General features: G+C 40.3%; 1 protein-coding gene across 1 annotated transcript; it reads left to right on the forward strand.

Annotated features, from left to right (window-relative positions):
• Positions 1 to 23,755: 23,755 nt before the first annotated feature.
• BTC (betacellulin) lies at positions 23,756 to 67,160 on the forward strand. Its single transcript, XM_058666723.1, has 6 exons — positions 23,756 to 24,175; positions 48,446 to 48,544; positions 56,132 to 56,249; positions 62,128 to 62,274; positions 64,785 to 64,895; positions 66,646 to 67,160. Exons 1-5 carry the CDS (start codon positions 24,112 to 24,114, stop codon positions 64,891 to 64,893), a joined length of 537 nt encoding a protein of 178 aa, XP_058522706.1. The 5' UTR covers positions 23,756 to 24,111; the 3' UTR covers positions 64,894 to 64,895; positions 66,646 to 67,160.
• The last annotated feature ends 77,019 nt before the right edge of the window (positions 67,161 to 144,179 follow it).

Genomic DNA, 144,179 nt, shown 5'->3' on the forward strand with positions numbered 1-144,179 from the left:
AAAACTTAAGGCTATTGTTGATTTAATAGTAGGTTAAGGCTTCTTAAATAAGACTTCAGAAATTAAAATAAGGAAGCAAAAAGTAAGGAATAGAAAATATCAATGGGCTTAAATAGTTATCAAATTTTTCTAAAAAATAATATTTCATAGACAGCACTTTAAAGGGTATTTTTAGTACTGAAAAGAGATTAATCTTTAGTATCCATAAACACTTAATGCAAATCAACAAAGAGAGGAACATTTGAGAGAAGATTATAAGATTATAGTCAATTCATGATGGAGAAACTGAATGGCTAAAAGATAAAGGAAAGATTTAAGAAAAGGAAAAAGATCCATTTTAGAATAATTCGGATTGGGTTATAGAGATGTCACTTTCTATTAATCATTTTGTCAAGAATTTTAAAGTGAGATAATATTGAATTTTGTTAAAACAAGGAAAGCATGCAACCCTTGTACATACATGGTGGTGGCAGTGATAGCTGGCATAGCCACTTTGAAGGGTAACATATAACAGTACAATATAGTGAAGCTAACTGCATAAATACAGATCCACCCAGCAACCTCACATATGGGTATAAAGGCCAAAGACATTTAAACGCTACATAGATCTACAATTCTATTTGTAGTATGCACATTGAAAAATGTATACGTATATTCTCTTTTATAGACATAACTATAGACTATACATAACAAAACAATATGTATTTCCGATAAACAGACTGATTACATCCATGTCATAGAAGATGGTGTAGTAGTAAGAACAAATAAACTGAAAATACAGACAACCTAAAGGATGAATCTCACAAACATCATCTTGAAGGAAAGGACCAGTCTTAATAGAGAATATAATATAATATAATATAATATAATATAATATAATATAATATAATAGAAAAAGTTCCCAAAACAGGCAAAATTAACATAAAGTGTTGGAAGTCAAGATGGCAACTATGCTTGCTTGGGGAGAGGAGTGTTTGAAAGGAAACTCCAGGAAGCCTTCCAGGAGATGCTGGTTGTGCTTCTTTCCATGGCTGTTGCACTTGAGGGTACTCCTACTGGAAAGCTCATTGAGTTGTACATCTCCCAGTTGTACACATTTCAGTATGTATGCTGCACCTGCATAAAACGAATCTTAACAATAATCACAGACATAAAACAATATCACATAATTTTGAAGTATCAATTGAATACCACTGATTTCCCAAGGACATCAAGGGGCTGATCACATACGAAGAAGTATAGTCAAATCATGTCTTATGGGTAATAAGATAATTGAAGAAAAGAGTAGGAAACTGCATGGGATATCTGAGTGGGATAAACCACAGACCATATTGCACATGGACCATAGGTGAGGGGAAAGATTGTGCTAAATGTAAGTCTGGAGAAGAAATCTCTATTTATCAAAATGCCATAAAAAATAAGCCCTGAGATATAGCAGAATACTAGGGAAACAATTTGTGCTCTGAAGGATTGAATGATCTTGGAATGAGACACACACTTCACAAATAAGAGCCCAAATAATAATGCATGAACGTTGTGATTCATGCTTTAGCCAAAAGATAATTTTGGGTAACAGAATAACAGGGCAGGAGGGAAACTCTAAATTATACCCTCTTCAAATGCACATTTAGAATATAAAGGATAAATAATGCAAGAGAAAGTGGGTGCTCTAGAAATGCTCTTAGGAGCGAGAATGAGCCTGGTAGTGTTGTAAGCACAGCAAGGGAATCCACATGGCTCTGACCATGAGCTTTTAAAGTTTGAGATGTCCTTGGCCAAGTAGACCTCAAATACGCAGTATGCCATATGATAATGGGGTATCTGTTTGTAAATTTTATCATTTTGACAAAATGCTTGATTTTCACTTGAAATTGGGAGACATGAGGAAAAGGGAAGATAAATACCAACTCATTTAAATGGAAACTGACTTTCCAGTCTGACTACAGAGTTTAACACAGCACAGTTTAAAACTCATCAAGGTGATAATAATTGGAAATTAGTAGTACTTATTATCATGCCGTAGTGTATGATAAATACATACAGATTACAGATCTAAAAACAGCCACAGGTCAGAGGTTTCTAGCAAATTGTACATACTAGAACTGATTTAAAAGCAAAACACTATCTGGTCTCCTCTGTGAATGACTCACGGATTTTTGCTCCATGATATATGTGGTTCTAAAGTAGAATGAATGATTGAGACAATGCAACACACCACTCTTCCACTTAGGAGCAACAGAAGTTCCTACTAAGTTTGAAAAAGCATGAAACCTGGGAAAGCTAGGAAACCAGCCACAGCGGATCCTCTGAAGAATTTCATTCTGGCATTTAAGACTGCTTCAGTAGCAGCAAGATTAATGAACCAGCAATCCAAAGCTATTAAAAATGTCTTGTACAATGCAAGGTGTGATATGTATGAGCCTTACTCAACAAGCTGTTTCTGAAGAAAGCTCGTGGATTGTTAAGCTCGGATATGATTAACAGCTTCCAGACAGACACTTAACTTTACATGTTCACAGAGATTCCTGCCAGGTTGTCGGGTCTATCATGGGATGATGTTTCTTAAAGAGATGAGCAGAGTGATTGTGGATAAGTGACTTCACTCTGCTGTGGGATGGTCTCCTCAGGAGCCATACTGCTGTCATGGTCTATGTATTTGCTTTGAAGGTAAGTTTCTCCCCATACCTGTTTTCCTGTATTGGGGGCCTCTTCTAAACAAAATGAACCAGCTAAATAGTGCTCGATAGGAGTGAAGCCAGCACTAAAGTAGGGAATGTGCTTGGAGACATGTCACTTTGGCTACAGTGCACCTTGAGGAAGAACCTCACTCCTTCTACAATACACTCAAGGCAAACCTTGAAGGAACCAATTGGATTGGCTCTTATGGAGAAAAAAAAGTTGCTTTCCAACTGTGGGGTGGCTGGTTAAGTGACAACCTCTAGAGGCAATGCCTTTAGGAGTCAACAAGTTTTGCAAGCAGAGGCCAAGCTGCTTCTGGACAGCCCCCAGAGAAGGTGGGTGGGGGTTGCAAGGCCTTCTCAAAGGTTCTCGATGTCACATTAGGTTGGCCAGGACCTGGTGACCTTCAAAACAGCCTGGAGCTCTCCGGGTCCAATGCAGTTCCCTTTTCTATTTATTTTTGCAAGTGACAGGTCAGAGTCAAAGTTTAAATGTGTTTTAATCTCATTTCTGCTCCTTTTCTTTTGGTCTTCAAGGTCATCCTCCCCTTCCCTCAGCTCTCCAAAGAGCCTCTTGTATTTCTAAATCGATTGTACAGTCTGTTAACTGGAAAATCTAAACTGACATTCCTTTCTAGTGATTGACTACACAGAATTTCTGCCACACACCATGTCTCCTGGCTGCCATTGCTTTACCAGTTGCAGTGTTCATCTGAGTCTCATCTTTCCTCTCTCCAGATGAGATTTATTTACATTCTCCTTCAGAGGTTTCTACTTGGTTCTGATAGTACCTAACCTAGATCAAAGCCCTGCTTTCTTAAACCACCCTCCAAGGTGTAAAGAACTTGCTGACACAAAATAGCAATGTAAGAATTAATCCTTCCTCACACTCTCACTGAGATTTTCCAAGGGTCCCCGTTTTACACTCTTCCTGGTTGCAGAGATAATAAATCCAACCCATTCAGCTGCATATGTGTACTTTGGCTGGCAGGGGTTAATAGCACTGTGGAATATAACTCCTCAAAGGGATTACTGCCTTCCCTGTATCCATTCATTTTTTTTCTCATTCCACAAGCATTTTTGAACATCTGTTTTGTGATTAGGACTGCTGGACCCTGGAGAGCTTGAGGTAGACTTCACTGTTGGCTATCCAATCCTTGCAGCACAGTGAGGAATTGTATGTGTTCCATGTGGCTGTAGGTCAGGTACAGTGTCTTGTGCTTTATCAAGATGATTTTTGGTGCTTTCAGAGAGAAGTGATTATTTTAGTTCTGCAGATGCGAAAACTCCTGAGAAGAGATTAAGTAAACACTGCTGGCGAGTGGAGGGAGAGGATTTGCATATTTCCAATGCCCTTGCACTCTTTCAGGAAGGTTCAAGTTCTTGAAATCAACCTGTACACAAAGCTGCCTCGTTTCACTGTGAATAAGGTTGATCATGCAAGAATATAACGAAATGGTATCTGTAAGCTGTAACTTGCAACCTAGGTTCTTTTTTTTTTTTATTTGACTGAGGGAAGATACACATGTATTCAGGACTATAAAATCTTTGCCATGGCTTACTATGGTCACACATCATTTCTATTTAGTTGATGATAAAGATTTCATTATCATTAGTCATTGGGCTAGTATAGAATCAGACATTCCATTAATATAATTAGTGTATCACTGCATAATTAGTTACTGTATTAGTCATCTGAAGATGTACAATAACAAAATGCTGGATAGCCATAACAACAGAAAATTGTTTTCCTCTAATTCAGGAGACTGGGAAAATCCAAATTCAATGTTTGTTTATGTTCAGTTTCTTGGGAGGGTCCTCTTCATGGATTATCGATGATCTTCTCATTGGTGTCTATACACATGGTCTTTTCTAAGTTCAGGTGAAGAAAGAGAGAGAGAGAGAGAGAGAGAGAGAGAGAGAGAGAGAGAGAGAGAGATCAAGTTGCTCAGTGTCTTTTTAAATGAGGTGTCTGCTTGATCTAGAGAGTACTACCTTTATGTCATCATCTGAATCTGTCGTCCAAGTCCCTGTCTCCAAGTATCACCTGTTGGGTCTGCAGCATCTGGCCTCTGGGGACACAAACATGCAGTGCACAACACAATAGGCTCATCTGTGCTGAGGCACCTAAGACTTTGGCCCATGTTACTCATGGCACAGGAGCGCTGGGGAAAAGCCTACACAAGACAAGGTATTATGAATATTTTCATTTCTCCATCCTCAGCCCCAAACAATTGCATTCCTCCACAGACTGGAGTGGTGCCTGGTTCGGTGTACATCTTTCATAAAGATTTAGTGAGCTCTTTTTCTGACATAGGCGGTGATCAGACTGCTGGCGGGAGGAGGTGACATTGCTGCCACTCAATTCCAGCTTGACTAATGGAATTGCATCAGGTTCTAGCAGCCAATAGAAGCAAACAATGACTAAAAGGCAGAGATCCCTGGGCCTCTGGAATACCTCCTCCAATAATAAAACATTCTAGCCAAGCTGCATTCCTTTTCCACTGTGTAACTCCTGTGACAAAGCCATCAAATTAAACCTAACGTTAGACCTTATTTTTCCTTAATTCTGCAAATCAAATATTAAAAATATACAAATGAATATTTCAACATACATAAAATAATGAGTATTAATAATATGAGCACCTGTGTCAGGCCTGAGAAAAGCACTATTCACAGCTGTTTTGATGTTTCCTATATGTCCATTCTAAGCCAAGCCTTCCTCCGTTCCCCAGTCTCTGACTAGAATTTGTGAGTTCTGTCCTTTCATTTTCCTTTATAAATTTCACCCCATATGTAAGTACACTTCATGTGTTTGTGGTTCTTTGCATTTTTGAAGTATATACAGTAGTCTGCCACCAATATAGTTCATTAAAACTGCAAACACATTTTATTTCAAAAACGAAATCCTTTCTCCCTGCTCCCACTAAGTATAAATTGTAGAAAATAAAAATGCAATGCTGCATGGCTTCATTTGTAACCACTGCTCTCTGCATCCCTGTGTTATGGACGAAGGGGATGAGAAGTAAGACCAAGTTCAGCTCTGTGATGGTGAGCTGACACAGGCTATAGTTCTGGGTTCATGGTAAACGTGTGACCTAAGTTAAGGATATAAGAGTAAATCCTTGCCTATTCAGGAGACAACCATTGTTGCCCCTGAGAACAATTTTTTTTTTCAATCTTTAGATAACAACTGTCAATAGGACTCAAATTATGTGGACAATGTTGATGATATAAACATAACGAGAGTCAAAATAAAGGGAAATGTGGAAAAATAAGCTAGAAAGACTGACATTAATAATTTATAAATTACATATATCTTCATTTTCCTACTCAATCATGTATCACTGAGACAGCAACACAAGCCCCAAAGTTGTTCAGCAACACATTCAGGCATCCTAAATCAGGGATACTGCAATGTTTCAAACATACTTTAATTTTGTTGTTGAATGTGTGCAAGCTGAAAGGATAAAGCACATTTTATTTGGTAGCTTTAAGTTAATGTTCTGTTTTTCTTGCATTTTGGCACACATTGATGGATCTATATTTTTACCCTTGCCTTGGCTCTAGCGATTATTTCACTGTGGTTGCAATCTGTCCCCATTTTCATAGAAGCACTGACCCCAATACTTCAGTTTTCTACAAAGGCCCATCAAATCTTCCCTCTCAATTCTCCCTCCAGTTGTTACCACTTTCTAGTTTCCCTCCAGCAAAAAAGCCATTCTTCTTACAGGTCTGCTTCTGCCAAGTGTGGGCGCTTCCCTACGGGGAGGTGGAAACAGATTTTATTGTGTGTGTAAGGAGGTGTGTGGGGGTAGGTATGCGTGCATTCAGGATGGGGGTGGACATGAGGCAAAGGCAGGAATAACAATGAAAGAAGAGGAGTCACTTTGAAAGAATAAGTGGCACTAAGATGAACATCATATACAAAGTTATGCTAGATGAAACGCAGGTGAGCCTTGGGTTCTGAGGTTGACAACTAAGGAGGCAGTGAACGCCACCTCCACATCATATGGGCATGGGAAGTTCACCTGAGCACTGAAAATATTCAAGGTCAAAATTTTTTTTCTTAACTTAAAGAGCAATTGTGAGCTAGTTTACTTTTACGGATGATAAAAACACTAGATTTGAACGTCTTCTTTTTTTAAACTAAAGTGTGGCCACATTCAGTTAGGGGTTGAAATGCTGCCTTATGAAAATAAGACCCCTTCTATGGGTCTAATGTGTTTCCCCAAAGTTAATGTGCTTGAACCTTAATTCTCCACTGCAATCTTGTAGGTGGGTGGGGCCTACTGGGAGGTGTTTGGGTCATGGGGTGGAGCCTCATTGATGCCTTTGACTGATGTTTACAGGAATCCTCTCCCTTGCCAGACAGGATTGGTTGCTGAGAGAGCAGGTTGCTTCAAGGCAAGTGCTGCCTTGTGTTCTGGCCTTTCTCAGCATGCCCACTTACCTTTCTATTTTCTACTTACCTTTCTATTTTTTGCCATGAATTTAAAGATCCAAAGCAGATGCTGGTGAACAATCTTGGATTTTCCTGTATTCAGAGCCTTGGGCTTAAATGACCTTCTTTCCTTTATAAACAACTCAGACTCAGGTCATCTGTGATAACAACAAGAAATAAACTAAGACAATGCCACTAGGAACTCTACTTTACCTTGGGCTCAGTTTTTCAATGAGGTGAATTACTCTGAATCAATTGGCCAGGCTGACTAGAGTATCACAAGTTGCCCTGCCCTTTTTAAAGACATTTGATGATGCAAAGTGACTTGGAAATCTGAGCGATGGTTCAGTCAAAGTGACACACAAAAAGAACTGACCATCACACACACAAAGGAGTAGGCTTCCTTAAGCAGATTCTGATGATGGTTTTGAAAGAGAGTTGTGGAGAGTGGCAAGGAATTCCTCTGTCCTGAATGTCATTCCAGAAGTCTTTCCCATTTGTTTTCAGCCAAACCATTTCTGTGTAATGCCTTCTATAATCTTCATAATGGATCACTTAACTACCCTCTTCTTCATGACTTTTCTGTGTCTTATTTAAGTCCATATAGAAGGCCACATGTTCCTTTGGAGGAAGCAGCAGGATAAAAGTTAATTTTTCTTTCTTTTTGTCTTGTATTTATCTTCCTGGCTTCTCAACCTCTTCCAGTTTCAGCATTTGATGTGTCACTTTCCTGGAAGTTCACTGGAGTCATTCTCTCACATGTGGCCAGGGTTCTCCTGCTCCACTTTCCAGGCTCTCTGTTCCTCTGCCACTGTGAGTCTGGGGAATGGGCTTTTTGAGAGATACATCAGAACTACTCAGTGTATGCCACAGAGGTGATGAGCAGAGATTTCCAGCTGGATATACAAATGTAGGCACAAGTTGAAGAATGGGGATCCAGGATCTGTTGGCAACGCCCTCGTCGCCACGTACCCCGAGCCGAGCGGAGGGACTAGGGTTACACAAAAGACAATACGCAGAGAGCCAACACAAGGCAACACACAGTACACCGAATGCCGATCGATGATAGATTGGCTTTATTGCAACTCCAGGCTTTCTTTTATACTCTCCCTAGCTCCTCCCAGTGTTTATCCAGTCCTCAAGTGGCCACCTTAAATCCTTCGAGTTCCTCCCAGTAGTGGCAACCCTAAATCCCTTCAGTTCCTCCTAGTGTTTATCCAATCCTCTAGTGGCCACCCTAAATCCCTTGAGTTTTATCCAATCCCCTGGCAGATAACTTGACAAATAGGAAGCAGGAACTTGCGGTTAAGCCAGTGGCTAGATGTATCAGGCCAAAATTGCCAATCCTGTTATGCTCTGAGAAACAAGCTAAGCTGTGGAGTTAATCCTTGGGAGACCGGGGCCTGCAGGATCACTAGGCTCATGTGGATTTAAATGTCCAATGGGTGTCTATGAGATTGTCTGAGTTTAAAATAGGGCTTGAGCAAATACACTGAAAAACAGTGCATGGCTGCCACACAGAATTCAACCAACTTCAATCACTTTTATTGTTCTGATTCTTACCAGCATATAATTTACCACACTTTCCAAAAACCTTGGATATATTTTTCTATTTTCCTGGGACATTGTACATTCTGAGAGCAGAGCCAAGTGTTCTTTAATATGATGTGATGGAAGCCTAGCAATGTCCCTGGCAAACAGTGGGTCATTCCTCCCTTTGCCTGAGAGAGTATGAACTATTGTCTCTGATTGTGATGAAGAAACCCAGGGAGAAGTGGGAGGAGGGATCTCTGTCTCTGTGTGCTGAAGATGGCTCATGTGCACAAAGAATCAGATGGGGAAACTGGGCTGTGCTAAGAGTGTGATGATGTGGACACTGGAGTAAACCGAGGGTAAGAAGGAATCAAATTTGTGGGAAATCACTCAGCAATAATGCTATGGGTTTTTCTTATCCCTGTGTTTTGGCATACAAGTTGAAGTTTAATTGACCTTCAAACGCAGAATCCCAGTAATGAATTTGACTCATCTTTGAAGTCATAAAAGTAATACTGCCTGTCAAGATGGGGGGCAGAATTAATGAGGTAATTAACCTTAGTCAGCATGCTATGTGACCCTGGCCTGAGAAACAGATAACAAAACAAGGAAAATGCCTGAATGAGAAGAGGGTTTAGGAGCAGTGGCAAAAGTAGAGGCTGCTAGAAAGGCACGCTTAAAGGGCAGCACTGAAGCACAGATGCTTGCTGAACAAGCCACCAGAATTCGGCCTCTGGAAGAGAAGCAGGTTTGAGGTTTGGGGTCATGGCAGTCAGGCATCACGACAGTAGTTCTAGTGGAGGAAACAGCGGGATAAAAGTTAAGTTTTCTTTTTTTCTTGTGTTTCTCTTCCTGGCTTCTCAACCTCTTCCAGTTTCAGTATTTGACTTGCCACCCTCCTGGAAGTTCACTGGAGTCATTCTCTCCCATGTGGCCGGTGTTCTCCAGCTCCATCAGCAGGTGTCATGAGGGACTTCCTGAAGTTACACAGAGTCTCAGGATACAGAGATCTAAGCGGTCCAGGTATGAGCCTGCCTTGACATCTGTGTCTCTATTAACAAGTAGGAGTGAATATCCCTGGCCTCCGTCCGCTTATGGCCGCAGCACTGACTTCTCCACATTCAATACTTTCTGTATTCTTCTTTGGAAGAACCAATATTAATTTTTAAAAATTGCTTATTTTTATTTGATTACAATTTATTTTTATTTGGGAGGAGAGAGACAGAGAGAGAGAGAGAGAGAGCAAGAGAGAGAGAAAAAGAGAAAACCAGTTTTATCAGTTGATTCACTCAAATAATTGAAATGGCTGGATTGGGCCAAAGGTGGGAGTTAGGAACTAAACCCAGGGCTCCCACATGGTTTGCAGGAATACAATTATTTGAACCATCACTGACGTTTCCCAAGATCTGCTTTGTCAGGAAGCTAGAGTGAGGAGGCAGAACCAGGAATTCATCACAAAAATTAATGTGGGAGGCTAGATTAAAACTCACTCTCATCATTGGCCTTCAGTTTATTTGAGCCATATAGGTAGAATCTGGGCTTGGGGGAACTTTAATTTTGTAGCCACTGATCTTAGGCAATATTAGAGGCCATAAAATCCAGTGGAAAGCTTTCTGTACAACCCTGTGACTATTCAAAAACAGATTGAGTTTCATTGATTCAGGTGGAGTGTTTTGCATTGTGCACGATGTTGGAAATATGAATGTGTTCTCTGCTCTTGTGTTGCCTACAATGTGGTCAAGGAATTCATGTAGTAGTGACTACTGCTGACCTACACCCTTCTTTATGACATGCCAAGGACATAGAAGAGATAGAGATATCTTGCACTGTATATTGCAAAGTCAAGAAAAAATTCACAGTTCAGGTCACATTCTGGAAGACAGAAAGTATTTGCCATACACAGTCGCTGGGATCAGCAGAAGCTGCTACTGGCATGTTTAGAAAACTGCAAACCATTTACATAGTTTAGTGTGCTGGAGGGCAGGGTGTGTGAGAATACACTTCAGAGATCAGGACTAAAGATCTGGCCAGGGACTGGATCTTTACAGCTGTTTGTATAAGTGTTAAAAGATGAATACTCATCTCTGACAGTGGGAAAACAGAGGATGACATTCAACAGTCTGGCAATTAATTTATTATTTTTATTATACAAGATTCTCATGTATGAATCCATTACATGCCATGCGTCCTTCTACGCAAACAGGGGAGATGATACATGTTGTCAGTAAGTAATTTTGTGTGAGAAATTTGTGTGAGAAGGGTACACATACAATGAAAAGTGTGGAGCAGGTGGATCAATAGTGTCAGGTGCAGGAAGGGTTGTGTTTACAAATATGGCAGCCAAAGATGTTGACAGAAACAAAGAAAAAATTGTGCAGATCGTGGGGGAGAGGGGAGGAGATGGTACGGGAAGCAAGGATGGTCGGAAGATCCTAACTAGAGAGTCTGCCAAGCAAATGTGGAAGATCCTGCAGAGGTCACCAGGGTTGGAATTCCGTAAGTGTGGAGGACAGTGGCTAAGGCCATGTCAGGGAAGTCAGTAAGTGAAAGGATGTCATGTATCGCGCAGGGCTTTGGAGTTTGTTACAAGGACTTGTGTGTGTACCAGGCACATGAACGAAGGGTGATGGGGAGAACATGCAAGTGGAAGAGTGACATGACCCAACTTAAATCTCAAATGAATCACTTTGTCACTGAGTTAAAATCAGAATAGAAGAAGGGAAACCAATCAGGATTCTGATGATGAAGTTGGTAGATAAGGGCATCTTGGACCAAAAGGTAGCAGCAGAAAAGATGGTGAAGGGTAGAATCCGGATGTATTTAGATTTTCATCTTTGAACAGTCAGCCTTGGGGCAGTGAGAGAATAACATTCTATATGGGGCTAGCATTTTTTTGATTATTTACTGTGGCCAGACACTAATAGGAACAATTTGCATGTGTTCATCCACCGATTTCTCCAAATAACTCAGCAAGGGAGAGGCCTTTGTTATTTTCCACTATGTACCTGAAGAGCGGAAGCAGAGAAATTACACTGGAGTTAGGAATATCAGCTCAAATATTCTCCAAGGTCTGATATGATGAAGATCCACATTAAGGCAATAGAATTGAAAATGGAGTCAGAAGTCAGGCTTTGACGGTAGGGGGAGAAACAGGGGAGGGGACAATGCCTTTTATTGTTAGGTATTTAATTTCCTTCTTTCTGAGCAGGTCATTTCAAAGGTGCCTATTAAGATGATACAGACAGCTTGAGTCTCTTCCTTGGACAATAGTGCTTTGGGGAACATTTTCTCTATCAGATTGTGAGAAAGTTATGGGCAAACTGATCATTTTTATTCATGGGCAGAAGTATTTTAGATGTTAATAAGAAGGCAGTTGAGAATACCTGCATGTAACTATACCCTTCAACTGGGAGAAATAATGGAAACGTTAAAATTGAGAGGGTTGAGGAGAGGATTTTGTAATAAACATTCGAATTCTTTATCCTAGTCTCTTGTTTCTGAGTGAGAACATAACTTCTTTCTTGAGTCGATAGACAATGACAATTTGCAAGGCCTGAAGGGCTTTACTAATGAAGGCGGCAGCAGTAAGGTGGCAGAGGAATTCAGTGTGCCGGATTATGCATTGGATTCAGTCCCAATAGGCCTTGATTTTAGTTCTGAAACTGAGGCTCAGGCAATAAAACTCATTTGTGTTTATTTATAAAACAAAGACAATGGCTAGAAAGAGGAATGGATGCCTCCAAGACATTTTAAGGATGGAAAACATGTAAAATAAATTAAAGGTGCATAATGAAAACCTAGACTCTCCAATTGTGAGTATTTGAATATTTGAAGATACTTTACTCACTATAGGGGATCTTGTGTTGATTTTGCCATTTTGACAATTTGCCCAAAGAAACAGATAAAACAGTTAGAAGTTACTATGATTTACAAATGTTATTTGTCATCACAGCTGGACATCTCTCTCTGTGACAGCTTTTCAGACAAGACAATCTTTCCTATCTCATCCTTCATCTTCTTAGGGTATTGACTGTAGTTAATTCGTTTTTCCTTTGGATTTCTTTGTTGGTGGGGATATTTGACTCTGCTAAAAGCCATCTTGTATTCATAATGCAGTGTCAAATTTCTACTCTGTATCCTCAAGCATACGTTTAAAACATGTTCTAGGTCCTGGCAAGGTAGCCTAGTGGCTAAAGTCCTTACCTTGAACATGCTGGGTTCCCATATGGGTGCTGGTTCTAATTTCGGCTGCTCCACTTCCCATCCAGCTCCCTGCCTGGGACCTGGGAAAGCAGGTGAAAATGGCCCAAAGCTTTCGGACCCTGCACCTACATGGGAGACCCAGAAGAGGCTCCTGGCTTTGGATTGGTTCAGCTCTGGCCATTGTGGCAGCTTGGGGAGTGAGCCAGTAGACGGAATATCTTCCTCTTTCTGTCTCTCCTTCTCTCTGTATATCGGACTTTACTATAAAATTAAAATAGCTCTTTAAAAACATTCTAGATAGCTCCAAGGTGTTGATTTGGACTAAGTCAAATATAATTCAGATTTAAAGGATTTTACAGTTGATACTAACCTGCACTTTTACTGATGGACTGCAGAGTGCAGAGTTGTTAAATTGTGCTGTGAGACCAATAGACTGTAATTTGGAGTCCAACACTTTAGCATTTATTTTTCATTTTTATGGGAGCAGGTGTGTGGATATTATGGCTTATAAACCAAAATGATCAGTTTTAAGTTAAGTTGCAATTTACGAATGAGTTAGACTATGTGAATTTATTAGCTGCTTATATATTTTTTAAAGATTACTGTATAAAATGTGTATGTTCAGGATAGATTTTAGTAGAACTAGTTTCTGTGTGTCCACCTGGTCACTTTAAAGCTACATTGAAGGGAGAGATCACACATCTTGTCAGAATTTCATAGCTGGAAAAGGTAATTTGAGGCCATGGAATCTTGGGAATTTCAACTGTCCAAGACAGAAGGGAAATGACATTATTTTAGTTTCCTTTACAGTATACACCTCTCCAGTGGGGATATCATTCTTTCCCATGGGAAAAAATATATATACACACACCAGGCTCAATCAGTACAGATACAATTCATCTATGGGACAGTTTTGCAAATATTTGAAGACGTCGATTGTGCTCACTTTTTCCTTCCTTCCTCTCCCCGACCTGGAAAGAGCCAAGGCCTGTGAAATAGAGGCAGACCTTTTCCCTAGTCTGGTTGAGTTTAGCTACCTGTCATTTATGATCCATTTTTGGATCACTAAAAATATATTTAATAGACTTCCTTATTTTCAGTCTTTTGTTTTGGGTATTTTATATTTTATGATACAATTCCTTAGGGTCAGGGAGTTCCCCTTACACCCTCTTCCTCCCCCGTCTCTGCATTCTCCCCTTTCCCCCTATGTGATAATCATAATAAAGTCCTTTAACAACAGTCACAAGGCCATCATTCTGCTGTTTCAGTGTATCATGACATTGTAGGTATAGACAATGGTGTATTTACAGTCTTTTGAGACCGATCACATAGACTACAAGAGCTTTCCTCTTCCTCCCTTTCACTCTTGTGTCTTGGAATATAATTGAAATAGAATCAAAACACTTGAGCTCATCAAAGAGATTTAGAGCTCTTTTCATCATCTCTGCACTCACTTTGGGTTTTCATATCTTTACAGGTACTATTTTTTCTAATGGTTTTGTCGTCCTTGGAAGAAAAAAACGAAATCACAATATAACTAAAAGTATTAAAAAATGTTGCTGTGTATGTGTGTTGATGTGCATGTGTGATTTGGTCATGTAGCAGAGCTCTTCAAAAAGCTTGTGGCAATACTGAGCTTAAAGTTCATTTATGACAAATGGCTTAGAAATTCTTGTTTAGTTTTTCTTCATAGTATGCCTGTATCACATGAACTTTTTGAAGGCACCTTGCATGGCATACCAATGGCAGAGTAATGGGCTAGATCCCTTTTGCAAAGTCCCATCATGGACATGCGCTGGGCAACTTTTCTGAAGTCCCAAGTCATTTTCACACAGCTTAGCCCTTCCATGTGATTTTCACAGGTTTGTGGCAATCATGCTTCTTGGCATTTGAATGTGTGACTACTCTCCATCTTTTACATATTTCTTAGCTCAAACAATGATTATGTAATTGAAATCATGTTTTGAGTGCTTTTGGTTCTTTAGAAGCAGCTCTTTTGAGTTACTACATGTGTCTTCCTCTCTCAGGCTTTTCAAAGTTGGCATTCCTACAGAAGCTGGCATTATGGTGGCATTCTGGCATTACTGGCAAAGTTGCTGCTTCCACCACCACATCCCATACAGGAGCATCAGAAGTTCTGGCTGCTCCCAGCAGTATTACCTAGCTCTCTGGTAATAGACCAACAAATAGATCTTTCTCTTTGCCTCTCATTCCCTGTAAATCTATCTTTCCAATAAAAAAAATTAAAGAAAAATTCATCCTTATTTAAACAGCAGGCGTGTGTAATGAAGACAGTGTGTCTGACAGTCCAGGCAGGCATCTTGGTCCATATTCAGACTGGAGGCTTTATGAATGAAAGCATGGGCCTTCCATTTCTCCTTCCCTTTTCCTCTCAGGCATTTTTCTCAGTGGAGAGCAGTTTATTTATTTTGAACTGCATGTCTCTGAAATCTTTTTAGATTTAAGTGCTTAATATGTGAAAAAAATGTTGCACAAATGCAGTTGGTAAGTTACTATAAAACTAACCAGACATTACTTTTTATTGCCACAAAAAGCAGAGAAAATGTTAAGAGTGCTGCAAGCTTCATTTCCTACACTGTGGATAGTTCTGTTTTTATAGATAATGCTTTTTTGAACATCATCACGTTGTAATAGTGTAGACAAAATTATTAGAGTCCTTTCCTAGTCATTAGTACGGACAACTGTAATAATTTTTATTATACCTGAAACATAGAAAATAAAAAATATTATGCAGGCATAATATATTTTCTGCTAAGTCATTTCTAAACATTTTAAATTCATCTTAGCATTTTAAAAATACTGTATCTACAGACAAATGACAGATAATTTTTGCAAGGTTAAAGAAATGATTTATGCAGGATAACACTGAGCAATTTGAAAGCAATTTAAAGGTTCCATTAAAGAAACACACATTATCTCCAGCAAAAGCTTAAATTCCAAAGACTGTTATACTGAAGACATAACTGAATTGCTTGAAGAATCTTAAAGGTCACCAAATCATATCGATGGTAATAACAAGTATGTTGATGCTTTCACCTTAAAATGAGGTGTGTAAGCCAGGGTTCTCTAGAGACACACACATATAAATGTAGACTGGAAACCCTGGGCACCTGTAGTGTGACTCAGGATAATGGAAGTCAAAGGTGTAACTCTACTCAAGACTGAGTACCAGAAAAGGCCACTGGTGTAAGTCTTAGAGTAAAATAATCAGAAAGTGATGTCTAAGGTAAGAATTGAGTATGTCCCAACTCCTACAGCCAGAACCAACTGTCACTATATATTCATTTTCTCAATACCCCCAGACGATTTATGATGCCTACTGCTTTGAGGTAGCTTTTCCCCTCTAATCTAATCAGATTCGCATGTTGATCTTGCTTGCAAAACATACTCGCCTAAAATAATTCTTTTCTTGCTTGGTTTGTAGTTAACCATCAATCTAGGAAAGTTGACACCTAGAACTATCATAAAAGAGTGAGAAAACAGATTAGTCCCAAGGTAGATATCCCCTTCCCATCACTCCTTTTAACCAAAAGAAGCTATGAAAGATACTTTTTAAAGAATCATTTTGAGCTCAATCTTTTCCTTGCTGCTTCATGGCTCATGGCTTCTTTCTCCTTGCTGCCCCTCTCGCCATTTCTAAGAAGTTAGGAACAGAATATGAAAGATCCATGGAAAGTTCTGGGCATTCATAATCTGCTTAGTTGGATCATTAGTTGTTTAACTTAAAAGACAGACTTTTCTGCAAACTTTAGAAATCTGATAATGTGGAAGGAATTTTGGAACTAGGAAATGATAGGGGATGGGATAATTCAGCAGTGAATGCTAGAAAAAGCTTGTATTTTTTATGAACAGAGCATTTAGGGTGAGAACAGATCGCACCTAAAAACCTTGCAGATAACTCTAAAGAGCAACACTTACTGTAACCTAGCTGAGGAATGCCCAGAGTGAATTATTACTTTTATCTACCAGGTGAATTTGACTTGGGTGATGTGCACAAGGGATCTACCTTGTCTTAGCCATCTGGAGTGACTTTGAATAGTCATTTATTTTGTTATCTATATATTCTTTACCCATTCTCAGAAATGCCTTGAGTTAATCAATAACCTTCATTTGAGTATCTTATTTTCAGAGGAAATGCCCTTTCTGCCTCTGACAATGCTCGCAGTCAATTATAGCCTAAAGAAGTAATCTCACGGTGAAAATTCTGCCTCTTAGGTAAAGTCTGCCTTTTCAGACCAAGCCAAGGCAAGTTCACTGAAAACCATACATTCTATATGTGTATAATGTATGTAAGTCATATATTAGCCACTTTGGAACACTTCTCAGACTTACTGAAAGTCGTGGGCTTTCAGGCCTGAGTCACTCATACTGCTCCCTGAATAATGGTGTATTCATCTTTTCATAAATCCTGTTTAACTGACAGAAGTGATTCTGATGAGAATTCAGAAGAAAAGGTTAGAGAAAGTCTAGAACTTCTTAGAGATTAAGAGCTCATGATCAGAATGCTGGTAGAATGCAGACTGTAAGGACCGTTCTGACAAGGACTAATAAGGAATGGAGCAAAAAGGTATTGAAAACTGATGCGAAGAGCATTCTGATCACATTTGCGACTAACTCAACCTCATCGTGTCCATGCCCAAGGATTTCAAAGAATGCAGAATTTGAGAGCCGTAAAATATCTGGTGGATGAAATCTAAGCACCAAGATATTCAGGCTGTTTCAGGCTGTTGTATGACATCTCTTATTTTACAGTAAAATGAGAGGTCAGACTGTCCCAGTGTTGCGATGCTACATGCTGGCTCACAAACTGTATCAAGTCCAGTTTGAGTCCCTACTACTCCATTTTCCACCTGGATCTCTAGGAAAGCAGAAGAAGATGACCCAAGTACTTGGGTTCCTGCCATCCAAGTAGAAGACTGGCAGAATTCTGGGCTCTTAGTTTCAGGCTGGCCTAGATTGGGCAACTGGGACCATTTGGAAAGTGAACTAGAAGATAGAAGATGAAAGATTCTCCCTCTCTCTTTCTGTAACTCAAATAAATAAAATATGCTTTCTTGTAATGAAAAAGCAGAATCTAAAGACAAAATTTAACCTTAGAAGGTAAACGAAATGTAAAGGTTTGGAAAATTATTAGCTATATGTTAGAGAAGAAGAAAAATATTTTCAGAGAGGAAACCAATGCCTGACCATCTCTTTCCTACTATTAGTATGGGGGAAAGGATCATCAAAAGGGTGGGAAGGAGACCCCAAATTTCATTTTAGATGTTTTGGTGGCTATCCCTTCCATCCCAGGCCTAGAGCATAAGGAGGAGTATGAGTGAATGGCATGGGCCTGGGGAATCCTCTGTGAACTCATTACCGGGGCCCCTAGAGATTCTCTGCTCCTAGAATTACAGCACTAGGTTTCTTGACTGTGGCTTAGCTGAGGTTCTATGCACTGATCCGGAAGGCATAAGGTGTAAACATTGGTGACTCTCATACAAAGTGAATGCTGCAGGCCCGGGGTGAGGGGAAACCATGTGGGCATGGACACTTCTACTGAGATTACAGGGGATTCCCCACAGAGCGTTTGGGACCAGATAGAGCTGTTGTAGGGGGTGGAGTTGCCACAGATAGATCCCAAGGCAATGCTGCGTGAAAATGTGGGTCAGAGCTAGAGTCGCCGCATAGTTCCCATCATTCCAGCATCTAGTGGAGCCACTGCCAATATCAGAGAACTGTGGAGCTACCAATGTCCACTGGAGAATGGAAAATTTCAGACATGGGACTCCAACCTGACAGAGTAGAAATGGGACCTCATCCCAAGAAACCATAGCCACAGGATTTCCTGAGGGTTTGAGCATCCAAATCCTGCATCAATGTGCACAGGATGTGGGATACAGACTCACTGCAAATGATGCTCCATCTTGAAGACCGTCTGCTATTTTTCATGCTGTGTTTGGACTTGGCTTACAACCCCTTTTTCTTTCCTGTTTCTCCATTTCAGAGTGGAAATGTTTGCCCTGTGTCTGTCACACTGTCCCATTTTGGAAGTAGAAGGCTCGCTCTTGGTATGAATCTGCCCCAGAGTTCCACCCATGCTTGATTCAATGGAAATTCTTTACTGTAGGCTTTTTAAAAAAGACTTTTGAGTTGGTGCTGGAATGAGTTAAGATTTTGGGACTACTGGGATAGAAAGAGTGCATTGTGCATGTGATAGCATGTGAATTTGGAGGACTAGAGACAGAATATATGTCTCAAACGTTCATGTATTGAAACACCCAAATTAATATGTTAATGATATTTGCAGGTAAGACCTTAGGTAATTAGGGTTACCTGAGGTCATGAGGGTGGGCTGCATGATGTTATTGGTGACTTTCTGAGAAGGGAGACCGCAGATAATTAGCTTGCCCTATCTCACTGTAGGACACTCTTTGTCATGTCATAATGTAACAAGAAGTGTCACTGTGTATGTTGGATGACATCATTTTATTGGATGTTCAGCCTCTAGAACCATGAGCTAAATGAAATTCTAGTCTTTGTACAGTTTTTACTCTGTGGTACTGAGTTGTGGCAACAGAAAGTGGACCAAGACACTGCCCAATAAGCCATCGTACTCTTTATAACATGCCTTCTTGGTTTCTAACCAAAGTTGGAGACAGACAGAAGGAATGGAAAGGACAGAGAGGTCAGGTGGGCCTAAAATGATGCGAATGGGTACACAGCATGATGAATGCCATAGAACCTGCAATTGCATTATTTCCTGACAAAGTTTAGCTCTGTGATGTTTCTTTCCTCTCTTCTAAGTTAACTCTTAGTCAAAGAGTTGGTGAGTGCGAAGGGCCTCCCCCAGCTCCACCCAGAAATGCAAATCATCTGTTTTGGAAGACCTGCTGATATTATTACACAATACCCAGATTATAGTTACTATTACAGTAAAGGCCAGCTTCTAGCTACCTTGCCTGCTTGTTGCCCCCTTGCAACATATTGAAAAAAAAATCTAACTCCACCTTCTCTGACATTTCTGGTTAATGTTTTCACCACCTGTGATGTTGGCCTCAATTTGTGGCTTCCTGCAACAGTGAGGAAATCATCCTGTTGCTTCTCTCTATTACTCTGAACTATAATATAATGGCAACTTTCATTCATTGAATAACTCCGGAATGCCAGATTTTTGCCTCAGAACCGTATGAGTATATCACGATGAAGCTTTAAAGACTATGACCGTTACTACCTTCACATTTTACATTTGAGGAAACTGAAGCTTCAAGAATTAAGTTTTTTTGTGATTCACCCATTTGGTGAGATAGCATTTGAACTGACTAAACAGACTCCAGAGCCAATTGAACACAATAGTTCACCTCTGGTGTCCCACCCAGAAGAGCGTCTACACTGCAGGGAATGTGGGACCAAAGAGGAGGAGCTGCAGCCACTGAAGCAGGCATGTTAGGGAGGGATGTTAAAGCCTCGTCATTTTATAGCATGAAAAATATGCCACTTACATGCTTTCCTAATTAGCCTACTACAGTGTCCACACAAACACCCAGACTTTTTTTTTTATAGTCAAAAGCTTCTTTTTGAGAATATGAACATGTTCAAAGAAAAAGGTCAAAATGGTGACTTGTTTGTCAGACATTACTATATCACAAAGACAATGATGTTTGAGATTTATTAAAATGCTATTAAGCTGTCATTTTAAAACAGACACAAGTCAGATAGACTGATGCACACATGGGAAAAAGAGACTCCACTGAAGATTGAAGAAAAAAGTCAGATAAGGAAACAACAATAATCCTATCTTCTGGAAAAATCAGACCCATAAATCAAGATCAGCTTCTTATTCTTTAAGATTTATTTATTTTTATTGGAAAGTCATATTTACAGAAAAAGAGTGACAGAAAGAAAGCTCTTTCATCCTCTGATTCACTCCCCAAGTGACTTCAACAACCGGAGCTAAGCTGTCCAAAGCCAGGAGCTAGGAGCCTCTTCCGTGTCTCTCATGTGGGTGCATTGTCCCAAGGCTTTTGATTGTCCTTGTCTGCTTTCCCAGGCCACAAGCAGGGAGCTAGATGGGAAGTGGAGCAGCCAGGACATGAACTGGCACCCATATGGGATCCCGGCTTGTGCAAGGTAAGGACTTTAGCCACTAAGCTATAGTCCTGGGCCCAAAACCACAGCTTTTGAGTGGTGATTTTCATTGTTCTTTCCTTGAAGACTAGTTTAATAATCTCAATCACATTATTTGAAATTTCTTTGCATGAACAGTACTACTGACTTTTTATAATTCATAAGATGTAAGATAATTACCAAGAAAGCTTTACATATTTTTAAAAAGCTCTTCACTCATTGAATGAAATAATGTTAATATTCACTTGGCAATTTTCCTATACTACTAAAATCATGCTTTGAAGAACATATGTTGGCCTAGAAAGAATGCATTCTGAAATTTTCCTTTTCATCACCACCTATGTGTCTGTTTATGTGCTGTGACCCACGGGTAGCTTCAGGCTTATTTTTTCTTGTCCAAAAGGAGGGAAGGAATGTTCGTGTCGGAGTATGCTCTATGTGGGAAGAGCAAAAGCTTGACGCTTAAAAGGCCTTTCAAGGGCATCCATTTAACCCCATTCCAGATTTGGGAGGGCTGGTTACACCTGACTACATCTGCACAGGGACGACAGCACTAGTTTGGGGTTACTAGGGATGCAAGTTTTACCTTGTGACTCTAGTGTAATTTTGATCTCATCTTTTAGCAACAACCCAGCTTACAATGTAAAGTATTGAGACACACCTGAGTTACATGAAATCCCAAGTAGATCAATTGTTACATTCTACTCATCCCAATGCAATGATTGGATTTCAGATTTCCTAAACAAATAAGAGAGAGAGAGAAGAGGAAGAATAGGAAGAAGAAGATGAAGAAGAAGAAGAAGAGGAGGAGGAGAGGAAAAATGAGGAAGCGGAGAAAGAGGAGTGAGGTAGGCAGGAAGAAGAAAGAAAAAAGTGAAAAAGTGAAGAAATGAAAATTTTCTTGACCTTTAAGAGTTTGGCTCTCTGGTACCAGGAGATTTGGAAAGCATAGTCTCTGGAATTATTTTATTTCTGGTAGTAAATAAGACCCTCAGGGAAGGTTATTAATCTACCTGGCTAATTTGCTATATTAAATTACACAATTTCATAGTCTGGCAGCCTGAAAAAGTTAATTTCCTATTTGAATGGCATGAATGATAAATACTTACGTTAAGTCTGGTGCTTTAGAATACTCAACAAATATTTAGTAGTTTCTGCTTAGGTGTGCTTTTTTTTTTTTTTACTAGAAAAGAAAAATGAAATTGTAATGCTATCTTGGGGATGACAGGTGTTGGCCAGGTACCTCTGAAGTGTGTGTGTGTGTGTGTGTGTGTGTGTGTGTGTGTGTGAGCGAGAGAGAGAGAGAGAGAGAGAGAGAGAGAGACAGAGAGAGAGAGAGAGAGAGAACAGAGGGTGGAGGGGAGGCAAATCAAGGAGGAATGAAGCCTGGAGTGTTGCCAGGGAGGGAGAAGCCGCCAGCATCCCTCGGCTTCCTGCATGTCTATTTGGATCTGGGGTGCAGTCACTTTCTGTCCCACACCCTGGGGTTTTATTTTTTCTTTTGAGTCCCATGTCTACTAATGCTTTATGAGCAATCTAGCAGGACTAGAACAATATTTGAAAGAATTAAGCACTGATTTTTTATTTCTCTGAATAGATTGGTTGCCTGCGGCACTGAAATAATTTTAATTGGTTTTGAAATGAATGCCACTAGTGGAAGAAAAGTACCTAATAACGTACTTTAATTTAAACAATGATATGGAGAGGAAGAGCAGACACCAGAGGTGCCCTTGAGATGTGGAGGAATGCTTGCGGGTCCTTCCCATCCTCTCAGACAGGCAGCTTCGGGGCTCAGGGGGCTCCATGCCAAGCTCTGCTCTCCCAGGAGCGGAGCTGTGCACTCAGCTGTACCTGTTAGTTATTTGGGAGGGACGGATATGAACCACACATGCAAATCTGTCTTTGAGAACTACGAAAATGTCTGTGTCTTCCAGAAATGGCTTGGGGAAGCCCTGGGTCCGTCTTTCCACGAAGAAACTGAAAGACCAAGTGGAAGCAGGGGCTTGGCTAGCCACAAGCAAAAATCATTCTCCCTGTTTTTTGTAGATACAAGCACAATTAACAGAACACGGGAGGGATCTCATGCAAGGAGCAAATGGATGAAACTGACTCCCACCATCTGTACCTGCAGGTGGTGTGTCTACGGATTCCCTAAGAGATGACAGGAAATACAGGGGGCCACAGACAGGGGCTGAACAGGGAATGCACCTGTATTGAACAAATGCAAGTATTTTTCTCCTGGTGGTTTATTTCTAAACAATACAATAGGACAACTAGGTATCCAGTAGAGGGTCTGGGGACCCATGAATGTCTGGAACATAGTTGTGTAGTGAGTCAGCAGATAAATAAGACCAAAATGGAATGTGTAAAACAGGTCTCAGAAGACAGAGCCCACTGAAAGCCAAGAGACTAGCCATAAGACTTTAAAGATCGTTCTTCAAATTGCCTGCATATGTAATAGAAAGACCTGTCAAGGATCAGATACATGCCCGTGGCTACCCACAAGGAATTTCGGCTGTGGTCTCTCCATGACAGCTGCAATCCAGGGAAACTAGAGGAGTTAGAACACGTTTGCACCAGTGCAAGGCTGGGTCTTAGTGGGTTGCAAGAGCTCAGAGCTGCGGGCAGGCCAACCAGGCTGCTGTGCCAGCTTTGCGCGTGGCCTCCCTGGCATGCTCTCCCTGACAGGCCTCTCCTCCCTACCTTGTTTACTCCCGCGGGGGGGAGGGACACGAACAGTCAGGTATGACCCAGCAGGGGGAGTGGGTGAGTCGACATGAGGGCCGCCGGGTATGTCCACCCGGGTGTGGATATGGGCGTGGGGCACTTTGGGTGGGAGCGGAGCGGAGGCTAAGGCCACCAAGCCCCGCGCCTCTGGCCGGGTGTGTGTAGAAGGAGCGGGTTAAAAAGGAGGCTCCCTCCGCCCCGCGACACTCAGAGTTGCCCGCACGCCCTGGGTGTTTCCCTGCCCTGTAGCCAGGGTGCCAGCCAGGGAGTAGTTTCGTTTCCTTCTGGCTCTGACACTAGTTTTCAGGCACCCTCTCGGACACCGGGGGCCCGGGAAAGGGGCGAAGAAGGACGAGGGAGGCTCCTCTAGGGGCTGTCTGGCCCCGCAGAGAGGGGTTGATGGACCTGGCCACCCCGGCCAGCGGCGCACGCTCCCTACCACTTCTCCTGGCCCTTGCCCTGGGTAAGTGGCCGCGCCGGACACTGAAAACCAGTGGACAGTCGGGCTGGAATGCGGGCAGGGCGAACCCTGAACGGCGGGCTGTGTGGACACGAGGGCGCTCGCGGGCTGCGCTCGCGGGCTGCATGCACAAGTGGAGAACTTTGAGGACTAGGACAGCACAAGGTGAAGGATCTGGCGATCAGGCACCTGGAGCTGCACCTGCCAGAGGAAGGCTAACCCAGAGTGCCTGTGGAAGAGGCCAGAGAGCGGAAGGGAGTCAGCCACCCTGCAGTGGGCGCTGCAAGCAGGTCGCCAGCTGTTGCTTTGGGCACAGCGCCTGGCCCCGCGGGTTGGGGTTGGGGTTTACAGGGACCTTTAAGGGTCGCCCTGCCCGCTAGGCAGGAGCGGTGGGAGGGAAACCCACGAAGAAGCAGCAAGCGAGTCTTGGAGGAGAATTCTCCCTGGATGTCAAGGGAAGGGAACGCCTTGATTTAAGAATCTGGCCCAGAGTGTGGAGAAACTGGAACAAGGTGCCTGGAGGTGCAAGAGGAGGGGGAGGGTGCCACGCTGCGGATGGCCGTGACCTGGGAATGACATTTTCCTTCTCATTTTGGCTGAGCTCATTGGAAAGGGACTGGGAAGAAATAACTCCACTTCTGACAGCTGAATATCCAGTTGCTTATGATAGGGAAGCGGGGAATGGAAAATAGCATATTTTATCGGGGGAACAGTCAGTAAAAGTACATGATTACTTCACTTGGAGCCTGTTTCCTATTTTAAGAAATTGCGGGAGGGAAAGCTCTTTGTTGGAAGATGGTGCCTTGCTTCTAGGTTTGCGAACAGCTGGAGGCCTAGAACCCACAGTGCCCAGGGATCCTCCTGACTGTCTCCTTGCTGAGAATTCACATGCAGCTGAAAGCCAGGGTCTGGTGCATGGGGAAGGGCTTAGAAGGCGTTTAGGTGAGGAAACCATAGCACTTTAAGGCTCACTCTACACAGTGGTGTTCTACGGTGTGGGAAGGGAGATCACTGGCTGAGCTGTAGGGACACCAGGGATTGGGCCATTACTGGGGGAGGAGGTCTCCCCAGCTGGCCTTGATGTCTCTCCTATCTTCAAACCAGGAAAGCAGAGAACACAGGTGATAAAGGATAGGGAGTTCCTTTAGGAAGACAACAGGGAGAATCTGAAAGTTTTCATCTGGCTCTGTGCATGGAGTCAATGAAGTGACGAAAATTGTGTTGTGAACTTGGTTCAAGGTGTATCTGATTCAGGATCACAGTTAGAGGAAAGGAGTGGATGTAACAAATCCCAAAGAGGACAAAGTCATTTTCAGTTTAGTGCAGAGTGCTGGAGTATGAAAGAGGAGCCATGGCGTGGGATTTGGGTCTAGATAGAGCGGAGTTGTTTTCACAGGTCTTTCCTTCCTCCACCTTCTCTGGGTGGCACAGTGGCAACACTCGCCAGGAATCTGCTGTAGTCAGTGGAATGCTGGAGAATGTAGGGATGGAAATGATGAGGACTTGAGAGAAACCCACCATGAAAGAATTCAGGCTGAATGTGCGAGGATGCTCATCCCGGAGACCCATGAGATTCCTGGAGGGAGAGCACAGTGGTGAGGGACCCACAGGTACAGGGGTTCTGCATGGAGGACAGTATGGGTAGCAGAAAAGAAAGAGGGAAGATTGACAGGGGAAGACGCGATTTTAAATGAAGCACTGGTGAATCAATATTAAGGTTTTACTGGAAAGAGGCAATCCGACTGCCAGAAAGTAGAGTTTACAAGAAGCAGACAAATGATGAAGAATTGAAAAGGCTATGTCAGCATTTAAATACAAATCAGAAAACAAATCCATGCTATCATTGTGTTTGAATAAGGGAATATGATGCAAGCAATGCCTTAAAGTAGCTAAAACTGTCAGTGGAGTACACTGTGGGCAGCAGGAAGGGCTGTGGTCCAGGACACCTGATCGTCTCACACATGTAATCCAGGTACCCAGTAATTAGGACCTAGTGCAGGCTCTGGCCACAAGACATATATAAGCAAAAATGATTATTCAAGGACATTTCTCCTGTTTGCTGTCACACAGTACTTTGTTTTTTCCCCTCAAAACATGGCAAAAGGTAGAAATTATATTTTGCATTCGAGGTAACCTAATGTATAACCACCCTATTGAATGGCCAGCCTAGGAAGTTGCATTCAGTCCCCAGTTTTGCTAAAAGCTCTACTTCTTGCAAAATGCCATAGGATATAATTTGGTGGCATTAGTGCTTCCATTAAGTGATCCTATTTCTATCATGGGCACTTAATTTTGAAGTCTTGTTCCTAATTTAAGCCACATGTTATTTCATTTACTCTGTAAAAAGAGGAGTGATTTGATAAATGATGCACCATCGTGATGAGTGCATGTGCGTGCATGCGTGTGTGCTCACGGTGTGCCTGTGTGGATGTGCATAGGTGTGTGCGTAGGTGAGCATACGTGTGCGAGTGCTCCACGCGTGTGAGTGCTCCACGTGTGTGAATGCTCCACGCGTGTGTGAGTGCTCCACGTGTGTGAGTGCTCCACGTGTGTGAGTGCTCCACGTGTGTGAGTGCTCCACGCGTGTGTGAGTGCTCCACGCGTGTGTATTTGCGGCGCTGAAAGAGGATGACGAGGCCCGGCATTAAGCTGGGAGCATGGACCTGATTCCAGTTCTGCCACTCTGTGACTGACATGTTTGCAAGTTACAACTTTCTGGGACTTGTTTTTCTTATTTGTAAAGGGTTTTAATAGTTGACGATGCACGTTCAACTGCCACCTTATTTCAAAAAAGTGAGTAAAAGAACGTATGCATAAGGAGTCCCTTATTGTATCAGAAATCTAGATGTTCTTAAATACATTTGGCATTTAGTAGTTAGATCTATACACAGTGATTTTCATTCTATCATATGCGAACTATGTACTATTACCTTGGGAAGTTTTATGAAGAGAGAAGTGAGGTTGGAGATGTTAAAAGGATGCATACTGTACAGTTGTTAAATTTATAATATGAAATATAAAACAAATATAAATTATGTTATTAATTTTGTTATCAATATCCTTTATGCAGTTTATTTGGCTTTGTTTTACTGAAATTAAGTAAGTTGTCATGGAATCATGAGAAATTTGTGACATTTAATCCAATTTATCCATAAATGGGCTTTTGCAAAATGGGTCACATTTCTTGCTTACATCCTCTTATTCACATCGCTAGTTGTTAGCAATGACAGTGAACCACCTTTTCAAAGAAATATACCTGGGCATGATCCTTTCAGCTTTGCTCTTGTAATTATTCTACCACTGATTGCACTGGGTGGTGGGACAAGGTCTTAAATTGTATCGTGTTACAAATCTCTAGATGACGAAGAAGCCGCCGATCCAAAAGAAGGGAACACCCTTTAGTGACCTCATTTTCAGCCACATTTGCATTTGCTTGCTTGCAATGTGCATGTAATGAAACCAAAGCCTGGTTCCAGGCTTACATCTCACATCTTGTTAATTTCAGTGACAGCTGTTTCTGCTTTTCCAGTGGCTTGTGTTCTAGAAGTTAGTGCTTATGTTGATTAATTTGAACTTACACCACAAATCATCCTGTTTAAACAATGATGAGTGATTACTTTCTCAAGTCATTTTGCAAAGAGTGCGGAGTACATCGTATTTGTATAGAAATAGGTAACAATCATATTAAGAGTGTTTGGTAATTATCAGCAGAAAATGTGTTTGGTTCTATTATTATGTCTTCACAGCAGTGGCTGTCTTCATCTGGAAGGGTTTTGTGAAGTAGGAGTGAGGCAATGTCCCCAGCGTATCCTTCACCCTTCATTCAGACAAAAGATATGAGTATTTATCATGAGCAAAGGCATTATGTAGTTGATGTTCCATTCCTGGATATTATTTACCTGATAGAAAGGAACCTTCCAACTTAGGCTATGCATCCCTTAGATACAGATCAAAAGGCAAAGATCTTTATGGGCATCACACATTTTGCCTCATACCTTAGTGCTTTGCATGTCAGAGACTGATCAAGCCAATATTGAATACAATCTTTCATTTTCACAAATTGGAAGTATCCTCAGGTCAGCTGCCCTGTAACAAGTGCAAAAAGCTACAAATAAAGTGGATTTCAGCTTCCTCTGGAGATGATAAAGTTCGCTTATTTATGTAAAGAACTGAGCACAAAGCCAAGCTATGGAATCGCTGACATTAAATGGTGATTTAATCACGTGGTGACTTGGCTTTCTAGTTCTCTTATGGTGTTCACACAGCAAACCTGACCCTATTACAGTAGTAATGATCATTTATGTAATGTAGATCCTGTACATGGTGCCGATTCTCACAGGTTTTCTCAGGCTTGTCTATCAGCAATCATAAACCTTAGACCTATTTTTTTTTATGAATCGTTCCACAATTTTCTCAGGGAGAAAACATAGCTAGTACTATTCCTGACTCATAGGAAAGAATTTAAATGATTAGATGTAGTGAATACTTTAGAACATTAGGAATTCATTCTGTCTCAAGGAACTGGGTAGAGGAAAATTGAACATTCCTTAACCCTTACTACATCTCCAGGATGAAAATGCTATCATTAATAACCCTAATTTGAATGGTGGAAACTAACACTGTGAAAGATTCAGCATCCTGAAACTTACCGTGTTGCTGGGCTTCACTCTGTCCATCCAAACCTACCTTGTGCTACTTCATTTGACCTTTTAGACATTTTTATTCATTTATTTGAAAGGTAAAATTGCAAAGAGAGATAGAGAGAGGAGAGATCTGCCCATTTACCATCCAATGAGCACAATGACACGGGCTAGGCCAGACTGAAGCCAGGAATCAGGGGCTTCTTCTGGGTCTCTCACACGGGAGAAAAGGGACCAAGCACTTGCGCTGTATTTCCTGGAGTTAGCAGGAAGCTAGAAATGCAGAATAGCTGTGACTTGAATTGGTGCCCATGTGTGACGCTACACTGCAGGGGTGGTCTAATCTTCTCTGCTACAGTGTACTCCTATCCATCAGACTTAAGCTATAACTGATCTTGACCGACACTAAATACACAAATAAATTGTAGATCAGCTAATTAGCAATGATTTCATGCCAAACCTAAGAAAAAGTCGTCTGATAAAAATAGGTGGCTTTACATCGTCTATGAGTAGATTATTTGCCTAACCTGAGGACTGCAGGCATTAATTACCAAACAGGGATGCAAAGAACGCCAGGGCTCTGACTCAGCCTTCTTGGTTCAGAGTGTGGAGTTAGTTGTATGACATGATTTGTTACGAATATAAAATTTCCCTCTTGGCAAAGTCATGTTTCATTAATTCATATAGCCTTATTGACTCTGAAGGAGTTGCTTAAAGAGCACCTGGAATATGTCAGGAGATCAGTGTGTTAGTTGAATGAGTGAACCAATGATTGGAGGCGCTGATGGTGATCATGTCCAGCCATTAAAGGGATGGTGGATTCAGGATAGGGAGCCTTCTAATTCCTCTTGGCCAAACTCTCATGTATAATTCAGAAATGCAGATGGACACGTTTTCTCATCATTTGTGGCATGGATCATGCTTTAGCACTGCTAGAGTATCTCTCACAAAGATTTCTTTTGCAAAGTAAGATTGTTGCTTATATTTTTATGTTGTGAGTTGAACATTCAGAGTGCTACTCTGGTCTCCTAGAGAAGCAGTGCTGGGCAAGCAGTGCCAGGTATGGCTCAATGGAAAATTTCATTGATCAATACATTTATGGCTAAAATTAGTGCTTAAAAATCACAGGAATGGGCTGTGGAATTAGGGTATTCTTCAATGATTTATTAAAACATGATTGGGGGCCTGGTGCAGTAGCCTAGTGGCTAAGTATTTGCCTTTTTTTTTTTTTAAGATTTTTATTATTATTGGAAAGCCGGATATACAGAGAGGAGGAGAGACAGAGAGGAAGATCTTCCGTCCGATGATTCTCTCCCCAAGTGAGCCGCAATGGGCCGGTGCGCGCCGATCCGAAGCCGGGAACCTGGAACCTCCTCCGGGTCTCTCACGCGGGTGCAGGGTCCCAAAGCTTTGGGCCGTCCTCGACTGCTTTCCCAGACCACAAGCAGGGAGCTGGATGGGAAGTGGAGCTGCCGGGATTAGAACCGGCGCCCATATGGGATCCCAGGGCATTCAAGGCGAGGACTTAAGCCGCTAGGCCACGCCGCCGGGCCCTAAGTATTTGCCTTAAATGTGCTGGGATCCCATGTGGACTCTGGTTCTAATCCCAGCGGCTCTGCTTCCCATTCAGTTCCCTGCTTGTGACCTGGGAAAGCATTTGAGAACGGCCCAAAGCCATGGAACCCTGCACCTGTGTGGGAGACCCGGAAGAGGCTCCTGGCTCCTGGTTTCGGATCAGTGCAGCTCCAGCTGTTGCAGCTGCTTGGGGAGTGAATAGATGTATGGAAGGTCTTCCTCTCTGTCTCTCCTCTCTGTATATGTGACTTTCTAATAAAAATAAATAAATCTTAAAAAAGTTTTAATTCTGTCACCTTAGATGCCTGATGATTTTCTCTGTGGTTTGATTTTTTTTTTACTTGCATGTTTTCTTTAGTATGAGTAATTAAGGAGCCATCGTGCTGCCATTTTCAGGGGGATTTTATACTAAAAAAAGCTTTGATCCTGTTATTCTCCTTTGATCTTCATAGCAAAAAATAATAATATTTGATTGACAGGAAAGGTAAAATTATAAACAGTGTATCAGGCACTGTTCTAAAAAACATAATAAATGTATTTTATCAGTGTAGCCTGGATATTATTGTCAGTCCATTTTTAAAGGAGGATATGAAGCACAGTAGGGTCTGTCATTTGTCCAAGGCTCTGGAGTTCAGGTGCTCACTGGCTGCTTCCTTTGCTTTCGCTGCTGTACTTTTATGCATCTATGGCATCTCTGGCTCTGGCTGCACCTCATGTTTTTGACTCTTGGATTTCCAAGAAAATCCTACCTATTCACAGCTCCAAACTGGCCATCATGGCTGATAGTGCTCATTTGGTATTAGCCAGACAAGGGATTTTGCTTCAGTCTGCCCTGCATCACCCTGAGCATCCTTGTCTGGTCCTATCCTTCATTACTCTGAACCCAAGAGATGACTTGTGCACCTCCTTTGTCTGCCTGCAGCACGCTGCCACCTAGGACATGCTGCATTACACAGATGGAGAGGAGAAAGAATCGCACTGTGTTGACTTTATGGGGACCCACATCACTGTTACTGAGGAAGGGCAATAACATGTCTTGAGGTAAGGTATGTGAGGGTCTAGACCATTAAGGCATTACATCCCTACCCCAAATCCTTGGCGAATCTCTTAAACCACCTCAGCCTTGGTCCCTTCATTGATAAAGGCTGATATAATAGAACCAGTGCTATTATTTGATTAAATGTCCTACTGTATAAAGCACCTAATACGTGCCTGGAATGTAATAAGGTTTGCAAGGCATGAGACTACTGCAGTAGACAAAAGGAAATACAATAAAAAAAACATGACCTGTGATCAATACCTTCCTTTTACGTATGTATACACACAGACACACACACATATAATTGTTCATGATATAGTTCCATGAGCACAGGGATTGATCAATGCCTTCTTACATGATTCTAGGAAACCCCTGGAAGTAATCAGCATCTAGTCATTTTAAGGGGAAAACTCTCTCCTGCTTTTACTTCTTGTATTCCTGCTCCCACCAGTTGTAAAATAGGGAATAGATAAAATTTTTGCGCAAAACCTTTAATTTGACTGGCTTAACTAGAAAGGAACAATTGTGAAATCCAAATCTGCAGAGGTAAGATGCATGTACACTTTCTAATGTCCCTGTAGATGGTTTTCACCTGCCAGCTTTGAGTCTAGTTTTATGCAGTGAAGTGCTTTACAGCATTTTCCTGGTATTGGTATAAAATTGAAACTTGGCATGCAGTAGCAGAATAAAATGAAATATTTAGAAGGTGATTTTAATATTTTAGGTAATCTCATTAAGTTGGGGTTGTCTCATTTATTTGAAGTATATGAATAATTGCCTTTATTGAAAAGAAATGAAACCCTTTTAGAAGAATGGATGATGTTGAAATGTCAAATTGGTTTCTAAACATCAGAAAAATGGAAAGGATTATTTTAGAAGTTTTTTGAGGACTCAGATTTTTAACAGTGAATGGCCATGCATAAATATTTTGCTCCATAATAATAACTCTGTAGTGCTGAAAATTCGCCTTATTTATCTTAATATGTGCTATTCTTTAACCTTAATAATAATAATAACAATAACAACAGCTCTCATGTAGGGCCATAGTGTTGTTTTGAGGACAAAATGAGATAATGAAGGAAAGGATTTGAAGAGAACAATTGTCAAATAAATGTTCAGTGTCATATTACCATCCACAACTTTGTGAATGTGTGAAAAATTTCTAAATTATTTCATAGGCTTTGTCTAAAATGGAGACATAAAACTTCCGTGTTTATGAAATCAGTTCAAGTGTTAGATTTGTATGTGGGTCAGCAGAAGTTGCCAAAATATTCATCTTTGAAGGTGAGTAAAGAAAAAAAGTCATGGATAGTCTCCACCCTAGGTGCTACGTTAGTGCAGTAGGAAGCACATCTGTCTCGTGATATTCTCCATCCTACCTACCATGCTTTTAAATGCACATCGAATGTTTCCACTAGGAGAAACATTTCCTGAGGGATGGGAATTCTGTGTTTTGCTCATAACAGTCTGCCATTAGCTAAAATCGTTACTCTGTACAGTAGGTGACCCACAAAAGTGTTGAATGAATGAATCTGAAATAGAGTATTGCATGAAGTCCTCCAAAACCATCAGCTCTATGGGCTTGTCACTAAGACACAAACCTTGCTGTTTTCTCATACATATTCTCAGAAACACACACTCTCACATAACAAACATACAACATACATGCAACATACATCCATAATTCACTGGCTTTGATGATCGAAAACCAAGCCATTTATCTTTTCCTAAAACTTTTGTATCTGTTTTTAATGTTTTTTGCTTTTGCTCTCACTGACTTATTTTCATTAGATAGTTCTGGTTTTGTTGAGTAGGCTGATCTGATAGAATATGATATGTTCATGAAGTTAGGTATTGACTAACACTATTTACAAAACCTTAACGTGTCCAACAGCAGGACTGTCTTATCCATGACACACTATCAGATATATTAAATATAAATACTGGCTTGATTGTTAAAATATGCGATAATGAAAAAAACATATGTAAGTCACTAGTTCGTTTCACTATTTTTTCAAGATTTACTTTCTCTGAAAGACTGAGCTATAAAGAGAAGGAAAAGGGTTGGAGGGAGATACACACACACACACATAGAGAGAGAGAGAAAAAATTTTCCATCTGCTGGTTTATTCCAAAGCTAGAACCCAGGAGGTTCTTGGTTCTCCCACATGAATGCAGGGGCCCAAGGATTTAAGCCATCCTCTGCTGCTTTACAGGCTACTAACAGGAAGCTGGATCAAAAGCAGAGCAGTTGGAACTTGAATTGGCACCCATGTGGGTTTCTGGCACTGTAGGCGGGAGCTTATCCTACTGTCCCATAGCACTGGCACCTATTTAATTATTTTAAGGCGTATTTACTATGGGTTGCTTGGGGTTTGTCTCTCAACAGTGTTTGTGTCTGAGAGTTGCTTGTATTGATCCTCAGTGTGGTGAAGTGAGAGTTGATGGGATCTTTAAGAGGTGGAACCTACTAAGAGGCCCTTAGGTTACTAGGCACTTGAACTTGGAGGGCATTGTAGAGCCTAGATTATTTCTGCTTTCTGTCTGGTGGTGTGATGACCATTTTCCACTTGTATTTCTGCCAATGTAGTCCCATCCATCTTGAGGTCTTCACTGGAGAATGGTGGCTACTGTCACCATGACTGTGAACCTACAGAAATGAGCTACGTATACCTCTTTTCAACATAGTCTGCCCCAGATATTTCATTATAGCAACATAAAATGGACAGAACTGATACATACCTGACACTGAATGTGACTGGATCTCTGCAAAGTGTGGATCAGACCAGTCTAAATACAAATGTTGTCTGTCTTTTTTAAAGAGTTTATTGTGTATTGGATAGCACCAGCCTCTCATGGACTCTTCTCCCAGAACCCTGATGGTGCAGTGGTTCATCGTTAAGAGGTATAGTTGCAAATCCACCATAGATTAACAAAACCTAGAAAACTGGAATCATATTTTAATAACAAAAATTTAAATTATTGAAAACTGCAATGATTAAAATTAAGGAAAAAGTCAAGAACATTGACTCTGAGTAATGACAACACACCACTCAGAGAGACAGAGAGAAAAATAAGGTCATTCTTGATCGTACTACTCCCACTAACTTTACCTTGCCCTATGAATTCTCCATACTCTTGTAATTTTGTGAGTGACTTCTATTCGAGAGCCTCCTTGGGAGTGAAATAGTAATGGAAAATGAGTAGCCAAGTGATAATTTTTACTACATGTATGATACAGTGGTAGCAGTTGCTTATGAATGAGGAGAGATCAGTTAGAGACAAGTAAAAAGGAATCTGCTATTCTGATCCTAGCAATTGAATGATGTTTAAATATATGTTTAAAAGTTTTCTAAGAATAAAAGTTTTGCATTTTATGCTGTAATACACACCTATATAATAAATCATGAATAAAAATTACCTTGTCGTGGAGAAATCTAGAAAACATTACCTTAATAAAATATCAAGTCTAATATTGCAATGATATTATGTAGCCCCTCAATTGATAAAAGGAGAATCCTTTTCTCTATAATATTTTTTCAAAAATGCCTGTAACCACAATCACGTCATACTAAAACACCAAGGAAACCCAAAGGTAGATGTAGTTTATGAAACACCATGCCAGTAGTTCTCAAAACTATCAATTAAAAGTAACGAATTACTATAGACTGCAGGATACTGAAGATCTTGACACAGAAAGAAGGCAATAGAGGAAAAACTGATTGAATCAGAATGAAGTTTTAAATTCAGTAACTTAACAATATTGTATTCTTAGTTTTGATAAATACAGCATAGTATTGTAAAGTAATGACATTAGGGAAAGCTGGGAATGCTTATGGAATACACAGAAATGTTGACTATTGCACAATTTTTCTATAGATATGAAATTATTTTAAAATAAAAGGTTTTGAGGCAAAATAATTCCATGGGCTGTACTATTAACTAGCAATCTTAAACAATTACCTAGTTAGAAAATAGGATAGGCAGTATAAATGAACCATTTAGCTGACTATGATTTTACAATCTAGCACAGTGCCTGGCATGCAATACATCCTCAATAAATGTATATTTGAATATTGAGTCCACAAATATTTTATAAGAATGAATGGAACTGTAAAACAGCAAACTGAGGAAAAATCTTGAAGATTGAAATTGGAATGGGAATTTCCGTGGGGCTGAGTTTAGGGCAAAATAAGTTATTACTTTACATATAATTTAGTGTAAAATTTCAATTTTGCAGGTTGAAAAGTTTCCCAGATATCATTGATGACAATGCTTGCATAACAATGTGACTGTACTTAATGCCATCAAACTGTATACTTAACCATGACTAAGATATTAAATTTCATATATGTTTTTATGCAATTTTAAAAGATTGAGGGAACAAAGTCCTCAAATGGAGCGCTGGTGGCATGTGTACTTACAGTTTTGGAGTCAGAAAAAGAGTTGACAGAGTTGAAAGGAAAAGAAGAAATGCATAGAGAAGCCAAAGCTGGAATGGATTTTGAATGGAGGACTTGGGTAGGTCAACCCTATCAAAGAGTGTGGGTGTGGAGGTGGATGGGGCTCAAAGAGAGGACACTGTGAAATGAGCCAGGAGCAAGCCATCTGTGCTCTTGGAAGATCAGAGACAAGAGACTAATGATAATCAAAGAAGCTTAACCCAAACTCACATGTGTGCACACACACACATAAGTGAATGTGAGGCTAAAAATTGGGGTCATGGGTGGAAAAGAAAGTTTCAGTTTATAAGAGCTATTTTCAGTGTTTGAAATGCTGTTTCAACACATGTTTTCTTTGGTTCAGAAAGCTCAACTTGGATTATTGAATTAAACTTCCTTGAAGACAGCTCTCACCCCAATTTGGAGGGAGGGGTTCCAAATGAGATTTTGAAGATAAGGGGACAAACTGCCTTGAGATGTGCTGCGCTTCCCATGGGTGGCATGCCCATAGATTGGATCCTATTTCCAGGAAGTTATATGCAGCAGATTCCAGGTGAGGTAGGATGCAGACCAGATGTCTGCCAAGGTTTCCTGTGTCTTAGGAATATAAAGCGAAGTTGTTAGACTTTGGCAATGACTTGGAAGTTGGAAGATAGAATTTCAAACTAAGGAACTAGTTGCAGATTTCTCTGGGATGAAGAAAAGTGGTAGTGCAATTCTGAATTTTCAGTTCTTAGGTGCACTACCCTCCACCTCCCCGGCTCCTTATCATCACCCCCCAAAAAAAGTGACTTTGTCTTGTCATGGTCCTCATCTCAGAGCATAGAAGCAATGTCTTGTCTCAGCCCTCGGTTTTGTGTGAAGATTGCATGGTTTGCATTTTGCCATGTATCAGGGTGATAGTTTGCAGTGGCGATCTTCTTGTGAAGAATGCAACACAAGGCATAATGAACAGTGATAAATTATTTTGATAACAATTTTTAACATTGTGTGAGGAGACCCTGTTAACGTGGTCATCCCATGATAGAAGACCTTTGTGAGAAAAATCCTTATTCTATTTTGGACAAATGATCATCATCTTGCAGGGGAGAAATGTCAGAAAAGGGGTTGTTAGCCTGGTTTCCATATAGCATTAGATGGCACCCAGAACATCAGTCTCCGCCCCATCTGCCAGGTTGTCTTCATCACCACAAGGAGATGCTCTTCATGCTCTTTTACCAATTTCCACCCAACAACAGACACTGCCATTAAATCCCTATTGAGTGGGTTTTCTAAAGCAGTCAGATTTTAACTGGGAAATTGTTTTTCAGGATGTGGTGAGAAAATATTACCATACTTCAACTGGAAATATGTGGTGTGATTGCTTCTTTGTGAGTCTGATTTTTATAAGTCACAGTGGAAAATCAATTGAATTAGTTCAAGTGATACATCAAGAAGAGCCTCATTTCCTAACACTTTTGTATAATTCTTCCCTCCAGATGGACAGCTTTACTCATTGTCTCCCAGATATGTGCAGCTCATTTCTGTGTCACTGCCTTGGGTCTGGTTCAGTTCTCCCCTCATTTTGTAAAACTTTTTGATTTTTCCAGATGAATATATTGCCTCTTTTTCAAATCCAATAGAATTTATTGTGTGTGTAAATAGAAATTATTTTAAAATTCTTTTAAAGTTTTGTTTTAAAAATTTTAAGCTTATTTTAAATTTATATTTAAAAGTTATTTATTTATTTATTAATCTAAATATTAAAAACAGCTAGTACCCCCTACTATTTTCTTATATTTCTGGTCTCTAAAAATGGTTTAGTGCATAAGCATAATAATAGATTAAGGCAAAGTTGTGTTATCTTAGTCTAATTCATCTAAAGGGCTTAAATTCTGGGGTTCTTTCAGGTTCAGTAAGTACCTACTCTGAAATTCTATGTTCCTTTTTTTAAACCATTATTAAAGTTTGATGACTGCTTCCTCATGGGTCAGAGAATGTGTTATCGCTATGTCCAGATGCCAGTCCTACAATTCCTCCTCACCTGGCACTTGGATAATCCTCCTTGAAAACAAATTGTCTGCTTTCTTTGGCTCCTTTGCCTTCTTTCTTTGACCTACTATGGAATTCATAAGCCCACAGCTTGTTATTTGAATTGTTACAGGGTCTGACTGTCTGGTCTGGTCTTATTCAGGAATGAGCATCAAAAACTCAAGTTTTGATGACTGCTGATTTCTAAGAAATGAATTCTAGGTTATTCTTGTCACAGATTCAATAACTGTAATGGTAAAAAAATGTGGTCATAAAACCGTGTCACATAATGCAATGTAACTAATATAATAATAATAATAATAATAGTAATAATAATAATAATAAAATGTGATCAGTTTACTGGCAAAAGTATTATTGTGGTGCTCACAGTTTTTAGCTCTGTGAGTTAGCTAATGTATGACAGGTTGTTGAATTACTTATCTGTATGGATTTTAAAAATATAAGATTGTGAAGTAATTTTATAATTTTAAAATAGTGTTGTCTATGATCGTTAACCTTTCTTTAACACCAAGATATTGCTTCTATCATTTGGAATTGAGTTTCACATTGGCGGAAACATCACTTTGTATTTGACTTTCCTAAGTTTGAATGAACAGTTACAATTTGTGAAGAACCTGTTATTTTTCTCTGCTTCCCCTGTTGGCCCTGAAAACCTAAAAGACAGTCTTAGTTTTATAGGGTGGGAGGACCTCTAGGTGATGTGATTTGAGAGAACAAGCAAAATTCCTCTTTGAAACATTGGTCCTTGTGAGATGACAAGTATTTAAGACAAGCTACCGACAGTATCTAAGACAAGGAATAAAAGGGGTTTATTTTGGCTCATGTTTTCAAGCTCTAAAGATGGAGTGGCCCCACTGATTCCATACATAGTGATGCTGTTCTTATGGATCTCCTTGAGGCAGCACAGAGTGTCACGTGGAGTACAGGTGGGCAAAGGACCTCATAGTGATCCAGAATGGAGGGAAAGAGGGAGACAGTAAGTGACTGGCTAGGCCTAACTTTTATTGAAAACTGCAAGAGCTGCCTTCTAAGGATTTGCTCTCAGAGGTTCCTCTAGGCTCACTTTATAAGCATCATCTTTGATTTGGTATCCAGTAATACCTAATACCAAATCAAATGGCACTCTTAGTGCCATCAGCTTAGGACCTAGGGACTTAATCATTTGTATGTGTTTGGAAACATATCCTATTAAAAGCCATAGCATTTCCTGGTGCCCACATTACTTAATATATTGGAATAGAAAAGGTATACATCTCTTGAGATTTCTTCAACTGTCTGCTTTGCGTTTTAGTCTTCTCATCTTCATACCAGATGTCCACTCAGGCACTTGGGTAAAACCCCATGTCCTGGGGACAGATTTCTGATTTTTAATGATGAAGGAGCCAGAAATTAGTTCCCATCGGGATGGTTTTCCCAGTGGTAAATTGGCAATGGAAATGGTTGGTTCAGATATATTTCTCTTTCTTTTTTCCTATAGACTACTTTAATTCTCCCCACCTTTTTAAAAGAGTTATGTGTTTTTAATTTGAAATTCAGATTTACAGAGGCAATATAGAAATAAACCTGCCATTTGCTTGTTCACTCCCCAAATGGTCATCTTCTACTGCCTTCCCATGCACATCAGCAGGGAACTGGATAGAAAGTGGAGCAGCTGGGACTTGTACTGGTACCCATATGGGATGCCAGCACCACAGGAAGAGACTAGCCTGCTGTGCCATGGCACTGGCCCTGATGCAATTCCCTTTTGAACCACTTTCATGGCTTGTATATGAGTGAACATGCCCTCTGTGTAGATTTTTATTTGGGAGTCATTAGGAATGAATCCATTCATTTTGTACTTTGCTGTGTATATTCCGAATAAAGTGATAACCCCTTCATCTCTAATTCAGACTTGACATTCAAGAAGTCCCAGCTTGGGATGCTAGGATTTAGAGTATAGACAGCCAAGGACTTGCGATGGATGTGACTTATGATGGATTTGACTTAATGATTTTTCAACTTTACTCTAGTGTAATAGTAATAAATATTAGGTGGAAACCATGCTTCAGATTTTGAGTTTTGGTATTATCCCAGGATGGTGCTGTGAAGTTTGCAAATCTTTGACTTTTATTTCTAGTGTTGATTTAAACTTTAGAAACTCTATTAACTATAGTTTTCAGAAATTGGAGATAAGATTTATAACCCACTTGACTTTTATTTATTACTGTCTATGATGTGACAGTACCAATTATGTTCATATCTTTGAGTAACTTAACCAACCAACTGAATTAGTGGCTGGCTGACATAAATGGCATGCTGAATCACTGGCAGAATTATTCTCAGAGTGTAGAGAACCACACATGTAGAAAGCTCTGAATCACTGAGAAAGCTTAACTTCAAAGCTCTTTTTAAAAGCATTAAAAATGGCTTCCAAAGGGATTATATACAATTTTGCATCACTACATTTAAAATATAAACACAATATAGAAATGTAGTTGGAATGTATATACATTTCTATCTTTTATAGCTTATATCACAAATATAGTTTGTGCACAAGTTATGCCACAATGTGTAAACTTGGCAATCTCTATTTTTAACCATTAGAATTGTGTTACTGTTTTCACCAGAGTTAGTGTCATTCCTCTTTTATGTATTATCTCTTAGGGCTACTATTTTTAAGTGCCTAGCCTATGCAAGGCATCACCAAGTTTAAAAAAGTATTTCCTTTTATGCCTTCACTTAATAACATAGCTAAATGTTTATCAGAATCATGTAGTTTTGGTATTATGATTAATTAACTTCATCATAATCCTAAATCTGATGGTTAAAATTTAGATTCTAGATGCAAATATAGCTCCACTTGAGTGCAAAGCTGTCCTTTTCTCACTAGTCTATACCTCTTTTCCTTTTAACAGATTCCTAGGGATGTGACTCACTGGATGTAGTCTATTTTCTGTTTGTGTTCATAGGTTGATAAATTCTTCTTTGGTTTACAGCTGGGTTTTTGAATGAGACAAGGTATGTGGTTCAAATTTTAAAATGAAATGGGTATAGGATATCCAAAGTATTCAACTGATTAGTATACACAAGTAGAAGCTGTGCAATCTATCTAAGATGTCCTAAATCATTAAAATGAAGATGAATGGACATTTCAGAATAATGTTATATCTAATTTGAAAATACAAAATGTACTTGGCTCTAAAACTGGGAAATTCAACTCATGGATGAGGCAAATACAACGTCCAGGACTGGTGAAGTCAGTCACATATGATCTTTTTAAATAGTTGATCCAGCTGGTGTCCTACTTACCTCAGCATGAGTTGGGACGGAGACAGCTTGTCACACTCCTTGACAGCCTGCTGCAGTTTGAATGCTGGTATTGTTCCCACTGACTTCATCCCCATGCTGAGTGACAGGGATAATACTTTTGATACATTCTGTAATTTTTAACTTTAGAATCTCAACATGTGTACAAGTAAATGGAACTTTGACTCACTGAAGTGTAATTGGATTTCTTTGCCTTGTTCATTTAAATCTAGCAATGGAGTTTACATGTACAAACTGGTCCCAGAAGCAGGGACTCAACTTCCAGTCACCTACACATGTGTTTAGAAATATTATTTTGGTTTTATGGCTCTTACACATCACAGAAACTCTACAGGTAATACAAAACAGGGAGGGTAGAATGACATAATCAGAAAAAAGAATAAACCTAATAATTTTAGCTTCCTAGAACTACAGGAAAAGTGGTGGCTGTATCTGATAATAAACAGAATAGGAACCTAGGATTTAATGCGATAGCCAACAAGGACTCCTAGGTTGTGGCAGTGCATTAACATAAGTGTGGGGTCTGGGAGTCCCACTAAATTCTGTCTTTTTGTATTAACTTGTTTGTTATTGAAAAGGCAGATTTTACAGAGAAAGAAGGAAAGATGTAGAGAGGAGGTCTTCCATTTGCTGGTTTATTCCCCAAATGGCCACAATGGCTGGAACTGGGTTGGTTCAAAGCCAGTATCCAGGAGCCTCTTCTGGGTCTTCCATGTAGGTGCAGGGGACCAAGGACTTGGGCCATCCTATACTGTTGTCCCTGGTCATGAATAGGGAACTGGATTAGAAGTCTAGCAGCCAGGACTTGAACCAGTACCTATTGCAATGCTGGCATTGCAGGTGGTGGATTAACCTGACGTGCAGCCATGCTGGCTGATTCTGTCTTTACCACCTTATATGTCATGGCATTTTATTTTAAGCTTGCTCTTAAAGGAGAATGATGGGCCTTCTGGGGGATAGCTTTCGCTGATACGATGAAGGAACCAACTGCCTAGTCCAAAGATGAGAAATGTTCTCACAGAGAGCTGGTAACTGACTCAAGTCTATGAGACACTACTATGGGCCAGAGAGATTAGGTTTACTGTAGGTAATTCAAAGATTAGAGTGAAATAACAGGAATGTAAGAACAAGCAATATTTACAGAGCTTTGGAAAAAGTACCTACTTTTTGAACAAATGAATGAATGATTGTAACAGAAAGAAAGGATAAATGATCTCCTTGAAATCACAAGTGTTGGAAGAAACTAAAATGTCTTCACTAATATTTTAAGTATGAGTTTTATAACTGTCCCAGACCATGATTTCTATAGAGCTAAGAATTTCTTAGTAGGAGATTTTAATGTTTTTGTTTATTTACTAGTTCTGAAAACCTAATATAGCATCTAGTTCTTTTGAAAAGAAGTGTTATTCTGTCTTTCATGGTTAAGTACTGTATTTCCCTTCATTTTCTCTAAAATGCAATTTGTGCTTCCACTGACAGTTTTAGTAATGTATGTTCCTTTAAAAATTTGTATTTCATTTTTCTTGGTATCATAAGCTAGATTAGGGAATGGGCAAGGAAGCCATGATCCCAGAGTTTCTTGAAGAAAAAAAGGGCAAATGGGTTGTTAATGAGTTGAAGGTCACACAGTGTATTACTTACTGAGTCTGGTGATCTTTGTATAGGATAATAATACTTTCTCTAGATATTATTTAAGAGGCCAAAAGTTGAGCCATTGAGGATGAACAATTTCTTTAGTTAAGAGCTTTTTTATTTTATTTTTTTACAAAATTATACTTTGTATGTAAATTATTTTTATACTTTGGATAAAAATTATGTAAAATAATTTGGAGTAAATTGCATTGCTCCTCAATTGGAGAATCTTGCCTACTAGGAGACATTTGGCTTTGACTGGAAACTCAGAAGTAGGAATTGGAAAGGAGGGCGATGTTAGTGGCATCTGCCAGGTAAAGGCCAAGGGATGCAACAAATCCCGTGTTGAAGAACTATCTAGCCCCAAATGTCAATAGGGTGAAGTTCAGGAACCCATCAGATCTTTCACCTTCATTTAAAACTAGAGTTGGATTTTCTTGAATAATGAAAAGGATGCATAGACTGTTAAATACTGAACTTCTTATTTTCCAAAAACATTTTCAAGCAGAATGAAGTGCCTTCCCAAGGTGTAACAAACTTTGTCAGCAAAGGACCGTGCATTGCAGAAGAAGCCCTTGCACTCAAGGGACACTCTGCTACCTCTTCTGGCTTTTGTTGTGAATCCGTGATTGATCTTGCTCCTGTACTTTTTGTTTTCTTCCTGTCAATCATCTATTGCATTGATAAAAGTAATGAAACAAGAAATTATTTTTCTGTACATATTGACTAACCTTCTGTCCTTCTAAATCCAACTTGCTTGAGGAGTAATGCAGAATTATTCATACTTTCTTCATGTCATTAAGATTTCTCTAGCAACGTGCTATTAGTGTCTACTATGCACCTATTTCTGTTTGTATCTTTAATTCTCTTTCGGTTTTTCACATGGTTGATCAACTTCTCACAAAGCTTTCTCTCTTTAGTTCTCTGGCTGCTGTCAGTGTCTTGAAGGACCTTCTCTTTCGACTCTGCTATCTTGCATGAATTCCTCAGGAGTTTGCCCTTAATTAGCTTTCTGTTTTCGTACTGCTCTTTCTGAGAGATCTATTCCCATGGAAGTAAATGCTACATGATTTGTTTATCATGACTCAATATAGATCCTGCAGCTTTAGCCTTGCTCCAGAATTCAAGAGTTATATGTCCATCTTTCTCCTAGGTGAATCAGTTGTCTAAATTTGGAGCATCCAAAATTGGATTTCTGTCTCCAAGCCCATAATGCTTGTCTTCCCAAATACTTTGTATCTTTGTGATTAGAGTCACCATCCAACTAGTTACTCAAGCCCCAAGCTCCAGGCTCATCTCAGAACCCTTTATCTTCATTTCCAGCCTTACCCTACCAAGTCTGTCGTATTTTACCTTGTGACTATCAGTCATATTATCTTCTGTTCCATAACCAGTACTGTCATGTTGATTTATTTGTGTCTGAATCATCCATGCTTACATTAATCTTTTCAAGATGGAAAAACCAATGTTGTTGCTTTTCTCTTAACACTTGTCTGTAACCTCATTTTAGCTGCCTAGTGGAATCCAAATTCATCATCATGGGCCCAGCGGCATGGCCTAGCGGCTAAAGTCCTCGCCTTGAAAGCCCCGAGATCCCATATGGGCGCCGGTTCTAATCCTGGCAGCTCCACTTCCCATCCAGCTCCCTGCTTGTGGCCTGGGAAAACAGTTGAGGACGGCCCAATGCATTGGGACACTGCACCCATGTGGGAGACCCGGAAGAGGTTCCAGGTTCCCGGCTTTGGATCGGCGCGCACCGGCCCGTTGCGGCTCACTTGGGGAGTGAATCATCGGACGGAAGATCTTCCTCTCTGTCTCTCCTCCTCTGTGTATATCTGGCTGTAATAAAATGAAAAAAAAAATAAAAAAAACGAATTCATCATCATGACCCACAGGCGTTTTATGATTTGCTTGCGCTCTTCACTCATCTGCCACCACAGTCCCCACCCACAGCCTCCAAGCAAGATGGGCAAGTTATTTCTTACCATATATCCCCCCAAATTAGTTATTTTGCTTGCAAGCTGTGTAATTTCCTTGTTAATAGCATCTACGTCTTCTTAAAAAATCAGTTACATTTTTATGAATGTAATAAAAACACATAGATTTCAAAGATCAAATGGTACTATAAGGTGTTTAACAAAAAAGCAGATTTTTTGCATCATACCTTCTTGCCTCTTCACCTCCCAGAGGCAATCACTTCTGACTTTTTAGATGTTTCTCCTGATATCCATTTCTGTATTACTACTTTGCTTTGATGCAACTCTTCAAAATGTTAAGTTCAGATCTTACCTTTTGAGTACCTCTTCTCTCACCACTCCTACATAATAATATAGGAGCTGGTGCAGTGTAGACACACTTATCCCTACCAGTTATGCTACCTAGTAGCTGTGGGTTAATCATTATTGGCCTTGATTTTATGACAATGCTTGTCAAATAACAAATATTAACATTGTCATAACCACACACACACTAGCCACTACTGAAACAAATAATACAGTGTTATTATTGCTTTGCTTAAATAATTTTGTTTCCTGGGATAATGAATGCTTAAAAACATCATTTATTTTACATTAAAACTGATCATAAATCTAAGTTTCTCTATTTTTGCTATTTGGTAGAGTTGTGCTTGTCACACTAAACTGGAAAGTCTTGTGTGTCTGTCTGACCAGAATGTGGAATCCTTGAGGTCTCTGATAACTACTGTAATCTTTGAATTTGCTTTGTTTTGCAACAGTGCCAAACATGTAATGCTTAATAAATACCTGTTGAATTCTGGATAAGATAGGAATGCCCTTTCTCTTTATAGCAGCCTTTAGTATTTGGTAAATTGTTTGCAAGCATTGATGATTTCTGAATCCTTACAAACTCAGTGCCTTTTAGGGTTCAGGCAATTAAAACGAATGAGCACAGGAAACCACATGGGGATTATGGTGCTTGAGGGAACCCCTGCTTCCTTCTTCCAGCCAATTGTTTGGAGGAAAACCTCTCAAACCCTATGTTCTCAGAACATAATCTGTTTTAATTTGATTTGAAAAAAAAAATAACTTTGGAGATCAAGGAAATGGTTCTTCAGGGCAGATTTGGTTTACAGCCACTAGCTTATAACATGAAATCCACTTGTTTGTTGATGGAATCCTTTATTCCTTCTCTGTTGGGTCCTGTGGTAGGTTGCACAGATGGGTGATACACCGCTTCATAAGCCGTACGTGTGTTATGTATTTGTTTGGGAGGAGAGGTACAGGTAATCTAAAAATTTGGTGATCTAAAGACCAAAGTGTGATTAACAAAATAAACATGTAGTTACTCCTTTTTTCCTCTTGTTGCAGTAAAACACACTTGGGAAAAAGTTAGGAGGTACAAATAAACAAAATCAAGGGGAAAGTCCCATTTTATCCAGCTTGGGCAACTGCCTGTTTACTGACCCTGTGTTGGAAGTGTTGATAGGGAAGATGTTTGTACTTATTATAGCCACATCAGGCACAAACCCATTCACATAATGTATTTCTATTTCACAGACTGCTTTCTTGTCTAGGAGTTTACTGAGATATTCTATTAATGGTTTAACGTAATTTGATGGCAGAATAACAACTTATTGCCTACATAGTTCAATATTTGGGGTATTGCTAAATGTCTAAGTAAATTTTTTTTTTTGGTAACTCTTATTGGATAAAGTATTTCTGTAGCCAAATCTATTTATCCTGAATCAACTGCTCAGGACAAGTAACTAACAATGTAATTACTGGATTCAAGGATTTTTACATATTCTGTGTGTTGTTTATTTTTTCTTTAATGCTCTATACTGTGTTAAATTATCTTCCACCAAAGCAGAATTGATTTATAGTTTTCATTTCTCTTTACTGTTCCAACATTGGCTACCATCACTGTCTTTAACATATATAATATGAATACATTCATATATTCAAAATATAATATATTCACAGCATTCAAATATATTCATATTATGTTTATGGATGAAAAATAATCTTTTTGAAGACTTCTCCTTTTTTAACACTCTTATGACCTGAGAAGTCACTAGCTGCTGTTTGGAGCACACTTGACAAACATATTCTGTTCACTTGTATGTTCCTGGATGCCATGAAGAGATGCATAATTTAGAAACTATTGGCCTGATTTTCAAATTCCAGTACCACCAGTGGGCAGGCTATTTTATTGTTGCAGTTGTATTATGACTACTTTTTATTGAGCATTGATTGTATGCCAGCATTATTCTGAATACCCTGCATATGTAACATATGTAACACTGGCAAAAGCAGGTCTTGAAGTCAGGCCCAAGTAGTACCCAAGCTATCTTTCTTTCTTCCCCTCTTTTCTGCTGTCTTACATTTTTACTCTTAAAAAAGTTATTGTTCATTTTTATTTGAAAGGCGGACTTTTACAGAAAGAGAAGGAGAGACGGAGATAAAAGGTGTTCCATCTGCTGGTTCACTACTCAAATGATGAGAATGGCAAGAAAGAGTTGATCTGAAGCCAGCAACCAAGAATTAGGACCCTCCTCTGTGACTCCATTTGGGTGTGGGAGCCCAAAACCTCTCATCATCCTGTACCACTTTTCTAGATCATAATCAAAGAGTTGGATTAGAAGTGAATAGAAATGGAACAGCTGGGACACAAAGCAGCACCTAGATGGATGTCAGTGTCACAGGTGGAGGATTAACTTGCTGTGTCACTGCATCAGCCCCACATCTTTCAAGTCTAGAAATAAAATACATGCCATCTGTAGATGACAGCATCACGAACATGAGGTTGCCTATGACTCGGCTTCATGGCTAGAAACAGGTGGTCCATCTTGTTCCTCTATGCTTTTGCCTCACCACCTTGTATCCCATTTCTGCTTTGGGCAATTTTAATTCAAACCTCAGATATATTATTTCATTAGTAGATATTTCAACATCTATCTTTAAAAGCTATGGATTCTCATTTTTAACCTAACTCACAATATACTTATTGTTCATTAAAATATCTTTGGCAATCTAATGTCCAGTCAGGATCAAATTTTGATTTTTCGTAAGTGAGCTCTTTGTTCTTGATTTGCTTGACTCAGGAGTCCCAGAAAACTACCGTCCAGAACCATCCTAACCATACGTTGAATTTACCTCTCTGTGTAAGGCATGAGAACTGTCTCAGATACAGAGACAGAGGTACTGACCCAGAAGAACCAAAGTTTTGGAAGAAGCCCAGGGGTCAGACATCTAGTTCCCATTTCCTAAGAATATGCCCTCACTAGTTAATGTCAGTGGAACACAGGTGTTGTGGAACAATCCATTCTCTCTGGAAATCCATCAAGGCACTCATTCCATGTCTGGACACTCAGCTTCTCTGTTTCCATGATATAGTTCCATTCAATGGTACAGTCAAGTCTCCTCTCTTGAGATATGTAAATGGTGCTGGTGTGAGTATTCTGTCTTTAAGAGTGAGCTCCAAACACTAATGAGACCTGCTAGCCTCAGGCTGGGAGAGAAGGGCTTGAAAAGAGAAGCTGTGGGCTTAATCATGACTTTGACAATAATCATGACTCTGAAAGCAGATTTCACAGTGAGAAATTGTGCAAGTTTTCATGTTGGTTTTGTCTTCTGTTTTGAACCTGAAGGGCTAGTGATCTTCCACTGTGTTGTGGCTAATGGGAATTCAACAAGGAGTCCAGAAACAAATGGCCTTCCCTGCGGATATGCTGGAGAAAATTGCACAGGTAATGTTTAAGCTTCATATTCAGTCTTGGAAAAGTGATCTTCCTCAGTGTTCATATTCTGATACAGTTGGAATCATATGGTGAAAGCTAGAAAGGTTTTGAGCACATGGTAATGAAGCAAGCACTGTGAGAAGGAAAAGAGTACAAAGGTTAAAATAATCTGTCAACGGTCAGACCAGCTGGTAAATACCAAATCTGGGAATCAAACCCAGATCTGCCTGAATCTACTTCTAACTTCTGCATTCTTGAATGGTGTCACACTCTTATGCTCTCAACTGTAGTAAGTGTAATTACGGACTGCATTGTAGAAAGTCATTGCATTCTATCAACTTTAAATCATATTACTCCTTCTTATTCCATACCCTAAAGAAGGAAGGAATGCATGGATCTTTTGAAAATGCAATTTACGTGGGTTATTCTTAAATTAGTGCTCCTAGAGTTATTGGCCTAAGGCTGTATTTGTCCTTAACCAAGGGATGTATAATATGAATTTTAGGCTTTGCGAGACACACAGTCACACATATTGTGAAAATTAATAGGCTTGGCTGTGTTCCAACAAAACTTTATTCAAAGACAGAGTCCGTGGACTAGATTTGGCCCTTGGTCATGATTTGCTGACCTCTGGTCTAAGGATCTGCTTGTTTGTGAAGATGTGTTATGACCCTGCACAGGAGAGGATTCTGATTTGAAACAAAAAGGAAGCTAAAACACAAGCAAATTTTAAAAAGTAGATGGGGTGAGGCAGAGCCTCCTGTAGTCCCTGGAAACTTTTCTGAGCTGGTGACATGGTGTGAAGGGCCTCTTTCCTAGTGTGCTGGGGAAATTGTAGTTGAGCCAGGACCATGCTGAGCCACTTTTCCTGATGTGAGTCATCCTCCTGCAGCGGTGGGTGGGCGAAAGGGTGCACTTGGGTGGCATGGTCCCATGATGCCTTAGGCCATGCTTGTGTGGGCCTGGTCATCATGAAGGGAGAACAGGGCCAACTGTACATGTGTACCCTTTTTTTCAGTCTGGTTTCAAAGGTATTAACGGATGACCAGCTCATATTTCCCTTGGGAACTTGTTCTACACTGTGATGATTAATAGTACTCAGAATTTTAACTTTAACATGTTATGCAATTTTATTTTTGTTGCATCAAGAGTGCTTAGCACAATGATATCCCTATATCTACAAAATTGTTTCATGGGAAATAATAATAAAAATAATCATAAATATTAAAAAGACAAAAAAAATGCTTCTTCTCCCAGTGGAATACACGTTGCCCATGGAACATGGTTAGATACCTTATTACGATTTTGGAAGCAGGAGTAAGGAGACTTTCACAAATAAAGATTTTTTTCACTATGTCATATATTCAGTTACTGGCACCAATCCATCCCTAGTTGTGGGCATTTGGGAATGAACTGGAGAATGGCAGATTTCTCTCAGTCGCTGTTTCACTGCTTTTAAAAGAAAATAAATACACAGAACAAACCTTCAAAAAGAAAAAAGAGAAGATTTTAAAGTGGATAGTATTTTTATAATTGTTAACTGCAGGTATAAGGTGCAGAAGACCTCTTTGTATTCTTTGTGTTTGACTAAAACTTTGCATCCTTTGGGCAGCAACATGCCGTTTCCCCTTTTACCAAGACCTGCAAGTCGTTTAATTTTTGTTTTTATTTTTATTTTGTTCTTGGGTCAAATTTGCTAAATAGTCTGCTGATGGTTTTTGCATCTTTTTTGTTAGTAATATTGGTATTTATTTCTTTATCAGTTTTCATGTCCCATATTTTATGTTTAATTTGAGTTTTTCCTTTTTTCCTAGTAAGTCTAGCTAATGGTTTGTAATTTTGTTTGCCTTTTCCAAAACTCAGCTTACTAATTCGATTGATGCTTTCAGTTAATTTTCTAGTATCTCATTTAGTTTTACTGAATTCTCTATAATTTGATTTCTTCTTTGAATTTTTTAAAACATGTGTTTATTTAACTTAAAAGTCAGAGTCACTGAGAAAGAAAGAGAGAGAGAGAGAGAGAGTGCTCTGTCCTCTGGTTCACTCCCCAGATGGCTGCAACAACCATAGTCGAAGTGATTAGAAGACAGAAGCTCCTCCTGGATCTCCCATGTAGTACAGGGCCCAAGGACTTGGCCCATCCTTCTGGGTCTCCATGTGGTACAGGGCCCAAGGACTTGGCCCATCCTCCTGGGTCTCCCATGTGGTACAGGGTCCAAGGACTTGATTCATCCTCCTCTGCTCTCCCAAGTCATAAACAAGGTGGATTGACATTTTTATGGCCATCATTTCTTTGAATGATCTGCCTACCCCGTTATGTTACTGTTTCCCCTCTTGGACTTCTATGAAATGTGCATTGGTGTCCTTAATGGTGTACCCTAAGTCTTTTGAGTTTCTTGATTCCCTTTTATTCTTTTTTCTTTTGTTTTCTGATTGTATAATTTTAATTTCATGTCTTCATTACCCTTATTTTTTCACTGGTAACCCCAGTAGTAATTTTTTCGATTTGGTTATTGCATTATTCAGCTTCAATATGTATGTTTTCTTAAAAAATGCTTTCTATCTTGTTGCTGAAGTTCTTAAATTGTTCATGCATCCTTGTTGAGCATATTTATGATCAGTTAGTTTTGATTCTCTCCAAACATCTGTTCTCAGACATGATCTGCAGATAATGATCAGATAATTCTTTTTTTGCTGTGTTTTTGGCCTTGGATTGTAGTTTCTGTAAAAAGCCTAATTTATTAATTCTTGCTGCTTTTCCCCACTATCATTTTGGTTTCTGTTCCTTTTAGCTCTCACTTAAAAGGCTAGGTAGGTATTTCTAGGTATTGTGGATATTTTAATGAAAGTACTTGCACAGCTTGACCACCTATTTCTCTCTCTCTCTCTCTCTCTCTCTCTCTCTCTTTCAAATAAAAAAATAGCATTGCAAATGTTGTCAGTCTGAAAAATCATTTAATGAATTTGTAATGATCAGTGTCAGAATGAGAAGTTAAGATTTTTAATGAAAAATAGATGTAATATATCCATTCTGATGAGTTGTAGTCATAAAGTCATGATCAAAAAGATTCTTGCTAGGGTTTAAACCACATACACAGGACTAAGAATGCACACTGCATTTAATCCAAGCATTCATCACATTGAGGAAAACCCCATAGTGAAACTAAGTTATGAAATCACTGACTATACTTTTCCACTTTGGCTTATCCTGACAGAATCTATTCCATTTCACCTGAGCAGCCACATAACCCAACTAGGATGAGCCTTTCTTGTGTAGTTGCCTGTGTGCTCTAAGAAAGACATCCTTACTTCTAAACCAGACTCTTAGAAACATATTTTTTACATCAATTAACCAGTAGTAACTCTGTATTTCTTGTTTTTTTCTTAACTGATTGACTTTTAGAATCTTTGGAATATCATAAGCCATCATATGACTAAGTTTTTTGTTGTTGTTGTTGAAATAGTAAAGACAGATGATTTATAAAGAGAAAAAGCTTAATTTAGCTCACAGTGTTGGAACTTTGAAGTCCAAATAGCATGATGCAGGCTTTGGCTCTGCCATGGGGCCTGTTATGGATGGTGGAGTGCATGTGAACAGAGAATCCCAGGGAAAGCCAGGAAGCCGAGTGATTGGGCCCAAACTCCAACTTCTATTCACCTAAACTGCCTTCTGAGGACTTGTTTTCCATGAACTTAGAATCTTCCCTTAGGCTCCTTCACTAAAACTTCCACCACCTTCAAGAGTTCCACTTTGGGGACTAACCCTTTAAAAGCATGAGACTTAGTAGGCAAGTAAACTGTAGCATCCATGAAGAAAAGGAACTATATTACCATCCAATTAGGAGGCTGTTGAAGGCCAGCCTCTGGTGAGCATAGTTTTCCATTTTTATTTTCAGGGGGAGTCTCACTTTGGGAACACATATTAAAAAAGTGTAAAGAGTAAAAAAAATTTATCAAATGCCAGTGCTTTCAGAACCCTAGGAATCTGCTTCATTTTTGAGATTGTACCATTTAATCTTTAAGAGAGAAACATAACACTTGGGACAAAACATTCCTCTGGGGTAGTATTAACTTTTCCTTCTTGATAAACATCTCTGAAGTGGAAAAATAGAACCTTTCCTACCCTTTGTCATCAAGTCTTATGGTAGGCTTAAAAAAAAAAAAGCTAAATTTCAGATAAGGAGCTTGATGACTACCAAATGAAAAGGTGAAAAGCAACTGGAATTTTAAGTGCAGTTTATAAGGGAAAATATTGATAAGCTCTCTGTTTCTAAAGAAAAATGTACCCCTAGTTTTGTGGCTGTCTGTGTTATTCGTTTTACTTTAAGGCTGCAGGGTTTCATAGAGAAATCACTAGGCATTTTCTGCCCAGTGAAGTGGAAAGGTTTTTAAATCCAAATGACCGTGGGAATATTGAAGAGCACGCTTACTTGGAGAAGGAGTGCCTTCTATGAGCCACCAAAGCAGGGCCTGGCAACCACTCCACCGGCACAGATGTGTGCTGCGTGGATGAACTAAGACGGATCAGATCACTGGATCCAGCAGCTGCTGGTCAACTCACTTTTCTGTATCATAGGACACAGGGTGTTTATTAGAAGTTTGAATATATTTCAAGCGGTACAGTTCCTAGCTGAATTGGTGACATTTGGGAAACAGACAAATGGTGTATAAATTTAAAGCAGGTATGCTTTGGAAAGTAGGAGTATCTTTTCTCATAGATGATAGAATTGCTGTGAAATCTTGCTATATCTTGATATGTCTTGAATCTCATTGCTTTCCATTCTCCTAGCCCTGGCTCATCTCACATTTGTCTGCATGGCTGAGGTAGGTCCAGGTTTTATCCAAGCATCTTCCTAGTGCAATCCAGATTTCAGTTTCCTTGTTATTTCATTCATTCATTCAGTACTTCACAGTTTAAAGTCATTTTTGCATATGCTGTAGGGATCATCTCTAGTCATTCGAATTATATTCAACTCTCCTTAGAGTTCAAGTGTAGATACTTCAGTCTCCTTGAGTTTCTAGGATTTCTTCGTAGCCATCTTTAAGAAAAAGATTCTAGAATTAGGCTATTTACTAAGGGCATTACTATTTGAGTGAATCTGGTGACAGGTATATTTTAAATATATAATGTGTGTGTTTTTGTGTGTATGCATACACATATATAAATGCATATGTATTTATATAACCCATATATACCTAACCCGTATGTATGTGTGTTTGCATATATAATATGTATGAAATTTGAGAGAGAGAGATAGAGGAGTAGAGTGAGATTGAGACTGGGGCAGAGATAGACAGGAATCTTCTGTCTACAAATACTCATAGCAGGCTAGAGGGGACCAAGCCAAAATTTTTCTCAAAGGGGTATCAGGAACTCAACCACTTGATTCAATACCTGCATTAACAGGTAGCTGAAACCAGGAAAGGAACTGGAACTTGAACCCAGGCAGTCTGAGATAAAGGCATCCCAACTGCTAAACCAAACCCCCACCTCTCACATATGCTTCTTTTTTTGTTGTTGTTCCAATGGACTTTTACAGTGGATGTTATCAAGATCAGTTTTTAGGTTACTATGGCTGCTTTCAGGGGTTTACTGCAGATTTTTATTTTAATTTGCTTTATTACAGAAATTCTGCTAAGTAGTATATCTTTTGTTTTCTCAGCACTTTCTACTCAGTGGCTGTTATAGAGGCTGTGGAAATACGAAACATTCAAGTTGACTTATCAATTTATTTGTCAAAATACATAAGTCTTTGACCTTGACTCACTCGGTAGTTATTTCTGTGAGAAGTTTCTGTCTTTCTGATGGAAGTCTGATTGATTGGTATGCATGGAAACAGCTCTCTGAAATGTCCCAGCAGCCAGCATGGGTGGATTGCAGGCCAATGACAGCAACCAGGTGAGGTAGTTCCTCATCAACAATCTGCCACCCACTGGAAATCTATATAATTGACTCCTTGTATCCAAAGTTTAAATCTGTGAATTGAATCAAACACAGGTAAGAAATGTTTGGAAAAACTACATCTCACTAAACATGTATAGATTACTGTTATTATTCTCTAACCCATATTCTACAACATCATTACTCTCTAACTCACATTGAGATAGCATATACAATTGTATTAGCTAGTGCAAGTTGTCTAGAGATGATTGAAACCATATGGAGGTTTGTGCAGTTGTGTGCTAATCCTATACCATTTTGTGCAAGAGAATTGGACATCTTGAGCTTTGCACATGGATAGAGGTTTTACACCCAGTGCTTCATGAATACTGAACGACAATTCTCCTCTGACCTGGTCTCCCCTGAAGAGCATTCAAAATCCTTTGAAATTCCTCTCTTTGGTGATCCTGGAATAAGTATATAGGTCTGAAGAGCATTCAAAATCCTTTGAAATTCCTCTCTTTGGTGATCCTGGAATAAGTATATCAATTTCATAATCCTAGGTAATTCAATGGTTCCTGCTATTAATGAAAAAAATTCTTAAATGCCATTGTATCGCCAGGTGTTATGGTCAAGCTCATGTGAGAAGCACTTTCCAAAGCCCCATGTTATCTTTCTGTTTCCTCAAGTCTGAGTCCTGCAGGTTATGGGCTAATAATCCATGAATGAGGGAAGTCTGACTCCTGGTTATCCTTGTTTTCTCTGGGTATGGGCATGGCATCAACTATGAATCAATAGCTGAAACAACTACTAAATAACTATGAATTGTTTCTCTACAGTCTTTATTCATTGAAAGTTTTACATATGTATGCTAGAAAGATTATTACATATTATTTACCTTCGTTTTAAAAATAATTAAGCATTCAGGACTTTTACAGCAAGGAAATCTGGTATTAAAATTCAGGAATGAAGCTACAGTGTTTGTCTTCTCCTTTAGAACAAAGTCAAGCGTCCTTGGGTCCAGCGAGAGACAAAACCTACCGTTAGGCAAGCATGACATGTGAAAGCATCAGCCAGTGAGCAAATAATAGACACCTGCTTACGAGTGAGGCTGCCAGAGCATCAGAGCATAGCAGGGGAGCATGGACAAGATGGCCTTGGTTTGAGATCCAGCTCTGTCCTTTTAGCTTTGTGATCTGGAAATGTGGCTTGCCCTCTGTGTGTTGTGCTTTGCTGATTGTGTAGAACAATGCTCACCTTTCAAGAGTGTCAGAAGCAATGAGATAATAAATGAAAAGTGAACAGATCAGCACCTTGCACTCAGCAAATGCTCCATGTTTAAGTTGAAAAATGACAACAAAAATGTCAACTAACCAACCTTCCAAAACCTCCTTTCACTGGCATGGCTCAGATAACATTGAAGGAATGAAAACTTTTTATTTATTATCTAGATCTCACCCTATATATATATTTCTGAAAGGAAGGTTGGACACAAATCTTAGTTAAAACAATGAAACAGTTCCAACACAGTCCATATTAACCAGTTCTTAGAATTCTTTTGGAAGCTACCAACATTTAACATTTATCCTAGTGTGGTGAGAAGGAGACATGAAATTTTATTCTATAAGGGGAAAAATTAGTTGAGAACTAAGAAAGTGATTTGATTTATGAAACAGTAAAATGCTTGACTTATAGAAATCTCTCTCATTTTGCAGCTACCACCGTGCAGCCTAAACGGAAAGGGCACTTTGCTCGCTGTCCCAAGCAATACAAGCATTACTGTATCAAAGGACGATGTCGCTTCGTGGTGGCTGAGCAGACCCCCTCATGTGTGTAAGTGGAGTGTTCTGAACCAGCAGTTGAAGGAGTGCAGCGCGGCACCTGCCCGAGGTTCCACAGGCCTGGAAAGTCTGAGCTAAGCAAGCCATCTGTCCTGGCACAGTTCCGCCCAGTCCTGCCCCCAGCAGCAATTTATGGAGAAACCGACACACACTTTCCTCCTGAAATAGGAGTGTGTGAGAGTCCAGAGCTGCTTCCTCTGCTGCCTTGCGTAAGCAAAGATGATTCTGCCCAGGGTTTAGGATGCTTTTCAGTTCAACTAATCTCCGGGGTTGTTCACATGGAAACGATTCTTCTGCTCTCATCCAGTCATGTATAAATGAGAGAGATCCTGCCAGATGAAAAGCTACTTCTGCAGGTGTCAGGCAGGCACAAAGAAGTCAGTTCTTTTTAATAAACATAGATTAGTAAGCTTATTTAGTGCAGGGGTGAATTGGGATAAAACTATTAGTAGCTTACGGGTCCAAGCTTTTCTCAGGCACACACAATTGCATTTTGTATCTTTCCAATGTGTTTTTTCCGTTTTATGTTTAAAATTATGTATTCCTCCAAAATTCTCCCAGGGACTTTTTTTCCTCCATTGTGGAGTGAGGTGGTTCTTTGCAATTTTGAACTAAAATTCACAAAACATATACCATATTCTTTGTAAATATCTCAGAACAGAGATTTTAAATCCTCATATTGTGGACTTTAAGGGGTCATAGATGCCTTAAAAATTTAACTGCAATTAATTTTAATTTTAATGGGAAATGTGCATTGATAATAATTATTTGGAGATAAGAATTGTAACTATAGAAAAATATGATATGGTATGTGTGTGATGGACTTGGGAGCATGTTTAGGTTTAAATATCAATACCTTTTTTAAACTATTCCCTGTGCCTGCAGATTTGTTGTTCATTAATATTGGCAACCTTCTAAAATGAATGCCGTGGTGTAAGTCTGTCTTGCTGAGAGCAAACCAATGCTTACTGCCTTCAGTTTGTGCTTAGAGCTCATTCCCTTAGCTTGCAGAGCTGCTCTGATCCTGGGTTGGCATTCTGGCCATATTGTCCACCACATCCCCAAGTGTTTCCCTGAATCCTACATTCCTCTCTGTGGTCTATGAATTTTTCGAAGATTTATTTGTTTGTTTGAAAGTCAGAAATACTGAGGAGAGAGAGAGAAGGAGTGAAGCAGAGAAGAGAAAAAGAAGTCTATCCATTGATTTGCTGTTCAAATGGTACAACAGCCAGAGTTGGGCTGTTCCAAAGCCAGGAGCCAGTAGCCTCATCTGGATCTCCCATGTGGGTACTTAGGCTGTCCATCCTCGACTGCCTTTTCAGGCACATTAGCATGGAGCTGGACTGGAAGTGGAGCTGCTAAGACACAAATGGACATTCCTATGGGATGGTATCATCACAACACTGATCCCCCATGGTTTATTATACAAAATCTACTCATTGCCTAGAAAGGTAACTCCTCCTGAAGTTTAACGTATAACTTAAATATCAGGCTGTCTGGACCCCTTCACTGAACCCTTCCTTTTAGGCTCATACCCAGGTCTGAGCTAAGAGAGTTGTGTTTAAGGAGTCTGCATTCCAGTGGAAAGTAGCTGTTGGCTCCCCTCTATCCCCTCTGTGACCGTAGGCTCCTACAGGAAGGGCTGTTGCTTGTTCATTTTTGTGCATCACTTGTAACCTCAGTACCTGGAATTCACTTGAGAGTGCAAGAAACGATGGATGAGTGAATAAGTGCCTAAGCCATAGCACAGCTTCTGCTTTGCTGAATTTCAAAGCCAAGTCTGTGTTTGGAGCCAGGAACCCCCTTTTTAGTGAGCAAATAATTCAGAATCAATGGGAGGTGCATATGTTGGGGTCAGACTGAAGATAAGCTTTTGTTTTCACTGATGGTGACCAGTGTAAATAATGAACCATTGCCTTTCCTGGGCCTAGGTTCATCATCTGTAAAAGAGGCTGATAATACCTTCTTAAGTGTTGAAGACTTAGAGCCAAATAATAAATAAAGGATTGCTGATAGTCATATCCAGCACAGGGCAGCAGTTCCCTAATTGGACCCTGAGGTGTGTGGTAGATATTTACTCTAAGGAAACCAGAAATGTGTCCCTTGCTTGAGGTGAGTGGGGTTTGTGAACTCCTGTTTTTACATTAAAATAAAAATACGTCTCCAAAAATTAAAATCTCAGTGCTTCATCTCAGTACTTTTGTTGGCATTGGGATACTGTTTTCTACACACATGCAATTTGTTAATCACAATTCATTCACATGCAACTTAGGATATGAAATATAGGAGCCACTGTGTTTTTTTAAAAAAAGATTTATTTATTTTTATTGGAAAGTCAGATAAACAGAGAGGAGAGACAAAGAGGAAGATCTGTGCACTGATACACTCCACAAGTGGCCACAACAGCTGGAGTTAAGTTGATCTGAAGTCAGGAGCTTCTTCCAGGTCTCCCATGGGGGTGCAGGATCTCACGGATCTGGGCTGTCCTTGACTGCTTTCCCAGGTCACAAGCAGGGAGCTGGATGGTAAGTGGAGTAGCTGGGACATAAACTAGTGCCCATATGAAATCCTGGGCATTCAAGGTGAGGGCTTTAGTCACTATGCTATTGTGCTGGACCCAGGAATTACTATGTTTGAGTCTTATCCCATCCATTTAACATTTTCATCTGCGATATAGGGCTGGTTCTATCACCCATTGTGAGGGTTGATATCCTCCTCAAGGTGTTTGGTCACTTGGTGATTGTTTAAGATTATTTCAGGACAGTAATTCCAAGAGTCATGACCATCTTTGAAATTATTTTTAATTTTCTTTTTATTTTACAAAGTGTTAAATAAAGATCCATCTATTCAACATTTAAATGAATACTGTGATCTCGCCTCCAATGCCTCCATCCCTCCCCCATGGGAGACACATATTAGATATGATCATCATCTGGTACATAATGGATTCGCTGAAGAGTTCAATTACATGAGAGCCACTCTAACTGGCTATGTTAAGGTTTGACCTTCTAGCAAGGCGTCCTTGAGTTACATGTTACAGGAAGTACTGCTTGCCGAGAAATTCAATTAAACCATGGTCAAGTCACTGTACCCAGAGCTGGTAATTAGGAAAACATTTTGAAAGAACAGCCAGTAATTGCTGTGCATTTTTCAGCCAAAACTATTGTTTTAAAATTCAAGCCCTAGTAAATTTGTTAGAGAAATATTTGTGCTAATTGGGTGAGATAATATTTGTAAGATTTAATTACAGCTTCAAAAATATCTTTTAAAAAATTCTTCCCTCACACACATGCAATGAAAGGTGATCTTTGTTAACCTTGTTTCAGCCTTATGGGCAGCAGATTTTTCGTATTTCAAGACATTTCTAAACTTGCTTTCTTTTGTTTTGACCTTGGAGTGGGAATAACTAACTGTCTTGCAAGAAGCAATTTTCTCATTCCTGCTGGGATCTTTTTGGAATAGCTGCCATTAAGTGCTTTTTTCTTTTTGCTTGTATTGTGCCTCACTTTCAAACTGATGGTTGTTACTGAGCTTGTTTTTGTTTGTTCTTAAAGTATCGTGTCAGCTACCATACTGGCATTAAGGGATCACCTAACTTGAGAAATACAGGCTTTGTGGGAATTAACTACCTAGGCTCTTGACAAGCTTAGGCTATAGAACATTTTGGTAATATATCCTTCCTTAAAGAAAGATGAGTTTGTGCAGAAATCTTTTTGAAGAGCAGAATTTAATTTTTCTGATGTTAAAATTATTATGCATATGACTAGTATCACTTTGAGTTTTATATGCATTCAGAAGGGAATAAAAGGAAATAAATCTTTTGTTTTAAAAAATCAATTTTAACCCCTGCTGAGCATTTTAAGTACTTATTTATGCTATTTGAAAAGAAGTGAGAGAAGTGAGTGGGTGGAAGGAGGAACAGAGACAGAGATATTCTATCTGCTGGTTTGCTTTCCAAATGTGTGCAAAACCCAGGTCTGTCATGGCCAAAGGTAGGAGCCAATCTGGGTCTCCCACAAGAGTGTCGGGGACAAAATACTGAACACAGTGCCTGTTGTGTCTTGCCATACACATTAGCAGGAAGGTGAATGGGAGGTGGAACTGGGACTTGAACCAAGGCATCCCAGTACAGAAAGTTAGCTTCCTACTTGGTATCTTACATTCTGTGCCAAACATCCAACCTGGGAAGCATTTACTAGGGCAAGGATACTGCTGGATGAGTGAAACTGACATTTGGGGGTTTCATTCTTGCTAAAGCCTTTGTAGATACTTGTGAGGAACAGAGTTTTTTCCCCTACTTGTTATTTATTGAATTCTTTACCTAATAGAGTGTTAATTGTGAAGTGAACTGGAAGTATGTCCTTATAAATTGCTTTAAAAAGAGAGAGAACTAAGAAAAGAGGTGAGAGGGAATGTAGGATAGGATACTATGCTTCCAAGTCTATATTGTGAAATACGTGAAATTTGCTCACTTTGTTTTGATAAAATTTATTTAAAAGGTGAGCAGTCACAGACACACATGAACTATATTCAGGGATACAGTGGCAGGGAGGGGAGAGGTGGGTGTTGCTATTTTGGTAGTATGCCTGCGGAGAGAGAGCGAGTGCAGCTTCTCATTGCCTGGTTTATTATGAGCTTGGAATGGGAAGTAGAGTGGTTACATGATATGAATTAAAATTGAGTTTCATAAAAGAGAAAGAATGATAATTTTGGTTAAAATATCTGCAACTGTCTACATGACTTTCAAGCCTCTCAAGCAATTCTGAGAACTAAGGGCTTAAGGGTGCTATCTAAATGGCTTGTTGATCATTGCTCCCAATTCCTGGATCCAGATCTGCAGCCTCAGGCTGTTGAATCTGCTGAGTTGAGTTACATTCCGAGATTATACTGATAGACACTTGTGGCCATGAGGGAGCTGGGAGCTCTGCCTACAATCTAGCTTGTTGGTCCCTGGCTACTGTACTTTAAGAGAGCCATGGATACAGAAAGATCATTTACAGGATAGTATAGGGAAGGCTGGGCAGATATAAAAAATATGTACTCAAGGAATAAAATTAAAAAGAATGCATTGAATAAGAGATAAAGAGATGTAAAAGCAATGTATTGAATAGTACTTGCATTTTAGGAGATGTGTTTGTGATGTAGAGAATACAAGAGTATTACCTCACATGTGATCTTCTTATCTCCAGCGCATAGAACTAAGAGAGAGAGAGAGAGAGAGAGAGAGAGAGAGAGAGAGAGAGAAGGGAATGGGGAGAGGAGAGGAAAGGTGAGAAAATAGGGGAGAGGAATGGAAAGGAGAGAAGAAAGGAGTAGTGGAGGGGAGGAGGATGTGGAGGAAAGAGGGAGAGAATCCGGAGAGATAACATTCATGAAACTTTGTGTGTGTTGGACATTCCGTATACATGATCATGTTTGATCATACAAAACCATGTAACTTCAAAGTAATTTTTGTAATAGAGCTTGAGTACAGCTAAACTTCCTGTTGCTCAGTGATGAAATGGAAAGTCTTACTAGGAATATGATGGAGAGAATTTTATCAACCTCTCCACTTCAAATTTAGAGTCTAAAATTTCAAAATAAATGTTAGCAAATTGTCATTATGCTGGCTTATTTATAGTAGACGTCTTAATAATGTCCAAGTGATGACAGTTTTTCTGCACAGCCAAGAAAGTGAAATCATTTCTGAACATGGTAGGGGAGGGCAGTGTCGTTAAAGGAATGGTGTTCCTTATTTCAAATTAGGAAAAGAGGTGAATTTCCTAAAACAAAACAAAACAAAACAAAACAAAACAAAACACAACAACCAGCTTCTTAAACATCTTCCTTTTTCTTACCATGCTGCGCCTCGTCCTGCTTTACCTTTTCAGCTGTGATGAAGGCTACACGGGGGCGAGGTGTGAGCGCGTTGACTTGTTTTACCTCCGAGAAGACAGACGGCAGATCCTGGTGATCTGTTTGATAGCAGTGATGGTCGTTTTCATCATCTTGGTCATCGGTGTCTGCACATGCTGCCAGTAAGTGTTCCTCACTTTGATTTGAAGTAAGCCTCTTGTTCGCTATTTTCCCTTTCTTCTTTTCTTCCTTTCCCCCACTTTCCTACCTTCTCTTTCCCTTTTGCTTTGGTGTAAATAGAGCTGTTTACCATCATTTTTGAAGGTCTGTCATCATTGCTGTTAAATTATTTCGGTCATGATAATGTAAAGCAAAGTTGGAGTAGCTCTTGGAGCTGGGAAGTCAGTTATTTAATCCTAAATGATACAGTGTTTTTCGGTGTGCTAAATAAGCCTTTTAGGTTTTCAAACTATACCATGACACAGCAACAGGGACAAATTAAAACCAGCAAATGCATTTTTTATTGGCCACATTAAAATAATGGATTTTAGGGCCCGGCGGCGTGGCCTAGCGGCTAAAGTCCTCGCCTTGAAAGCCCCGGGATCCCATTTGGGCGCCGGTTCTAATCCCGGCAGCTCCACTTCCCATCCAGCTCCCTGCTTGTGGCCTGGGAAAGCAGTTGAGGACAGCCCAATGCTTTGGGACCCTGCACCCGCGTGGGAGACCCCGAGGATGTTCCTGGTTCCCGGCATCGGATCGGCGCGCATCGGCCCGTTGCGGCTCACTTGGGGAGTGAATCATCGGACGGAAGATCTTTCTCTCTGTCTCTCCTCCTCTGTGTATATCTGGCTGTAATAAAAATGAATAAATCTTTAAAATTTAAAAAAAAAATAATGGATTTTAGGTACAAATAATGATTATGGCTTTTTTTTTTCCTGCCATGTATGAATAAGGAAACACATTGCTTTTCCTCTCTGAGGTAGAGTGACTTGAAACTACTTTCAATGAAGGTAGTTTATTTTGGAAATCTACCATTTTTTATCAGCACAACTAACAAATAGTTTGCTTGGTATCTTATCAAGGTGCTCTACTATTGGTTTGAGAAGCTAAGCCAGCTTCCTGAACTCTTGCATGCATGTGAAGTTTTCAGAAGATTCCTGGACAATGTATATTATGTCAAAATACCACATGCGCATCTACACTGTGTGCCACACCAATAGAAGCTGTCACTCGTGAAAACTATTGCACCATGTTCTGGGGGAGAAAGACTAGCACAGAGGGAATCTGATGTTTGTCCCAGCTATGTCATTATACCTCTTTAAGACCTCAGACAAAATTTTTAAAAAGAGTTATGCATGAAAATGCGTATTTGAAAAGCAGAGTTCTTGAGTGAGAAGGAGAGACAGAGAAAGGGGAAACCAGTCATTCCTCTGCTGGTTCACTCCCTAGGTGGCCACAGTGGCCAGAGCTGAACCTGTCCGAGCTTGAACACAGGTGCATCTTCTAGGTCTCCCACACAGGTACAGGGGTCCAAGGACTTCGGCCATTTTCTGCTGCTTTCCCAGATCATTAGCAGGGAGCTGGATTGAAAGTGGAGCAGCTGAGTTTCAAACTAACACCCGCATGGGGTGCTGGTGCTGTAGATGGAGGTTTAGCGCACTATGCCATGGTGCCAGCTACTTAGGTGGACTTCTTAACATCTGTGAACTTTATTTTCTGTAAAATAAGATTATTAAGCCAGGTAATTTTTAGGCTTTCTTTTATTCATAAAGTGAAATATATTTTTTATTTTACAGACTTTTTGGTGGAAAAGAATATTTATATACCAGGGTTGGGGAAAAAAATCAGTTGGGTGGGGCTGGGAAATGGCCTCTTTTTATGCAATAATGTTGTACTCCAGCTTGTGGAAACTTTAAAGCGATTCAGAATATTTAGTGTATTCCTTAGTTAATGTTCTAACTGAAGTCTGCAGAGACTATCAACATTCTTCTGACTTTCTTCTGCATGCTTTAATTTGTACTATTTCTTATTTACACATGAAAGAAATGGTAGATTATGTTCATCAGCCTCTTTTGTAAAACCTCTTGGCTTGAGAAAAAATTTTGTGTGTTAACCAAGCTCCATCAAATAACAGGCTTTATGTTCTTTCCAATGGATAAGTATATATCTAAAACCATATATATTCTGTCCACACTCTTGCCTGTTGTTGCTATCATTTGAGCCCAGAGGAAGAGATGGGTTAAAAAAAAAAATCTAAAAAATTAAAGAAGAAAAATCTGCACTGTGGAATTGTGTGTTAAGCCACAGCCTACAGAGCTGTTTTTCTGGGGCTCCACTTCCAATTCAGTGAACTGTAAAGGCACCTTGGAAAGCAGTGGGGGACAGCCCAAGTGCTCTGGCCCCTGTTCCCACATGGAATAGCTGGGAGAAGTTCCTGGCTCCTGGTTGTGGCCCAGGAGCCTTTCAGGGAGTGAAGCAGTGGTGGAAGATCCCTCTCTGCCTCTCTCTGCCTCTTTCTCTATAACTTTGAATTCTAAATAAATAAAATAAATATTTAAAAAATATATGCGGAAGAAAATGCAGCTGTTTGTCTTGAGCATTGCAGAAACAAGATCATAGAGTCTGGATGAAACATTTTATGTTCCCACTAACTAATAGACCCATGCTAATTTCTAACTTGGTATTTTCTAAGTCCTCTTCGGAGAAATCGTAAAAGAAGAAAGAAGGAAGAAGAAATAGCAACTCTGGGCAAGGATATAACTGCTAGAAATGAAGATATTGAAGAGACTAACATTACTTAGTAGTAAGTAACATCGATAGGCGAGGAGTTATTCAGGTGATATTTAACTAGCAAATGGGCTTATTTTAACATATCATTGCTTAAAAATTTATGTTTAAAAACACTTAAAAATGGATGATTTCTTTCATTGACTCTAAGGCCAAAGAAAAGTCTTTCTGTTATATATTTTTTTTCAAATTGTCACAGAGCTAGGCACTTAATTCTTCACGGTTGTGGTGAATATTTTATATTCTGTTCTGCCTCATCTTGAGGCATATAGAAGAAACATTTTAATTTAGAAATATTGCATTGAAAGGAAGTCATATGGAAACCTTTGGCGGTCATTATGCTTAGCCAAAAAAGCCAGACCCCAAAAGACAAAGATAAATATGTGGTTTTTTTGGGGGGAAAGTGTGATAACTAGCCTACAAAATATAAAAAAATGTAAGCAATGTGGGTGAAAATGACATTTTGAGATGTGAATATTGTTTATAGCTCTTCCAAGTACTTCTGAAAACAGTCGTTTTTCTACTTACTATTGGTTGGATTCTTTATATAGTAGAAGATTATGCCTGTGACTATAAAGTAAATTTAAAGTGTGACATTGCAAAAATAAAAGCAAAAAAGGGAGGAGGATGAGTAGCAGTGAGGGAGAAAGGATAAGATGAAAATTATTATGTTCTTAAAGCTATATATATGTATATATATAATGTGTTTCCTTATATAAAATTTAACAACTAAGAAATGAAAAAGAAAGGAAATAACAATAGCAAGTCCTAATCATATCTACATTTATTGGACATTTACCATATGCCAGGTATTGTCATAAACTCTTCAACTGTTATACCAGGTAGGATCCCAACAGGAATCAAAAAATTCCTCTTGAATATTCCAATAAAGAAATTTTGAATGAAGAGACGCTTTCATTGAGGGTTAAGGGAACCCAAAAAGGACCCTGGGGCTCCCTGGGTCAGACAGTAAGGAGCTGCTGTTCCTATATCCGGACGTTAGGGATAGCATTACCATTGCACTGAGAGGCAGAGTGAGAAGTGCCCCCACAGGAACTGGAGTTGCCAGGCTCTAAACAAAGAGAGCAGAGAGAGGGCAAAAGTGTACAAGTTTTCTTTACGCCTTCAGATTTTAATTAGGTGCCTCCTGCTAGATAAAGCCAAGTGGAAGCCTGAGAGCCACGGAGCCCCAGTGCTGGAATCTAGTATCTGGCTCCCTGGAGACAGAGCAGGGCAGAGAAAGCTGCTGAAGGAGCCAGGGCAGAATTAACACAGCCAAGCAGGACCCTTTGGGTTGTAATCATCCCAACGCAACTCAACTGGCTGAGAACTAGGGTGGTGGACTGAATGGGAATCCAGCGGTGAGGCAGGTTTTACACCTAGTAGGACTAGAAGCACTCAGGGAAGGAGATTAAGTTTTCTCTTTGCTTCCTGCTCAAAACATTACCTTCAAATCTCTGCTGGTTCCTACTAGGTAAGAGGCGAGGCCAGTAGGGAGAAGGACTAGAGGCTTCCCCCTGCGGTAGGAAAGAACAGTAACTTGCCGTAGCTCTCACAGCCATGGCCAAAGGACCTGCTCTGCAGGAAAACCCTAGCTGTTTCATAGAGTACGGTAAATACTTGTTTGAGAACTTAAGAGTGTTCTGACTTACTTCCAGGATGATAATGAATTGAAAACAAACATGATGACTCTGGGTATTTTCCTGTTATCCATTTAGCATTGTACCTTTTCTTGAATATCATTCTTGTTTTCTCAATTCTTGCAGCTTAGGAAGTTTTCTCCAATCTGACGGCAAAGCTGCAAATGCCTTGCTCAACTGAACGTGGACAGAACCATGTCTCAGGAAAACAGCCAGCAGAAAGGGATTTTAAATAATGTATTAGCTTTTTATTTGTAACTTTAGTTTGTGGAATTTTAAATAATATATTTACTTTTTACTTGTAATTTTAGCATGTGTTGTTACTGCTTTTTGATAATAAAAATAACATTATTATTGTATATTAATTGAGAAAAAGCACTCGGTTAGATGGTAGCTATAATAAGGGAAATAGCAGCGAACCTCCACATCAATCACCAAGATTGCTAGTCAGGCAAAGAAAAAAAAAAAAGATATGAGAAACAGTATGCACCTGAACATTTGAATGAAGGATGAAATGACCACTTATTGAAAATGTAGTATATGTTCAAAGTTTCAAATGTATTATTTCATATATACTATTTCATTCATCCTCCTAGTTGCTCATATGATATATATGATGGTCTTTATTTCCCAGGTAGGAAAACAAGAAAAAGAAGTTAATCCTGTTTTCGACAGTTAGGAATTGATGGAACTGGCACTGGAGTCAGGATGTTTTTCTCCAGGGTCAGAGTTTGAATTCATGATCACTTCTGTGATCCTGGGTTTGGTGCAGTCTAATCCAACCTTCCCAAATGATTTTGTACCGAGTTGTGTTTTGCTCTGGCTCTGAGATGACAAGGGCATTTTCCTGCAGGAACACGGGCTGTGGGAAGCTGGCCTTTGTGCGGGTACCATCACGGTTTCTGTAGAGTTGATGTTTATAGTGTTTCTTTGCTTTTTTATAAATTCTCAGTGACATGAATACATTCTTACATTTTTTTAAAGCAAGCAAATTTGCTCCATAGCCAGGATGAAGAATTTTTGATGGAAAAGTAAATGTCTCAGGTTTTTTTTTCATACCACAGGCCAATGTTTATGCTCAGTAAAGTATAAGTAATGGCCTTGGAAGATTCTATTTATGTCAGTGATGACATCAGAGAGCCCAGAGAGAGGCTGGTCGGAGGCACAGCATCACTTTTGTTCTCAAAAACAGCATGTGTGTTGCTTTCAAGAGCATTTCACTGAGGTGAAAGCATGACTGTGGGATACGCTAGTGGGACCGGCTTTGCACATGGACCTTCAAGTTTATGGTAATATTCAATGAAGATTGCTTTCAACATGAAGAGTGAAATCCATGAGTAGCTAATAGCCCATAACATATAAAACTTGCTATGCTGATCAGGAGAAATACTTATAAAAATGATGGAAATCCTTCCCCCAAATGGCTGTGCTGTGGTTCAGTCAGCCAAACTGCTGTTATTCCAGAATCCTGACGACTCAACTCTGGATTGGAAACTCCATGGACCAGGCAAAGTGGAGAATTCAGACAAAGCTGATCTGGTGTACCAGCTCTGAGCATATGTGGTGTTTTGACTGAGGCTGGGTATGTGCTTACATAGAATACAAATGTTCAGCCATCTGTAAGAGATAAGTCAAATAAATGATCATTTTTAAAACTCGATTTTTTTTCCTCCTGACTTAGTGGTTATCCCTGAAACAGGATTATATACAGTGATTTATGTTGTATATGCTTTATTTTAAAAGTCTTTTTGGGGTTCATTCATCAGTCCTCTTTGATAGTAAAAGAGTTTGACACAAATATCCATTAGAGCATTTAAAAATAGGAAACAATGCCATAAATTCCACTTTACTAGACTGATGCTGGTTGACAAATGGGATCTGTCAAGCCAGTTCAGGCTTGGGAATTTTGTTTTCATCCAAGATAGTTAATGGTTTTTCTTGAAATTCGAAAACCAAGAACGAGTTTCAAGGATTTTCGTATCTTTTCAAAGCATATTTTTTAACTGTTTTGAATGTACAAAATTGTTTTGTTTATGTGAACTGTTAATATCATCATGTAATAAAATAAATTTATTTTTAAAACAAAATAGACTTATTTTACTTGAGATTTTTCCACTTACACTATGAATTATTAATAGAAATAAATTCGAACTTTATTGTTTTAGAAAACTTTTTTTGAAAATTTTTAATAGTTCAGAAATGTGGTACACACCAAAAAGACTGCCTATACCCTACACCCTTATCGTATTTCCTGCTTCATTTGATTTGTTTATGGTTGGCACTAAAAAAGTTGGGCTAATTAGAGTCATTTCCTGACTTACTGGAAACTTCGACTCAACGTTCTTTAGGTTCTTGGGCATAAAAATGTGCATTTTGCAGGTGTATTTTGCTTCACATTCAACAGAAAAACCAAGTTATCTTTCAGTAGAGAGAAAACAGCTTTGGACAAATAGTAGGAATCACCCAAGAACTGCGCTTCCCCATAGTCTGTTTCTCAGTGACAGGTACTCAAGTTTAGCCCCACTTTCGGTATCCCTCCATGAAATGCATGAGAATCTTTATAATAAAATCTTTCCTTTAAGTTGATTCTATTTGTGTTTTAATGAACTGAAATCAAGACTGTGAACAAGTCTGGTGTATTCTGAGATCATGGACAACAACCTCTTAATGTAGAAACAGCATCTGTAAAAAAAAAAAAAAGACCATGAAACTACTGTTTTCTGGTAGTCTTTTGATGTATTACAGGAACATTTCTAGCCACAATCTCCCTTTGTCACCACATCAGGGAGCATGGGTGGGTCAAGGAATTCAGCAAGTACTTAGTGGGCACTACAGTGTTCCAGGTTCTGTGCCTCCCAGTGTGACAAATGCTAAGGAGAAATATGATTTGGTTTTTCAGGAAACTTGGAGTTTTAGTGGGGAATTATCAACTCAGCGACAACTTTGGTACAATGTTGTGCCAGTATATTCAATTTTATATGTCAACTTGATTGTATTAAGGAATAGTTAGAAATCTGGCAGAGCTTTGTTTTGGATGTATCAGAGGAAATTACTATGTGTTTCTGCCTTCATTGTAGAAAAGCAGTACCTATTGGCTTCATTCCAGAGATGAACACATAAGAAAAATCATTCTCTTTTGTGAGAACTGGAGTGGAATTATTTTCTTCCTGTTGCTTCAGCTATCAAAACTCCAGAATCTCTGGCCTCTGGACTCTAGGATATAACCTGGTGAACACCCTTGTTCTCAAACTCTCCACTTCAGACTGAGAGTTATGCCATCAATTGCTCTTGTTCCGTAGCCTGCAGAGCTTGAGTGGTGTCATCTGATTGTATCCCAGGGTGTCCAGCCAGCAAACTGCTTATATGAGTTGCTTATAAACTGAATGTCTTAATAAACCCTCCCCATTCCTTCCATATAAATACAGGCATAGCCTATTGGTCTTACCTCTCTGAAGAACTAAATAATAGAGGTGCTTTGAGAGAAGCTCAAGGTCTTAGGGGACTACAGAGAAGTATGATTAGTCCACCTAACAAAGTATCAAGGAGGACACCTGTAGGAAATTAGGTTTGAATTGACGACTAGTTATAATAAATAAAGATCTCTTCACCCAAACCTGAACAAGTTATACACCTTGAGTCCTTATTACATTCTGCAAAATTCCTCTGAAAGCAGCAACAGTAGAGGGTTTGTTGGCAATGATTCAAAGGAATCAAGGAAGAGAGCAATTGAAAGCTTCATACATTTTCCCCAACTGCCTTAGGCAGGCTAGGGTAGAATACATGGGCGTATGAGCTATGTGGTTGGTGGTTCTGGTTCCAGTGAAGGTGTGTGATAAAGTGATGGGCTGAGTCAGGAGAAAGATATTTCTTTCTTGAGGTAGATCACTTAGAGTATTCACATTTTCTACTCTATTTCATTGAGTATAGTATAGGCAAATTATATAGAGCACAATACAGTACTTTGGGTCAAATGCATTTTACTTACATAAGACCCTGTTTGTGCCAACTTTTATGTCTATTGTCAAATACATATTTCAGTCCTCATGGCCCTGCCTCATTGAGTCCTCCATTTGAATATGCTCTATATTTTACTATGAGAGCTAAATATACTGGGGTATCATTGTCACTCATTTATCTAAAAGTGCTTAATAAGCACCTTTTATGTGCTATGTACATTATTTGCTAGGACTATAACAGTTAGATAAAACTCAAAACCTCCAATCTTACGAAGCTAATCTGAAGGCTATAATATTCATATCATGAAAGTTAAAATAAGGCATTCCCAAGAAGTTGTGTTATTCAAAGCACAGTGCCATTAGCCTTTTAATCTGAAAGTCTTGGAGCATGAAATCAGTTGAGTATTTTAACAATGACTATCAGGAGCAAGAAAAAAAGTGTAAGTATGCTGCTTTGGTGTAAAATGCTTTGTTTATACTTTCTTGGTGTTGCTACACTTGATGGATATTGGAGCTCTACTTGGGCATCTGCTCTACTTCAAAGAACCCTCTAAGCTTCAAAGCATTTTTCTGCTGGGGAACCTGTTCCCATGTGATCATCCTTGGCAGCTGAGTGCAGATGCTAGAACACAGCCTTCAAATGGTCCACTCTTGCCTGCTTGCTAATGTTACTGGACCCTAGATGTATATATGTTTTTATAACATCTTGTTGGCATTTCTGTAAACTTCTCATTCTTCCTGAAGAACTGTCAGCAATTGCAGTTGGAAGTAGTCTGAAGATTTACTAGGAAAGTATATAAACCTTTTAACTCTAAAAACTGCACTATGTTTGGTATACGCTTGCAGTGAGGGAATCTCAACTGAACTTAACCTGTGGTCATGTAACAGAGTGGAGCAATCCACCACGGGGGGAGGGTGTGGGGATGGGTGGGGGAAATCCCACTACCTATGAAACTAATACAATGTAATTAATGAATAATAAAAAAAAGTTAAAAAAAAGAAGATAGTGTTTTTTTTTTGTGAAATTCCAAACTGTGGCTTTTGAGATATGCTTCATGAAGAATTATTTTCATAGTTAGATTCTGAAGGAAACATTAGCAGCCATGCTTTTGAAAGACATTTTCTTCTATGTTTTACTATTCTTACTTAAACCTAAACCACATAAAATCCCACACCAATATATGCAAAAGAAGTGCTTCAAGAGTCTTGTTATCTTTATTTTTTTTCTCTATGCATGTTTAAAAGAAGTAAAAATTCTTCACGAACACAGAACTCCTCCGTGTTGCTTGCTGAAGTGAGGTGAATTATTCCTGTGGGATGTGTGCAGAATAATAAAATCCTTGGAGACTCTTTCATCCAGACTAGGAAAGATGTGTGTCTGTCTTGCTCTCTAAAATCATTCCTGAAATCATATGATGCATAAACTAACAAAAAAGCTGTTTTTAACATTTTTTAAACACTCCAAAGACATTTTACTCACTCAATAAGCCAGAACTAACAATTCTGAAAATTCATATTGTCCAGTTGGTTTTTGGTTGTTTCACTCCAAAAGATAATCTGATCTTGATACTGTAACACCCATCTTATGCCTCCTAAACTCTTGGGCTTGAAATATCTGAACTCTTAAGTAAACCAGTGCTCTCCAGGTCAATAAAAGCCACGGGGTTGGGGAAACCCATTTCTGAACTGTTACAGTACAAAGGCTATCAGCCTAAGATGTCTATTCAAGCACTCTGAATTTCTGTCTCAATTCTGTTGCTCACTGTGAGGCTGTGAATATATTAACTCTCATAATGTTTTCATCTGCAAAGATAAAGTAAACGATACACAGGTCTGATTGAGAGGATTAAGTGAGGCGGAGCTAGTACAAAGGCTTATTCTGGCATCAGGGATATATCACTTTGTAGGTATGAGTTACATTAAATGTTATTGTTACTAATATCAGTGGTGCAGGCAATGAGTATGGTATTGTGATCAACACACCGATTTGGAGGGATAGCATTATAGCAGAATGTTCACAGTTGTTTGCTGTTACATCTGCATCCCACATGTGTTTGGGTCCTAGTTGTTCCACTCCCAATTGAGCTCCCTGCTAATAGCCTGGGAAAAGCAGCAGAAGATGGTCCAAGTATTTGGGTCTCTGCCCAAGTGGGAGACCTGGTTGAAGATGCTGGCATCTAAATTTGGCTTGGTCCGGCCCCAGCGAATGTGGACATCTGGAGAGTGAACTAGTGGATGGAAGATCTCTCTGTCTCTGTCTGTCTGTCTGTCTCTCTCTGCAACTCTGACTTTGAAATAAATAATGAAATCTTGAACGAAAACAGAAGCCCACCACTTAGGAATCCCTTGTCCTGCAATGGAGTGGCTGGTTGAATGTTGGCTGCTCTTCCAGTTCTAGCTTCTGCTAATGTGAAGGCAGCAAATGATGGCACAATGAGGTGGGCTGCTGAAACACACAAGCAAGACCTAGATTGAGTTCCAGGCTTTGACCTGTCCCACTCTGGTTGTTGTATTTAGGAAGTGAGTCAGCAATTGGAAATGCCTTCTCTCTCCCTCTCTGTCTAGCTTTCTCTCTTCATTGTCTCTCTGCTTTTCAAATAAAATGAAAAACATTAAATAATTAATTTTAAGAAATAATAATAGCAGTAATGGAAGTGATGACAACAATGTGCTCTAATCATTTCCTGTGGAAAATGAGGAATTCTTTGCTACAGTTGAGTGATTGCTCTGATAGAAAGACCTCTGTGTATTTAAGAACTCATGACCTTCATGGAAAGGAATGTATTCCTATTGGAACAAACCATGTTTAGGTGAAGAATTCCAACTCAGTGATTTGTCTTGTGAAACTGTATTATTTTTCTTCTACATTCTTCTTTCATCCCTTCTCTATTACTTCCTAAAATGTACTGAATGAAAAAAAAATAACAAAGACCTATTACAGAGCTGTTGAAAATAAAGGCCCTATAATGTCTCAATTTATGCTGATATAGAAATTTCATGTAGTTTTGAAGATGAAATTGAATACACTACTACTTGTACACTCAACATCAAGGGAGGTTTTAAAAATAGCTTGGGCCAGGTCCTGGAAACAGCTTCTCTTATTTAATGTTTACAATTAGCTTTCGAGGTATGCATTTATTAAACCATTTCCGGGATAACAGTTGCTTCTTAACTGGCGTTTCCAATTAAAAAAAAAAATACTGAAAGTATGTCCTTTCAAATGGAAGAGAACTGTATTACCTGAATTTCCACCATTGGCTAAGTAAATGACTTATATATATATATATTTTTTATTAATTATTTTGCATTATATGACAGTTTCATAGGCTCTGGGAATCCCCCACCCCTACCTCCCCCTCCCCTTGGTGGATTCCCCACCTTGATGCAGTATTACAGTTCAAATTCAATCAAGATTCTTTCCTTGCAAACATATACCAAGCATGGAGTCCAGCTACTATTGTCCAGATGGGTTGAACAGTTTCTTGGGGAGACCATTTCTGGTCAGAAGTTAGAGCTGGTAGAATATCATCACAGTCAATTAAGAGTCCCAATATAACCTCAACAGCAATTTGCAATATTATGGAATTGACATGGTTTTGAGTAACCAGTAGGTTAAAAAAAAAAAAAACAAGTCCTAACCACAACCTATGATTAGCTCATTGACATTTCAATTTTAGTTTGTATATAGGACCGGCTGCTATATACCTTAAAATGGCTATAAGGTACCATTCAGCTGTCTCGTGTCTATTTCATTTTAGTATTTAGCCATTTGTTGTGTTGAAGTATAATTTTGCTGATCTTGGCAGATTTTAGGATAATCTAGACTGGCTTGTAACTCCAACAAGATATTTGTCAACAGTAAATGACTTTTAACACTACGCAGTAGTGAAATAAGTCAATCCCAAAAGAGCAAATACCATATGTTCTCTCCAATATAAGGAAACCATCATGCAAATTGTAACTTCAATAACTCGTTCCATATTGGTTTTTTGGCTGCATCCCATGTGTTTTGATGTTTTTGATTTCTTTTTCATTTCTTCAAAATGCTTTCTTTTCCCTTATCAAATTCATCACTGACTCATCGATTACACTGTGGCATCATTCTACCCAAGAGATGTGTGTGTGTGTGTGTGTGTGCGTGTGTATTTTGTCACCCATGCGTTGGTTAATCAGTGGCACATTTTTTTGACTCCATGGTACTGTAATTTTGTTATTGTTGTTCTAATTCATACTGGTTCTTGACCTTATTTTGTGGCTTCTCATTTATGGGAATGTATAGTGATGGAGTAACAGAGTCTACCATATCCAGATGTGGGGGTGCAATGCAACATGCATCCTTGGTTCCGAATCAAAGATGGATTCCCAATGAAACTGTTAGAAATGTGTAGACAATGGGATGCTGAATTGTCTGACATTGTCAGGGCACACTTAAAAGAACAGATTGATGGAATTATAACTCCTTATGAAAGACTATACTATTGTAGCAACTTGGGGAAAATCTGTCAGGGGTTGGGGTTAGGATGGGGGAGGAATCCTAGTGTCTATGAGATTGTACCATTAAATTTAAAAAATCAAAATAAAAATTCAACAAAAGAAAAAAAAGGTTGAGAGTGGACGTTGATTACTGTGACTAAGTTAGCACTTGGGTTGCTCATAAGCCATATCAGAGTAATTGATTCAAATCACGACTTCTCTGTTTGGGATCCAGATACTTGTAAACAGGTATCTTGGAAGAAGCTAAGAAAGGCTCAAACACTTGAATTCCTAGCAGCCAGGTGGGGGACTTGGATGGGGTTTTAGGATCTTGGTGTCAGCCTGGCCCAGTCCTAGGTATTGAGGACATTTGGGAAGTCAAGTAGTGGATAGGAGGACTTTCTCTCTCCCTCTTTCTCATCCTCTGAACCAAAATGAAAATAAACACATTTTTAAAAAAGTGAAACACTAAGTATGAATACGATCCTGAGGATTTTGTAGTAATTGGATAACATTTCATCTTGTACAGAAAATGTAATCTCTCCATCACCTTTACCATCTTAGTTCCCTTTTCTCAACGCTATTAAAATGTCCTAAAATATGAGAAAAGAACATTGAGCATAACATGTCTAGACTGAGAAATACAGTGTGCACGCTAACTCAAGCTGTGTTTTTTGCCAAAGAGCGCAACTAAGTGCTAACCATGAGCCCAGGAGCTTCTTCCAGGTCTCCTGGTTGAGTACAGGGACCCAAGCACTTGAACCATCCTCTACAGCTTTTCCCAGGGTCATTAAAAGGGAGTAGATTTGAAAATGGAGATGCTTGAACATGAACTAGCACCGATAAAGATGTCAGTTTTACAAGCAATGGTTCATCCACTTAGCCACAACACTGGCTCCCGTATGCTGTTTTTCCTAGTTTAAAACATGAAACTTTTGCTTGAACCATTCAAGATTAAAGGAATTAGAAGAGAATTATCAGATGAAATCACATAAATATAGGCCTGCATAAAGATACAAAGGAAGCAAAGCAGGCTTGAAAACCAAGTATATGTGAGAAGATATCCAAGTGTCTGGGTTAGTGTGGATGAAGACGTAGCAGCAGATGCAGTGTTCCCATGAACAGTGATGGCTACAAGGAAACATGCTGTTATCCATTGGAGCATCTTCTTCCAAGTACAACACATTCTGGAATCAACCAAAATGGTCTTTGAGACTTCCCTCAGGCAGAGTGGATATATGTCACAGTTTGTACATGCTGAACACAGCATGACTCATGGCATTATAGAAGTTCACACTCAAGAATACAATTAGTTGTCAACCGGATTGCGACATCCAGACTGGAGTCTGGAACAGAACAAAACAAAACAAAAAGTTTGCTTCTAAATATATTTATGTTTAAAAAATATTCTCTATATTTTGAAGCACCTGGCCGAAGTGAATGAGATATTTAAAATCAAAACCCACAAGCCCATATGAAACTTTGCATTGTCTACTCTATTTACACAACTAAGTAAGTCTTCATAAACTTTCTGGGAACTGAATGGCTATGGAGCTAAGACCTGCAGGTTGAAGGGAAATAGAGGGTTTTCACTGCATCAATAAACAAGGTTGCAAAATAGCCACTACCTGCCTTTACTTACAGTTTTGGCATTTTGCTCACCATGTCTTCTCTCCTCTTAATTTTGGTTTTAACAATGTATCACATAGTATATTATCTGTCTTGATGCCCAAGATTTCTGGCAAAACCTTGGGTTCTGGGGCATAGCAAGTTGAGTGCCTCACTTTTTCAGCCTAATCCCAACTCTCTGTTGATAAGAGACAGGACAAGAGACTAAAACTAACAGGTACTTCTCCATAAACAAAAAGCTAACAGAATTTTTACTGGTACCCAATGAGTTTTGCATTTTCATTATTCTCACTGATGTTCTAGAGATTTAATACAAAGCCTTTAGGACTGAGTTTTATAAAGTGTTCCTGAGAAGACTTTTGGTAAATTACATAAATTTATTCATCCTCAACTCTTATTCTGTAAACTTGATATAGTAGGGCCCTGCGGCATGGCCTAGTGGCTAAAGTCCTCGCCTAGTATGTTGCACAATTTGCATGAATCCAGCCCCAGTCAGGGGTTTTGATGAACTCACCATCTGTGGGAAGGATATTACTATACCAAGTTTTTTATAAGATTTATTTATTTTTATTACAAAGTCAGATATACAGAGAGGAGGAGAGACAGAGAGGAAGATCCTCCATCCTATGATTCTCTCCCCAAGTGAGCTGCAACGGGCCAGTGCTGCGCTGATCCAAAGCCAGAAACCAGGAACCTCTTCCGGGTCTCTCACGCAGGTGCAGGGTCCCAAAGCTTTGGGCCATCCTCCACTGCTTTCCCAGGCCACAAGCAGGGAGCTGGATGGAAAGTGGAGCTGCCAGAATTAGAACTGGTGTCCATATGGGATCCCGTTGCGTTCTTATTCTTTTTAAATTTTATATTTATATTTTACTTTATTTTTAATGATGTTCACGTAGCTGAGAAGGATATACACCCACTGCGAGAAGGACATATACCAACTGTCAAATGAGGACTCAGGAGTTTGAGTAGGAGCAGCGTTCTCTGGGTACACTGGTCATAGCGGAATGGGATGGTGAATATGATTTAGGATGTTTTTTTTAAATGTCTGGTTGAAAAGCCTAGTCAGGGTCGTCTGAGCAGTCCAACTAAGTGGGTGAGTAAGGTTAGAACAGGTTTGTTACAGAAATCTCTGTTTCAACTGGAGGAGCAGAACCTCTCTGTATAATTACTGTAAATAGAGTGAAATGAGATGGTGCTCTTCCATACCATCTGAGATAGGGTTCTGACAATGCCCAGGTACCTTCAACCTTGTCTAGCAGACATGCATACTCTGCTGTCATCATCACATGACCACCTCCTTGTCTGCATTCCCCTCTGCTTCAAAGAGCAGAACCAGTCCCTGAACCCTGTTTGGCAGAATCCTTCCCCTCTTAGAGTTCCCCCATTAGAATCTTCGAATATGTACAACATTTGGATGGAGGAAGAGAGAAGAAGCTGCTCTTCTCTGCAACAAGCTGTCAACTGATGTCCAGACAGGTGTCTTGCTATGGTCTTGCAGATGTTTCCAAGAGGAATCTAAACTGCTCATCCTTCCAGTCTCCGCTTTCTTAACCTGAATTCTCCAGCTCATGAATGCTATCAGCCACCAGTGCCCTGTGGCAAAACTTGTGCTTCCTTTTCTTAATATTTATTTTATTTCTTTGAAAGGCAGAGTAAGAAAGTAAGAGGGACAGAGACTCAGATGTCCATTTGCTGGTTCACAACTCAAATGGCTACAATGGCCAAGAAACCAAGACTTAGGAGCTCTATCGGAGTCTCTCACATGGTTTGCAGGACCCGAGCATTTGGGTCATCTTCTTGCCACTTTCCCAGGCAGCTGCAAGCTGGCTGTGATGCATAGCAGCTGGGACATGACACATACCTCATATAGGATGCCAGAATTACAGGTGAAGGTTTAATACACTGCAACCAGCCTCAGCAAAACTTTTTAATAGTAACACAAGACCAGGCTCTGTTTTCTAGGTGAAACAGAGTGGAGAATGGGGAAGCTGGTGACCCTTAAAAATATCAGCTTCTTTTTGCTTTACTAATCAACTTTTGTGAATGTCAATGTTATTTACAGATATGCTGATGCAAAGATAGGGATCCTCCATTGCGTTAGTTTGATTTTGTCTAAAAGTGGGCTTTGGTATGAGTGCTGAAAACAACTGCTTACTTGGGAAGTAGTTCCAGAATGTGCACAAAAATGGTGGGGAAAATATGGCAGAGGACTGTAACAAGCCTCTGCAGGATATATTGGTGAGAGAATTACCATTTGGATGACTGAGCATTTGGGCTTGAGGAACTTGGTCAATTAATAAGGTCTGAACCTGATCATCCTTTCAAAATAAAGAAATATGTTGTTCCTGGTGTTCTCTCTGTACATCTCCCCCACTACCCCAAGGCTGAGGGAAAATAGTTACTGGCCTTCAGCAAATATGTTCAGCATTGCTCAATAAATATAGATTGCCATGGAAACCAAACCAAAGAGAACAGAAGTAGGAGGCTGAATATTAAGGATTTGTTTGGTATCAGTGACATTTTCCCCCCAGATATAAAATTTTTGGCTTTTGAAAATGTAAGCTCCACTTCATTTCAGGGATATATTATAAAACCATCCCTAAACCTAAGTAGCTTCACATTTTACTGCCTTTTCACCAGGTTCTCGTCTGCCTTTTCCTCTTTCTTCCAAGAGCTCATAAACAGCCATTACAGATGATCCTAAGGGGTGGTGGTAGGTGTGAGTGGTGCTGGCAATATGATGGACAGGACAAGAGACTAGAGAAAAATAGGTCTGGCTGTACCTTTAAACTCGGCTGTGATTTTTTTTCCCTTTGGCATTTGACACTGACAACTCTTGTTATATAAGGGCATCTTGCCAATATACTTGAAAGTCATTTAATTTGCATTTCAAAGATGGAAATATTTCAAAGGCTAGTGCTTTTAATCTGTGCATCTTATTGCTCATGTGCAAATCTGGAACTAAATTCCTAGTATAGTTAAACTATTCTTATAAAGACAAAATCACAGTGACAAGAATCCCTGCTGATTTCTCCACAGTGCACAGACACCCAGGAAAATACATCTTTCACTGATTTGGAAAGGAACAAGGGACATTGTTGCCAGTGGAAAGATTATTATGTCAATTAGGCAAGGACCCTTCCTTGAGATTCCAGGAAGATAATTTTTTATTGGGATGGACCAATAAAATAGACTTGAACCTAAAAAAGTATATGCTTGAGATACACACAATTACTTAGTTAAATAAACCCACAAAGGTATAGTTTCCAAGTACCTAAATGGACTATTGTGAGATTTTTTTTATTGCTAACACAAGTTCGTATTCATGGAACACCTACTCTGTGCCAAGAATTCTTCTAATGCTTTACATAGGAACACACATATCCCTCTCAAAACTTCATGGGCAGGTGTTTCAGATTCCCAGGCATCCAGAGCAGATCAAGGGCACAAGGACAATGACTTGCCAAGGACCACGCAGTCAGGTATGAGACACATCCAGGAGTCAACCTCAATAAGTCTGTCCTCTCGCATCAGGGTCAGTTGGTTCACCTTTCCAATCTGAGTGTGTGTTTTCTTTCCAGAATGGGACCAGAAGTTCACATTGGGACTTGTATCCCTGATGCTGGGACCCCTGAGACTATAAATAACATTGATCCCCTTGCTAGCTCACTGAGTTTGAAGGATGGCTTGGCATGTGATTCCAGTCATCCCAGGTATGTTCAAATATGTGAGTCAAATAAAATGGTTATTGTTTTATGTCACTGAGCTTAGGGTGGTTTGTTATTCAGCAAAAACAAAACAAAACAAAACAAAAACCAAAAAACACTGATTACCAGAAGTTATAGAAGTGGAATGTCTCTAGAGGTAGAACCTTAGAAATGACATTATATTTGAAACTGCATAAATATTGAAGGCTGGAAAATTAGGAAGGAAATTGTTAGAAAACGATAGGAGCATGTCACAACAGGAAGGTCCTTGTTCATCAGGGAGCATTGTTTCTGGTGCTGGGACTCATCCATGAAGTATGAGATTTGATAAGGGAAACCCCATTAGGTTCAGCCAACCAAGAGAACTAGGAATTCAATGAAATAGCTGTAGTTTTAAGCCAGTACGTTTTGAGGTGGTCTGTTATGTAATGAAAACTATCTGACATTTGGTTGAATTTCACAGAGAGGAGTAAGCGCTGTTTTGTATTCTGATGGCACAATAGTAAGTGTGTGGCATTCACGACGATGCAGGGCTCTCTGCACTATAATAGTTTCTTTCTCTTGGCTGGATTGAAATCACACACATATACACATGCACACACACAGAGTCGCATAAGTCTAGAACGTAGAGAGATTGGCACTTTCAATAATCAGGTGTTCATGATTCCAGGATTATGTGTGAGGTAATGAGTTTAGAAGAAAGCAAAGGCACCAAGCCAGCTCATGATCACATCCATAAAATGGCTGAGAGAGTGAACTAAATGACACAATAAGTAATGATTTCATTTACTCAGCAAACACTTACTAGGTGCCATATTTAAGCAAAAGAAAGCAATATGAGATTCCATTAGGGTATTGTAATTGCAACTTAAAATTTTGCTTTCTAAGATATTTTTGGTACTTGGAAGTTTCTACCTAAAAGGCTGACTAATCAAAAACTGCCTGAAGAAACAGAGAAATAAAATATTATGTTAGCAGTAATTTCACAGTTAATTTGCCCTAATAATAATTTCACATAATTCATTTTTTAACTGACTCTCGAACCACACAATTCTGTTGAAGGATGTCAAAGAAATAAGCCTTATGCCTTAGTAATTGTAAATGTACTTGTAATACGCAGTCTAATATAAAGGAAAGATATTATTTGATATTCACAGTTTATTATCCTTTCCAGGTTGAAGAGTTATTATGATGTTAATACGCTTATTTCCCTTCTTCTAATATAGAATTTCTACTTAATTATTATTGTAAGAGCTTAAAAGATTTAAGAGAAAACTTACAGATATTCTTCAAAAATTTTTTACAATTGGAATTTGATTCATTTAAATTGTTTAAAAAATACATTTGATGGGCCTAGCATGGTAGCCTAGTGGCTAAAGTCCTCACCTTGCATGCACCAGGCCCATATGGAAGCCAGTTCTAATCCTGGTGGCTCCCCCTCCCACCCAGCTCCCTGCACGTAGTCTGGGAAAGCAGCCAAGGTTGGGCCAGAGCCTTACGACCCTAAATCCATGTGGTAGACCCAGAAGAAGTTCCTGGCTCTTGGCTTCAGATAGGCTCAGTTCTGTCCATTACGGTTGCTTGTGGAATGAATTATCAGATGGAAGCTCTTCCTCTCTTTCTCTTCTCCTCTCTATATACCTGACTTTCCCATGAAAATAAAAAAATATTTAAAATAAATAAACACATAAATACATAAATTTTGTTTTAAAACAGTTACGGATATACATAAAGTTGTGGCATTAGTTCAGAGAATTTTTACATATCAATTATTGCTATTATTAATTTATTGATAGTATGGTATAATTATTATGATCCATAAGCCAATATTGATGTTATTCTTTTACATTTCTTTACCTATCTATTTTCACTATCCAATCTGATGATTTTGCTACGGCAGTTCAGATTAAGACATCCCCTGCACACCTACATTCCTGTTCACTCAGCGATTTTATTTCATAGATGAAGGCAAGTGCCTAGGATTCTGCGTGTTAAGGAAGGTCTCAGGGGATGTTAGGCGAATCCTTTAGGGGATGTGCTTGAAAGAGTAATGTTCAATATTTGTCATACTCTCCTGACATTACCTTGCTGCTCTGTTTCACACATACTTTTCTATAGGTGTTTCAGTTTATTTAGGCACATGTAGTATTGGTTGTGATAAAAGTGACATAGATTTCCAACACAGAACCTTTCCCAAGCAAAGGTTTGCCAACACAGAAATTATATTTCCATTGGAACAATATGAGCATACTCAGGAGTAAAGATAAGAATTGATTTTTTACATATTGTTTCAGAGTCTTTATCATATTTCTCCCCACCCTGTATAGTGAGAAATGCTTAGAGCCTCACAGATACTACTTGAGCACTGGAGGAACATTGAAAGGTCAACAGCTCCACTTGTCATTTTTCTTAATGTCCACTAAGTTATTTAGAAATCCTTAGAGGATTTAATATCTCGATACGTTGCTGTAATGGAAGATTTTTTTGTTCGTTTGTTTGTTTTTGTATGTAGGACCCTTTGAAGTATCATGTGCAAGATGGGTTGAGCTGTGATAAAATTGTCCTAGTTTTTTTTCTCTAGAATTATAAAGACTTTATTATTCTTTCATTTTTGAAAAATGGATTTGCTGTCCAGCACTTTCTGGGTTGACACTTTTGCTCCTTTAGACCTTGGGATAGCTCTTTCCATCTCTTCCTGTTGAAAATTTATTGTCGGATCTGGGACTGCTCTCTTAAAACGTTTAGAATTCTCTGGCTGTTCTTTTGAGAATTTGACAATAAGTTGTCATAGTAAGTTTTTTTTTCCCTGATTATGTTTATTTAAGATCATATGGGCTTATATATTTGGATATACATATATTTTTTTTCTGGATGGGGTAACGTTCAAGCTATTATTTTATTAAATAGATTTTCAAGGTCCTTTCTTCTTCCTTCAGGAACTCCCAATGAACTCAAATGCTCCTTTGTCTAACGGTACCTTATGATCATAGATGCTGTCTTGACTCTCTTCCATTTCTGGCTTTCTTTTTTCTTTGGTCTGAGATAGTTCAAAAGACCTGTCTTCAACTTCAGGTATTGTTCCTGTTGTCTGAGTTGGCCTCTTGCTGAGGCTTTCAATGGCAATTTTTGTTGTTGTTAATTACTGAGTTCTTTATTTCTAGTATTTCTGTTCTTTTTCAAGATTCAAGCTCTTTACTTTTCTAATTTTATTTAATTTTTTATTTGTATTCTCACAGACCTCTGTAGTATTTGGTTTTTTTTTTAAGGATTTATTTTTATTGAAAACACAGATGAGATTTTCCATATCTTCCATCTGCTGGTTCACGCCCCAAGTAGTTGCAACACCGGAGCTGAGCCGATCTAAAGTCAGCATCCAGGAGCTTCTTCTGGGTCTCCCATGTGGATGCAATATCCTAAGGTTTTGCGTTATTCTCTGCTGCTTTCCCAGGCCACAAACAAGGAGCTGGAAGTGAAGTGACACAACCAGAACATGAACCAACACCCAAAGGGGATCCCAGCACTTGTAAGGTGATGATTTAGCCACTGAGCCATCATGCCATGCACCCTCTTGTAGTATTTGTAATAATTCTTTCAAATTCTGTATCTGGCATTGTGTCTATCTCCCCTTTTTATTGTCTCATATTAAAGTGTTATTTTGTTTCTTTTGGGACCTCATACTGCCTCACTTTTTCATGCTTTCTGCATGTCCTGAATTAAATTTTGCACATCTGAGGGATTCTTTAATTCTACCAATTTTAATGGATGGTTTTCTGGCTTGAAGAGTTTTCCTGAATGCATGTCTCTGGATGTCATTTCAGTAGACTTGATTTAGTTCCAGTTGACATAATAATGTAGACTTCCAATGCCTTTCTGGCTGCAGTTGCTGATAGCAGTGGTGGGGATCCAGGACCCTCCTGGGGGCAGTGAGAGTGATTGGATCCTTGTCAGGAAGTCCCTTGGATGCCTTCCAAGAGATGAACGGGACTCAGAATCTTTGGTGGTTCTGGAAGCAGGCTCTACAATGCTACAGATGGTCTAGAATACAGATTCCCAGGCATCATTTGAATCAGGAGTTAGGCATACAATATCAGTGTTTGGTACAAGGCATTGGTTGACCTGATGACAGATGCAGATGCATTTATGGGTCTTCAGTACCTCAAGAATATCACTAGCTTTAGGCAGAGAGAGTCACTCCCCAGGTACTACCTAAGGGAATGGTTGGAGCTGTAGGAGTAGCCTTGGCCTTGGGATAGTAGGGGTACATACATTCTTGATCACTCTTCGGAAGGGACTAGGACCACATGGAGCATTGGCATCAGGAAGAGCGGACATGTAAGCACTGCCATTTGTCTGTGGGTGCTGCTAGAGCATAAATGATATCCTATGCCATGCAGGACACAGAAATCCTGGCTGCTTTCCCGGCAAGGGTCTGGAGTCCTGAACATTGCTGAAACCCTGTGTGTTGTCCCAGTGCACATGCAATCCTGAGCCTGCGATGGGTTAGACTAGCTGGAATCCCAGGGATCCTGACCTGGAATCCCAAGATGCATGGGTTCTAGTGACAAAAACACTTTGTGTAGGCAGGTAAGTGGAAGTGCAGGCTAATCACTAAAGTTGAAGAGATAAGCACCCCTACTTCTACGTGCAGAGCATTGCGTGGTATGGGCTGTTGGGGTCACCTCTACCCTGAGTATTTGTGGAGGGGGAATAGTTCTTTCTCTAAGGCTAAGCAGCTGTGAGTCCTCCACAGAGCCCTCTTTCCTGGACTCCTGTTCTGAGGTGGCCAAATTCCTCTGGGTGAAAATGTCGCACATCCTGCAGATGGGTTTTACCAACACTCTCTTGCTCATCCTTGCTCTCATAGTGGAGAGTCTTCTCAGCTGTGGGTCAGAGTCAGTTTCCAGTTATCTTTGTTCCTAATCTCTGTGACCCACAACATTCCTACTGCCCCCTCACTTAATTGCAGGGCTCTTCTGGGGGTACTCACCTTGAGACACAGCTATTTGCATGCTGCTGTGAGTATACTCTATGGAGAAGGGGCATCCTTACTGGCTTTTTCAAGCATTCCAAATCTCTGCACATCATCTGCTAAATCCAGCTTTGTCACAAACTTCTTAAAATTTACTTGTGCATGAAGAATATAAAATAAAATTATATGAAAATACATTATATAAACATATGATGTATAAAATAAATTGTATATGCTTTATGTAAAGGATAGATACACATTTGTGCACAAAACAGATCTTTATAAGATGTGTGTATTTATGCATATACATTAAACTAAGGAGGAGAAAAATAGATCAGACCATTCTGACGGAATGGTTTCTCCAGAATGTGTCCTGTCAGGGAGGTGGACAGGCGTTTAGCTTTTCCATTCCTAGCCTTGCTTTGGCCTTTTTAGCTTCTGCTCATCTCCAAATCTTGAGATATCTCCTGCCTTGATAAGGTGCTTGTTGCAGCTTCTTGTTGTTCCAAAAGCCTGAGACTATATTGCAGAGAAGGAGAACAAGCGGGGATCCAGGGAAGATTTTCTCTCCAGAATTCTTGGATGAAGGAAGCCCAAGGATGTGAGAGATACGCAGTGAGCAAAGAGAATACCACAAAGCTTCATATTCTTGTCCCACATACAGACATTCTCGGTGCATACCCGTCTCAGATTTTGAGAAATCCAATTACTTCAAAACTTCATTTTGCTACTGGCCTCTGTTTGGATGATGGCTTTCCTTAGTGACCAGAGCACAGGACCAATGACTCTTGTAAGTATCACAGTTTCAGACCCGTGCAAGGAAATCTCAGGCTTTCTTGGGGAAGAACCTAAGAACTTAGGAACTGATCACTGTGCTCTTGAAAGTCAGCACCAAAGCTCCTGATGTGACAAACCAATATTGTGCATCGTGGGTTCAGATGGAGGAATCCTAGGATAGGGCCCACATCTGTTTCCATTGCTATTTTTCTCCAGCACTGGTAGATCAAAGGCATAATCTCTATCTTCAGAGGATAAGCAAATATTGAATATATGTAGCAATCTGTGTATGCAGAGTCTATTTTAATACTCACACTTAGCATGGAAAGATTTTAGGGAATGAGTCTGTGGACCAGTCCTGGGGGAATAGATGCTGAATATCTTGTGAGAAGGAAGCAGCTAGGTGTGTGAAGAGTTTGGAAATGAAAATGAAGCTTGAAAGTACATGAAGAAGTAAGACTGCTGGTAGCTGAGGTGGGGGTTTTAATTTATCCTTTATTTGTGAAATCCTGGATAGCGTTTAAGACAAGAAGAAGGGAAACAGAGAGAATAGCACTCAAGATAGCGAGAAGGGAAACTACTAGGCTGAATAGCTGAGCTGTCAGTTGTATGTGTTGCCAGTCTCATCTGCAGGGAGGAAATACTAGTATCTCACCTGCTGTGTTGGCAAGTGGAGTAGAGGCATTAGAGCCGTGTCTCAAAAATCTATGGATCTATGCATGTTATCACTGCAGCTACCATTAGCCAGTGTCAGCTCTCAATCATTTCTAAACACACAGACACACATAAACACACACACACACACACACACACACACACACACACACACACTGGTTTTTTATCCCTAGCAAAATCTTGTGTGTGCTCACACAGATAATGGATAAAAATTGCTGGTTGTGAAGGTCTGACTGACTGTAAGACAGGCTCAGCACCCTCCAGATTCCATCTTGAACAATGTGACGACCACCATGATGGTCTCACTGTCAGTTGCAGGGCCTGTGGGTGGCAGGTGGCCACAAGTCACTGACATGAACTGCCAGTTCTCCAGAGCACGTCGCCAGCCAGGGAACGCGGTTTCTCCCAGAGCTGCAAGAAACACGGTGTTACAAGGTGGAGACCTGTCTGACCCTGCGGGATATGTTCAGTCTTTCCGTTCCTTCTTTGGTGTGGCTGCTCCTTTTCTCACAGTTCTGCTTCTTTTCCTAATCTGCTTGGAGAGAAAGTAACTCTCATAGTTCGAATCATTTGGAAATTCACATTTTGAAAAATTGTGGCACCCATAGATATGCATGACGCAGAGTTGCTTTAAACTCATCCATACTTGTTGCTCCAATTAGTAACAACTTTAATAAATGAACTTCATTGCTCACTGCCAAAAATATTCCTGTCAGGTATTAGCTGAAAACAAAGACAAGATAGGAATCCAAATCCATTATTTGATAATGATCCATCACAGCTTTTGAAGATGTTTGCAGATTTTTTTTTCTTTTTTTGCTTTGCAATGAATTAGGTAGGTGGGAAGGAAGGAAGAGAAAGACCATAAAGTTCGATGCATGGATTCTATCAGCTCATCTGGATACACCTAGGAAAGCTTTGTCTTAATTACACTCAGAGGCAAATCTATTAATGCTTGTGAGGATAAAACTGAAACTCATTAGAAAGATTAATTGTCCACTTAGAAGCTGCTAGCCTTGTGAATAATCGTAACGTGGGAAGAAAGCCACATGTAAAACATTGGTGAGAAGTATATTTTTATTTTATTTACTTAGAAATAAGCTTGAGTCAAAGTAGTTTCTTGAGTCATTTCATAAGTCAAACTAATTAGTTTTAGTACCCGACAGTTTACTAAGCACATAACAGGTTGTATTAGGGATCTGCTTTGGGCTGACTTGCCCAGTTCACCAAGAGAGATTTTAGTAAGCAGTATCAGATAATGCCCTCCAAAGCCTTGTTGACTTCCTAGAGAGGAAGCATGCAGCTCAAGGAGGGTAGCTCACCTGGTGAGATGAGGCATTTTGCCAGAAAATTTTGGAACAGGTATGGTTCTCAGTCGGCACCAGGAAGGCTACTTTGAAGATAATAATCACTGAAGCAGTGAAGCTGGGGCCTCTATTACCTTTTTAGAACATAAAGACAACAAGCAGGTAATTCATAGTGCTTTTGAGATGGCATTGTGGCAAAGCAGATTATGTCAGCACTTGGACCACTTGCATCCTGTAAAGAAAAACCTCATCCGAATCCCTGCTACTCCATGCACTTTGCTATACTTTCCTGCTAATGCACCCGGAGGCAGCACAGAATGGTCCAAGTTCTTGGGTTCCTGCCACCTAACATAAGAAATCGTTGATGCTGGAGTTCTGGGCTCCGGGCTTCATCCTGACCTAGCCCAGGGTTTTTTAGGGGGCGCTTGGGGAGTGAAACATTGGCTGGAAGATTCTCTCTTTTGTCTGTCTCTCTTTCTGTGTCTATGTCTTGTGTGACTTTGCCTATTCTTTTCTAATTTCAAAGGAGAATATTGCTCACTGTCAGAAATTTCAAGATATGTGGAAAAACACAAAGAAAAATGATCCAAAATTATGTTCCAGAGCTAATGTCAAGCAGATTTTGACATTTTCCTGATGTACAAGACTCAGATTCTTAGAAATGAATTGTTCAAAGGTCACTGGCTCACCTTTTGGTTACATGGAGGACAGAGTGCAGGGAAGAAAGTCTATACTGAGCACACACAGCTAATTGTGCTCAAGGCCAGAGACCTGCCATCCAGAATGTTTGACTTGACATCACTCTACATCTCTCTGCTTCAACTAGTTTCCCTCTTTGCTCTTTAAGGGAAATTGTTAGCCTTCTAATCTGGATTCCTCAGAGTTCTGCAGCTAGCAGAAAGCAAGTGCATCTTCTGAATTATGGGCGAAGCAGCGGTTAATCAACCTGTGATTATAGTCATCCATCAGCACCTTTGGGGGATCAATTCCAGAAGTCCCCACACTTACCAAAATCTGCCAATTCTCAATCCTTTTCCTAGAATGGTGTGCTATTTGTGTCTTACATCTGCACATTCTCCTGTATAAGATAGATTTCTCTAGATTACTTACATCACTCAATACAATGTAAATGATGTATAAATCAATGTCATGAGTATTGCTCAGGGAGGTATAAGAAAAAATCTATACATGATCAGTACAGATGCATATGTTTTAAAACAATACATTTATTTCATTTTTGATGGTATTTACATAGTTGAAACGGATGTATGCCTATGTGGACCACCAATCAGGGCTGGGGAAGGTGGAGGAATGGGGGAAAGTGGATGAAAATACTGCCTCCAATAATTTTTCTTCTGATATCTTGAGGAAAGTGAAGAGAGAAGGGGAGAGGGCGACTTCTAGCAAAACAAACACATCAGTACCCAGGAATGGGGGAAGGCCACCTGATGTCATCCCAAAGTCCTGCTGTGGAGCATATTTCGAAGATACTGCATAAGTGGTTTTGATAGTTCTGAGATGCTGTTGATTTCATTGCTCCAAGGTTGAGGAAATATTTCCAAGAGCCATTGACTGACGTAGCCCACCTTGGAGTCTCGATTTGCCTGGATATTTGTTGGGGGAGCTGTCCAATTCGTTCTGCCCTTCATGGCATTAGATGTCCTCTGCAGACCTCAATGAACTGGTTGTCATGTACCCAGCAACCATGGCCACCCAGTTCTAACACATGTATTCCACAGTTAGACCACATATCCTGTGATTTTTACTGTGGTTGCAGTTCGGATTCCAGTGATTTAGTTTGTGTGGGGGGAGGAGAGGGAGAGGTCTCCAAAGAAACATCACCAAAGGTTACCCCAGACATAACTCCTATGTGCCAGTCAGTATGGAGTCTGGCTCAGTCCATCACTCATATCAACCTACATCATATCACATCTCAGCCAATGGATACTATGGCATAGCCAACACTGCCTACCACACACTTGCCCTCATGTGCACCAGTGGGAACTGTAGCCTAGTCAGAGTGACCACCAATAAGCCCCACTGGGCCCGCCCCCAGTCTTGGTTTTTCTGCATGTTGGTATGTGCAGCAAACTGGTCTAGTCTGTCCTACATCCCATTCAGTTTTCGTACACTTTGATGGACATTAGAGCCTAGATCAACTCAACTGACTCCACTATCCAGCCTACACTCATGCTGGCAGGAGCCACTTCCTGTCTAGTCAGGCCTGCCCCCAACCCTGGTGGTTCTCATACTTATCAATGGGAGCTGCAAACCAGCCATGCCTGTTTCACCACTTGATTCAACTCTTTTGTGGTTCAGTGCATGCAGAGACCCAGACCAGCTGGCCCTATACCTACCCTGATTCTTGTGAACACCAGCAGGTGCTGAAGCCTAGCCCAATCTGGCACACTCCAGACACAGTCCACACCCATGCCAAGGGATGCTGCAGCCATGTCCAGCCCAGTGGGAATTGCAGCCCAGCGAGGAAATCCCCTTAGCTCCCCAACCAAGCTTGCTTCAAACCACAGATCTTGTGCATGCTAGTGGTTGCTCTGACCCAGGCTGGCATAACCCGTCACCCATTTTGGCCTTTGCCATCAGATGCTAAAGCCTGGCCTGGCATGCCCCAGTCCCAACTATTGCTGGGAGAAGCTGCAGCCCAGCCTTGCCCAACCTGACCCCATCTCTGGCTTTCACGTAAACCAGTAGGTATGATGCCCTAATGCAGCTGGGTATGTTCTGCACCCCATTCTGGCTTCTGCACATGCCATTGTGTGTTAGTTTGGCTTACCCCTGGCTGGTCTACCCCTACAAAGCCAATCCACACTCCTACTGACAAATGAAGCAGCTTTTCTAGACCTTTCTCTGCAGTTTGACCCCCCTCCCCCAGTTTAGGCCTTTGTGTGAGCTAGTTAGTGTCATGGTCTAGCCTAACATGATCCATTTCTCATCCCAACACTCACTGGCAGGTGCTGTGGCCCAGCCCTGCAAGGCAGGGTCCCCAGTCACGGCTTTTGTGTGCACTGGCACGAGGTGGTTGATACTAACAATCCCAGCTCAGGTCTCCCACATGGGTGGGTATATTGTTTTGGAACCCTAAAGGTCTTTTTGTTTCCTTTCTCTAAGCCACCCAATCGTAATCCCCTTGTTTATCTTTAAGTACAATAGCCTGGTTGGTGGAAGTCCCCCAGAAGTCATTCCTCACCTATCACATTTTCTCACAGCAGTCCTCAGTCCCACACATCTCCAGACCCACTTCCCTGAACAATCCAAGGCCCAGACTTCTGGTGGTGGCCATACCAGCCTGGGGCCCTGCCTGCCTACCCTGAGTCCACACACACTCATGTCTGGATCCCCAAGCCCCTGTCTGTTGGTATGCCAGTGTCTTCCCACACATATCTTTTAAGAAAAGAATAGGCATGCCAGCATAGTTGGTATAGTTAACACAAATTTGGTAATAACCAGGCCCAGGATACCTGCCAGCTATTAGCTGCTTATCACCCAGTGGTGTAACACTTATCTAGGTACAATGCAACCTTTGCCTTTGCTTATAGCTGGGCATTTTTTTAAAAAAGAAATTTAGAATTTTTTTTTAAAAAATAGAAAATTTCTAAGAAAGCATATTTCAATTCATGGATGAATTTATGGATAAATTCATTTCTTAGCCTAGACCCAATCTTCCTGAAAATACCAATTTTGAAGCTAGGCAAAAATTGATAGTCACCACAATGCATCTTATTTTTCTCTGTGTCGTATATTAGTCTTCCTGTTCTGGCAGGCTTATGGGAAAGAGAATAATGCATCTGTAGTAGCTGAATGACCTTTAATCCCAATTAGGTAGGTTTTGAGATGCCGCTGTGAGTGTCTGTGAGTAATTAGTGAGCATATGAGGAGCTCCAGGGCCAGGAACATGTCAGAATGCTGGCTTTGCTGGTAATTCTTATGTGAAAGTTTCACTAGTTGACACATCTAATTCTTAAATATACACCCACTCTGTGTATTATATATAATTCTTGTCTATAACATTTAAGAAAGGTTTTTTTATATAAAGTTGGAGCTGCTAGGAATTCCTTGTCTAATATTATAAACTTTATGGCATTATTCTTATAGCATAATTGAGTTACAGATGATAAGTTGGCATATTCAGTGGTGTCCTTACGCTACTGAAGTGTACTGAATGGTCTCTAAGACAATAGAAATTTATTTTCTCTTATCTCTGGAAGCCTGAAGTCCAAACCCAGTTTCACTGGGTTACAAGTCAAGGGAGAGGTAGGGTTGTTCTCCCTCTGCAAGTTCTAAATTAGAATTTGTTCCTTACCTCTTGCACATTTTGGAAGCTGCAACATTCCTTGGCTTATGGCTGCATTGCTCCAGACCTTGATTCTGTGTCTACAACTCCTTTGCACATATAATCTCCATCTACTACTCTCTCATATGTATCTTAGTGGCATTCAGTGTCCACCCAGGTAAACCTGGATCATCTCCTCATACAAGAATTCTAAACTTAATCACATCTGCAAAAAAAATTTTCCCCCAAATAAGGTAACTTTTATAGGTTCTGGTGATCAAAATTTGCCTCTGGAATCACCATATAGGCCACTGTAGGATAATGTTACATTTTTGTAGTTAATGAGTTAAACTTAAACCAGTTTGTTTTAGTAAGATTTTTCTTTAGATATGTAAGTACAGGTATATTTTCCCAGGTCTCAAACTTTCTTGTGGGCCCTTTAGAAATTTCTAGCTTTGGACAGTTTGCTTAAAATAGATAGGAAACCCGGAGATAGACTGTCTTCCTGCTTACAACGAGAGAGGCAAAAGAACTTGTACCTGCACAGTCTTCCTTATGACCAGATGTAGAACCTGCACAGAAGCCTTCACTTCTCTGCCTGCCTGCATGCAGGATTGTTAAAGCGAATGGGTCCTTTCTTTCTATAAGAAACAAAGCTCATTTCACTTTCTTGATCCTACAAAGCCTGCATCTCTCAGCCCTGTTTGTCCACTTCTGTCCTCAATGCAAGCCACCAGGCGACAGGCAACGTTTCCTCATCCCTTCTGTGGAACAAGTGCTGGCCTTAAAAAAAGAGATGATTGAATAGTTGCTGAATTCATTGCTTTCCAAGATTTCTGAATTTGTTGTTAGTAATGGCACATATACAGAGAGAAGGAGATACAGAGAGAAAGCTCTTCCATCCACTGATTATTCCCCAATTGGCTGCAACGACAGACCCAGAGCTAAGCTGATCCAACCTCCTCCAGGTCTCTCATGTGGGTGCAGGGTTCCAAGGCTTTGGGTTGTCCTCAACTTCTTTCCCAGGCCACAAACAGAGAGCTGGAAGTGAAGTGGAGCAGCTAGGACACAAACCATTGCCCATACAGGATCCTGGTACAAACAAGGCAAAGACTTCAGCCACTAGGTTACCTCACCAGGCCCAAGAATGAGTCTTTCTAACTCAGGAATGTTGCATTATTAGGTCACAGAAAGTCTGCAGTTACACAGTTTTGAAGCATTAATCAACTGAGGGTATTTTGCTGATGTGAGTGCTCAAAGTAAATGATAATAAAACTAATAGCCCATTTTGTGAGCAGTCTATGACTGTAGGCAGCTGGAGAAGGTTCCAGCATTAGAATGACTTATTTTTGTGCCTCCGTGCTTTTTATCTGGGTCACGGTAGTTTAATTGCAATCCACTCTGCTAATGTGTGGTCATACACACAGAAAAATTTTACTTATACTTTGGAATAATGAACCTAAAATAGTCTGTAAATGGGAGCTTAATTTGGAGTTAGGAGAACAGGAAATATCTGGTTTGGGAGTTGATACTTTCGTGAAATGCTATCATACGAAAAAAATCTAGTAATACCACACAGACATACTCACACACCATGAAACCGGCTTTAAAAAAATACTCCAAGAAGTCTAACCTTAGGGCTTCACTGCTGTTCATCTATTTGGATATGGAGAAGGGGTATTTATATTGGGATCTGTGGGCTCACCCTGACAGAGTTTTCTGTAAATATACCTCAAGAACAGGTAATTGAAGGGTTTCTAGAGTATTCACAAACTCTAACGACTTACATGAGACCACAGATGCTGAGGGAAAACCTCTCCCTGGAAACTCCTCTTCTCTACCCATCTGTCTTGCCCTCTGAGAGAGTGCGTGGCTGGGCTTGTCCAGATAGGTTCATGACCACTTCCCGTACTAAAACATCAGCTTGATTTATAGAAGTTCACTGAGATTTCTTGATGTTGAGTCAACTTGCGACATCACTGCTTGAACCTCCTTTCTATCTTGACTCCCCCTAGCCCATATTCCTAACAGCAGGAATTGTATCTGCAGATTTCAAAATGTATTTGTGCCTGTGCGATGCTCAGCTCCTGCAAATGCACAGTAACTCTCACAATAATAAATGAGTGATCCCTGATTATGGCTGATGTTCTGACCTGATGATTTACAGCTCACTGAAACTTCACAAGAGGAAGTCCAACTTTTGTGTAGAGTAAATTCACAAACTCAAGCGATTCTGAACAGAATTTGCAGAACGTTCCTGTGTCACAGCTGTGATTTGTGGGGCTGGAATTATTCTCCACATTCCCAGTCTAGTACTTGTTCCTATTTAATGACTCCGACCTTCCTCCCAGATAACCCAATGATGTAAGGTATATGAAAATATCTTGTACATTGCAAAGAATTGTACACAATAATCTTTACTATACTTTTAATAGACAATCTTTAATGGCCAAGTTATTTTTGCCTCCAAGTAAGCATACAGTTACATTAGTTTGCTTGTGACTACAACATAGTTAGAGAAGAGGGTGAAAAGTCAAATTTAGGGTTCTTGTTTTCTTACTCATTGATTCTCCTTTTAGAAAACTAGTACTGTGTCACTCAAAACTCAGAATGTACAGTGTAAAGAAAGTAAATATCCCATGCATTTATTCATATGTAGATGCTGAAGAATTGATCTCCTGGAAAATAGATATAAAAATAATGGTTATGGGAAACTAAGAAGGACATGAGGAACAGGATAGAGAGTGTGAACAGGTGCAGGGCTACAGATGGATGGGGAGGGGATAGCTCTGATATTCTATAGCACAATGTGGGGACTGGGCTTGACAAAATTGTATATTTTAAGGTAGCTACAACGGGAAAAGATTTTTAAATATCTTTATTTAGTTGAAAGGCAATGTAACAGAGCAAGAAGGGAACACATGCATGGTTTACATTAATTGCCTCACTTCCCAAAGGCCCACAATAGCCAGAGCTCAGTCAGGCTCAGGACCGGAGTTTGGAACTCCATTCAGGTCTCACGTGTGGGTGGCAGAGATCCAAGGACTTAAGCCACAATTTTCTGCAGGAAGATACATTGGAAGCAAAAGTGAGACTCAGTCCCAGGCACTCTGATATAAAATAGGAACATCCCAAATGGTTGCTTAACATATTACACCATCCCACTACAGTCCCAGAGAGGATTTCAAATGTTATCAATACAAAAAAATTATGAATGCTTGAAAACCTGGATATGTGGGTTATTCTGGTCTTATAAAGACACACTGCATTTATATAATGCCAAATTTCTTATTATAAATCTGTATGATTCTTATGTACTAATTAAACATTTTAATTGTTTTAACATAGTAACTTTTCGTACTGGTTACATGTTAAAATGATAATAATGTTCATACATTGTGTTAAGATATTAGTTCATTTATAGCTCAGTAATATCAAAACTGGGCTCTCATATTTGATAAAAATTTTCCCAATCGCCCAAAACTCAGTCTTGACCCTTGGTTTGGGGACTAGTGTGAAAAAGGGGCTGTGGTCTGTTTTTCGGTCTTCCTTCATTTTCACACATTTCTGTTTCTATCTTCTCCTGTCTAATGGCAGAGGAAGCTGGAAATCCAGAAAGGACAGTCACACCTGTTTGCAGCAGAGGCCAGAGCGTTGCCAGTGGCCTCACCTATTCCCTGCTGCAGGCAATTGGCACTCCGCTGATGCATGGCACCCACTCCCGACTCCCCTGCCTCCTGCATGTGTCACTTGTTCACATGCTGGCATTCTGAATAAAGCCTGCTCGCTTGACTCTTGCCTCTGCCATTCTTCATAAGTATGAAATTCATACATTTTGCACCACTAAATCAGTATCCATTGCCTTTCTTTTTGCCCTCTACCATAACACGTCTTTTGGTTTCAGTATTATCCATGTGGAAAACAGGGATCAATTTCAATGTTCTTGTAATTTCTGAAATCAAGTGGATCTCTGCCATGTTTTCCCCATTCACTCAGCACATTCTTATCCTCTGTATTAGAAGCACCCAGACTTGCATTTCTGTGATTTGGTGGAAAGAGCGTAAGACACCTGTTTCCTCTTTTCTGGGTATACTGGAGGAGTTCACCTTCTTGACTTAGGGACAGGAAAGATCTTCCTCCTAGTCCCCTATCCTGCCTTCGTTAATCTTCACCCAGCTGCTCCTCTTTGAGAAACCAGGCTCACCTTCATAAAGCCTGGACATAACAATGATCACAGTTCTGGGTGTACTCCCTTCTAACAACCTGAATGGAAATCATCTAGAGCAGATTGTACTTCCAAGAATCTTAGCTGCAGTGTGTTTACATGCAGGACCTGGAAAAAGTCCCAAATGAATACCCAACTATATTTATCAAATTCTTTGTATAAGACAGGCCTATCACTGAGACATTACATGAATTCTTTCATTCATTTGTTATAAACTGTGAGTCATATGCTATTATTATTCTACTTTACAGATGAGACTATTGAGACTTAGTTGAAGTTCTCAATCAACCACATGGTTGAGAAGCATCTGAATTCAGATCCAAAGCTCAGCGGCTTGAGTGCAGAGCCAAGACCAAAAATCATTCTTTTATTTTGTCTCTTCTTCTACCTCAGTCCTCTGAATTCACCAGGATTCTTCCAAGCATTGTGTTTCCTGTTCTAATCTTTCCAAGGAAGCTGGTGAAATTGGCCTGCTTTGGCAAAGAAGGTTTAGTTGGAACACAGCCATGCTCATTTGTTTGTAGCTGCATTCACATTGTAGCTGAATGCTTGAGTAGTGCAGTGTGAGAAGTATCCCACCAAGTAGAATATAGTGCCTAACTCTTGGTAAGATCGCTTGACGCCTGCTCTACATGACTTAGGAAGCCTACTCCAGCTTGGCAGCATACACTCCGTGTTGCTTGTCTGGCCCTCCAAGCTACCCCAGGTGGTGGTTGTATCTTGGGTATTTTAGTGATGTAAACCTACAAGTTGATCCATGATTCACAGACTTTTAAGTGATATGCAAGTAAAAAAGTTGAGTCTGGGAACCAAAGAGATTTTCCCATATCTGGCTACCTTGGCCTTATGAAATGATAGTTTCATATGTTTTAGCCAAAATATTATTTAGTGAATTGTGTCTTTTACTTACCAGACTTATGAGTTTTGACGATTAATTTTACTTTCTAAAACTCAATTCCTTATATATAAAAACAGAGGTCGTAACAGTTCAATCTGACAGGAGATCATTACACCTTCAAGCTCAGAAAGCTGTATATGGGTGATTTCGAAAAATGGATGTGATTTTGCTGGGGTAGAGAGGGTGGATACAAATGGAGGATATGTGTGTTTCAAACTGAGGGAGAGTAAAATCCAGAATTCAGGAAATAACATATATTCATGTATCAGCTGCAAGTTTTTAAAGACTAGGAGAAAAATTATTTAACCTATTTTACTTAGAAAAATACATTCTAACATTTTCAGGTTATGAAAGTTGGCTCTCTCATGAGAAAAACATCACCAGTTAAAGGGTTGCAGGCAGAAGACAGAATCAAAGTACCATGGGAATGGAAAAGAAACTGGTAAAGCTAATGAGGTTCAGGTTTCAGGGCAACTCATTTGCATGAGCCCCTCCTAAGACCTTGTATCTAATTTTGAATTCAGAGGTTTGCCTTTAAATAGTATAAGCTTCAGGCTGCTACAACATAGGTTTATCCCAGACAACAAAGACAAAAAAAAAAAATAATGAGAGAGAGAGAGAGAAACAAAATGAAGCAGGGGGTAAATTGTTCCTGGCGGTGGAAGTGCAGAAGAAAACGCTAAGGACCAGGAGCATTACTGGGGCTGTAAGCTTATTAATGTTCTGAAATAGAGCTCACTTTTGTACTCAACTTTCAGTGGCTCTTTTACAAAGTTCCAGAAGTAGGGAAATTCCAAATCTGAGTTGACACGGTGGAGGGCAAAAGCAACTGTGAGTAGGAGATGAGATTCAGGGAGTGACAATAATTCAGTACGGGATGAATACACAGGCTGTCAAAACAACAATGTAAGCCTCTTTCCTCTTCCTCCACATTTGGTCTCATATTTATTTGAAAGACAGAGTCACAGAGAGGGGGCTTTTTCTAAATGCAAGGCTCCAGTTAATGCCATAGGTTCATCCTTGTGAGTTGAAGTATTTGGCAATACTCAAGCTTCCATGACCCGCCATGTCATTGCCTGCCCTCTTCACGCTTTTCTTCAAGTGACTGCTGCCGTCAGAAAGGCATTGAACATATGGGTTCTCACAAGGTTCCACTTGCAGGTCTGCTCTAATACACACCAGTATCTCTGTGTTTCTATAGAAGAGTGACTCAACTTTCCGGTAGGTCTGCTCTAATACACACCAGTATCTCTGTGTTTCTATAGAAGAGTGACTCAACTTTCCAGTAGCCTCAGAGAGCAAAAGAGTCACTGGGTTGACAACTTAGCACACTTTAGAAGTTGTTTCTGGTGAGTCTAGCAAAAGGGCCTGTATTTGTGGGACATCCTGCTTTGGCCCACTGATGTCTGCTGATTCTAGACCCCTTGCACATGATGTGGAATTTGAACTTCAAGTTAGTGTGATGGCTTCCTGTGTGTTGTAGTAGCAATGGCCTTTAGACATTCAGGCCACCCTACAGCCTCTAAATCTAACTATTTAAAAAAAAAAAACAACAGGCCAGTGGTTGTGGAAGTGGATTCAATTTTTGAGTCAGTACTCTTAGAGCTGCTCTCTGTTTTTCTGCTACAAATAAGGTTCGTGTTAGGCTGGTTCGTGTTAGGAATTTATAGTAACGGAACTTCTATTAATAGCTCTTTAATGCTTTTTTTAAAGATTTATTTTTTTCATTGGAAAGTCATATTTACAGAAAGAAGGAGAGACAGAAAGATCCTCCACCCACTGGCTCACTCCCCAAGCAGCAGTAATGGCCAGAACTGAGCTGATCTGACTCAAGGAGCCAGGAGTTCCTTTCAGGTCTTCCACATGGGTACAGGATCCCAAAGCTTTCAACTATCCTCTATTGCTTCCCAGGCCACAAGCAGGGAGCTGGAAGGGAAGTGAAGCATCCAGGATGCACCCGTATGGGATCCCAGTGCATTCAAGGCAAGGACTTTAGCCACTAGGCTACCATGCCAGGCCCAGCTCTTTAATTCTTTGGCAGGGTTTTTGTAGCTTTTCTGCTCACTAAACTGATTTTGTCCATGCTAGGACTCTTAAAACCTTGTATAGAGCTTTGGCTATTAACTCAAATCCAAGACTCCATATTCTACAAAATCTTATCATTTCTAGAAATGTCCTTAGCTGCTCTTTACTCTGTAGTAGCCCTATACATAAAATAGTTTATTTTTTCTTGAGCGAAAGAACATGCTTTCTGAGATCAGAAAATATCCTAAGTAATTTACCTCTTGTTGAGAAATCAGATATTTTTGGGATGGAAGCAGGAAACTCTATCCCTGGACTCCTGGAATCTGTGTTTAATGGGATGCAGAAGAACACATCCTTTAGCTAAGGCTCAGCACAGCAGATTGATGACTTGAAGTGAATGCCTCATCAACAGCCCTGAGGTCCTGAATCATTCTGTACTCTTTATTTGACTTTGAAACAGGCACAACAGGAGTATTATAGGAAGACTGATATGAAACTAAAAGTCCATGTCTGAGAAACTTACCAATCAAGGGCTGAAGTCCCCATTAGCTTCTGGTTTTATTGGATACTGACACTGATGAGGAAATGCAATCTTACCTTTTAAGAAAACTCTGATGAGCTATTTGTAAGCCTATCCAAGGATTTACTGATCCCAAATGAAAGAATCTACTCTGTTTCAGTATGAATATTATTTAAGCTGGGTCTAGCTCAGTACTTTCTAATATCATATCAAATGTTTTAGAGTTAGGAGAAATCAGTTTCAAGGAAACACCCAATGCTGATATAAAATCTCTCCCAAGAAATGGAGTTGAACATTCAGACATAACTAAAAGTAGTGAGAGACAATGTGGCATGCGATAAGCTGTGGGGGCTATACCTTGGGTGTTGTGTCTGTTATTTTTTTTTCAGGTAAGCATGGCCACCATGTGGGAAACCACATCTTTTTACTGGAGATCCAGTATTGTGGTGGAAATTTCCACTGTCTGAGTCCGGAATTGGAAGCTGAGCCATATTTGGTTTCCTGCTCTCCAGATGCTAGATATGGTTACTAGGCAACAGGACCTGTCCCTCTGGCCTACCCCATCAGGCAACATCAGGAATTAGCAAAAGAAAAATCATCCCAGCATGCCTGATTTAAATCAAAAGCCTGAGACAAAATGAGCAAAGACCCCCAAATCAAAAGCAAACAAACAAACAACAAAAACGTTTGGCCATATGAAATTTTCCCGAAAAACGAAAGCTTTAATTTCCACCTTGTCTAATAATATCAATTTTCCTTACAAATATGTTACAAACAACTTGGAAACATTTATTTATTAATTTGTTAAACATTGACACACTGGGCCTGGCGGCGTGGCCTAGCGGCTAAAGTCCTCGCCTTGAAAGCCCCGGGATCCCATATGGGCGCAGGTTCTCATCCCGGCAGCTCCACTTCCCATCCAGCTCCCTGCTTGTGGCCTGGGAAAGCAGTTGAGGACGACCCAATGCATTGGGACCCTGCACCCGCGTGGGAGACCCGGAAGAGGTTCCAGGTTCCCGGCTTCGGATCGGCGCGTACCGGCCCATTGCGGCTCACTTGGGGAGTGAATCATCGGATGGAGGATCTTCCTCTCTGTCTCTCCTCCTCTCTGTATATCTGGCTGTAATAAAATGAATAAATCTTAAAAAAAAAAAACATTGACACACTGGCCCACCTTTCCCCTGCTTTTTCTCCCAAATCCCATGAATGCTAGCATCCTGTGTTGACCTCCCTCCCCTGCAAGGAGGAACATTAGAGATGGTAAATAGACATCCATATTTACACTTTAACTGACTTCCCCTTACCATGAACACTGCAAGAGGAGAGACTGGGCCCAGAGACATTTTCAAAATTGCAGAACCAAGCACTGTTAGATAGAAATTGATTGAATTCTACTTATCATACTGCTGTTTCTAGAACAGAGTTTTCTCTTGTCTGGCTCCACTTATGTGTTGTGAGGCGAGTGGTATCTAAAAAACATCATTCTAGGCTCTGGTCTCTTTGCCGGCATTCTAAGTAAAGGCAACACATACAACAATTAGGTATATTGAAAAGGTGAAGAAATCACACACACACACGAGCACTGCTCAGGAATACAGTGAGTTGGGAAGACGAAACGTGTGTGGGAGTGGGAGGTGCGTCTGTGAACAAGTGAGAGACAAAGACAGGCACCTCTGTTTTCTGTCTGCTCTGAGAAAGCCTCTCCTATTGCTGTCCTCTTCTAAAGCTGGGAAGTGGACTGGTTACATGACACTGTCCCCAAATCCCAGGCGAAGGGAGGCATGTCCTGAGGAAGGGGTCATTTGACTAACAGACAAATAGGATTATTAAGGGCAGGGGAATGACTTCCAGCACATGGCCCTGCTCTAACTAGTTGCCCGTTCCCATATCACTTGCATCATCTGCTGCTGCTTTTCAAGGCATGTTTGCCTGGATCATGAATGGGTGAGCCAGTGTTCCGACTGGCACCCATATGGGATGTTGGTAATGAAGGCACTGGTTTCCACAGCTGCACCACAATGACAGCCCAAATCATTGTTATACTATATTTTTTGATGAATAGTAACAGGAAGAGCAAAACCTGTTACATGTTCAGTACACACAATTCTTTTTCTCTGAATATTTCAATTCACAGTTTGCTATTTGTGGATGTGAAACCTCCGTATGTCTGGAGAGGGAGGGCCAGCCAACTACATCATTGTGAAGTCATTCCTTTTTGGGTGTTGGTGGCAATTGTAGGGATGGAGAACAGGTGGGCAGCACTTGAGCAGCTGGAAAGATGACAAAGTGGTGGTTGGTCCTCTGCAGGACGTGGCATCTCCGTGGTACGCTGCATTCCTGACTTTCATCCACGGCCACTCTCGTATGTGGATACCCGTGCATGAATGCTACATGCAAAATATTTCTGACATGTCACATGATTTATTTTCTATGACGGAAAAGCACCACAGAGATTCCTTTTCAAATATTCATTTAAAAATTAATTAGCAAGACAGAAAGATTGAGCAGCAGACAGCCCTCATCCATTGGATTTCACAATGGAAGTTGGCCACAGGCAGAGCTAGCCTATGCTAAAACTGGACTCTGCAACTTAATCTGGGTTTCTCACATGGGTAGCAGGAATTCAACTTGAGCCCTCACTGGATGCCTCCCAGGGTCTATTTTAGCAGGAAGCTGGAATCATGAGGCGTATCTGGGACTCAAACCCAGACCCTCCAAGATGGCCATGAGCACATTCACTGGTGTCTTAACTGTTAGACCAAAGTCCCACCACGGAATGTGTTTATAAGCATCAGCAGATTTCTGACGTAAAGAACATTCAAAAATTACTACTGGGATCTTTCTGCTCCTGAATATCAGAGTCCAGAGTTGATTTCTAATTCTCCTCCTCTTCCTCCTTGGAGCTCTGCCTTCCCTGGTCAGTCCTTTCCCTGGAGGACCTGTAGATTGGCTGGCATTCCTCTGCGGACAGAGATGGATGAGGTGTGTGGTTTTGTTGATGTTCACTCGGTATTTTTAGCTCATGGCCAGCCAAAGTAGAGAGAGCAGCAAGTTGACTTTTATTGAATATGAAGTCTCACATCTCTCCCTTGAAAGTCCCTTTCTTCAGGCGACTCCGTTTAATTCCCCCCCCCCCCCCCCACCCCACGCTGCTGCCAGGATCGCCGCCTGCATGCTGGCGTCTGATGCGATGCCTCTCACTGTTGCAAGAGCCTTTCTGTGCCTTAAAAGGCCGGGTGTGTAGGCTGTCGCAGACTCAGCCTTAAAGACGCCGACTCTAAGTAATTTAATTAATTGTGTTTCTGAACGATGTGGGTCTTGTCTGTCTTTGGCAGTGTCCTCCATGAGACATTTTAGCTACAGTTTTTCCAGGTAGACACTGGGTGTTCTATAGAAAGCATATTAGTTCTAACTTCCATGTTCAAACTTGTCCTTATTCAAATAAAGCAGGAGTGTAATATTACTTTTTTTTTAGTTCTCAATTTCTTTTTTTATAATTTTATTTTTTTATTAATTACGTTGCATTATATGACATAGTTTCATAGGCTCTGGGATTCCCCCAACCCCTCCCTGTGCCCCCTCCTATGGTGGATTCCTCCACCTTGTTGCAGTACTACAGATCAAATTCAGTCAAGATTCTTTCTTTACAAACATATACCAAGCATAGAGTCCAGCATCTTATTGTCCAGATGAATGCAACAGTTTGTTGGGGGGACCATCTCTAGTCTGAAGGAAGAACTGGCAGAATAGCATCCCAATCCATTGAAAACCCCAGCACAACATCAACAATTTACAGCATTATGGAATTAATTGACATGGTGTTGAGTAATCAGTATGTTAAAACCATGCAAGTTCTTAACCACATCCTGTGACTAATTCATTGATATTTCAATTTTTGTTTATACTCAGAACTGGCTGCTATACACCTTAAAGTGGCTATAGGGTACTATTCAGCTGTCTCATGTCTATTTTCATTTTTGTATTTAGCAGTTTATAGTGTTGAAGCATAATTTCGCTGAACTTGGCAGATTTTGGGATAGTCTAAACTGGCTTATAACTCTAACAAGGCATGTGTCAACAGTTGAGGTGCAGAACAGTTTTAGGAGGGGTGTGCAGGGAAATCTTCAATACCCCAGTGAGGAGTAACTAATCTTTGTGTCCCACCTAGTAAGGTGATGTGGATCCACGCTGACCTTTTTGTAATATTACTCTAAAGTGTCCTGTATAACTCTTACTCATTTCTGTATTCTGTATTAACTGCTGCATGTCAAAGAAGAGATATTATTTGTCTTTTTCTGCATGGGGAGGGGCTTGTGTGTATTCCCACGGGACAGGGGTCTTTCTGCTTTTACTTGTTGAACATTATGTTTAGTGGTGCACTACACCTGTGATTTTAAACTAAGTCAAAACTGTTATTGTGAAAAATTTAGGGAAAAAAAGGAAATGGAAAGAAGGGGATAAGAGAGAAAGCAGAGCACTCAGTATGGTTATCTTTTTAGAATTACACAATACAAAATAGATGAGATTTATTCCCTTTACAGTAATAATTACAAACAAAGAGTTCTTAGATAATACATGGAAAATGATATAGTTAGATGACACACATACTGCTGTGTCTAAAGGAAGAAGGTGTGTGCATGTGTCTATGTTCGCATAGTGCAACATACATGTAAGACGTATATGTGTCTGTCCAGTTGTACCCAGCTCTCTGTGTTGGGTTTTCATTCCTGTTTTTGTTCATTTACATAAGGAGGGTCCTTCCCTAAGCGTTGCCTGTTGTGTCATGTTCTGGTGAAAAGCAGGGGGAGCTGCTCATGCAGGGCTGCTTGGATGGATGTCAGCAGAGTTTGGGATGCTTGGATGGATGTCAGCAGAGTTTGGGATGCTTGGATGGATGTCAGCAGAGTTTGGGATGCTGGTTCTGCTGGATGACTGCGAGGCATCCTGCAGGTGCCTGGGGGCAAGAAGATGACAGCTTGATTCCTCTGAAGAATCTAATCCATTCCTAAGACCCCACAGGCCTGAGCCAACAGCAGGGTGGTCCTCTGATGTCACTTTTGCACTTTCTTCAATGGTTCTTTCTCATCTTGCACCAACAGCTTCTTTCTCTTCTTTTGGGGGGTTAGAATCCCAGAGTTAGGGGACAGGGAGAGAAGGTGCACTAGTCCCTTCCAGGTTCTTTCTCCACTGCCTCTTCAAACAAACAAACAAACAAACAAATGAACAAACGAACAAATAAGACTTATTTATTTGGAAGCAGAGTTAGAGACAGAGAGGAAGAGTGTGCTTTGACTGGGTCACTCCCAGATGGATGGAGCCGGGCCTGGCTGAGCCAGGAGTCCATGTGCTGCGGGGGCCCGGGTACTGGCTGCTTCACAGGCCATGAGGAGGGAGCTAGGTCATAAGTAGAGCAGCCAGGACTTAAACTGGTGCTCACTTGAGAAACTGACATCCCAGACAGTGGCTTAACTTGCTGTACCACAATGCCTGCGTCCTTTCAATGGCACAGTCTGTTTCCTGAAGATTTTTTTTTTTTTCTGTGAAAACTGTACGGTCCCTACCCTAACACACACAGGCTCTTGCTCTTGTCATTTTGCTCTGATAACCTATTATAAATCCTGTGAATGCCTCCAACCAGGAAATACAAAGGCCACATACACAGTTGGAAAAAAACAAAAGAATTGTGAAAGAGTTCATATATTATACTGAAGCAGGGCAGCAAAATATCAGAATATGTACAGCGTGTTGATCTTAAAATCTAAAGATTATTTCACAAAATATGCTCCAAAAAGAATTCTGTCCATGGAAAATTGGTGTTGTGACCAGTGTGGTGGTGTATCAGAGTAATCCTTCATCTTCCCTGCCAGCATTTCATATGGGTGTCAGCTGAGTCCTAATTGCTCCACTTCTGATCCAACTCCCTGCTAATGGCCTGGGAGAGCAGCACAGAACGACGCTCTCGGCTTCAGACTAGCCCAGCTCTGGCTTCTGTAGCCATTGGTGGAATAAAGCAGTCAATAGGCAATCTGTTTCTCTAACTTTGACTTTTAAGTAAACATTAAAAAAAAAATCCGTGAAGAGACATTTTATGAAAGGGGGTATGTAGATGGAAAAATCATCCGAAAAGTTGTGCAACACTTTTAGTCATTGGGGAACTGCAAATGAAAACAAGGCGGTACTACTATCCATCCATCAGAATGGCTCGACTATGGAACAGTGGTGATGTCAAATGCTAGCAAGGATGTGTGGAGCCTGGGAGGCTTGCACATTGCTATTGGGTGTGTAAAATGGAACAGACACTTTGGAAAACATTTTGGCAATTTCTTTAAAAAGCTAAACATGTACCTACATACAATTCAGAAACTGCATTCTGGACATTTATTGCCGAGAAATGCAAACTTACATTTACACAAAAACCTGCATGTAAATATTTAATTTTTTAATTTTTTAATTATCTGAAACCAGAAACAACCTAGATGTCCTTCATTAGGTAAGTTGGCCAATTATGGCACATCCATACACTGCAACAAGCATGGCAAGAAATGACAATAATGAACCTGGATGATTTTCAACAGAATCACATGGAGTGGCAAAAAGCTAATACCAAATGTCACAATGTGCACAATTTGTTTATATAACATCCTTGAAATGATGCGATTGTAGGTGGCCCATGGGGGTCCTTAAGGCAGGGCAGAGAGGAGTTCTTGTGGAAGTCAGTTTTCTGTATGCTTCTCACAGCAACCTCAGTGTCTTGGCCATCACATTGGCCTGTCATCAAACACTGATACAGCATTCCCATTGAGAGCAACTGGCTAACAATGCATAACACCTCTTACGTTATTCTTACAGCTGCATGTTAATTTATCATTATCTAAAAACAAAAGGCTTAATTAGAAATGGGTAAAATGATTAGCGAAAGTTGAGGATGATTTTTTAATGTCTTTTAAAAAAAAAAGTCTTAAACTGCTAGCAGCCAGAGACGCATATATAATGGTTTTTTGCATGGAGATGGAATATTTACATTCAGCTCAGACAAAATGTCTATCTCATATGCAAAACATACTTGAGATTAAAAACTAAAATTACCAGTAATACTTTTATCTCTTAAGTTCAAGCGCACAATTGTAGAACTCACATATTTCCTAAAGAGTCAATGTAGATGGTGGATTAATCAGAAACTTCACAGGGTCATGGCCTCCAACTCTGCAGGACTTAAGCATTACCACCAGAGGGCGCAATTACGCAGGCTATTATAAGAGCACAGGTACAGCGAAGACTCAGCCAAAAACACAAGAATGAGTGAAAAGACAAGGTTTATAAGCAAACTTTAAAAACCCAGTGTTTGCTCTAGGGATGTACTTTGATTAGGTTTTTAAAACAATTTTAACTCCGTTGGTTGAATTGATAATTACTGAACAGATCGAGGAAGTGGGGCAGGGCACGAAAGGAGGGGCTGGAGACAGTTCTGACCAGGAGCTAGAGGAGACAGGATGTCTCCCTCTCCTTCCTGTGTGGAGCAGCCTCCCACAGCAGGTGACACACACAGGTGCTTGCAAGCATCAATGCAAACTGGCATCAAGTGTCCAACTGGCTGTGAAACTGAGTTCTCATGTATATGATAAATCTGTGTAAGCAGATTTACAAAGCAAATGGTCTCCAAGGAAACCTCCCAAATCTTTGGCCTCCTAAGTTAGATTTGGGACAACAAAAGAGGTCACAGATAAGACAGCGTGTCAATAAGGAAGATGGTCGAGATTGGTAAAGAAAATTCTTCTTAGAATATATTTTTATACTATGAGGCTTTTTTTGTTTTGTTTTGTTTTTTAGCAAGAAAATGGAGTTCCTTTTGTTCAACCCCTGGCCTTGAGTGTGCCACTCAGGGAACTAGGAAATAAAGAGACAAAGGGCTGGTACCCACCATGTTTCTATGAGAAGAAAAAAAAGGGGTGTGTGTGTGTGTGTGTGTGTGTGTTTACATATTTGAGACTACACTATGACTAAAGTTGATCCAAAAGTCTAGGAGTAACTAGACAAATCATGGTCTTCTTGGGCCCAGCATGGTAGCCTAGTGGCTAAAGTCTTCACCTTGCACACACAGGGATCCCATATGGGTGCTGGTTCATGTCCCCGTGGCCCCACTTCCCATTCAGCTCTCTGCTGTGGCCTGGGAAAGCAGTTAAGGACAGCACAAAACCTTGGGACCCTGCACCTGTGTGGGAGACCCAGAAGAAGCTCCTGGCTCCTGGCTTCAGATTGGCTCAGCTTTGGCCATTGTGGCTGCTTAGGGAGTGAATCAGGGGATGGAGAATCCTCCTCTTTGACTCTCTTCTTCCTGTATATCTGCCTTTCCAACAAAAATAAAATAAATCTTTAAAAAAAAAGGAACAGAAAGTCATGGTCTTCCCCAGGTGTTCCACCAGGAACAGTGACAATTAGCCCATGTATAAACTTTAGGACCGGCAGAAACAAATGCAATGCGTTTTACACTCGGGCATGTTTCCGTCATCATCTGAGGGCCGAGGGAGTTCAGTCAACTTTACTCGGTGTTGGACTTTGAACGAATATTGTTTTCTGACAGAATGCTTCTGGAAAGCCAGCTCTCTATCTTCCAAGTTTTTGGATTTATCGGTTCAGCTGGTTAATATAAAATAATTAAATTTTAGAAGCACATGTGAATTGAATCGGAACAAATAGAGGAGGTGCGATAACCTCTAGGTTAACAGCTCAAAGAGCACCCTGCCCTGTGCATGCCCCAGAGGTCCTCAGTCTCCCCTGGACCTCCAGAAGCTGTTGCTCCTTTTGCGTTTCTCGTTTCATTGAGTGCCCCTTTGATTGCTTTGATATATCTGAGTGAGCCTATAGAAACTTCTCTTGACCCCTCCTGTCTTGCACCCTGATTTCAGCCAGATCACAAGTAGGTGGTCATTTGTGTCCTCCCAATGTCTGATATACTAGCCTCGTCCAGCCTCTTCAGCTCTGCATCCAGAGCCACCCCCTGATCTCACAGCTGGACTCCTGTAACGGCCACCCAGCAGGTGTCTGCACGTCACCTCTGGCTCCTTACAACTAGTGGCCATATTACTCATTAGATGCTCATCCAACCCCCAAAGCTGTAAGGTCAAAGTAGTAGCAAATCCTGACTTCCACCTGTTCACATATCTGCCAAAACTGCTGGTTTCCTGGTCTTCTCCCTTGGCTGTCTTCCCATTGCACCAACACATGCACATCTCAGGCCCTTCATTCTTGATTTCCTCCTATGGCTTCGCACAGGGTCCTCCCTAAGTCATCCAGGACACAATTCAGTTTTCAACCAACAGCTCACCTCCTCAGAGAAGTCTCTTACTGTCAGACTTTACAACAACACTTCTCCTTAGCCACCAGCTCTCCTTTATGCTTCTTTGCCTTTCTTAACACCTCTTACCTGACATTTTATTATGTGCTTTTTTTTTTTCAGTCTGTATACCCCATGAGAAATAAGGGATCTTGATTGGCTGATGACAGGCCACGTGGACGAGTTCATGTGCTTCCTCCCCACAAACACCCAGAGTGGGAGTGGAAAGGGCTTCCTGCTGCTACTGGCCAGCCCAGCTCCTGCTACACCCTCTTCGCAGAGAAGCAGAAGGAAGGCTACAGGGAGGCGATGCTGTCTGGTGATGTGAGAGGACCAGCTCCTTTCTAAAGGGAGGGGGTCCTGGAGCATCAGCAAGTTGCTGGCTGATGAAGACCCGAGGAAGCAGAACGCCTATGTGGAGAAGTGCCTCCGCCTGAACCGCGCCATCCTGAAGTCAGAACTGGGCCTAGCGGAGGAGGACATCCTTGATGTCCCTCAGCTGTTCTGCCTGGAGAAACTGACGAATGTCCCCTCTCAGCAGCAGAGCGAGAAGCCCTTGGCGAGGCCATACTTCCCTGATTAGCTGCAGATGATTGCGATGGGCAAAACCTAGGGGTCCCCAAGCCCTTTGGGCCCCAGATCAGGGGCATCTGTTGCCTGGAGACAGAACTGTGCCGCCTGCTGGATCCCCTGGGCTTCAAGTGTACCTTCATGGGTGACTTCGACTGCTACCTGAGGGCCGTGGGAGACTTATGCGCCTGCACCAACATCTGCCAGGTGCCCTTCGCCTTCAAGTGGTGGAACATGAAACCCTAGGGCAGGCCCAGGGGAGGATGCCAGCTTTGCCCCGCCCAAACACCCACCCCCCACAGGAGCCTGGGTCCTGGCTTAAGGAGGGCTGGGGATTCAGGCACTGAGCCCCCTCCCAGGCTCCGCCCCCTTGAGTGGAATTGGATGGCAAATGGGGCCGGCTTCACCCCTCGGTGGGGCATGGAGAATGAACTGTCCTTTATCCAAGAGGTGTCAGCTAATAAACTCAGCACTTTCAAATGAAAAGTGCTACTCCTACCAGTCCCTGAACCAAGATCCGGAACAAGAGGAGGTGGAGCTGGCGCGGGTGGGAGACACCGAGGACACAGTTGCTGACATCCAGGACCGCATGCAGGCTCTGGGCCTTCATTTGCCAGACCCACCATTAGAGAGTGAGGATGAAGAGGAGGAGGGAGCCACAGCGCTGGGCAACCACAGCTCCATTCCCATGGACCCAGAGCTGGTGAAGAGGACAATGGCGCAGATGAGACTTCTCAGAGACCCACTTTACTCAGTGCTGCACATACGGGGACGTTGGTCCAAGCCCCGCCGACCTTGGCCTGTAGTACTCTGTGGAGAATAAAGCACCCTATGTTCGCAGGCAGAAAACACACACACACACACACACACACACACACACACACACACACACTGCATTTTTTGAGTGTTTGTTAGTTAAAAATTGTTTGACAAGAATAAAAAGCAACATATGTGAATTGTGGACCTTGGAGCGCTTTCTTTCTATTATTTCCTTGTATGGATTTTGGCAGACAGGCTTACCTTCTGTGCCTCTCTTAACTTTGAAGAAAATTCTTAAGATATTACGAGACCCTGAAATTCTGATTCTAAAAACCTAAGGCTTATCTCTGCTATATGACAAATACATACATATATATATATATATATATATATATATATATATATATATATATGCAAATGTTATAAATCAATTTATTTCCATGGTTCTTTTACATTTATTTAGGTATCTCCCAGACTTTTCTTCCCAGATTCTCCTTCTTCTTCCCTTGGAGTTTTGTGGGTCATATATATTGTGCTAGGCACTTTGGGGACATAATTCAAACATTCCCAATGCTGGCAAGAGGCTCATAGTCTGAGAAGGAAGGCAGACATATAAAAATGAATTACAATGTAGCTTGAAGAACACACACACAGAATGGTTTTCACTACATAAGGTTATTCCCAGAAGTTCGGGTAGGAAACAGAAGTAGAAGAGAAGCATATTTTGGTGAGGAAATCATCTTAAAATTCATACAAATATTTCTCAGAACATGCAATCTCGGCAATGTTTTGTGCATCCTTTGTGTGTGGAAGTCACTGTTCAGAGAGGAACAGGAGCGGGCCACTGTGTGGTGCTTCATTCTGAATGTTTCCCTCCTGGAGGGGAGCAGATGTCAATACGGATGTGATGTCCCACAAGACTGTACACTGCTCTATCATTTCAAGTCCCTGGCAATCTTTATCATCATGCTGTGGTGGGACTGTGGGTACGATACCAGAATGCTGTGATCTGAGGATTGAGAGTAGACCTGCTGTGCTTGACCGCTTCTGGAAGGAAGAGAGAAATGGATAGAAAGGGCCCCAGGACTGTAGGGGAATGAGCTGCAGGAGGTGGGGCTGAGTATGGAGAAAAGGCTCTGAGAGAGGCATTGCCTATTAGAAGGAGAAAGAACCCAGGAAGCAGACCCAGAATGCAGCTGAGTTGTGAGGGGAACAGAGCTCCTTTCACCCTGGGACAAAGGGGTAGCAGAGAGAAGAGAATCCGTCCAGGGCATTTGCAAGGTGCAGTCAGAAGGTGGAGTTTCCTATAACCCACATTTCCTTAGTGAAGTCATAGCTAAGGTCACGTGCTGGACTGAAGGGAGTCAAGGTTGCGTAGGACATATGGAGCAGGAAAACCCTGTAATAGCCACTAACTGCGAGTATCTCTGATTGAAGTCCCATGGCTGACTAATGCCAGGCGGATGAAGAGACAATGTTTCTGTTGACAATTATATGCTCAACCTAATAGGTTGGTTACTTATTTTTCATCTTTATCACGGGCTGTTAGTAAGCACTAAATTGTGCGTGGGCTTACTCTTATTTCCAAGGCTAATTATTTTTAATATTCTTTTGCTGTTTTAGCTTCCTAATAAGAAAGCAAAATAAACAAGGATGCTGAGAACAGAAGGCTCAGTGCCTGGTGTCTCCATCAAGAAGCCAGGGAGGAACATTAGTCAGCTAGAGCATTTTACCTGTCAGGTCAGCAGGTTCACTTATCTACACCACTTAGCTTCATCTTAGTGAGATAGGCTGGGACAGGCATGCATCCCTTCAGTAAGCATATGCTTATTACCTAATCTATGACAGGTGCTTCAGCAAAAACAACGATAATAATAAAGCCCTCATTCCTGGGGAAGGTAGTTGGAGAAGTGGTTAAGCTGCTCCTTGGTATGTTCATGTCCCATAGTTGAGTGTCTGGATTTAGATCCCAGCTCCACTTCTGATTCCACTTTCCAACCAACGCATAACCTGGGCGGTAACAGTTCGAGCAGTTTAGCCTCTCTTACTCACATGGGAGACTTGGTTGAGTTCCCAGCCCTGGCTTCACCCTGGCACCACCCCAACTGCTGTGGAACATTTGGGAATAGAATCATTGGCTGGAAATCTTTGAGTTTGTAATGATAAAATTAAATACTACCAGTTTTGCCTGGAAACTAGTGTGTGGACTTATTTGTTTTATTTCGGTTTCTATAACATCCCTGGGCATGCTGGTGGACTGTCAATTGCAGAGAGTGCATTTTATGCATAACTAAACTGCACTCAGCATCTTAGTGGAAAAATAAGTGATGTGAAAACACCAGCCTCTTCTACATTGTTCTATTTCTTCCCCTCTGCCCTCAACTTTCCAATTTACCTTCTAGGCACAAGCCTGACACTTAATCTTCCTCGTGGGTCATTCCCCAAGTTTTCTGCCAGTGGAAGTGGGCTGCCTCCCAAGCGCCTGCCTTCGTGTCTGGGGTCATCACTGCCTTTCTTGTATCTGTGACTGTGAACCAATCTCCATGCTGCATCAACAGTAATTATATTTCAATAATAAAAGAAGCCTGTAGCAAATCTCAACTTTACTGCAAACCCAGTCTGAGACAGTACAGTATTTGTTGTTTTGCTCTCGCTTTTTCATGTTGCCATTCATTTTCTGCTGTATATTTTCTTTTTTAGCCTGGCATTGGAGAGATGACTTGACGATCATGTTCAACGAATACTTCTCATTTCCTCCTTGCCCGCTTTTCCTCTTCCATTTGTCCTACTTTGCTCCTTATCATCCACTTTCTTTTGCTTTATTGCTTTTGCTTCCTTTGAATGCCTGCTATACACTTAACTCGACTCTGTGCTAGACTCTGGGGACAAAGAGGGGAAGGATGAATAGTCTTTGCCCTCAGAGATCTTAGAGTCTAAACTAAGGCAGAGGATGTAAGCAGGGCTCTCGCCTCAGTGTGTGGAAGGGGGTGTGAGCAGTAGACCCCATGGAAAAACAGAAGAGAAGCCCTCAAAACAGCTTGGAAGTCAGGAAACGTTTCTGTAAGTTGGTTTGCAGAGGATGATGGCAAGGCAGTCAGATGGAGTCTGGTCAAAATAAAAGAAAGACCTTTTCTACAAATTTGTTATACTTTATATCTTTGATATAAAATTCATTAAATAATCCTAGTAAGCTTATGATAGCATCTACTGAAAATGTTTTCTGTACTTGACTTTGAAACTTTGGTTGTTTCATATATCAGTCAAGTATGGGTTGGGAGCTACTGAAGTGCTATGAGATGAGAAGGTGTGAGACCCAATTCTTCATACCCTGCTGTAGTCTATTATCTTACAGTGGCATCATTTTGTTGGAGTGGACATGAGGCCTAGGCATAAGGCTGAACCACAAGCCCGCCCTATCCAACGATAAAAGAATAGAATCCCTTTATTTTGTTACCTCGATGAAGCAATTTCTCAACTCAGTATATGTGTCAGAATTTTTCAGGAATGTTTTTAAAAAGCGTAGAAACCTCTCTGATTCTTCTCTAGGAACCTCTGGCTTGGTATAGCTGAGATTTGCCTAGGCGTTGTCATGTTGAGCCAGAATTGAGAGTCAAAGCTTTTGATTATGTTCAGGTAAAATCTTGAGACAAAAACGCACTGACATTGGAATCCCACCAACTCAACTCTGAATTCTGATTTTCACACATTAGATATGTGACCTTGGCCCAATGACCAAACTGCTGTGAGTCTCACATTTCTTTTCACAAAGTACCACAAATAATATCTACCCCATAGCTTTGGGACACTCAGAAAAGCCTGGAGCCTTTATAGGCAGTTTAAGGGATTTCTTGTGTGAAAACATGAGCTTGTAGCCAAAGCAGAGTCTTGGGAACTCTCCTTCATAAACCAAGTTAGTAAAACAGGTAAAATGCTAAGCAACTTTCGACAGCACTCACACAAGACAGTATTCTTGCTTTTACAAGATAGTATTTTTTCTTTTACAAGATTCATTGCCATTTGCAGAAAACATAGCCTGTTCCCCAACCCTGTCACCTACTTCATGCTGCCTTCTGCCACGAGTTCACGGAATTTCTTTACACAGAGAGCCAGGACTTCTGTTTCTTTGAAAATTACCTTTTTCTTAGAAGATTGTGGAAATGGAGCAACTCAATGGCTCAGTTAGCTAATCCTTTACCTTTCAATGCCGGCATCCTGTATGGGCACCGGTTTGTGTTCTGGCTGCTCCACTTTACATCCAGCTCCCTGTTTGTGACCTGGGAAAGCCAGGGAGAATGACCCAAAGCCTTGGGACCTGGTGAAGGGGAGAGGCTCTTGGCTCCTATCTTCAGTTTGGCTCAGCTTCTGCCATTGAGGCCATTTGGGGAATGGACCAGAGGATGGAAGATTTTTCTCTTTGTCAGTATTTCTCTCTATAAATGTGTTGTTAAAAAAATAAAAATCAATTAAAAAAAGACTATGGAAATGTCATATAGACCATAAAGCTCTGTGATTTACTAAGCAAACATTCCACGCTTAGTAAAACTTGGCAAGTGCTTCAGCAAGGAGGGTGCAGCTCGCTATCACAGAGGGTTTGCCATTCACACATCTCAGTTTCATAGTGATAAAACAGTCATTAAAACATGCAGGCTCCTGAAAATTACACCTGCCAGACCAGAGGAGGCTTTATCTGAAGGTTGATTAAATGTAAGGGTATTCACCTCCCTACGCAGGACAGTCCTTCGGTCACTGCTATAAAAATAGAACACTGAACAAACAAAGAGATAGGGGCAACCTCTAAAGGGGGGGATTACTTGGAAATCTTGCACTAGACATCTTAGGAAGAAGACAAAATTTTTTAACCGAACAGTATCTCATTAAAAGAATTATTAGTATGTAATACTTATACCTTTTATGAAGCAAAAATATATTTTTTTCTTTTTAAAAAGTATCTATTTTATTTATTTGAAAGGTAGAATTACAGAGGACTGGGGAAGAGATAGAGAAAGATATTCAATTCACTGATTCACTCCCCCACATGGTCACGAAAGCCAGGACTGAGCTAAGTTAAAGTTAGGTGCCAGGAGTTAGAAACTTAGAGCTTCATCTGGGTCTCCCAATGGGTACAGAGGTCCAAGAAACCTGGCCATCATGGGTTGCTTCTCCAGATGGATAAATAGGGAGCTAGATGGGAAGTGAAGCAGCCTGGGCTCCTACCAACACCCTTACAGATGGTGGCACTGTATGTGGCAGCTTGACCCTTTACTGCGCCACAAAGCTGGCCCCTGGAAGCGTTTCAACACATGTACATACACTGATCAGACCAGGATACAAGCATTTCTCATTCCTTATCTTTTGTGTTTGGAGCCTACCAGCTCCTCTCTCCCATTACCGTGAACCACTCTCTCTTGCTGTGGATCTTGTCACATTTACTAGTCTTGGTTTTAAGACTCATCTCCAGACCCCTTCATCTCTGCTCCCACCCTTACAAGCCTCTAGTAACCACTGCTTGAACTTCACATCTTTTAAAACTTCCACGTGAGAAAGTGCACACGTGTCTTTCTGTATCTGAGTTACTTCACTTCGTAAACGCAAAGGAGAATTTTGAAAGCCCTCGAAGTCAGAGAGATATCACTAAACTTAATACGTCCATTTCCTCCACTGATCCTTCTCTCAAAGTAAGGGTCAGAAACCACCTCAAAATTTCCTGATGGTGGCATTTTGTTTTACTAACAAAACACCATCTCATTGTTCAAGAATCCCTGTCTTGTGAAGCACAGTGAAAGAAAGACGTAGGAACAAGAACTTCACTTTTCAAAAGAAGAAACTGACCCACAACACCTAAGTATCTATTTGGGGTGTATGTAACTGAGAGTTACTCAATACTCACGTTCATGCCAAAAAATGCCTTGTTCTGCTTATTATTATCATTATTGATTTAAACTGCATTGTACGAAGTGGTAACATTCCGTGGGATTTCAGAAATGGCTGAAGGAACAATTAAAAGGCAAGCTTAGGAGCAGGTGTTTGAAGCAGTGGCCAAGGTGCTATTGATGATGTTCACGTCACATGTTGGAGGACCGGGGTCATGGCACAGTCCCACTCTGACTCCACTTCTGGGTCATGGCACAGTCCCACTCTGACTCCACTTCTGGGTCATGGCACAGTCCCACTCTGACTCCACTTCTGGGTCATGGCACAGTCCCACTCTGACTCCACTTCTGGGTCATGGCACAGTCCCACTCTAACTCCAGTTCCACCGTACGAGGCAGCCGGTGATTGCATAAGGACTTTGGTTCCTGCCATCCACGTAGGAGCCTAATTACAGTCCACACTCCTGGCTTCAGTTGGCCCAGAATCAGCTCTGTAGGCACGTGGTAAGACAATTGGCATGTGGAATCTGTCTCTTTCTGCCTTTCCCTCTCTCCATCTTTGTCTAGCATTCTTTTTCTCTCCACCTTTCAACTAACTAACAAATTGAAGCTTTTTAAAAAAATACTGGTTTATGTTTGTATGAGAACTTTTGTTAAAACATTTGTATAGTTTTTCATAATGTGCTTCTTTGAGAACACCTTGTTAATTTAATATAATTAGTGTACAGAGAGTTCCTGAAGATCTAAGAAATCAAGTGGTGTTCTTATTTTGAAAATATGAAGGATAAGTAACTAAGGATATATGAAAAAACTTGAAAGCAAATTCAACTTCAATAACAGTGATCTGTATGCAATTTGAATAGTGAGACATCAGTTAGCAAGGATTTTAAAGAGGATGACGGAGAGGGTAAGGTGCTGTGCATCAGCACTCCCACCTCTAGGTGGCGGAAGAGAGTAGATTGGAAAAACGCTTTAAACACCACTTAGGCAGTATTTAGTCTCTTAGATAGCTTGCCCCCAGAAACAGTAAATCTACCTCTGTTTTTCTTTCTTTTTTTTTTTTAGATTAATTTACTTTTATTGGAAATGCAGCTATACAGAGAGGAGACACAGAGAGGAAGATTTGTCTGCTGTTTCACTACCCAAGTGGCCACAATGACTAGAGCTGAGCTGATCTGAAGCCAAGAGCCAGGGGCCTCTTCTGGGTCTCCCACGCAGATGCAGGGTCTCAAGGCTTTGGGCTGTCCTCTACTGCTTTCCCAGGCCACAAGCAGGGAGCTGGATGGGAAGCAGGACTGCTGGGTTTAGAACCGGCGTGCAGAGAGGACCTTAACCACTAGGTTACCACGCTGTGCCCATAATCTTCTTCTAAGAGTCTTTTATAAAGGAAAGATTTTTAAAAAAATTTCTTATCCGCAGAGACACATATTGCAGCATAACTTAAACAATAATAAACTTGAAGAGAAGTGAATATCCAATAGTAAAGTGATCATTGAGAAAATAAAATGTACTGCCTACAATTTTAAGTTTCTATCTATGTGGAAATTTTTCATACAGTTTTATTTATCACATGGTAGCTGTTTGAGAAGAGGTGCTCACTGGATGAATATTAGGTGCAGCAGTTGACACCACTCCTCAAAATGCTGGGTCCAAATCCCAGTTTGATCTGATTCCTGCTTCCTTTTAGTGCACACCAAAGAGGCAGGTGATGGCACAGGCAGTTGCCACTGTCACAGGAGACCTGGATGGCTTCGGTCTGGCTGCGGCCCAGTCCCAGCCCCAGATGTTCAGGGCATTTGGAGAGTGAAGAGACAGATGGAAGTCCCATTGTCTACATCACAGTATCTCTTTCAAAGTAGTGAAACAAACACCTTTTTAAAAAAAGCACTTAGGAGAGTACCCATGCCCATTATCTGTCCTCCCTACCATTTCATTGACAGCCACTAGTCATCCGTCTGTATGACTTTGCCTATTCAAAGCATTTCATACAAATGGAATCATACCATATGTGGGCATTCCATATTGGGGTCTTCCACTGGGCCTGTTGCTTTGAAGGTTCATCCATGCTATAATATATACTGATACATTCTTTTTACTACCAAATGATACATATCAGTTGCATCATATTTTATTTTTCTACTCATCAGCTAATAGAAAATGGCTTTGTTTCCAGTTTTTGTCTAGTTATAAACAATGCTACAATATACACTAGTGTGTCAGATTTTGTTTGTACATTTACTTTCAGTTCTCCTTGGTACAGACCAGAACTTGATTTTGAACCTACCTGCCTTTCTCTACATTTGGCACTCGAAGCCACAATGCTAAAGATAGAACTAGAAGAATATCTCCAAATAGAAATAGTCACTAAATTGTGGGTGATAAAATTAAGGGTGGTTTTTGCTAGATTGTCCATTGTTTTTTTTAAGAAGGCTTCCATAATGATGCTTATTTTCATAGTCAGAACTTTTATTTTTGTCATCTTCATAAACTCCTCTTTAAACCTTTAAACTTGCAAGAGGGGCACATGAAGTCATGTGATCTAGCCCTGCCAAGACAACCACAGGTAGGATTTGAAATTCAACAGATCTGTAGTGGTCTAATATTTTAAGATTTATTTGTTTATTTGAAAAGCAGCGTTAGAGAAATAGAGGGAGAATGAGAGGGAGAGAGAGAGGAAGGAAGGAAAAAAGGAAGGAAGGAAGGAAGGAAGGAAGGAAGGAAGGAAAGAAGGAAGGAAGGAAGGAAGGAAGGAAGGAAGGAAGGAAGAAAAGAAGGAGGAAGGAAGAAGGTCTTGCATCAACCAGTTCGTTCCCCAAATGGCCAGGACAGTGGTGCTGGGCCAGGCCAAATCCAGTTTCCTGGAATGTAAGGGACAAGGACTTGGGCCATCTCTTCCTGCTTGCCTAGATATGTTATCAGTGAACTGGATCGGAAGTGGAGCTGGCCCACGTATCAGTGCTAATATGACATGCTAGTGTTTCAGACTATGGCCTAATCCACTGTATTGCAAACCCAGTATGTTAATTTTATTTTTGGTTGACAATTCTGTATTACCTGGAAATAGCGTAAATAATAAGTTCCCTACCTCTGTGTCTGGATTTTATCTTAACCAATCTGAACATAACCAGGTATCTTTGTATGTTAAACATCAAAGAATTTTCTTTTAAGTTCATTGGTGAAAACCTGGCAGTGAAGAGAAAAAAATAGTACAAACAAGAGTAGCCAGGGAATGGGGAAATAAAGTTGATTCGCAAAGGGAAAAATGAACAGACACAGGAAGTACATTTGAAGTGAGAGGGATGAAAATAGAACTTTCTGGAATCTGGGCATAAAGTGAAGACAGAAATGATATGCTTTTCTTTTGTACCCTAGATCCTACAGAGTGGCCCTGGGGGCTGTTTAGTGAATTGGTGAGTATGAATGAATGTCAGGGCTTGGAGGTCAGCCCTCGGTGATGACAAAGCTCAGCTGGCTGATTCTGGGCTTCCTGATTCCAAACCGCCTCTCCGATCTCTGGTCCAAGTCCAGCAGTTCATTTTTGAGCTGTCTACCTTTGTCTGACCCACTGCCTGGCCTGACCTACCAGTGCACTCTGATTCCAACTGACAGCTCACTGTGCTCTGGGCCAACAGCTCTGCTTGAGGCTAGCCGAGGGTTTTCCCAGCCCTTACAGCCCTGGCTTGGATCATTCAGGGTGGTTCTCAGCCTTTTTACTACCCTGCCCTGGCTGATGGTAGTGAAGATGAACTTCTTTCCATGAGTGGCCCCTGGTTGTGTCTCCTGGCCTCTAGATCACCATCAAGCGAAGGATTGGGTGAAGAGAGACTCCATGTCCCTACTTCTACAAAGTTATTCCCAGTATTTTTTTTTGTATAAAATAGAGGGGAAAATGAACATTTTGTTTAGGTTTTGTGTGACACAAGAATCTTGGGGAAACAAAAGTTAACTTTTGTTCTGTGAGTTTCCTTTAAAAACCAGTGTAAAAACATTACCCCTGACTGCAAAAGTGTGCTCTCACTTGACTTTTTTTTTTTGCATGTTAAATAGATATTGCTTGAATACCTCATTATTCTGAGCTAAGAGCGACTTTACAAAGCAAACTTACAACCTTTCCTCCATCTTTCTTCCCCATGTCCCACCAGTTAAAGGCACAATGTGCATATTTAGGTGGCTGGTCTCAACTCCTCCTGCATTTCATGTTCTTATGTCAAATTAGCTTTCTATTCTTTTTTGTTTTGTTTTGTTTTGTTTTGAAATGGTTTTGACATTGATCCCTGCTTTTCAATTCATGATCTCACCACTCAGAGAAGACAAAAATTATTTCTTTCCTGATATCAATGGCTGTGGATTTTTCTTTTGTAATTTTTTCCTTGTTAGCCATGGTAGGAAGACAACTAAATAGTTTCTATATTCTTCAGCTCAATGCTTTTCAATGCTGTTCTTTTATTTAAGTGTGACTATAAAGATTGTCCCTGTATTTTCAAATAACTAGACAATTTCATTCTATCCTAGCAGTTCAAAGCCATTATCTTCTATTTTTTTCAAAGATAACTTATTTTGTTGGAAATGCAGGTTTACACAGAGAAGAGACAAAGATCTTCCATGTGCTGATTCACTCCCCAGATGGTCATAATGGCAGAAGCTGAGTTGATCTGAAGCTAGAAGCCAGGAACCTCTTCCAGGTCTCCCACATGGGTGCAGGGTCCCAAGGCTTTGGGTCATCCTCTCCTGCTTTCCCAGGCCACAAGCAGGGAGCCGGGTGGGAAGAGGAGCAGCTGGGACACAAACCTGAGCACACGTGGGATGCTGGTATTTGGAAGTGGAGGACTAGCCAATTGAAGCATTGTGCCAGACCCTATCTGCTCTTCGTAAATGTTGCCCTGGCCCATGTGGACCCTAAGTCCTTGCCTGTGTCCGAAACTTTACCCTGAAAACTTTCTAGGTATAGAGTCTCCTCTTTAGTTCCTCCTTCTCTTCTCCTTCCAGTTCACACCCATCTATACTACAAATTCTTGCTTTTCAAGGAAAATGTATTTGGCTGATATATCTCAGTTTTCTGGTTATGATCATCTGGAAACACTGCAATTTCTTATTATTTCAATTGCACAATTATACACAAAGGTACTTCAAGAATTCATAACATGTATGTAATAAGTAAGCTTATTTTAGTAACACAATTTTAGAAATTTATGCACATATTTTATATTATTTTTTTTAAGATTTATTTATTTTTATTGGAAAGTCGGATATACACAGAGGAGGAGAGACAGAGAGGAAGATCTTTCGTCCAATGATTCACTCCCCAAGTGAGCTGCAACGGGCCAGTGCTGCACTGATCCGAAGCCGGGAACCTGGAACCTCTTTCAGGTCTCCCACGCGGGTGCAGGGTCCCAAAGCTTTGGGGCGTCCTCGACTGCTCGCCCAGGCCACAAGCAGGGAGCTAGAGGGAAGAGGTGCTGCCGGGATTAGAACCCATGCCCATATGGGATCCCGGGGCATGTTCAAGGCGAGGACTTTAGCCACTAGGCCACGCCGCTGGGCCCTATGCACATATTTTAATAACGCACATTGTTTTCAAACTTCTCGAAAATGTCATGCATTAACTAGTCACTCTCTTCTACACTTACGTTGACTGACATGCTCACCCAAGAAAATGTAATCCCTTCTGTGACCAAACACAGTGCTAACTCCCTACTACTTTGTGAGAGATTGCCCCAGCATCTCTGCCTGCTTAGCCCATGTGGGAGGCCGCAGGCACACAACAAACCATGTCCATGGGGGAACCCCTGACAGGAATCTTGGCTAACTGAGACCCCCACCTGGGCTGTTCACTGGGAATGCAGCAAGAGTGGTGGGCTGCACCTCAGTCTCTCTTCTCTGTCTGTTTAAGGGACTATGCTAGGACATTCTTGATAATCAACTAGGAATCCTGGTTTTCAGCATGAAACATGTTTGCCCTGAGACACAACTTCATGTACTTCCTGTACTTCATGACTCATAACTTGATTGGAGGGTCCAGAGAGACAGACATACGTACTAGCCAGTCACAGTGTTGTTGGGTGGGAGTATTGTCTGACCACCCTTCTGCCTGCCCCCTTTTCCTACCCTATAAGATTGTGACTTTTCTTAAATAAATGTGCAGCCCCCACCACCAGTTTGTCTCCAGTGTTTCTGCTGCAGAGGAGCACTGTCGCCTCACCCTCTGGTGGCCTTGGGGCCTGCTGGACAGAAGACCCCAGGATTACTTAGTATTGTGTATACTGTAATACCTATTATTTGTTGAGTAGGGAGGAAGGAAGGCTGAATTTAAGAGAGGACACATACAATATCTTTAATATCTTTGTTATTTCCTTTGTGTTAGATACTTGTACAGGGGTTTAGGTGCACTGAGGTTACCTTAGGGTTGACCATTTTTATGTATCACGTTTACTGATTATCTAAAGAATTATTTATTTCAACTTCATAGTTATTTGGTATCACAATATTTTCAATTGCATTTTCTAAAAGATTTATTTATTTATTTATTTTTATTTCAAAGTCAGATATACAGAGAGGAGGAGAGACAGAGAGGAAAATCTTGCGTCTGATGATTCACTTCCCAAGTGACCACAATGGCCTGTGCTGCGCTGATCTGAAGCCAGGAGCCAGGAACCTCCCCCAGGTCTCCCTTGCAAGTGCAGGTCCCAAAGCTTTGGGCCGTCCTCGACTACTTTCCCAGGCCACAAGCAAGGAGCTGGTGAGAAGTGGAGCTGCCGGGATTAGAACTGGGATTAGAACCGGCAAGTTCAAGGCAAGGACCTTAGCTGCTAGGCCACGGCGTTGGGCGCTCAATTGCATTTTTGATGTGAGACTGCTCTCTGTAGTCCTCTTGGAAGATCCCAAGGCAAGGGAGGCCCCTCAGAAGACCACTGGAGAAAGGAGATGACCAGAAGTCATCCAGTTGATCTGCTTACTGAGTCTATTAGTGAAGGTTATATACAGGTGATAAACAGGAAGCCCAGAGCATTAGTAACAGTGACCTGATTGGTCCTCCACCCCCATAGGCACGGATCAGCTTTAAGGCCAGTTTGAGATACATTGCTGCTGAAGAGAGCAACCTGCAAGCCTGACCTGACCGCAGCAGCGCCCCATTGGTTCTCTCATTTCCCCACTACAGGGTAGGGTCCTCTCAAGCAGAGGAAAACAGACTATGTGTGTCTGGTCCTGGGCCACCCGTTAGCCATCAGGTCAAAGTAGGGTCTCAATTGCCAAGGCCTCCTGACGGTTTCCCAGGGGTACAGTGTGTTGTGCCCCCATGACCTGTGGCATAGGTCAGGGAGGCCCAGATCCACAGACAGCTACCTTCAGATGTGGCTTCTGATAATCTCCCCAACTGAGCATGTCAGTTTTAGATAAATTTAGATTTAAATTAAATCTACCCAGCTTAATCTGCCAACATGATGTTCTGGGGATCATATCTGAATTCTCTCAACTTTGAAATTAGATGTTGGAAAGGAGGCCTTCTTGGCCATCTTCAGCACTATAGTTAATGGTTTCCTCATTCCAAGAAGAAATGCCAAGAATTTCCTCATTAGTGCCTTCCATTTTCACAGAATAGCTCTGTTTTTTTCTTAACTCATGCCTCTTGGCCAGGTTATTTTGGCCTCATCCTTAGGAGTTACCTTCTCAGGCCCAGTACAGTAACCTAGCAGCTAAAGTCCTCACCTTGCATGTGTCAGGATCCCATATGGGCACCTGTTCTATTCCTGGCAGCCCTGCTTCCCATCCAGCTCCCTTTTTGTGGCCTGGGACAAACAGTAGAGGATGGCCAAAAGCCTTGGGACCCTGCACCTGGGTGGGAGACCCGGAAGAGCTCCTGGCTCCTGGTTTCAGATCAGTGCAGGTCCGGTTGTTGCAGCTGCTTGGGGAGTGAACCAATGGATGGAAGCTCTTTCTCTCTGTCTCTCCTCCTCTCTGAATATCTGACTTTTCAATAATAATAAAAAAAGAGTTATCTTCTCAAGAGTGGGTGTTCAGAAGCAGCAGGAAAGCTGAAATCCATTTCCAAGCACCAGGGTTGGCGTCCTGACTTCATTTCTGATCCAGCTTTCTGCTTATGCACACCCTCGGAGACAGCAGGTGATGAATCAAGCACTAGGGCCCTGCCACCGCGCTGCGGGGCTGGATGCATTTCCAGGTCTCCTGGATGTGGCCTGACCTAATATTGTGAGTATTTGAAGAGTCAAGCTCCCGCCATCGTTTTTTTCCTCTTCTTTCTTTTTCAAGCAGACAAAAACAATAGTGAGCTAATCAATAACAGAGTTTTCCTCCTGGGAATCTCCCAGATGTACATGCTCTGTATTCCCTTCTCCCTCTATGTATTCTCCTGCATCAAGATACTTAAATTGTGCTTTTATTAATTCCTGTTAATTATGCTAATGCTCACAGGCTTTAGACTGAGGAAAGGGGGTTTAAGTCTGTTTCGAATGAATGTGAATGTTGCAGCAATGGAAATTTGCAACTTAAAAGAGCTGACTGGTTAAAAAATCTCTTATATCAATTGTTTTCCATACCTATGTCTCATATTTTATGAAATTTCCCTGTAATATGCGTTTTTAAATTAAATCTACCCAGTTTTTCAATCATATTTTATAGAAAAATCTGTAAAGAATAGAATAAAGTTGTGTCCCCTGAAACTAATGATTTTTTCCCAACTCTTGTTATTACCCTCAGGGATACTTATCTATATCATTGTAGTGATACTGCTTTGCGATTCTTAATTTAACCTAACTTATCAATATATGCCTTTATATTATCACAGTCCACATTAAGCTTTTATGTTAAAAGCACGCAAGCACTCATTCTTTTCTGTATTTTAAGACTACTTATATTTCCAAGGAGATGGTTTGTTTCCTTTTATTTGGATCCTTAGAACTTTGTGATTGTTCTGGGTTGAGCCTTCAGTAAACAATTATACAGATAACTTGAGAGACCAGATCAACTTCCAGAATTTGATCATTTGGTACCCAATAAGAATAGCTATCACTACATTGAGTTGTCTTAACTAAAAGGCAACCTTTTGACTTGTTTATGGAAAAGTAACGCCATGGCAAATGAGCTAACCAGCTCGTGGAATTTTCTCCCTAAGTAGCTCCCTTTGGGTGATCTTAGTGGTTCAAGTCTTACTCATATTTTGTCAGCAAACCTGCGGACTCTATTGATCATGAGAACTCAAGGCTGGACCTGAATTTCTGGGAAGTTAGGATAGGGTGGAGTAAGGAGAAATCAAGTGTATGTGTTGCAGATCAATCTATTCTCTTTGTATGAAAACTACATGTGATAAGATGCATTTACATACTGATTAGATCCCCCAGTGCTGTGCACGGGCATTCCTCAGGGACAGGAGGATGTGTGACAAAACTTCTCAGACAATTTCCTGTGGGATTTTGTAATTTTTTTTTCTGCAGATCACTGGTATATGAGAATGAAGAGCCAGTGTCTTCACCTGTGTGAGCCACGAAAGATGGACAGATGGGCTCTTGCAGGACCAAGCGCTTTGCACCTGATCCTGGCTTTGGGGGCTCGTGGTTCATCACATCAGCTGCTTACTTATCTTGTAGCAAGAGAAAAGGCAGTCTTATTTGGCTGGGAGTTTGCATTCACAGGCTTATTCTTGCTTTACGGTCAGAGATACATTCCCTTGATGAAGGGATAATGGCAGCCTGAGATAGTTATGACTCTGTGACAGTACTAATGGGAGGTCTCCAATAGTCATGAGCCAGCAAGTATTGACTGAGAACTCCAGGCTGTGACAATCATCTAAAGTTAACGACATTATTGTGTTGCCTTCTGGGCCTGTCAAGTTACTGAGACAGAAAATGTGATTATGTTACCAATAAAATTCTGGCCTCCAGATGAGCCCTGGAAAGGCTTAGAGGTGCAGCACCACAGTCCAGGGAGCCCAGCCCATCAGTCACAGTATTCAAGGCACTACACTGCAGGCATCACTTTATCAGCCATTTTTTTTCCTATTTTATGAGTATCTCTGAAGATTCCACTTACTCCATAAACCTTTATATTACAAAACAAAACAATGAAAGCAAGTAAGCAAAGTTTCAAGTAAAACTTTACATTCAGCAGAGCTGATGAATTTTTTATTTTCAGCAATTATGAAGCATGACAATGTTTTAGCCAACATACAGCACTGAAAAAATGACACTGATTTAAAGGTGAGCTTGTGAGTCAAGGATTTGAAGAGCTGTGGGATCAAATCTTAGCTCCCCTGCTGTGTAAATTTACATGCTTTGCAATACACAGTGTCAAAGAAAATTTGATGACTAGCACCGTCCTGAGTGCTTCATTCTTAAATCTCCACAACACCATTATCAGGCAAGCAATATCTAAATCTTTGTTTTAAAGTGGACGAAAGTTAGATAGCGAGAAGCTGAGAGATCCCTAAAGGTATGGAACAGAAGAAGGTGTAGCCAGGTTTCCAACCCAAGGGAGCTGGCACTGTCAGACAGTGGACAATGCTGCTACGGCTGTTAGAAAGGGGGGAGTCTGGAAGAGATCCCATGGTGAACCCCTCTATTTTCTTCTTCATAAGCTTGTAGTTCAGCAGGCCTTGAATTGACTGGAATCTGTGTTTACTTCAAAAATAGTCAGGTTAAGGAAGTGCTATCTGACACTTTTCTGGGCAATTAAAAATTTGCAAGGTTATTCATTTATGAACAATGATTTGACAGGTCTCCAACAAGTTCATAAATATTTCCAAAATATGGAGGAAACTTACTGGTTAAGTTTTAAAGCTGTGACTTTGGCTAGTGCTTGTGGTGCCTTGATGCTATTTCAGTCAGTAATTGCTTTAGTTTCATCAGGTCTACTGGATTTTACCTTATGACTTATATTTCATTACAGTATTTTGAGGATCTTATATTAACATTTGTCAATTCAATTCATGGACTCTACTTAAAATTATGTTCTGGTTTAGTACTAAAATTATTTTTCTTATAGATAACCAAACCATATTCTTAGCATTTAAATTAATTATTCAAAGATCATGCATTGCTCAATGGTCCAGAATGGAGTTGAAAAGTATGATTTTCTTCAGTAAGTCTAAGACCACATGTATGAGAGCCAGAATGAGTGTGCCAGCTAAGTTAGATTGCAGCACAAGCTGGCAAGTGCTGGGACTAGGTACAAGTCATGTCAGGCTGGACCACAGTACCCTTTGGCAGGCACAAGTTCCAGGGTTGGGATCATGCCTGGCAGGGGTATTATGTGCATTCACCTGCTACACTATTTCTCTCACTGGTGAGCACAGAAGCCAGGGCTGAGAACAGGCCAGGCTGGACAAGGCAGTGGCACCTGTCAGCATAGGTGAGGGATGGGTCTGGAGCTGGTCAGACTGAGCTATGCCACAGCATCCATGGGAATGCATGAGAGCTGGATGGAATATGGGCTGGGTTGGGCTGAGCCACAATAAAAGCTGGCATGTGCAAAAACCACGGTTGAAGGTTGCCTGATGGAGGTTATTGGGGTTGCCTTGGCCAGACCACTTCACTTGCTGATAAGTATGAGGTCTGTGGCAGTCTGTGCCAATCCAGGCCACAGCACCAGTGGATTTGTGTGAGATAAGGAGCTGAGGCAGAACTGACCAGGCAGGTGTGTCCACCAATATGTGCAGTGGCTGGTGCAGGTAACAGAATGCACCTGACTGCACAGACTGGTACAGGTAAGAGTCAAGACTGAGGTCACCCCAGAGGAGGTTTCTTGAGGAATTCCCTGACTAAACTGAGCTCAGACCCTGGCCATAGGAAAAATAATAGTATGTGTGGTCCCACCTAGGAGTGCGTGCATTGGGAATAGGCCTCCTTTGTTGCTTGTGCCTATGTGGTGCACAACATGTTCATATAAACATAGGGTATATGAGAACCAGCTGATCTAATCCAGCAGGAGACATCAACTGCCTAATCAGAGGATGGAAAGCAGAACAGGTTGGACAATTTTGGCCAAGCTTTGCAGCATGTTCATGGATCTGGGGATGCACTAAGGCAGACTTTATCAATCAATAGACCTTGGAAAGACCTTCTCAAACCTGGAACAAAGAAATCAATAACTTCTCAGAACTATCAAATCCACTCGGAATTATCGTCCCCACACTGGAGTCTCCAAGATGTCATCAAATGACCATCTCCATCACTGGGTGCTGATGTGGTTTGACAGCAAAGAACAGTCCTCTCCTCCTCTTCCCCTGTGGAGACAGAAGAAACAAACAAATAAACAGAAACACAGGCATATTTCTCACCCACTTTCCTGTGCCTGAACTTCTCCATTCCAATCAGGGGCCAACATTAGCATGCATCCCTCTCATCTACTACTAGTAACATATAAAAAGAAAACAAAAATTAAGATCATTGTTTTAGAAAGTTAAGTTTAGCTATATCATGGAATAGCATGGAGAAAATAATGGAAAAGTATACTTGCATAAGAAGATATGAAAGCAGAACTACATTTCATTCTATTTATTGTGTGGAGGAGTCTGTATGAAGGTTAAGATAGGATGAACTTGTGCCTGGAGAGATAGCCTAGTGACTAAAGTCCTCGCCTTTTGTGTGCCAGGATACCATATCCTGGCTACTCCACTTCCCACCCAGCCCCATGCTTGTAGCCTGGGAAAGCAGTAGAGCATGGTCCAAACCGTTTGGACCCTGCACTCACATGCGAGACCTGGAGGAAGCTCTTGGCTCCTGGCTGCAGATCAGCTTAGCTCTGGCTGTTGTGGCCACTTGGGGAGTGAACCAGAGGATGTAAGCTCTTCTTCTCTCTCTCCTCTGTTAATCTTTCAAAATAATAATAATATCAATAAAACTTTAAAAAAGGATAGGATAAACTTCAAGAAGTTAAATCGAAGCCATTGAAATTTGTTCACTTACTAATCCAAAATTTCAATGGTAAAATATCCATGCGATTTTTTTTGTATCCTTTGATTGTTCTTTGAGAAAAGCATTTGGGATAAGAAGTTTATCTTTCACCTTGTCCTTGTCTCTCATTCTTTTATGACTCATAGCAACAACTCCACCCTTTCTTTTCCAAAAATGTGTGCCACTTGCTTCGGAAGTTCACTGAGTCAAGCTTAAGTGGAGCAGGATGCCAAAAGGTTGATTCACTCCCCAGACCATGGAGGAGGAGACAATTAGAGAATTAAAGGCTGTAACTTCAGTTGTGGAGGTAATGACTTACATAGTGCTTTATGCAAGCTCACCACCTGTGACGCAACAGGAAGTTCACCTTAATTTTTTTATTCAAACACCTACACTACCCTTGCCTTAACCTGTTGGGCGTGGCTTCTAATTAGCAAATACGGCAGTGACCAACCTAAGACATTATGGAAAAATTTAAAGTAGAGCAAGGGTCAGCAACCTACACTTATGATTATGCCTATCTTATTTTTCTTCGAATAAGTGCATGAAGGAAGCTAAATTCCTTGGATAAGGGTTCCAGGAGACCACCCCCCCAAATGTGGATCAAATGTAATATGGTATGCACCATCTACAGTGTTATAACTGTTTCATACATTTGAATTTGAGAAAGTCTATTATGAAAGCTGAAATACTTCAGAAGGAAAAATAATCAAACAAATAAGCAAAAACTGTTTTAAAAACCTCCTAATACTTTCATGCACTTGTTTGCTTTATTTAATCTAATTTGAAGAGGTAGTTCATTATTTCATAAAATGAAATGTATGTTAAAAATTTTGAAGATAAATCAAGCATAATTTGCTCTTCAGTTCCTTCAGATATAGCTGATGATTCAAAACTATGATCTTCTATGCACTTGAATAGATCTATGTTCTGTTTTATTGTGTGACTGGTGAAATTGGTTATCTGCGCCACATACCTCTCCGTTATGTATAAGTTCTTTTTTTCAGACATGAATTCCAATTAACCTGTTTACATCTCACTTTCTTTCCATGTGAGAGTTGGGTAGATGTTACAAAGGTGTGCACTTACTGTGTTGCTGGAGATCTAGAACATGCTTTGAAATGTGAACATCTTCGACTATTAACCAACAGGGCATTAGCAATTGTATTGTTAGGTCCCTCAAATCTCACTAAAAACGGTATCTTACTTTTCCTGTCCTACTTCTGACTTTATTCCCATTAGAGGCCCATTTGGGGAAATTGAGTTTTGGTCTTGTTAATCAGGTGGTTTTTCTACTGTTGAACAAAGATCTAGGTTTATTCACTGTGGATGACAGCAGAGTCCTACACACGTATTACCTTAGTCAAGGAGGTAATACGTAAATTTATTTTTATGACTTAATGGTAAATTTATTTTCATGAGCAATATATAGAAAGTGGACCAAGGGAAACCAGTTGTTCTTCTTAAGTTATCAGCTAAGTTGCCCACCCCTCTGAAGTAAGAATGAGTAAAATGCTGAAAGAGCTTCAGATTGACGCAGTTTGAATTCTTTTTATAGTAGGGAAATACAGAGTTGTGGACAGTTGTTCTTTGCCTACACTTGCTCTTTAATGAATATAATGAATGACCATTCATGGACATAACATGTGTTTGTGTTGCAGTTTGTAGGTAAGCTGGAAGATGCTTTGAGTGGGAAATGCCTGAAGGAAATATTAATAATAGAGGCAGTATTTTATTTGTTTTGTTATGGGAAACTTGGTTTTAGTGGCAGGCAGATATTCCTGTCATGAATTTTGTACAGGCAGTTGCTTAGTAAATCTTATCATATCCCTTCCTTGCTAAAATCCCTTCAGTGGTTTTTAGCTGAACCTAGTCTGCAACATGAACTCTGTAATGGATGTAAGGCCCTAAGGCCTAAACAATGTGGGATTGCTACCTCTTCTCTTAGTTCCTTCAATCACTTTGTTCCAGAACAGGAGGACTTGGTTGTTTATCATTTTACTCATTTAAAAAATTGTACTTATTAAGCTCATGTACCCATAAAGTATAATTTCTGCTCCCTTTGCCCAGAATTTTTGCACATATGGGGACTTTAATTCAAGTATTTGCACATGTGTCATTTCCTCAGAAAGGCTTTCCTGGACCACCTGGTCAATAGTAATCACTCCGTCACGTAATCATCTATTCTCTTGTCTGTACAGCACAGTCTGTGGTCGGATATTTTTGTTGTTGTTCGTTTGTTTGTTCCATTGCAGTGGATGGAAAGCTCAAATAACCCACCAGGCCTGTCTGCTTGCTCGCTATAATCGATCCTGGTTGTAAGAGCCCAACAGGATTTGGTGAATGAGTGAATAGCTCCCTCATTACCAACTGCTGAATGCAAAATTTGCCCTGTGTATACAGCAATTAGCTCAGAGGCCACGCCAAAGTATAGTGTCACTTTTGGACATAGATGAAAGTGAGGATGCAGTTCTTAACAAGTTTATTGCCCAATAACAAACAGAAATGGACACATTAAGCAACACCTCTTAATAAACTTAATATCACAGTAATTTTACGAGTCTTCAGGAGATTTCACTGGCTAAAAGATGTTAATGGTTAGCTGAAGTTACTCTGGGTTGAAACCAATTTTTCTTACCCATTTCCTGTTTTACTGAAGTTATTTATATTGAAGTGATTTGGATGGGAACAAACCTAAAGTCACGGTCCTAAAATATTGTCTATAAACACAAGAGCACTATACAGATTTCAAAAACTGGGATTTTTATTGTTTGGAATACAGAATTGATGTAGGTGATCAATTCTCTGATCTTTTGACTGACTTCTAGGGAAATCTGATCGTGGGGGCTGTGATCTGACTTTCCACTCTCCTTTATCTTAATGGACCAACTTGGAAAAGTTAAATATTTTAAAGGTAACTCCTGCAGAAGATTGAATGCTATCTGTGGTTAAATTTCAGTTTCAGAGATTTTGCTACTGTGTGAGTCGGTGTCCTGTTGGAATTCTGCTCGCACCGTGTGCATCACTGACATGCAAGCTATTTTGTATATCTCACTTTTGTACCATGTTGCATCCAACCTTGCCATTTATACATATAAATATATGTCAAAAGTTTATGAAAAACATAGATTAAGATTGAGTTTATTTTTACACAAAAAGATGAATCTATAAATGTTTTTTCAGAATAGATGTTTTCCAAGAACATTATGAAGACTCTTTCACCATAACAGAGTTATATTGTTATTCTTCTTCCTGTTCTCAAAGCATTTGTTTAAAACCCAATGATGTGATGAGAGAATGTGAGGTCTTGTCTAAAAGTTGGAGCATCATATGGGTGTGTGTTCATGGTACTTCAAAGTTCAGAGTGTGAAGCCTGAATTTCTTGTTTAAATAGGCTTAACTTCTCTAAGTCTTTTGGCCTGCATGTGTGCAACTCATTTGTACCTCTTCATTTTTCCAGCATAGATGGCCTTTTCATTGCTAATACTTGGTAAATTCCCATCTGTCACTCCATAAATGCAGCTGGATCATGCCTTAGAGATCTCCAAGATCTACACTGATGTCCTTAGAATTAGCTTAAGGATCAAAGTATACCATGTCAATATGAAGTGATCCAGACATGAACAAAATAGTGTCAAACACCAGGGAAAATGTACCAAAGATCTATTTGATTCTTCAAGCTGTCAACTCCAATTTTTCTAATTGTGGTTACAAAAACATTTTTTTTTTTTTTTTTACCATCTAGCTCCCTGCTAGTGGCCTGGGAAAGCAGCAGAGGATGGCCCAAGTCCATGGGCTCCTGCACATGTGGAAGAGGCTCCTGGTTCCTGGCTTTGGCCACTTGGGGAGTGAACCAGTGGTTGGAACATCCTTGTCTCTGCCTCTCCTTCTCTCTGTAAAGCTCCCTTTTCAACGAAAATAAATAAAAATTTTAAAAAATGAATGACTTTATCAAAAGTGTATAAGCTAAATTTACTTTTAAGCCTTGGGTACTATCAAAAGAATTGCATACATTACGTCATTTTTACATTGAACACAGCAATTGGGATTTAATAGGCACAGTCTCTTCCACAGGGCAGTGTGCTTAGTACCTGTTATCTTATTCGTATCAGAAAAAAAAAATCCCTTCCTAAGTTCCCCCTCAAAAAAAAAAAGAGAATTCATTGTATTAGAAGCTGTGTCCTGCAAGTCTGCCTAGAGTATATGTTTTTTCCTTGCTGACAACACGTTTGGAAGGTAAAGAAATAGAGTGTTACAAAGGATTAAGCAGAAATTCCTGACCTCCATGTTTCAGTTAACTTAAATCCTTAGTGTATGTGATCTGTCAGTGAGACAAAGATTTTGTCGTGTTTACTATAGGGATTATAAAATCACCTAATAAAAGACCCATGAGTATTGACTGAAAGTAAAATTGATAATTGATGAAAACTTTTTGTGTCACAGTCATCTGAGTCAGAATTCATTCATCCCTGATTTAAAAAAATGTTCTTCTGCTTCAGTTCTCAGGTCAAATCAGAAGAGGCTCTTCCAGCCTCATGAGGTCTGTTCTAGCTCAGACCCATGTGACATTCAGCATTTTCTACTGGACAACACAGTACAGCATTACATGGAGGAAAAGCATTACTGCATATCCCTGCCAACACATAGATTTTGAACAGTTCCAGAGATAAATTATGAGATAAACCTTTACCTGTTTCATCATTCGGGAAAATCATTTACCAGACAGAGAAGGAATCTAGCTTTTTCTTGCACGCAAGGTGAGTTCAGAGAACAAGGGACATACTCCAGGATTTTTGTTGCACTTTAATTATGGATAATTTCAACTGCAAATCAGTCAGGGGTGAACTGGGGTCAATGTTCCAAAGCAGAATCCCATTGCATTCTCTGAGGAAATCCACAGATTAAATCACCTTTGGCTGGACTGTGGAAAATTCTGCTTTCAACTGAGCGGGTCAGATGAGGGAAAATCATGTACATAGCTACTATTAATTGCTTCTAGGAATCAGCTTTTCTTCCACTTGTAGCTTCAGATTCTTGTGCAAACACAAACTGAAAAAAGACAGAAACTCCTAAGAAATGCACTATTGTGGATGTTTGACTGAACTGGATGCTGTCTTTTCCCGTTAAGTTATAATGAATCAGCCACTGATGAATGGCCACTGATGCATTAAACAAATCTCTAGAAGTGTGGTTTATGAGGGAGACTTTAAACACCTCACAGGGAAATGAAATCAAAAGATAAACATTTTAAAAAGTGAACTTCATTTTTTAGCATTAGTTAAGAAAGCTCAAGATACTTTTGTAAGTGCTTATATTAGCCAGTTAGTCAATTTTTAGGAAAACTGAGGGTCCCAGGGTTTTCATCGTGATAATGCGTATTTGTCTTTTATATTTGGATCTTGTTTATTTCACTAAGCATTTCTGTCTCCAGTTGCACCCATTTTGTTGCAAGAGAGGATTTCATTCTTTTTAATTGGGGAGTAGTATTCCATTATGTGTCTATACCACATATTCTTTACTCAGTCATCAGACGATGGGCATATGGGTTGAGTCCATATCTTAGCTGTTATGAGTTGAGTTGCTGTAAACGTAAGGGTAAGATAGCCCCATGTTTTCAAGTCAGAGTCACATAAGCTGGGCCATTTGAGATGTCGACTGTTGCTGTGCTGTTCAATGTTGGTTCTCTTTTACAGGGCCTTAAGAGCAATTATTTTGTTACGATTTGGTATATGTGGTTTGCTACTAAGGACTCCATCTTTACCAGTATCTCACAACTTCTTTAAAAGTGATATACATTTGTAATGTTCTTATTTCTTTGAACTACCATCCTCATAAATTGTTCGTAATCATCAGTGGTTTCATCATTTTCCACCTGAAGCTTCACAGTCAAATTGGTGTTTATTCTCAGTTAAGTAGTGGCAGCAATCATGTCCATCTGGGAGCGCTTCTGTACGGTGGTGTATTATTATTCATAGCACCTCATACTAGATTCTGTTTAAGTATGCATAAGACATGTTTTATTTGTTCAAACTTACAGATAATGTTGCATTAAGCCTATGATTATAGAGTGGATTAAAATAATGTTTCTGGGCCTGGTGTGGTAGCCTAGTGGCTAAAATCCTCTCCTTGCACACTCTGGAATCCCATATATGTGCCAAGTCTAATCCCAGAAGATCTGCTTCCTATCCAGCTCCCTGCTCATGGCCTGGGAAGGTGGTCATGCTGGTCCAAAGGTTGGGACCTTGCACCTGTGTGGGAGACTTGGAAGAAGCTCCTGGCTTCAGATTGGCTCAGCTCAGTTACCGCAGTCACTTAGGGAGTGAATCATCAGATGGAAGATCTTTCTCTCTGTCTCTCCTCTCTGCATATCTGACTTTCCAATAAAAATAAAAATAAATCTTTTGAAAAATGTTTCTGCAAAAGTAAAGATAAGTAAAACAAAGGAAGGCAGGAATGGGTTGAGAGAACAGAGGGAGAGAGAAAAATACTGTTATTACCCAGAATTATGCCTCTGAAATAAATGAGATATGTTTTCTTTACATTAATAAAAGTAAGTGGAATTTTTTTTTTTTACCATTAAAAAGACATTAGTGTGAATGCATTTTGGCTACAAAACTTGAATTCCATATAGTTGTTTTTTTTTTTTTTAAGATTGATTTTTTTATTGCAAAGTCAGACATACAGAGAGGAGGAGAGAGAGAGTGGAAGATCTTCCGCCCAATGATTCACTTCCCAAGCGACTGCAACGGCCGGTGCTGCGCCGATCCGAAGCCAGGAGCCAGGAACCTCCACCAGGTCTCCCGCATGGGTGCAGGGTCCCAAGGCTTTGGGATGTCCTCGACTGCCTTTCTGGGCCACAAACAGAGAGCTGGATGGGAAGTGGAGTTGCCGGGATTAGAACCGGAATCCACATGGGATCCTGGCGCGTTCAAGGCGAGGACCTTAGCCACTAGGCCATCTCGCCAGGCCCAAATTCCATATAGTTTTTTGTTGTTGTTGTCATTATAGTACACATTTTTCTTGAACATTTTGGAAAACTGTTCATTTATACACAATGAAATATTCAAACCAAAAAGTTGAAGTGTTTTTGAACTAACACAGAACTAGAAGATATGGCTAGGTGAAGTAAATCAGGTATAGAAGGCAAGCACTGCATAGTCTCACTCATCTTTGGAAACTGAAGTCAGCCGACATCCAGAGGAAAGAATGGAACAGGTGGACTGGGGTCCACGAAGCAGGGTGAGGATTCAGAGAGGTTGGATACGGATATCCAAGCACCATGAGGAAGAGGAGCTAGGCCAAGCGTGCTACGTCACAATGGGTTGATTATAGTCCACAAAAGTTTGCAGTTTCCCATTGCATAGAAAAGAAGCTTTGATCGTTATACACTGCATACCTATATTGACGCGCCGCATTGTACACCATAAATAAATATGTGCAAGAATTATATGTAAATTAGAAATAAAAAGGAAGACATACTTGAGTATAAACAATCCTTTGGCACTGTTCTTGGGAATAAAGATATGTTAAGGAAAAAAAATAAAGAGGAAGCTAGCCATTTTATACTGAAACCTAATGTCTTTGAAGATGCAAAGATTATGTATGTTTGCTTCTAAGGAGAAAACTATTTTTGTCTTTTTTACTTCTTTCTCAGATTTGTGCTAATTTCTTAAGTGCATACCAAATACACTTACAGAAATCAGTGATCTGTATCTTAGTTTGCCATGAGTGTTCATGTCTAAGTTAAATAGGCATTAGACAGGCAACGAGAGCTGCAGAACAGCACTTAGGAAATGAAAAACTATTGATTTTATTTAAAAATTTATGTAACTATTTCCTGCTAGTGAATAGAGATGGGTGGTAGTTCTTACTGAGATTTTCTTAGAGATTTTGGATACTTTTCTTGCTAACCTCTTTTCCTGACTCCAACTGAAAGATTTGTTGGAGAGACACACATAAATATGCAAGGCTATGGATCAAACATGTTAATGGTGTGCCCAGCTCACAGCAATGGTAGGAGGCTTAGTCCATGCTGTTCTGAGATTTATAATGCAAGAATAAAGCAACTTGGAATCCAGGTTTTTTTTTACTTCTTTTTATTATTGTCATTTTTCTGATACAGTTCCGTAGGATTTCCCTTATCCTTACCCCAAGTCCCCCCACCTGTTGAGTTCCCCATATTATTACTATAGTATAATTCTTCATAAACAGTTCATCATTGTGGTCATGGACAATGGCAGAGAGTCCAGCATTCCATTGTTAAGATAGAGCAAACAGTTTCATTGGGAGTCCATCTTTGTCTGGTAGTAGAGATGCATATTGCATTGTGTCTTCACACCTGGATGATAGCCTCCAGTATACTGTTACTACACATCCCCTTAAATGAAAAGCCACAATACAAAATCAACAATAGGTAGAAAAATAGGAATTTACAATGCCATGAAGTTAAATAACATGCTGCTAGATATAATAATCTTCAGTAGATACCACCTTCATTGCTAAAGATCGATGGTTTGAATCCTGTTTTTAATTACTGCACCTGGAATCAAGTTTTAAATAAAATATATTGGATTAATTCCATATTCCTCAGCAAATATAGAAGAAATCATATGAGAAAATATTTGTAATAAGTGTGAGTGCATTTTCGCCCCAAATCTTGGAATGCATGAATAATTTTTTCATAATACAAATTTTTCATAAACTTTTTGAAGGCTCTTCATTTATACAAAATGGAATACTGAAACCAAGAAAAAATTGAAATATCATTTGAAATAACACAGAATCAGAAGGCATTGTTGATGAATTAAGTCAGGCACAGAAGGCAAAAGCTGCGTAGTCTCACTCATCTGTGGAAGCTGAAATCAGCAGACATCAAAGTAAAGAGTAGAATAGAGTTCACTGGAGTCTATGAAGATTTCTTTGAGTAAGTCAAGCCAAATAAAACACAACACAACACATAGCGATGAAAAACTGCTAAAAAGCTAAGAAAGCAAGTTACTTTTTGGGAGTATTCAACAAATTGTATCTGTTTAAAAAAAAATCTTACAACTGATTAAGGAATCACTAGCCTGATTTAAAAAGTATTGGAGCATCCATTTCACCAAAGATGATATATGAAATATGTAAAAGTAAATTTGAAATGTCAATGAAGAAGTAACAGGATGTGATTAAGAACTTGCATTTTTTTTTAACATATTGGTTATTCAATACCATGTCAATTAATTCCATAATGTTGTAAATTGTTGCTGATGTTATGTTGGGGCTTTTAATTGATCGGGATGATACTCTGCCAGCTCTACCTTCAGACCAGAGATGGTCTCCCCAAGAAATCGTTGAATTTATCTGGACAATAAGATGCTGGACTCTATACTGGGTATATGCTTGCAGTGAAAGAATCTCAACTGAATTTGAACTATAATAATGCAACAAGGTGGAGGAATCCACCATGGTGGGAGGGTTTGGGGAGGGTTGGGGGAAATCCCAGAGCCTATGAAACTGTGTCACATAATGCAATGTAATTTTTTAACAAAAGTAAATTTAAAAAATGCTCCCCATTGGAGGCATAAGGGAAAATGCAAATTGTATTGTAAATTCATTGGAGTGACTAAAGTTAAAAAAAAAAAGCTCAATGTTGGGAAGAATATGAAGCACTTAGGACTCTCAATATGAGCAAAGCAATGTGGAATGGTTCAACTGCTTTATAAAACAGTTGAGCAGTTTATTACATAAATATATACTTACCTCATGATATGACATTTCCAATCTAAGCATTTTAAGAAGAAAAATTAAAACACACATGCATAGGCAGGTTCTTATTTATTTACATACAGTAACAGATTAAGAAAAAACTCACTTTCTCAGTCACACTAGCCTCATTTCAAGAGTTGAAAATTTGAAAGTTACCAGAGGATACTGTGTAAGAGAAGGTAGTTGCTCTTAACACATTGCCAATTTCACAGAAACCGGAAATTGCTGGACAGAAAAATATATTTTTAAAAATAATTTGTATAAGCAGTGGTATAAAGAAAAAGCTGAATGCCTTTGACTCCCAAAAGCCACACTTTGCTATGTGGGAAAGAGAAAGCATTTACCCAGAGCTCCATGGAAAGTATGGAAGCATCTAGAAGTAAAAAGAGGGCTCAGAGCCCTCAGGCAGAGAATGAGCACAAGAATGGAACTTGGTGGGTGTCACACTGTTCAGGAAAAGAAGACAGCCCACAAGCGCAGGGGGTGACCGAGCTCCAGGGGCTCTGAGAAGCTGTCAGCAAGGACAGGAACAGGCAGACCAGGCAGCCTTCTTGGCATGCTGGGAGACCCCTTAAGTTTAGGTCACCTTAGAAAAGACAGAAGGAAGGATAGGTGAAGGGAGTAAGGGCTTCTAGAATTTGAGAGGCTACCTAAGAGTGATAGGTATTTTAAAAAGATGATCACTAACAGTAGAAATAAATTTTGTGGGTGCCAGCATTTGGTCTAGTGATTAAGACAGCTACAGTTTCACAACAGAGCTTGGGGCTCAAGTCCTAACTTCAGTTCCTGACTCCAGCTTCCTGCTAAAGCAGACCCTGGGAGACAGTGGTGATAGGTCAGCTTGACTGGGTTTCTTTCACTCATATCAGAGATCTGGTTTGAATTCCTGACTCTCAGCCATGCCTCCAGTTAGGAATCACTTTTGGCATTTGGAGAGTGAATCCATGGATGGAAACTCTCTCGGTCTCTCTGCCTCTCAAATAAAAATATAATAAAATAGGCCATACAATCTAAGGAAAATTCAGTTAAAGAAATGAAAACTGGACCTCTCTACCTCATAAAATATGTCTAACTTCATTAAATCATAACTTTTTTCTTTTTTTTAATATTCATTTATTCATTAATTACATTGCATTACATGACACAATTTCATAGGTACTGGGATTCCCCCCACCCCCTTCACCCCAAACCCTTCCCCCATCATGAATTCCTTCACCTTGATGCATAACCACAGCTCAAGTTCCGTTGAGATTCCCTAATTAAAAGTTTACACCATACAGAGTCCAGCATCCCACTTGTCCAGTTCAAGTTCAATGGCCTCTTAGGGAGGCCCTCTCAGGTTTGTAGGCAGAGCCAGCAGAGCGTCACCTCGACAGTGAATGAAAATAAGAAATGTATTTCTTAACCTATTCTAATATACAGTAAGACACACAAGAGGAACAAAAACTTATTTTGCGGGAAGAATTGTGGCACAGTGGATCACTGGCATAGCACAAAGGAGCACTGAATACAGTGCCACTTGGTTTGCTTCCCATCCAACTCACTGCCAAAGTGCCTGGGAAAGCCCCAGAGGATAGCTAAGTACTTGGGAGCTTGCCACCCTCATGGGAGAGGTAAGTAGAATTCTGTGATTCTGGCCTTTGCCTGGACCAGGTTCAGTCATGAAGGGTCTTTGAGGAGTAAACAGAAGATGACATATTTTTCTCTCTCTCTTTCTGCCATTCTTTCAAATAAATGAGATAAATATTACAAAGAAAAATCACAAAATTTTACCTTAGCTCCTTGTAACGCAATGCATTTCCTATAATAATCTATTTTATTTTACTTGAAAAAATGTCGGTCAAGGTCTACTAAATTAGTGTTATGATCCATTATTATATTAAAAACAAGAGTGTGTCTATGGCCATACCACCCTGAACGCACCTGGTCTCGTCTAAAAACAAGAGTGTAAATACTAGTGATATGTATTTTTATCTGGAAAGTGAGAAGAATGAGTTAGCATAAGTGATATCAAGTAAGAATTACATCATGCTCTTCAGATAAACACCTTTTTTGTGCAAGGTAAGAGTCATGGGTTAGTTAGATAGTTAGATAGTTAGTGGGTTTATAAAAAGAATGATGTAGTCATTTATCAATCTTTATAATTCTAATCTAAAGGAGGAAAGTACGAAGAGTAGGAATACGGGGTAGAATGCTGGTTTATTGCTTTCTCTGATACTAGGTACATACAGATAAAATTAAGCTGTTGATTAGGCAAGAAATACGCATTTCACTCAAACCATTGAAGACAGATAAAGTGGGAAGTGAATTTTGTTCCCAAATCTGTAAATGACAAGGGTGAAAGGAGCTAATTTGGACGAAGGCTGCAAACCCATGGAACACGGTGCAGTGTCCTAGACCAAGTCAGTCTAGCTGCTCACACAAGAGATATAAACTTCAGTTCTTGATGTGGATGTTCAGTCTTGGTAACTTGATCAATTGCTTGAGGATATTCACATTAACAACACACAACTATTTTTTTGAGCCCTGGCAGTTGGACATAGGGGTTACATTATTTACTTACTGTAACTATATATTTCAACATTTGATATACCAATATTTCTTAACTTAAATTTCCAAGACATTCCTACTTAATTCCATACATTTTGTAGGTCCAGAGGATGTTGTGCTGCTTGAAGATTTCTCATTCATGCCTTGGTTTAGTGATGTTAGTTTAAACCTTAACTCCACTGTTTAGTCTGGAAATGGAAGGTTGAGAATCAAACAGCTCCTATTGGAAGGAGGGTTTTATTCTGAATTCATCTTTGCTGGTCTGTTGATCTATTTTTGTGTCTAGTCTAGGTTGTTGCTATTCAGTGGACTCATTGGTCACCCCATGATATGAAAGAGTAAGTTCTTCCATACCACTATAGCTTTCAAAATTTCCTTGATTGTTCTCATTTTACATTTCCAGAAGAAATACACAGTAACACACTGGGTTAAAACACTGAGATTCTTATTTGAATCACATTCTCTTTGGGAAAAATCACATACCTGTAGTATTAATTCTTCTCAAAATCATGGTATGTGGATCTGTACTGTTCTTATATCCCTAGAGTTTACACATTTTGGGATGATTTTGAATGGGATGATTTGGGGTGATTTAAAATTTATTCTTAAATATTTACTAACTTTTCTTTTTAATTCTGGAAGATTTATGAAAATACATTCTGCTCTTGCATGCATATTTTAGAAAATTTCCACCTTGTTGAATAACTATTATTTCTAACAAATTCTTCAGTGATTTTTTAAATGTATGCTTTCATTTTTAATTCATTTTTATATTTAATTAGTTATGCTTTATTTTTCTGTCATTAGTTTCCATTTTAATGTGCTAGTAATACATGAGAGAACAGATTCAATGTAGACCTGCCTATATTCCTGCTGAATTTATTACTTTATACTTGTTTAACAGTTTCATTAGAGGAGAATTAAATTTTTGACTACAATGTAAATTTAAAATGTGTTATATAAACATAGATTTTTGGAGACCTTCTCTACAGATAATCATGCCTGAAATAGCAGCAACATGTTTTCTCCTTCTGTTCTTTATGTTGATTAATTAACCGATCAATTAGTTAATTAACTAAAATTAAATAATTGATTAATTAAAAGGCGGAGTGACAGAGAGGAAAGTGACAGAGATATCTTCCTTCTTCTGATTCCTTCTTCAAATGACTTCAGATGGGTCTGGGCCAGGCCAAAGTCAGGAAGCAAGAACTTCACTGGGCTTTCTCAGATGGGTGACAGGGAACCCAATACTGGGAGCATCTTCTGCCGTCTTCCCACATGCCTTATCAGGAAACTAGGTCAGTCGCAGAATGTAGAGACTAAAGCTAGCATCTGGCAATCCAATATGGGTGGCTGCTGTAGCAATAGTAGCTTAACCTGCCGCAGTGCCAGCTTCGTCTTCCAGTGTCTGTGGTGTATCACTCAGAGTCTTATTTCAACTGAACTTCCAACACTGTTCAGTGAGGGTCACCATAGTGAAAGTCTTGGCACTTTCTTTTTTGTGTCTAAATACACTGCTTAATGGATAAGTGAGTTACCTTCTGTATACCCATGGAATGTTATTTGGCCATTTAAAATAAAAGAAATTCTTCATCAAAAATTTAAGATGAATAAGCCAGGAGCAGTGAGCCAAACATAACATGGTTTAATTCATATGTGGAATTTATCTCATCTCATAAGAAAGTCACAGTAGAATGGTTATTACGAGAGGCTCGCTTGGTTCCTTGAGGATATGTTGGTGAAAGTAAAGGAACAAAGTCCAGAATAGACAAAGCATGGAGAGTAAGAAAGCAAGTCAGTCAGTGACACTTTCTTGAGTGATGAAAATATTCTAAAACTGATCCTATTGTTTGTTACACAAATTTATGAACATATAATAAACCACTTAAGATAGGTGAATTATAAGATATTTAAATGAGATTTCAATAAACCTGTTTATTTATTAAGACTTTTTTCTTTTATTTTACCATCAACAATATTTGCTGATAGACTTTGGTAGATATCTTTTATTAGGCTAGGAAATTATCGTAGATTATTTGGGTTCCTAACACTACTGTCCAATGGATAGCTTAGAAAAAGCAGAAATTTACCTCACAGCTGGAAAATTCCAGGCCAAGGAGCCAGCAGTTTCAGTATTTGGTGAGGACCCATCTGTTCTGCATATAGATTATAGCCTTCTGGTGATAGTCTTACACGGCAGTAGAGGCAAGAAAACTCTTGAATCCTATTTATACAAATATTAATCCCATGAAACGATTACCCCTAAAGACCTGCTCATTGGTACTAAACAGCTTTGTTCCTGCGCTTTTTTGGATATGTGCATATTATTAATGTGATCAGCTCATATATTGATTTTTTTCTGTTAAACACTACTTGATTTTTAGATAAACTGAATGTGTCAATAGTGTGCTATTTCTTAATGCATTGCTGGATTTACCCTAATACTGTTTGCTAAAAACTGATGTCCCATAAGTGAAATTTG

The sequence above is a fragment of the Ochotona princeps genome, chromosome 7, assembly GCF_030435755.1.
Source record: "Ochotona princeps isolate mOchPri1 chromosome 7, mOchPri1.hap1, whole genome shotgun sequence".
Classification (NCBI taxonomy): Eukaryota; Metazoa; Chordata; class Mammalia; order Lagomorpha; family Ochotonidae; genus Ochotona; species Ochotona princeps.

Excerpts from the sequence above, each read along its gene's own strand:
- BTC (XM_058666723.1), top strand. The coding sequence starts at position 24,112 with ATGGACCTGGCCACCCCGGCCAGCGGCGCACGCTCCCTACCACTTCTC. Across the intron at positions 24,176-48,445 it reads TCTCCTGGCCCTTGCCCTGG|GGCTAGTGATCTTCCACTGT; the intron begins GTAAGTGGCCGC and ends TTGAACCTGAAG. Across the intron at positions 56,250-62,127 it reads GAGCAGACCCCCTCATGTGT|CTGTGATGAAGGCTACACGG; the intron begins GTAAGTGGAGTG and ends TTACCTTTTCAG.